At 49.6% G+C, this 137,307-nt stretch overlaps 7 protein-coding genes and 2 long non-coding RNA genes across 18 annotated transcripts; 7 read left to right on the top strand and 2 right to left on the bottom strand.

The window, feature by feature from the left end:
- Positions 1–18,831: 18,831 nt before the first annotated feature.
- On the bottom strand, positions 18,832–45,056 carry RHPN1 (rhophilin Rho GTPase binding protein 1). Of its 7 annotated transcripts, none has more exons than XR_008433718.1 (16): positions 43,933–44,807; positions 36,283–36,401; positions 32,017–32,145; positions 29,811–29,904; positions 29,458–29,535; positions 28,517–28,641; positions 27,962–28,128; positions 27,288–27,475; positions 27,014–27,170; positions 25,055–25,174; positions 23,059–23,253; positions 22,801–22,877; positions 21,925–22,071; positions 20,881–21,039; positions 20,471–20,789; positions 18,832–20,265 (listed from the first exon to the last, which is right to left on the bottom strand). XR_008433718.1 is itself a non-coding variant. In XM_053957356.1 (16 exons), exons 2-16 carry the CDS (start codon positions 44,020–44,022, stop codon positions 20,592–20,594), a joined length of 2,043 nt encoding a protein of 680 aa, XP_053813331.1. In that variant the 5' UTR covers positions 44,023–44,046; positions 44,955–45,056; the 3' UTR covers positions 20,271–20,591. The 7 variants fall into 7 exon arrangements, 5 of the variants coding, with proteins under 5 accessions (XP_053813331.1, XP_053813345.1, XP_053813355.1 ...); XR_008433717.1 differs by lacking the exon at positions 18,832–20,265 and adding an exon at positions 20,271–20,364; XM_053957356.1 differs by lacking the exon at positions 18,832–20,265 and adding an exon at positions 44,955–45,056 and having other exon boundaries at positions 20,271–20,789; positions 43,933–44,046.
- Positions 40,563–42,069, top strand: LOC128796091 (uncharacterized). Its single transcript, XR_008433724.1, has 2 exons — positions 40,563–40,841; positions 41,965–42,069. It is a non-coding gene; the product is annotated as an uncharacterized LOC128796091 (long non-coding RNA).
- A 158-nt stretch (positions 45,057–45,214) lies between the features above and the next one.
- On the top strand, positions 45,215–67,211 carry TOP1MT (DNA topoisomerase I mitochondrial). Of its 2 annotated transcripts, XM_053944980.1 has the most exons (22): positions 45,215–45,443; positions 45,765–45,853; positions 48,495–48,592; positions 48,822–48,903; positions 49,042–49,118; positions 49,582–49,675; positions 51,610–51,668; positions 53,631–53,703; positions 53,827–54,782; positions 56,702–56,817; positions 58,055–58,176; positions 58,697–58,819; positions 59,150–59,337; positions 60,105–60,249; positions 61,013–61,156; positions 61,648–61,833; positions 62,315–62,383; positions 63,510–63,624; positions 64,120–64,247; positions 64,922–65,016; positions 65,496–65,645; positions 65,844–67,209. In XM_053944980.1, exons 3-22 carry the CDS (start codon positions 48,552–48,554, stop codon positions 65,944–65,946), a joined length of 3,066 nt encoding a protein of 1,021 aa, XP_053800955.1. In that variant the 5' UTR covers positions 45,215–45,443; positions 45,765–45,853; positions 48,495–48,551; the 3' UTR covers positions 65,947–67,209. The 2 variants fall into 2 exon arrangements, with proteins under 2 accessions (XP_053800955.1, XP_053800963.1); XM_053944988.1 differs by lacking the exon at positions 61,013–61,156 and having other exon boundaries at positions 65,844–67,211.
- Positions 67,212–78,701: 11,490 nt separating this feature from the next.
- On the top strand, positions 78,702–82,186 carry LOC128789256 (lymphocyte antigen 6E-like). The gene is made up of 3 exons (XM_053944999.1): positions 78,702–78,753; positions 80,856–80,975; positions 81,892–82,186. The coding sequence occupies exons 1-3, from the start codon at positions 78,702–78,704 to the stop codon at positions 82,047–82,049; spliced, it is 330 nt and encodes a 109-aa protein (XP_053800974.1). The 3' UTR covers positions 82,050–82,186.
- A 13,007-nt stretch (positions 82,187–95,193) lies between these two features.
- LOC128798575 (uncharacterized) lies at positions 95,194–96,197 on the bottom strand. The gene is made up of 3 exons (XR_008434457.1): positions 95,928–96,197; positions 95,434–95,491; positions 95,194–95,296 (listed from the first exon to the last, which is right to left on the bottom strand). It is a non-coding gene; the product is annotated as an uncharacterized LOC128798575 (long non-coding RNA).
- A 144-nt stretch (positions 96,198–96,341) lies between these two features.
- Positions 96,342–100,935, top strand: LOC128792062 (lymphocyte antigen 6E-like). Of its 3 annotated transcripts, none has more exons than XM_053950168.1 (4): positions 96,342–96,806; positions 96,994–97,068; positions 99,577–99,696; positions 100,490–100,935. In XM_053950168.1, the coding sequence occupies exons 1-4, from the start codon at positions 96,548–96,550 to the stop codon at positions 100,696–100,698; spliced, it is 663 nt and encodes a 220-aa protein (XP_053806143.1). In that variant the 5' UTR covers positions 96,342–96,547; the 3' UTR covers positions 100,699–100,935. The 3 variants fall into 3 exon arrangements, with proteins under 3 accessions (XP_053806143.1, XP_053806134.1, XP_053806150.1); XM_053950159.1 differs by having other exon boundaries at positions 96,928–97,068; XM_053950175.1 differs by lacking the exon at positions 96,994–97,068.
- A 2,562-nt stretch (positions 100,936–103,497) lies between these two features.
- Positions 103,498–109,757, top strand: LOC128789977 (lymphocyte antigen 6E-like). The gene is made up of 4 exons (XM_053946364.1): positions 103,498–103,603; positions 104,286–104,611; positions 108,333–108,452; positions 109,142–109,757. Exons 2-4 carry the CDS (start codon positions 104,560–104,562, stop codon positions 109,348–109,350), a joined length of 381 nt encoding a protein of 126 aa, XP_053802339.1. The 5' UTR covers positions 103,498–103,603; positions 104,286–104,559; the 3' UTR covers positions 109,351–109,757.
- A 4,793-nt stretch (positions 109,758–114,550) lies between these two features.
- LOC128796168 (lymphocyte antigen 6E-like) lies at positions 114,551–120,845 on the top strand. Its single transcript, XM_053957585.1, has 3 exons — positions 114,551–114,602; positions 118,668–118,787; positions 120,237–120,845. Exons 1-3 carry the CDS (start codon positions 114,551–114,553, stop codon positions 120,446–120,448), a joined length of 384 nt encoding a protein of 127 aa, XP_053813560.1. The 3' UTR covers positions 120,449–120,845.
- A 9,281-nt stretch (positions 120,846–130,126) lies between these two features.
- Positions 130,127–136,543, top strand: LOC128796480 (lymphocyte antigen 6E). The gene is made up of 3 exons (XM_053958157.1): positions 130,127–130,258; positions 134,538–134,657; positions 135,767–136,543. The coding sequence occupies exons 1-3, from the start codon at positions 130,207–130,209 to the stop codon at positions 135,973–135,975; spliced, it is 381 nt and encodes a 126-aa protein (XP_053814132.1). The 5' UTR covers positions 130,127–130,206; the 3' UTR covers positions 135,976–136,543.
- Positions 136,544–137,307: the final 764 nt, after the last annotated feature.

The raw sequence follows: 137,307 nt of genomic DNA, 5'->3' as shown, positions 1-137,307 counted from the left end.
TGATGGGAATTTCTGGTCATTCTGTGTCACCCTCACCCAGCTGGTGTCATCACCAGGTCAGGAAGACTCAAGTGGACCTTTCTGGCCTCAAAATCTCTTCCAAATCTTTCCTCATGGGCTAAAATCAACCCCGAGCAGGTTGCCCAAACCCCGGGTCTTGCCCTTGTGTCCTGTCACTGTGCCTGGTGACAGTGACCTGAGGGGCTGGCAGGAGATTTGTCACCTGCAGGGCTACGTGCAGTGGATCTGTGGTGACGTTTTGTCCCCAAGCCGGCTGAGCTGTCCCACATTTGCAGCTCCACGTGGTGACATCACCTCTTCCACAACCCCATGTGAGCGTAAGATGCTTTCAGGGGCTTGCGGGATGATGAAAATCCCAACAGGAGACTGAGGATCAGTTTTCCCACTGGGAAAGTTTCCTCTCCCTGGGTGCAGACATTTTCCACCATTCCAAACATTTAACTTTCCCACTTCCTCAAGCCCAGGGAGATCCTGGAGAGGTACAAATGTTGCAGCCCAAACCTTGATGTGCCAATCACAAGGGTGGAACGAGAATCATGGAATGGTTTGAGTTGGAAAAAACCTTTAAGATCATGGAATTCCAACCCCCGACCATGAGCAGGGACACCTTCCACTATCCCAGGTTGCTCCAAGCCTCATCCAGCTTGTCCTGGAGCAATTCCAGGGATGGGGCAGCCACAGCTTCTCTGGGAATTCCATTCCAGGGCTTTGCCACCTTCCGAGGGAAGAATTCCTTCCTTCCCAATATCCCGTCTAATTTCACCCTGTTCCAGTTTAAAGCCATTCCCTGTGTCCTGTCCCTCCATCCTTTGTCCCAAGTCCCTCTCCAGCTCTCCTGGAGCCCCTTCAGGCACTGGAAAGGGCTCTGAGCTCTCCCTGGATCCTTCTCTTCTCCAGGCTGGACATTCCCAGCTCTCCCAGCCTGGCTCCAGAGCAGAGGGGCTCCTGCTCTTGGAGCATCTCCATGGCCTCCTCTGGACCTTTTCCAGCAGCTCCAGGTCCTTTTGACATTGGAGCTCCCAGACTTGGATGCTCCAGGTGGGATCGTCAAGTCTTCAACACCTTCAGGGCAGATCTCCAGATCTCTCTCTCCCTTTTCCCAGGATTTAATAGCTCAAACCCGCTCTTCTCCGTAGTTTAAGGTCATTTCTTTGTCTGTCATGATTGTTTTGATCCCAAGGATTCCCTGATTGCTGGGAGGGGTAACTGGGAACACTGGGAATGGCATCATGATGAGAGTGATTTTATATGTCTCTTCTGTTGTCTCAGATCACACAACAGAAAAACTCACAAAACCCAGTCCAGCTTTTTTTTATTTTAAACCAAATCTCTTTTTTATTTTAAACCAAAGACCTTGGGCTTAGCCTGAGAGCACCTCATAATTTTTCTTTAAATCCAAAAGTGGAGCAATTGATGAGACAAGAAAAAAGGGGAAAAGTCAAAAGTATCTTCCTAAGGTGTTTGGCAAGCTGAAAAGTCCCTCATTACTCAGTCGTGGTATCAAACAGCCTTTTCCCCATCCATATAAAATAATTCCCTGGATCTAATTTTAAACAATTTTAGGCCATTTTGTGGGAAATCTTAGAAAAAAAAAAAAATTAACTGGTGTCTTATGAATGTCAAATCGAGAAATTGAATCAGGTCTTTTTCTTTTTCTTTTTCTTTCTTTCTTTTTTTTTTTTTTTCTTTTTTTTTTTTTTTTTTTCGAGGAAGATTTTCCCCTTTGGATTTTATGGATCTCGGTGTTCTTCCTAAGGGAAGTGGGGAACAAAGTCCTTGTGAGCAGACAGAGCTCTTCCTTGGCTGCTTTCATACTGAGCTTAAATCTGAGGAGGAAATTCAAATAGACATAGATAAAATTTATAGATAGAGATATGGGTATATGTGCACGTATGTGAGCAAAACAGACTTAAGACAGGGCTTTGCTTCAGCTTAAAATATTAATATTTAAGCTGAGCTCCCTCTCCCATCTGCCTCATTCCCAATTTAATCCACTTTAGACACGGGGGAAACTGAGGCACGGCCATTCTGCCCGCATTCCCAGCGACCCTGATTGCTCAGCTCTTGGCTTGGCACCTCTTGGGGCCGGATCCTGGTCTCCTGGAGGGTGAGCATCCTCCAGTGACAAGGAACAAACCTCGGGAATGTCACGAGGCAGAACCGCTCGATGACGCCGAGCCCATGCTGGGAAGTCCCTGTGGCTCCTGAGGTAATTTCTAAGCAATTCCCGACCACTCAAGCATTTAAATCCTTCGCAGACTCAATTAAGAGGTTTTGAGGGAGTTGCTGGGTGTTTTGGGAGGTGTTTTTTTTCCCCCCTAAAAGCCTTTTAAACACCACTAAAAAAGTCTTTCCTCATTTCTGCTGCGGGATTGGCGGAGTGAGGACAAGGAAAGCCTGGGGTCATTCCAGGAGTCATTAATCCTGCTGGACAGGAGCTTTGTTGGCAATATTTCCCTCTCCAGCTGGGTGAGATCCCACTGTTCCCGAGAGCCTGGAGGAATCAGACCCAGCTTTGGGCCTAGGCTGGAGCAGCAAAGCTTAAAGTCATCCTAACACTGAACTGGGCTTATCTTTATCTCTTGCTGTGAGGCATGAGGGGGTAGAGACAGAAATTTCTCCTTGCTGAGGGTTTTCTCCTCTTTTCATCCATGGTTGGAGCCATCTGGGATAGTGGGAAGTGTCCCTGCCCATGGAAGGAGGTGGAATGAAATGGGCTGGAAGCTCTTTCCCAGCTGAACTATTCCATGATTCTAAGACTCTTCCCCTTGCTGGTTTAACCAGCCCCATAAAATGTGATTTTCAGCTGCTCCGGTTTTCCTTCCCAGCTGTCACATCCACATGGAACATTCCCCAAGGATGGCAGAAGGCAGGACACACATTGGGTTGCTCTCAGAACCGGCCAAACATCTCCTGGCTTGGAGAGGAAGACAAAATCTTCCCAAATCTCTGCCAATCCATCCTGGTGACCAGGCTGCTCCTTCATCCCCCTCCTGGGATCAGTCTTGGAGCACTTTCCAAGTGGTGGGAAGATGCTGTGAGTCGCCCTTTGCTTCCTCTTTCCCACCTGGCATTGTTCCTTACATTCCTGGCAGTTTTGGATCATCTTTAGGAAAAGCAAAGCTTGATCTTTCTCCTCTTTCCCCCTGTCATCCCAGTCCTGTCCAGAGCAATTCTCATCCTTGTCAATACTGCCTTGGATGGCCGGGTCAATCCGGTCAGAATCCACCCCGGAATAATTTCCAGGGGTTATTAGGGATAAAATCAATCAGTCCATGAATGACTCATTCCCAGGTGGCACAGGCCTGGCCTCCTGCATCCCACTGTGGCGTGACTTTTTGGGATAAATGAATTTTGCTTTTTCCTTGCTCCACCTCAGTTCTGCCCCCCCCCCCCCCCCCGCTTTCCCTTCAAACATTCCTGTTTCCCATCCCAAGCCCTGGAAGGTGCCTCTAAGGAGCCAGCTGGGCTCCATAAGCCCTTAAGCAGCTCGGGGCCATGCCCATGTCACCGAAGCCACGGCTGGGATGGCCGAGGTGGGGAGGACAGATTTTCGGGAGCTCATCTCCCACCGGGATGCTCCAAGGCTGGGACAGACGTTGGATTAGGGGTTATTATCCCTCCCCAGTTATAGCAACGCCTAATCCAGGGATGATGCTTTTGACAGGTGGAGATGAGGGATGGATCCATCCCTCCTGACATTAAGGCGCTTCCAGAGGCTCTGGCGCTGTCCAGACTTCCCGTTATCCACAGGGATCCCAGCTCTGCTCCAGGTGAGGTCCTTGCTGCTGCTGGATTCTTCACCTTCATCTGGGGATAAAAAAAAAAACTCCAAAGAGTTCAGAACAGAGTTCCCAGCAGGCACAAACAGGAGGGATCAAATCCAGGACTCTTTTCCTGGGAAAGGTGGCTTTAGGACACAGCAGCTCCAAGGATTTTTCCTTTAGTGCAGCACCTGACGTGGCACTTTTGCATCTGTGTCCTAACGAAGCAGTGATTAATTATCACTGGGATCCTTCTAAAGGAGCCGGCACATCCCAAACCTGGCCCTGGCTCCCCCAGAGCGGGGCTGGGCTCTCTCCTCTCCCCCTTCCTTGTTTTTCCACTCTGCCTTCCCTCTCCCACTAAATTAATCTCCATTGCTCCAAAGGTCTCTCTGGCACACGCCGCTGACCCAAGCTCAAATTGATTTTTTTCCCTCACCCCTCACCCCTCGCTGTTTTCTGCCAGCAAAGCACAGCGAGGATTTTTTTTTTTTTCCTCCACCTGGAATTATTTTGATTTTTTTTTAGTTTTGGAGGGACTAAACTTTGACCCTTTAGAAGTGAAAAGGAATTATTTCCATGCAGGGAAGTGGGGAAGGAGCCTGGAAGGTGGGGGCTCTTTTTTATGGCTGTTTAAGGGGTGAAATTATCGAGGCAGCTCCTGGGGATTCATTTTTCCTGCTTTTTCCCTGCTTGTCCTGCTCCAGCCATGGATTAAGGCAACTGATTTCTCCTGTTTCCAAACAAATCAATGGAAAACCATCCTGTCCAGTGGCTCGGAGGTGTTCTGGTGGACCTGGTTTTCCCATTTTTTGGAAAACCTTCAAATTAGGAAGAAATTCCTTACTCAGAGGATGGTGAAACACTGGACCAGGTTGCCCAGAGAAGCTGTGGCTGCCTCATCCCTGGAAGTGTTGAAGTCTAGGTTGGATGGGGCTTGGAGCAACCTGGGATAGTGGAAGTGTCCCTGCCCATAGAAAGGGGTGGAATTCCATGATCTTGAAGGTCTCTTCCACTCCAAACCATTCCCTGAGTCCATGACTTCACCATTCAAATCCTCTCGCTGACCAAAATGAAACTCCTCTGGCAAATCCCTGCCTTTGAGGAGGTTTTCCAAACCTCTGGAAAGAGCTGGAAATGTTTCCTGCATGCTTCCTTCCAAAGGTTCCCTTGTCTCTATGACAAAGGAATTTTAATTTTTCCATAAAAAAGAAATCTTCCTGCAGATGTGGAGCAGGATGGTGGGATGGGACCTGATCCTTTTCCACTTCCAATTTTTCCTCTTCAGAGAGGAAAATCCACCAGCATAGGCAGGAAATGTCTCCATGAAGGAGAAGGAAATATAATTATTATCCCTGTTCCATATATTAGGGATGAATTAAGGAAAAAGCAGGTTCATGGTGTGCCAGAGAATTCCCAGGATGTCCCTACAGCACCAGCTCCCATTGAGAGCACAGTGACTGCCAAGGGAAAAGAGGTGGACGCAGAGAGCAGGAGGAACAAGGAAAATCAAGGAATGACTCTGATCCAGTGGTCACCAACGTGGGGTTGAGAATTTTTCAGCACTTTTCCAGGGAATTTTTCTTCCTGGGAAGTTGGAGAGGGATGGAGTGATGAACCTGGGTGCTTGGTCCAGCTTTTCCTGCCTGGGATAGGCACTGGGAGAGGGAGCATGGCTGGATTCCCAGGAATTCCCCATCTCTTGTGGGGTCTCTCTTTCTCTTTCTCTTCCCGCTCAGGAGTCTGGACATGCTGCAGGAACACCTCTCACAGAGGAGCACGTGGGAGCTTTAATCCTGGATAAAACATTCCAACATCCCCCTTGGCATGGCAGGGCCTCTTCCCTCCCTGCACAGCATTCCCAGGCTGCTCCTGGATATGAGGCAGGGTGTTGGGGAATGCGTTCCATGGGATGGGAGCAGCGTTCTCAGCCCTGGCATGAAACATCTTGGCCAAAATCCAGGAAAATAGGACCCTATGGATCTTCTCATTCCAGGGCTTGGACAAGGAGCCAGGGATGCTCTTGGCAGAGGCACTGAGGGCAGTGTTAAACTGCATCAAAATCCAAGGAATTTTGTCCAGGGAAGGGTCCTCCTGCTTTTCCTAGGTCCAAGCGTGTCTGAAAAAGGAGTGGGAATGTTTAAAAGCTTGGCCTGAACCCACCACGGGATTTGGGAGCAGCATCCTGGCAGTGACAGGACATTCAGCATCATCCCAAGGGTCAGCCTGGTGTTGGATTTCAGCTCCAGGGCCCAGGTGGGGAAGCTGCTCCCAAAATTCCTCCGCGCAGCCAAGTCAGCAGCTCCGGAACTGGTTCCTCAGCAGGATCTGGGAGACGTCTCAAGGACAGCGCTCCCGCAGAGGCCACACGGGGCTGGGGACACCAGGATGTCACACACAGAGTGGTGTGACCGGGGTGGGATGGGTGGAGTGGAGGGAAGAGGGAAAGAGAGAATTGCAAGGAATTTTGGATGGACTCATCCCTGAATTTGTATAGGAGCAAATTTGGGATAGGTGGCACTGGGAGAGTGTCCCCTCTGGAAGTGTCTTGGGGATATTTGTCCATCAGGATCCTGCTGAGAAGCACCTTGGGATTGAGATGTTCAGGACACCCTTTCCTACATCCCTAAAGCAGGAATTCTGGGCACAATCCCTGATCCAAATGGTCTCCCAGATGGGAGGGAGACAGAAGGGGAACCTTGGAATCAACCATTCCCTAAATTGTGCTCCTTGCTTGGAGCTGGAAAATCCAGGTCCCTCTCCTGTGGTTCTCTACCATTGACACTTCACATTCCAGAGTCTGGTGGTTTCAGAAAAGGGTTGAAACATCCAGACAGGAAATATTTTGGGATTCATCTCCCGGTCAAAACAGATCCAGGTTTTGTGGTGTCCTCAGGAGCTGCTCAGGTTTCTTCGGCTTTGCTGTGCCAAAACCCCTGGAATGGAGGGCAGGAAAAGGGAGAAGTGGCATCTGGAGAGCAGGATTCCCAGCAGAGCTGCTGAGAAACACTGGGATGAAAATTCCTGTGTAATCCTGGCCTGCAAATGAAGGGCTGGAGCAGCTGGGAGAGAATTCAGGGAAGGATTGAGACCAGGAGCTTCCCATGGGATATGGTGGGGTTTTGTCACCATCATGTTTTTTGGGATGTGCCCATGCCACAGCTAAGGGGATCGGTGTGGGAAGTCTCCAGCTATCATGGAATGATCAAAAATAGACACAGCTCTGCTTCCAGAGCCTTTGGAAAAGCTGGGAAATGATGGAAATGCAGCGTGTCCTGCCAGGTTAGAGCCAAGCCAGGCACTTTGGAATGATGCTGCAATCCTGGAGGAAAAATCTGTGCAGGCATCCCCTCCTTGGAACAGGGTCCCCAGGGAATGGTCACAGCTCCAAGGGTTCCAGAGCTCAGGAAAAGTCTGGAAAATGTCCTCATGGTGGAATTATTGGAGCTGTCCTGTACAGGGCCAGGAGTTAGACTCGATGATCCTTATGGATCCCTTCCAAATCTGGATATTTTGACTCTTCTGAAGATCAGCAGGAATCGGGTCAGGAATTGGGGTGATGGAGAGATGGCAAATAGCAGCAATTTCTCCAAATGGAGAATCCACTGGAAACCTGGCCTTTCCATCCCAGGAGAAGATTGCCTATTGCTCCAATCCCAAGGATCCCCACCTTTCCTAAGGTTTTCCATGAACTCATGGCTTGCTTTTCCGTCACTCATGAGGATGTTCCTGGGATGGATCTCTTGCATTTTTGGGAACAAGTGGAGGCATCACCCCCTAAAGTGTCTCCAATCCCAATCCACTGCCATTGACTCCAGGGATTTTGTGTCCGTTCTGCTGAGCTGGTTGGAATTCCAGGTGTGAGTTGGCAGCAGGATCACATGAGCAGAGGGGAAAACTTTCCTCTGGACATCGCTTCCCTTGGGTTTAGGATGGAAAAACCCAGAGTGGATCCACAAAAAAAAAAATTCCTCCTGCCCTGAGGAAATGTCACTGTGGATTTTAATCCCACTAAATTCCAGGTTGGATCAGGCCAGCCTCATTTTCACTCATGAATTTGTTAAAAATCCATTAATAAGGGGACAAAAATCTGCGGATTTACCTTAGGTGGGATTATCTCTCATTCATCTTTATTTTTCCAGAAATTCTCTGTGTTTTCCATGAGAAAATGAAAAGGCCTCAATTCCCAAGTTTTTCCTAAATGAAAACACTTCCTATCAAGTCACCAAAGTAAACCAGGTGGTTTTTAACAAAGACACAGAAATAATATTATGGAATCATAATATCATTGGAATATCTGCAGAATTTGGGCTTTAAAAGTCCATGCAAACACCACTTTTTCTGGGAATTTTGTTTAAATAATAAATCGCATTCCCAACTCTTTATTATTTAAGTTCTGGAGGGTTTTCACTTTTATTTTCATTTCTTTGCCTTTTTTTCCCCATTTAAAACAAAACAAAACAAAACAACCCCTTAATATTTTCATTGGATGTTCCTGAAGGAAATCCACCATGAATCCACCCAAATTCCACAACCGAGGGTCACCAGGTGTGTGGGGACAACCCAGCAAGAATTCCGCAAGTGGATTCCCAAGGGGAGGTGAAAATCCTGATAAAATATTGGCCGTGATTCCCTTTCAGTGGAGTTGGAACGTTTAACATCCAGGAAGGATCGTGGGGAAAGAGTGGGATCATGAGCTCATTGCCACTCCATAAATACAGGACTGGGGAATGTGGATGGGACTTTTCCAGCTGTGGATTTTTGGGACTGTAGGAACAGGACCATTGGTGCTCGTATGGAGATGTTGGAGAGCATCATTCAGACTTTTCCAGGTGAAATCCATGAAAATCTGCTCAGGCCACAAAAATCCTTCCTGGTTATCACCAGTGAGACCTTCAGGGATTGGCACAAGGAAAATATTCCATGGGGAGGGGCCAGATGAGGGATGAGATGAGTGGGAATGATTTGGGAAGAGGGCAGGATTGTGGGATTCATATCCCAGACTGGAAGGAGACCTTCTCCTGCTGCTGGAGGCTATGGAAATATGGGATTCATCCCTACCTTGTGCCCGAGTTGCAGGAAGAATTTCAGACTTCTGGGATTTGCTGCAGGACACAGACCCCAACCCCCCGCCCCCCCCCCCCCCCCCCAATATCCTGGATTTTTTTCCCTCCAAAGCTGCTCCAAAAACAAAGCAGCTCCACAGGCAAACAGGGAATTTTGGGGGTGTGCAAAAGCCCAGGATTATTCCTGACCATCCCCACCTTTCTAAGCTGGACCTCACTGGTGCTGCCCCTCCTGATCTGAGTGTTGCACAGGAATTTTATATTTCCTGGATTCCGAAGGATGAGGAAAGGGTTAAGAGGACCGGGAGCTGCTCAGGGCTCCTGCTGTGGGGCTGGGAGTGGGAGTTGAGGACACTCCCGGGAATTCTGCCTCATCCACAGCCCATTTCCAGAGGCTTTTTCCAAGCTTTGTTTACCTGTTCAATATCAGGGAGCAATTCCCACTGCAGCTTAACATTCCACGCTCCAAAGTGCGAACTCCACAAAATCCCCTCTCCCTCTTAAAGGAGCACATTCCACAACCCCCTGCATCCCTCCGTGGGGCATCCATGCATCCCTAAAAACGCTCCATGAGGCACCAGCCAGCTGCAGGGACCATCTGTACACGGATTTGCATACACAGCACTTTTCCAGGGAATTCGTGTGATCGGAGTCAGATCCAGCCCCACTCCTGCAGGAAAAGCTCATCCTGTGGAAGCGAGGACTGAGCCCGCACAGGGAATTGGAGGGGTTTTCCTCAAATGCCGCCTGGGTAGGAATTCTAAAGTGCTCATTCCAAGCCCATCCAGCTCTGAATGTGTCCCTTGGTGCTTATCCAGGGAGATGTGGAAGTGGGATCCCACTGCGGTGTCAGGAAGTGAGGGAAAAGCAAATAACTACAAAGAAGGGGTGAGAAGAGGAATCCCAGAACTCTCTGGGATTCTTCAGTAGGATCTTGTGAGCTTCAGGGAAAAAAAGGGGCTGGAAAACCAGAGCCAGGATGAGGAGAGGCCCCAGGATGGAGTTTCCATGTCCCCAGCAATATGTCCATGATCCATAGGGACACACAAGGCTCAAAAGGCCTCGCTCAGCCCTGGGTGCTGCATTGGGAACACCATTCCCAAACCCTGCGGGCAATCCAGGATTCCTTGAGCCACCAGGGGATCCCAGTGTGTGACATCCCTGTCCCTCCTCATCCCTGGATTGCATCCGGGGTGAAAAATCCCATCTCGTCCCACTGTCATCCCATTTCCCATCCCGAGGTGGGATCCTTGCTCCAGCTGCAATCCTTCACTGCAGCTCCATTCCCCAAACAGGTGCTTTTTCCTGGAAATCAGGATAATGGCGGGGGTTTTCTTGGACAGGGATGCCCCCCCTGCCCCGCTGCCAGATGTGCTCCACAGCTGGTGGCTCCAGCTGCCTGTGGCTCCTCTCCTCGTGCCAGGCTGATGGATGGATTTTCCCAGCAGGAAATTGCTGGCAGCAGCTCAGATGATCCATCAGCTGCTCCTTGCTCCCCATTTTTCCCTTTCCCAGCTGAGCTTGGCATCCTTGGCCTTTCCTCAAGGCTCGGAAAGGCTTGGGAATGGGGATGGTGCAAGGAAAGGAGGAGCTGTTCCCAGGAAACTGGGACATCCTGGTGGGATTCAAGCTCCCCAGGGCTTGCCGTGGTTTCAGTGCTTCCAAACCTGCCAGGAGTCATCTTCACATCCATGTATTTATTCCCAGATTTTGGACATGAAACTCTTCAGGGCAACACTGCCATTATGGGATGGGTCTTGCTTCCTCAGAAAACCCAGATGTGAGGGGGGTTCCTGCTTTTCCCTCCATCCCTGAGGCTGGAAAAGAGGTGGTGGAGAGGGACAGAGGGGCTGGAGAAGGGATCCTCCTGGGAAGCTGCTCCTTGGCAGAGCCAGAGCCTCAGGATTAATGCTTGTCCTTGCATTTCCGATGGAATTCTGTCTGCTCCGGAGGAGCCGGCTCGCCTGGCACTTTTCCTGCTGGAGCCGGAATGCTGGGACAGGGAAAATCCTTGCAAGGTGAGGGGGAAAGTGCTGGGGCTCCAGCTTGGATTCCTCATGGCATGGAAGAGCAGCTCTGGATGCTGGTGTAATGTGGATGCTGACCTGGATTTGGAGGGGGAAAAGGGAAAATTCTTTCTTCATTACAAGGGAAAATGTGGAAAGGGCGGGATGAGGTGCTGAACAACCAGATCTAGTGGAGGTATCCCTGATTATTGCAGGGAATTGGACTGGATGTCCTTTAAAGGCCCTCCCCAAAACCATCCTGAACTCATGGAACAGGAATTGCACAAAATTCCAACCCAGATCTGACCTGTTCCCTCTGGATGAAGTTGAAGAGCCCAAGTGGTCTTGCCAGCTCCCAGAAGTATCCTGGTGCCTCAGGAAGGGTCTCCCTGGAGAGGGGACTCCCAGGATCCTGCATCCACACAGAGATCCCTCTTTTCCACCCTCTCCCAGCGTTGGGATCGATCGATACCTCCGGATCTAACGAGCCACAGGAGCAGAGTCCGTGTGGGCTTGGGCAGGGTGATGGATGGAAAAAGCCCGTTCAGCGAGAGGGAATGGGAAAAAAGGAAGGAAAAATCAATGGGAAGGACTGGGATGACATCATAGCACCATTATTATGTCATCAGCCCCACTCCAAGGATTTATTGCTCTGGGTGTGATTTTCCTTGGAGCTTTCTGCCCTTCTCATTCCAGAGCATTCCCAAAGCTGCTCTTGGCTTAAAAAAAACAGGGAACAAGGGCATTCCAGACCTTGTGACATCCCTCTGGCCCCCCCCCCCCCCTGCAGGTTTTCCCAGACGAATTTGGGAAACAATGCTGGTTCTTCCCCCTATTTTCCTCTTCACCTTTCATCCTTTGGGAATGAGCCTGGAAGCATTCCTGAGCCTGACCTCTTTTTTCCAAGCATGTTTTCATCCTTTTCCTTCCTTTCTGTGGAGAAAAACATGGAAAACAGAGCCCAAACCTCTTGGAACAGGCAGGTTCAGGGATCAAAACTCTTCTTTCCTGTTCTACCTGTCCTGATATCAGGATAGAAATCCAGTGGGATGAGTTTCCCACTTTCCCAGTTTCTTTTCCCATTCTTTTCTGCTGAGTTTTTCTGGGAAAAAAAATCAGGATGACACAACACCTGCAGCATTTCCCTGTGGATAGGGAAGTGAAAAGGCTGTTTTGGGATACCAAAACCACAGGAACATTCGTGTTTGCCTCGGCCTGATTTAAAGGAAAGATAAAAAAAAATATTAAAAAAAATCAGGATAAACTCAACACATCCTAAAATGGGTAATTAAGAAATCTAAGTCTCTGTAGGATCGTTATCCGAGCAGCATTCCATGTGGATGGCAATTTTTAATGGCTGTTCCAGCAATTTAATATCCACTTTAATATATCTGTGTTTTCCAGCACACAGAGCCAGGGTAGGGAGGCAGATTTGGGCTCAGCAAGGATTAAATGATGGGATTGTATCCCATGAAAAGCTGAGGGAACAACTCCCATCCCTCAGCCTGGTGATTAGGGAAGATAAAAGATAAGGGGCAGCAGCCGAGCTACCCCCATGTGCCTCAGTTTCCCATCCCTATGGAGCAAATCCAAGGGATTTAGGGGCTCCAAGCCAACCAGGCATGGGAAAAGTCAAATTTTCTGGCAAGGCTGACCTGAATCCAAGGGAAACCCACCCAAATCCTCACACGTCACAGAACATTCCCTGTTTTCTCCAAGCTTTGAGTCACCTCCCACACCAACCAGTTCCCACTGTGGGAAGGGGCACTGAATTCCCAACTCTCCCAGTCCCACATGCTGGTAATTTTTGAGCTTTGCCAGGTGGTGACTCCCTGGTTTTCCTCACATCCCACACTGTGGGAATAGCTCCATTCTCCCAGTTAAGCCTGGATTTGTTATTTGATCCCGAAAATTCAGCACTTCCAGGCTGTGGAGGTGTTGAGGCTGCACCTGATTTCCTGCAGGAATGGGCCGCATCCAGATGTGCTGGGCTGGATTCGGTATCCAGCTGTGGCAGGCTCTGGATTCCCATGTGGAGCTCAGCATCCAGATGTTCTGGATTCACTTTCCAGCTGTGGCAGGCTCCTCAATCCCACGCGAGACTCGGTGCCAGCCCATGCACAGTTCCGGATCAGCTCCCCCCATCATCCAGATGTGCGGAGCTCAGCATCCAGCTGTGCCAGAGCCATATCCAGCTGTGCCAGAGCCATATCCAGCTGTGCCAGGCTCCTCATCCCTGTGCAGGATCCATGCCCAGCTCAGCATCCAGCTGTGCCACATCCAGCTGCGCAGAGCATCCAGGCCCAGCAGGATTCCGCGTCCAACTGTTCAGGATTGTCCCGGGGCACTCTGGCTGTATGAGGCAACATATTTGGAATTATTTTGGATGTATGTCGGACATTCCCACAAAAAAGGTCTGGGAGAGGCAGAGACGATCCACAGCTGGTGACTGACAGGGATGCACTCCAGGGAAAGGGCAGGGAAAGTTTAGGGAGAATGGGAATGTCTCATCCCTGAGATACCATTACGCTGAGATCTTTCCTCAGGGAATTTTCTTTTAACAAAACATTTTCCAAAGAGCTTTTCCTTGTCTGGAAGAAAAGGATACCTGCGTGTTATGGGGGTTGCAGTTTGGTTTTCCTTCAGAAAGTTGGGATACTCAGCTGAGGTGGTGGCCGGAGGTGACAATGCCACCACCCTGACCTGTCTCCCGGGCTCCGGAGGTGGGAATTTCCCCAGGACTCAGCAACACAAGGTTATGGACTCCGTGATTTTTAATTAATGCCATTGACTCGGAGCGTGTTGGGAAAGGGGAGGGCCTGGAACGGGAAATTGTCCCTTGGAGGGACAAAGCCTGACAACCTTGTCATCCCCAATTAGCAGCTAATTACCTCCATGACGAACATCTTTATTAATCCAATTAATAGCGTGGGTGGCGTGACCTCGGCAGAGCTGCTGACTCAGGGTGGGGCTCGCCAGGAGCGGGATGGAGGGAGGAGGGAGTGAATTCCTCCTTTCCCAACTCCTCTTCTTCACTAATTTGTGGCTGATTCCCACTGATCTCCCAGCCTGATCCCAAATATTTCCCCTTTCATTCCTCCTGTCCATCCATCTGCTTCTTGTCTGTTTGTCCCTTTATCCATCCATCTTCCAACAGTTTTTTTGGGGGAAAAATAACCCCGTCTCTGGGTGTTAAATCATGGATCATGATGATCCAGGACACTGGGATGTCTCCCAGCTGGAATGCTGTGCTCATCCCTGGTGACCTGCAAAGGTCTCAGTGTGCAAATCTTCGCTGAGTGGGGAAAAGCTTGGGATAGATGGAGAAATGGATGGATCAGTGGAAGGATGAAGGTGGGTGGATCTATGGATGGATGGATTGATGGGAAGAGGGATGGATGGATGGATGGATGGATGGATGGATGGATGGATGATGGATGGATGGATGGATGGATGGGCAGATGAATGGATATATGGATAAATAGGAAGCTGGATTGGTGGATGGATAACTGATAAAGGTGAATTAACGGATTGATGGATTGACGGAATTGGAGCAAATGAATTGATGATGCTGATGAGGATGGGACCAGGAATCCCACGGGAAGAGCTGGACTCTGAAGGGTCACTGGAAGGCCACGTGCAGGTCGGACAGGTGGGATGACATTCCCTCATTCCTCCCGTGAGGCCAGTGCTTCCCAGTATGGATGGAGGCGTTTCCAGCACTTCCCACTGGGCTTTGTGGATCCTCATTCCCTGAAAAGGGAGCATCCAAACTGGGATGTCCCCTCTCAGGCAAAGCACAATCCCACGGAGGCACCACTAAATGTTCCCCATTCCTAGGGCCATTCCTAGGGCTGGGCTGGGAATTGCTGCAGGAGTGTTTTTTTTTTTTTTCCCCAGCTCTCTTGTGGAGCGACCTCTCCTCCGTCTTCCCCCACAGATGGAGCCTCAATTAAATTCAGGAATCCATTTTTTAATAGGACTTTCACCTCAGCTCCCTGCCGGGCCATTAAAGCCATTATGGCAGAGTTAAGTAAGGAATCCTCGGAGCCTCTGGAGCTGTCATCCCATGTTTATGGCCCAGGCAATGTTTGCTTTATTAAAGATTCAGGAGCCATTTCCGAACGCCTCCGTTCTGTCCTTCCCATTACAGGCCGGACCCTGGCGGAAGGGTGACTGCAGGGAAAAAGAGGATTGCTCCTGAGATGGGAAAAAAATAGGATGGGGTTGCTGGGAGAGTCTAAGGGAATGGCAGGAGCTGGAGAAAAAGGGAAGAGGAGAGGCAGGAATTTCACCCCAAAGTGCTGCTGGGTATTGCGATGAAGCTTTTCCCAGCAGCTGCAGGGTTTGGTTTTCCCTGGATTCCAGGAGTTGGTCAGGATCCAAAGGCAAATCCCTGCCTGGCCCAACCACACAGGTTGCCCAGAGAAACTGTGGAATCCCCATCCCTGGAAGTGTTCAAGGCTGGATTGGATGAAGCTTTGGAATAGGGCAAGGTGTCCCTATCCATGGAAGGGGTTGGAATGGGATGGATCCCAACCCAAACCATTCCATGATTCTAGGATCTGGCCATGCAGAGTGAGATGACACCTTCTGGGCTTTTTGCAAGCCATGATGGGGTCCCCACTGACTTCCAGGTCCCTAAAATTCCCTTTTTCCCACCACAATCCCCCATTTCTCCATTCCGTGACCGTCCCCCCTCCTCTTTTGGACTACAGAGCACAGACTCTTCGAAAGCACCAGCATCCTACAGAAAACAGGGATCCAAGGAGATTCCCTTCTCCATCCCTGTCTTGCTGCCAGGCCAGCTCCACCTGGGCCAGGTCTAACCTGCTTCCATATGGGGGACACTTGTTCCCATCTGTGGGAATATGATTGGGATGGGATGGGATGGGATGGGATGTTATTCCCAGGTTATCCCCAAGTTCTCGTGCATGAGAAGGTGGTCAAGCACTCCCCATGGATCACACATGGGATGGGATAAGGGGTTATCCCCATCCCAGCTTTTGTTCCCCCATAGGAAGCAGCTGAGGATGAGGAGCCTTGGGGACAGGCACATCCCTGCTGTCCCTCTCTCATCCCAGCTGGGCAATTTTTGGAGCTGAGCACCCTCAGGTGCACCTGAACTCCCACCCACGTGACACCCAAGGGTGGCCAGAGGACGTGGAGCTACACCCGTGCCCTGCATGTGACAATTTGGGACCGGGGCGGCTCAGGGTGACGAAGGGACGTGGAGAACAGGATCCAGCGTGTCCCTGCTCTGCCCTCTAGTGCAGCTCCACCAGGTGCCACCGCCACTCCTGAAGCTGCTGGTGTCACCCCTGCAGGTCCCAGTCCTCCAGCTGAAGTCCCCAGCCCTGGTGGCTCTGGTGGCTTCACACCCGCCCTGGTAAAGCCCCTCTTGGTGGCCTGATGAACTTCTCGGTGTTTGCTGCCACCTGAGGTGACACAGAAGGGATTTTGTACCTCCAAGGTGCTGGGGGGACAGGGCCAGGAGGGGACCTTGGGCCAAGAGGGGACCTCGGACCAGGAGTTGACCTTGGAAATCTGAGAGAGCACCTTGGCAAAGCTTTTAGGATCAGCCCAGGGGAGTAATTCCCTCTCTGCAGCCCCACAGCGGGACGAGGGATGGACGCTCCAGCTTTTAGGAGCAGGGTGGTGCTCCCACTGCTTCCAGGAAAATTCCAGCCCTTCACGGCATGGGGTTTGCTACGAGCTCAGGGTGTAGCTGCGCTGCAAATGTTTGGCTTCACTCCTTGCACACTTTTCCCAGCAGGATTTTTCAGGATATAGGGACTAAAACCGCTATTTATGCCTTTTTTTTTTTTTTTTTTTTTTGGGAGGCGCTGGACTCCAAAGCACCCCAGGGACACCCGTGCCCGGCCTTGGGTGCCAGCGTGGGTGGGGGGTGCCCGGCTGGGCAGATTTGGGGGGGCTGTGGGCAGTGGGTGCATTGCACAGGGTGCTGCTGCCCTCCAGTGGGCTCAGGCTGGAGAGGAGGCTGGAATTCCATCCGGATGCTCGGGAAGGCAGAGGTGGAGCTGAGGATGTCCCATCCCATGGGGTGGAGCAGGCGCCGAACAAGGGATCCCACAGAGAAATCCTGGAGCGGGAGAAATCCTGCTCTGCCCCATCCCACCGCTCCTGGACCAGGAGTGGTTGGAGGCAGTTCCAGCCTCCGATCCCACTAAAAAAACCCAAATTTATTAGATTTATTAGCAGTGAGAGCACCTGGCCCGGCTCCAGTGTCCCACCACCAATCCACATCAACCCTCTCTTGCTCTTTTTCCCTCTGTTATCCCCAGGGAAAGGCAGGAGCATGGATTTGGAGCCAGTGACAGCTCCAGAGGAGCCGCTGTGGGTCACGGTGCCAGCGGGATGTGAAGGGACAAGGACAGCACAGGGACCTTCTCCTCTTGTGTTGTGTCATTAATGAAGGAGGGGATCAAATCCCCTTCCCACCAGGCTGGAAGGGCTGGTCCATGGGCTGGAAGGTTTTTATTATGGAGGGTGAAGCTCCAAGAGGAGGAAGATCAGGAAATTCGGGTGAATCCCGACGGTTTTGCTGGGCTCTCCAAGAGGGGATTTATAGGATGGGGTTTCCGGGCTGTTTTCTGACTGAAAGGCCCTGGAAATCATCAGTGATTTAAAAAAAATCCCCAGAACCCTCTTTTCATCTCCTCTCTGGTCATAAGAACTGGTCCCAGTCCAGGATATGCAAACATTCCTTGTTTGCTGATTCCCCTGGAGCTCCCCTCTGCATGGACAGAGACACCTCAATTTCTTGGTAAATGTGAAGTTATTTTTGCCCTATTTTTTTGTGGTTTTGACCACGTTTTACCCTACAGGATCTCTCTGCTTCCTGGTCAAGCTGGAGAAGACAAGCATGGAAAGATCCAGCTCCATGGATTTCAGGAAAGAGGGAAGGAGCACCAGGCTCTTGCTGATGGAGCACAGATCCCATCTGAGCACGCGTCACCAGAGGGGGAGGCGATCCCAGCTCCGGAGTCACGAGTTTCCCACATCCACTTAACGTGGGTGGGAAAAGGATCTTCTGCAGCAGAACGACTCCACTGTGGGTGGCTTCCAAAACCTGGCAAAGGAGGGCTGATGGAAGGGGAAACGCCTTAAATTCCAAAATTATGTCCCCCCAAAAAAAGCTGGATGCTGTTTTAACCCTGGCTTGGTAGACAGGACAAAAAAAGCTCCCACCACATTTCATAAGGAAATCTGATTTTGAAAGCCTTGGCCTTGTTTTTTTCCCCATTTATGGGGGTTTAAACCCACCTTTCTCCTGTGGGATGTGTGCTCCCATAATCCAGCCCCAAATCCATGGGTTTGGTCATCCTCTCAGGATGGTGGGGAGGTGGTGTCCAGGTCCCAAGGGAAAACAGGGGTCCCATGCCAAGGATTTGCTGCTTTCCAGCCTAAATTCCAATTGATGAACTCTTCCAAAAAACAGGGATAAGAAACCCTTTATAGAAGCAAAAAATGTTAAAAAAAAAAGCAGTTTAAAACCTGCTGTATGAAGCAAAAATTACTTTCTTGACCAATTCTCTCTTTTTTTTTTTTTTTTGTAGGGAAAAAGCCCCCAAGGGGTCCAACCTGAGTCCCACCCTTCACTTCCCACATGACTTCCATGAATTCACGTGACAAAGCCATCCATCTCCCATTGCATCCCCCTGGAGATGGAGACCATGGCTCACCAAATTTAATTTGGATGCTTGGAACCTTGGTTTTCCTTGGAGCAGCCCATCCTGGATCCAAAGGATCTCTCCCAGCCTCAACAGCTCCAGTTTGGTGTAAAAATGACCCAAAAATGACTCTTTAGGAGGATCAGCCAGGGCTTGTTTCCCCGTCATGGGTGGTAATTCCCAACAAAAGTGCTACAAACTGGATTTGAATCAGTGCTTTTTAATCCATAAAAGGTGAGAATCCATGTACAAATTAAAAAAAAAAAACCCAAAAAAAAAAAACCAAACAAAAACAAACCCATAACAAGCCCGACATAAAATCCTGGAATTAGGGAAATTATCCCAATCCCACAGAACACAACCCCTTCGCCAACGCTGGGGTTGGGTGATGCGGGCGGAGCGCGACGGCTTCTCCTAAATAAATCCCTCTCCGGCACGGAGATGTCCGTGGTGGCATCCCACGTTTTTAGGATGGTGGGAAGATGCTGCCGGGATGTTTTAAGGGCAAGGTGGCCTTTTCTGTGACCCCACCCCCCTCCTTTCCTTCCCGCTCCCACGCCAAGCAGCCGGGAAGATGACGTGGGAAGCCTGGCTGCTACAGATGGCACTGGAAGGCGGATCCGGAATCCGGTGTGGTGATGCCTCTTGGCTATGGAGAGGCCTCCTGGCCAACAGCAGAGCTAAGAAGTCCTCCTTGAGCTCATAAATTCCCAGGATGGGTTGGCTTGGATGGGATCTTAAGGCCCATCCTGTTCCAGCCCCAGCCATGGGACAACTTCAACCACCCCGTCCAGCCTGGCTTTTTTTCCTGGAAGTTTTCCTTAAATAAAATCAGGGTTAAAAGCTGGGAAAATGGACAAGGAGCCACTAGAAGAAGTCGCAATCCCAGGGGACACTGTGGCCACAAGATCCCATTGCTCCTTTAAACCCTAAAAATTCCTTAGAAAGTACAAAAATACAATCCCATCTCTCCCCAGGGAATTTTCTACCTCCCAAGATCATCCAAGCACTGAAGACCAGACAGCTCCTCAGCCTTCAAAAAAAAAAAAAAAGACACACCAGGCAGAAACAGGATGGAGGAAATTTTGCCAATCTGTTTTGTGGATGCGGAGTCTCCCAGCGTTTCCAGGATAATTACCAAGATGCCTGGATCCATCAGGCCAGCCCAGGAATGCTGACAGCAGTGTTAGGGAATTAGCAACATGTGCAAGATCCAACAGTAGCACAAATTTAGGAGTTTAATAATCTGGAGGAGATATCTTCCTGGAATTTTAATCTCCTCCCAGGAAAAATAAACTCCCCCAAAAGGCTCTTATCTATTAATCTCCTCACAGAATATTTAGGGCAATCCATGTCTCCTGATTAAAAAAGCCAGACAACAACTGCACGTTAAGTCCTTCCCTTTTCTTCCAAAGAATCCGGCTGGGCAGCTGGGCTGGATTTTCTGAGCCAAGCTGGGGGTTCATTCCCCCAAAAAAACACCCCAAAAGCACTAAAAATGGTCAAACTGTCCTACTTTGTTGGGATAGCCCCACCTGGGAGATGCTGCCTGGGTTGGACCCTGTGATGGGATCACCACAAGTCATCGATGCCCGTGTTGTCCCCTCTCCCAAAAAAAGGGAGTCTGGAGGGATTCAGCTGAAGGATTCAGCTCCTCCAGCAGCTCTTGGAGAGCAGCTCCATCTTGTACCTCGCAGAGAAAGCCCAGGAGATGCTACAGAAGGTGACACTTTTGCTTTAATGGCTGGGGCTGGCTTTGGCCAAGCAGAAGACACAAACCAGGCCCTGCTTTAGCACAGTTCCCCCCGACCCCCTTGAGAGCAAAAAAAAAAAAAAAATCCCAAAATCAACAATAAACCCGGGTTCCCCCCAGACTGAGGGGGTCGTTGGACGCAGGAGCTGGGAGGTGCCTCGCTCACCTCTCGGCGCGGATCCGACCAGCGGCGCATTCCCGGGTCTGGGAGTCCTCACAGCCCAGCCAAGCTTGGGAATCTTCCCGGGCAGCCAGTCCTGGAGCTCAGGGGACACCGTGGAGCACGGTCAGTACATGGCCTCGTTGTCCCCCACGGCGGTGAAGGGGACACCGCTGTAGGTGCTCTTCTTGCTCCTCTTGCTCTTCTTGCTCCACACCAGCAGCGTGCTGGCGCTCTTGCTGTTCATCAGGCTCTTCCTGCTGTTCTCCTTGTTGCTCTTCGGCATCCCAGATCCCGAGGACGTCACTGCTGCCTTCCTGTCCACCTGGTTGGGAAAGGTGGAGAGGGGAGTGAAGCCAGGGCAGCGCCCATAGAGCTCCAAGGAATTCCGTGGTTTCCTGTGGGATGTGACTTACGGCTTTGGAACATTCTGAGCCCTGCAGGGTGATGACTCCGATGTCCACCCCCTCCTTCCCGGTGCTCTTCAGCAGCTGGACAACCTCGGCGTGCTTGGACCACTTGCAGTCCTTGCCATTCACGGAGATGATGTAGTCTCCCTCCTTCAGCCCAGCCTCCTGCAGGGAATGAGGGAAAACATGCATGGACCGTCAGAGAATCTTGGAATGGTTTGGAAGGGACCTTCAAGATCATCCAGTCCCACCAGGGACACTTCCCACTATCCCAGGTTGCTTCTTGGACACTTCCAGGGATGGGGAAGCTGCAGCTTCTCTCAGCAACCTGTGCCAGGGCCTCACCACCCTCATATCCAAGAATTTATTCCCAATACCCATCTAACCCTTCCCTCTGGCTTTGGGAAGCCATTCCCCCTCATCCTGGCACTCCATCCCTTGTCCCAAGTCCCTCTCCAGCTCTCCTGGACCCTTTTAGGCACTGGAAGGGGCTCCAAGCTCTCCCTGGAGCCTTCCCTTCTCCAGGCTGAGGAGAAGACACAATTCTGGTCCAGATATGGACCATATCCGGTCCACATCCCAATCTTTGGGGAGATTTGAGTTTTCCCAAGAGGGATGTGATCCTGCTGCTAAGGAGAGTGCTGTTCCAGAGATGCTGGGACCTGGATGGATGGGTTGGTACTGAGGGAGCAGGGAGATCCTTAGGGCATCCCACCAGGATACTCCAGCATCTTCTGATGGAAAACAAAGCTGCCCCCCCTGTTTTTTGGACATGCCGTCTTGTTCTAGCCACTATCACATCCCAACACTAAGGACAAGGGAGCTGGATGGGCTTCCAGCAGTTAAAAACTGAGCAAAATTCCATGTTTTCTCCTTAGCCGTCTCCTAAAAATTAATAATTTCACGACGCCCACCTGCAAACCCCAGCCTGAGCTCCAGCAGGGATGAGTCTTCTCCTGAACTGTTTTAAGACCTAAAAACACCTGGAATCCCTCCAGGCAGCTCCCTTCCAGCATTCCCATGGGAATAGCAAGAAATTGGGATACTCACAGCAGCACAGCCCCCCGGGATGACCCCAGCAATGAGGACGGGGGAGTCTCCTCGCAGGGTGAATCCAAAGCCATTCTCTCCTCTCATCAGGTGGACTCTCCGAGCTGGATACCATTTGTTCTTGGCTGAGAACACGGAGAGGGGGCCCTGGGATGAGGCAGAAACATGGAAAGCACCTTTTCAGCTCCCTGGAATTGTGCAGCCTTGTAAAAAACCCCATTCCAGGGATGGAGAGGGGGCAGAGGAAGAAATCCTGTCTTTTGCAGGGAAAACAGTCCCATCATCCAAGAAGAAATTATGGGGGTTGAGGATGTCTGGAACTGGGGGATGCCACCAGGGGTTGGTCCAGGAGCAGGGTGGTGGAACAGGTCACCAGTTCAGGGTCACTTTTCCCCAGTTCTTTCCCATTTCCCCCTCTTTTTGCTGCTTTTCCATTCCCACAGGAGCAGGATATTCCTGCCTGCCCTGAGGCTGAGATGCACAAGCTCTCCCTGGGGTACTCAGGAGACGACCCCACCACAAATCCCACCACTGTCCTGAATCCCAGTCCTGCTCCCCAGGACCCTAAAAACCCAAAAAGGGCGTGGATAAAGCTCCAGTGGGATTTTCCTGCCACCAAAACCCTTCTTCCCAAGGGTCTCTTGGGAAAAGCCCACCCAAAATTCCTGCTCGCCTGTCACCAGAGGAGCTTTGTGACCCATTTAGGTGTCACAGAGACAGATCCCAGCCCTTCTCCTGCTGCTCCTCCTTGCAAAACTGCCAGAGAGAGGGAGAAGAGGCTGCGGGAGGAAGGAATCCAGGCAAGCAGAGCATGCAGGGGAGGAGGAGGAGATGGCTGCTCCCTTGGGATATTCCCATTCCCGGAGCTGTACGTACCAGCCTGTGGAAGAGGTCGGTCACCTTCACCTGGGAGAAGTTGGGGGACTTGATTTCAGGTTTCTGGTGCGTTTTGGCTGATGGGAGGGAGAGAAAAGCACAGACAGGGGTGACCTCAGGCAGTTGGGGCAGCTGCTGCCATCCCAAAGAGGGACAGCGTGACCCTGTAAGAGCCAGGACCTAAAATCCTGGAATAGTTTGGATTGGAACCCAGAAATCATCCAGTCCCACCCACAATCCCCAAAAAACCCCACTCACGATGGATGTCCGGAGCCTCTCCCGTCTCGAAGAAATCCTCCTCGTGGTCGATCTCGGAATATTTGCTCAGGGAGCGTTTGTGGGCGAAGGACAGGACCTCCTGCAGGATATCCATCTTCCTTAGGATCTTGCACAATCCATGGATCCTCATGGCCTCCTCGTGCTTCATGATGGCTTTTTTGAGGTGAGCTTTGCCTGCGAGGGAGCAGAGGGAGCTGAGCCCGACGGAGCGGCAGCTCCGGCGCGCCGTTCCCGCTCGGCTGCCCACGGATTTCAGGAGCGGTGCCACCACCCCGCTGTGACTCAGGGACAGCCCAGTCACGTTCCCAGCCCTAAATGGGGTCGGTCCCAGCCGATGGAGAGCTGGGAAGGGACCTTGAAGGGTGACCTACTTCGCTCCCCTGACGCCGGAGCTGGCAGATGTTCCTGAAAAACCACCCCCGATGTCCCTCCTCACGCTTAACCTCAATCTCCTGAGCAAATTAACTTCTCTCCATCGCCTCCGATCCCTCGGGAATGGGAACGTGGAGAACAACCCAGCCCCGTCCTCCTTGGGAAGGTGCAACACGTCCCTGTTTTCTAGGCTAAGCCTTTTCCTTGTCCTGCAGGTCCTGCTCTCCATCCTCTGCTCTTTGCTCCTCTCCACTTGCCTTCAACGCGTTCCCACCCTCGGGAGATGGAAGTGGTCGGGAAAGAGGAGCTGAAATTCCAGTGACCCACAGATATCAACGCAAAGCATCTCCTCCGTGGGAAACTGCAACCAAGGCAGCCGTATCCAAGGCTAAACTCCCAGAAAAGCTCTCTCCGTGTGTCTCATGGAAACGCGCGTGCCTGTGGCATTTCACGTTCAGGACACACGGTGGCAACAGAATCCAGGGAGATGAGGTCTGCTCCAGACTCCCGGAATCCACAGCCAGAGGAACTGAACAACCCAGGGAATGTTTTGGGGTTGGATGGAAAACAGAGAGGAGACTCCTGGCACTGAGAATTTTTATCAGATCTATAAATTGTGTAATTATGGGGAATAATAATAGTAATAGAATCATGGAATGGTTTGGGTCGGAAAAGAACTTAAAGCTCATCTCATTCCAACCCCCTTCCATACAGAGGGATACCTTCCACCGTCTCAGGTTGCTCCCAGCCCTGTGTGACCTGATCTTGGACACGTCCAGGGATGGAGATCCACAACCTCTCCGCATTTTTCCCTTCTTGCAAACCAAATCCAAGCTGAGCTTGGTGTCTGCACATCTATTTTTTACCAGGAATGTTGAACAGAGCCTGCTTTCCCCAGGAAAATCAGGCAGAGCTGGAAAAGCTGATGCAAACCACATCTGAGGGTGTTGGGTGCTGTCACCATAAAAAACTCGGATTTTGGAGTTTATTTGGAGGTTTCCAGTGAAATCTGGCTGAGCATCCTGAAGGATTTTGCTGAGGCCAAACTCATTCCTGGTGGGATCTGCCTCCTTCCACACATGTGCAAGGAGGGAAAAGAGCTCCTAGGGGAGACAACACCCCAAATTCTGAGTGCTGAGTTTGCTCTTGGTGCAGCCCTGTTGAGGAGGGGCTGCCAAAACACGACTTCAGCTGAATAAGCAGCGTCTGTTCTTTCCCTGGAGCTGAAATTCCGCATGGGAAGAAGTTCTTGTCTCCCTAGAATTTGCAACAGCTGAAAAAGCCACCCCCTGAGCATCTGCTGTGTCTTGTTTTCCAGCCAAGTCAGCCCAAACCAAGGAGCTCCCAGGATCTCCGTGTCCCTGTGGATTTCTCTGTAGTGCTGGGTGATGTTACCTGGCTCGGAACACCTGGAATTTTTCCTGTCAGAGCTGGACAGGTTGGGACAAGCACCACGAGTTGGTCCTCACACCCTCAAGGGGACTGTGATGCTTTCCTGCTTCCCAGGAGAAGAAATCTCCTGAGATATTCCTCTTTGCATGGAGAGATCCCCCTAAAACCTCATTTGTGGGAATTGTGATGGGATCCAGAAATTTGTGCTCACCCAGCTTCCTCCTCTCCTCGGGATCCTGCAGCAGGACACGAAGTGACGGCCCCTCTGGCATGGTGACATGGAATTGCAGGAAAGCCTTCTCCTGCTCCAGCAGCTCGGCATCCGAGGGAGCTGTGGGGAGGAAATGGATGGGGATGGGATTAAGGAGAGGTCAGGGCCATCCAGCCCGCAGTGACAGTGGGGACAAAGAAGCCACATCCACATTCAGGTGGCCCTGGCAGCGCCTTCCTGTCATCCAACCACAGCCTGCAAGGAATCAGGGATGGGCCCAGGGATGATCCCAGTCAGGAAAGCACCAGGATCTGAAGTTAAGGGCAGGATTTGTCCTGAACACAGCTTTTTTTCCTCTTTCCTGCATTCCTTTGCTCCAGTGTGGAACCAGGGTTGGGAATTGAGAGCCCTGGGAGGTCACTGACAGGGAGACAAATGAGACAACAAAATCAGGGAATCATGGAATGGTTTGGGTTGGATGGGACCTTCAAGACTGTCCAATTCCAAGCCCTTTCCATGAGGAGGGACACTTCCACTTGGCTGCAAGCCCCATCCATCCTGGCCCAGGATAATTCCAGGCATGGGGCAAACACAGCTTCTCTGGGAATTCCAGAGCCTCACCACCTTCACAGGGAAGAATTCCTTCCCAATATCCCATCTATCCCTGCCCTCTGGCAGTGGGAAGTCATTCTCTGTGTCCTGTCCCTCCATCCCTTATCCAAAATCCCTCTCCAGCTCTCCTGGAGCTCCCTGAAGCACTGGAAGGGGCTGGGTTGGAACATTCCAACCCAGAATATTCCAAGAAGTTTTGTTGCTCCAAACAGAGGATCCCAAAGCCTGGTGGGCACAGGGATCCAGAGGGTTGGGAACTGGCAGCTCCAGGGCTGGCTCTCTCTGTGCCAGCTCCTGCCATGTCAGCATCCCTGAGGGAATAAACTGCAGCGTAAGGAATTTATTCCCAGCTGGTTATGGAAGCAAAAGATTTGTTATTTCAACAAGGGAGAGGTGGGAGCAGGAACATGAGATCCCAACAGCAGGCAAAAAAATTCCTAAATTAGGCATCTCCTGTAGATTTCTGCTTCCCACAGTGCCTAAGGACACCAGAAATTTTAGGGGGAAGGTTTGCCCTGCCCCTTGGTACCCCATGGAATCCCATCTCCATCATCATCCTCTCCTGTTTGGATCTTTAAGCCCTCCCAGCTCCACATTATCCCCCTCTCTCCCATCTCCTTGCTTAATCCAGCTTTTCTGCAACGCCCACGTGGCACAAGGAAGATTTTGGGCAGGCTCTGGAGCGGGGGAGGGTGTGAGGACAGTCTGGCAGCCACCGGTCACAGCACTGGTTTTGGCAGCCAGCCCTCAAAAAGCTCCTCAGCCACCCACCAGGTGACACCAAAGGTCTCCAGGAGCATCTGCTGCCCACCCCCGGATCCTCTGCTCCATCCCAAAATTGCTCCCAGCGTGTCGGTGGTGGCACAGATGGAGATCAAGGGTCACAACTTGAAGTCACGTGTGCCTTGCTGCCACCACCCTGAGATTCCCAGGACATCCATCCATGAGGCTGGAAGTTAAATCCAAGGTATTTTTGGACTTATTTTTGATTTTTGAAACCCTTGGCTGGCCCAACACAAGGTGACCCAAAGCAGGCAGGTGACCCTTCTTTCCCCACCCAGCCCCAAAGGGGACAGCAGGTGACATCCCTCCAGCAGCTTTATCCTCCCCTTCTTAAGATTTTTCCCTATGGAAACCAGAAATATGGGAAAATCTGCCTTGGGGACGAATTGCTGAGTCCATAAAGAAGATCCACAGCTCAGAGCATTCCAAAAACTTTGGGTGTTGTATCCATAGCCTCTTTTTTTTTTTGTTTTTTTTTTTTTTGGAATCCGTTCCCAAAACCCAGGAATAAAGTGGAATTAGTACTTGGATGAGCAGGAAGCTCCCTCCAGGCCGGACACTCACCGGGGCAGTCGCAGAGGGCGATGGCAGCGAAATAATGGGAGAGGGCTTTGAAATGCTCCGACTTGACCTGGACCATGGTGGTCCAGGAGAAGGGAACGTAATCCTTGACGTGGGGCTGGTTCATGGTCTGGTGCACCAGGGAATAAACATCTTCCACCTGGGAAGAGGGAAGGGAGAAGAGATGGGATGCAGGATGTCCCTCAGGTCGTGCTCTCCTAGAAGATTCTGCCGACCACAAAATCCCACCAAATCTTCTCCTTCCCATAATCCTCACCCTTGCTGCCTCCTGAGCCAGCTGCAGGCGGGCCAGGAAGTCGTTCTGGGCACGCAGCAAGGTCATCTTCTCAAAGACACATTCCTGGACCTGGGCCACCATCAGCCTCACCAGCATGGTCAGGGAGGCCGCGCTCATGTCCAGGCTGGGAGCGTTGGAGAAGTTTTCCTTCAAGTAGTTAAAGGCACCTGGAGGAGAGAGGAGTTCCTGGAAGTTACCAGGCTTCTGAGGAAGAGAGTCAAACTTCGGGATCAGGCAGGCTTCCCTCCAAGAACATCAAACTTCTCACCATCGGTGGCGGGTAAGAAGATCTGAGGTCCAATCCTTGCCATCTAAACCATCCTTGTGCCCAATTTCTTCTCCAAAGCCCTGGGTGATCCCAGTTCCGGGCTCTGTTTTTTCTATGGGGAGATGGATCAGCATCTCTCCTCTCCATAGCTGGGACATCCTTTTGGATGTCATCCTTTTGGGGGACATCCTTTTCGGCTGTTGGACCATCTCAACTCCTCTTCCCAACCCACACAACCAACATGGAGCCACCTCGCGCTCCATTTGTGATCCCTTGGGAACACCTCTTCCTACGACTGCTCCCACTCCTTCCCGCGCTTCTGTGGATCATTCCCACCCTTGGGAAAAGCTTCCTGGGAAGAGGAGGAAGAGGGGAAGCCACTTACCAGCTGCCTTCTGGAAGGCATCGATGGCCTGGTTGAGGCCGGGCAGGGAGGCGCGGTCCTGCCGCGCTCCGATCTGGGTGTGCAGCGCCCCGAGGTTGAAGAGGACGCTTCCCTTCTCGAAGGCCAGAGCCCTCTGGTGGGATGGGACCCCCGTCAGGGAGTCGTACCTGGAGAAGGGAAGAGCCAACAGCTGCCCATCCCCTGGTCATGGCCCCCAAAGTGCCCCTGTCATGGTCCACACAAAGTGTCCTCACTTGTGGAAAGGGGGTCGGAACTGGATGACCTTGAAGGTCCTTCCCAACTTAAACCACTCCATGATCCCCACGGATGCAGGAGGAGCCTGAAGGGTTTTCAGTGCTCAGGTGGGCTTGCAGGCATCCCCATCATGGTACATCCCATGGGACTTGTGTTCCCCTCTCCTTCCCCAAATTAACCCACCCAAGGCAACAGGAAATCCAGATCCTGGTGTCCACCAGCCCCGGCAGAGATTCCATCATGGAAATTTGGATCCTGACTGCCTCCCCACCCAGGTGGGACAGGGAAAGCTGCACCCACCAGTGGAAGAAGACGCCCAAGGTTTTGGTGGGAGGGAAGAACCGGCTGTCAAGGAAGTAGAGCTGGTTGTAATATTCCATCAGGAGCTCCAATCCGGCCTCGTTGCGGCTCGGGGTGCGCATGGCCTGCGGGAATGGGAGAGGAGACATGGATGGGAAAAGAGGGACAGAGGGACAGGACATAGGGAATGGCTTCCCACTGCCAGAAGGCAGGGATAGATGGGATGCTGGGATGGAATTCTTCCCTGTGAAGGTGGTGAGGCCTTGGAATGGAATTCCCAGAGAAGCTGTGGCTGTCCCATCCCTGGAAGCATCCTGGGCCAGGCTGGGTGGGGCTTGGAGCAGCCTGGGACAGTGGAAGATGCCCCTGCCCATGAAAGGGGATGGAATTGGATGATCTTTAAGAGCCTTTCCAACCCAAATCATTCCATGATTCTGAGGTTCATCCATGGGGATAGTCTGGGTGCTGGGACACCCAAATGTGGAAGCAGCAGCCTGGGAGTTGTGCTGGAAAAAACTCATGGAAATTCTGATTTTATAAATCCTAGGGAATAAACAGGATTTTTTCCCCTCCTTTCCCAGACTGCTTTAGTTTTCCTCTTCTCCAAGGCCTACCTGGAGAGAGAGAGAAGTTGTTCAGCCTTGCCAGGGGTGAATTAATATTCATAAATAATGGTTGTACTATAAATTTTGTTGCTGCTCATTTGTAGGTCAGCAGGGCATTGAGGACAGGAAAAAACGAACAATTCCTGAATAATCTGTGATATTTTGGAACCTATAAACCAAGTCCAAGGTGCTCCAGCATGGGCATGCTGCACCCTGAAATACAAGGAAAAATATGGAATTTGGAGAAAGGATGAGGGGACCCTCCCCAAGGGAAATGTGGCATCTCCAAGAAGTGATCCTGGACAAGCCAAACTTTGGAAGCCAAGGGACACCAACCTGTCGCAGCTCCATGAATTCCTTGATTTCCTTTTCAAACAGTACACCCTCCTCTCCATAGTGTTCACTGATGAAATCCTGGATCGGGAAACAGAAGAAAATCCTGATTTTTTTTTTTTAATTTAAAGGGAGATTTCCGGTGATTTTGCATAAGAATTTTCCACTTCTGCCCACAAGAAAACCTCCACTAAGTAATAATCTCCTCCCTTTCCTGCTCTTCAGCAACTCCAGACCCACTTTCCCATGTTTTAAGTTCAGTTCCTTTCCATGAATTGATTTTTTTGGCAGCTTTTCCAAATGGGAAAATGAATTTCAGTTGCTTCATCATCGATCAATGAAACACCAAAGCTCACCTTGAGTGGGACCAGCAAATCCAGCTCCTTGGTCTCCTTGAGTCCCAGAGGGATCATGGGAACGCTGATGGATTCACTGGGAGAAGACAAGAACCTATTTGGTGGTTGGATTAAAAATCTTGGATAGATCCTGTGGGTTGGAGATTAAAAGGAAGCAGCTCCTTGCCCTGGGCTGGTGCTGCTCCTATTGAGAGACTCCACGTGGAAAAATGCTCTTCCCAAAAAGATTTGGGAATGGCAGCATAAGAAGAGAGGTGCAAAAAACAACCCCAAATCATCTTCTTCTTCCAGCTCCTGCTTTCCAGAGAAATCCTGCATGCTGAGTGGGCAAGGCAGGATCAAGCCCTCACCACACAACAGTCCCCTCTCATTATCCCCTCAAATTGCTGGTAACTCATTAATCAGTCATTAACTGGGGAGGAAAACAGGCAAAGGAGGTTATGAAAACCAGGAGAGCAAGGCAGGGAATTTGCACCCACATTTTCCTTGGAACAAACAGCTCCAGGAGCTATAATTAGTGCAGAAAGACATCACTGCTCATTCCCTAACGAGAATTCCACTGGAATCCCACGTCTGGAATAAACAAAGGGGTTTTTGTTTGGCCTGGGCAGGGTTTGGGCTTGTAGTTGCTTCTCCTGATTTCTTTTTAAACCAGGGCAAGCAAGTGCCAAATTGGGAAAACTGAGCATCCCTGATAGGGAATGTGCCTGGAAAAGCACGTGGATGGACGGAGAAACGTGGAACTGTGGAATGGTTTGGGTTGGAAGAGGCTTTCAAGATCATCCATTCTCACCCACTGCCATGGGCAGGGACACCTTCCACAGGACCAGATTCCTCCAAACCCCATCCAACCTGGCCTTGGACACTTCCAGGGATCAGGGAGCCACAGCTTCTCTGGGAATTCCATTCCAGAGCCTCACAAGGAAGAATTCCTTCCCAATATCCCACCTATCCCTGCCCTCTGGCAGTGGGAAGCCATTCCCTGCGTCCTGTCCCTCCATCCCTTATCCAAAATCCCTCTCCAGCTCTCCTGGAGCTCCTTTAGGCACTGGAAGGGGCTCTGAGCTCTCCCTGGATCCTTCCCTTCTCCAGGCTGGACATTCCCAGCTCTCCCAGCCTGGCTCCAGAGCAGAGGGGCTCCAGCCCTTGGAGTATCTCCATGGCCTCCTCTGGATCTGTTCCAGCAGCTCCACATCCTCCTGATGTTGGATCCTAGAGCTGGATGCAGAATTCCAGGTGGGGTCTCACCTGAGCAGGGCAGAGGGGCAGAATTCCCATTTTCCTGCTGCCCACACTGTGGGATGAGCCTGGGATAGGGAGGGGTTTCTGAGATGTGAGCACACATGGATGAGGCATTTCCAGCTTTTCATCTGCCATCGCTCCCAAATCCTTCTCCTCAGGGCTGCTCTCCATCCATTCACCCCCCCAGCCTGGATTTGTGCTTGGAATTGCCCCGTCCCAGGTGCAGGATGTTGCACTTGGCTTTGTTGAACCTAATGAGGTTCATCTGGAGCTTATCCAGGTCCCTCTGGATCTCATCCCATCCCATCCACACAACACCTCATGTTGCCATCCAACACCGTCCACCTCAGGAAGGGAAAAGGAGGAAAACAATTCCAGCATCCCAGAATTATTTCAGCTGGAAAAGACCTCCAAGATCATCGAGTCCAACCTGCGACCGATCCCACCCAGCCCAGAGCACTGAGTGCCACACCCAGTCATCCCTTGGACATTTCCAGGCATGGGGATTCCCATCACCAAAATATCCTGTTGGGAAGAGCTCTGGATTGTCAGGATAAGGGGGTCACTACAGGGGAAGATGGTTCTTTCTTCCCTATTCCTCCTGCTTTGGGACATCAGTGTCCAAAGGATGTTGCATCTATCCCAAAACATCCCGTTATCCCCTAGGAAAAGCTGACTTTTCTCTCCTTGCAGCTCTAGAAGGGAACCAGTGACATTCCCAGGATGAAAATTTTCCAGGAATTCCGGCCCATGCCCAAATCCTCCCATATCCTCCAGCCATCACCTCGTTGTCCCTGACCATGGAAAGGTTTGGGTTGGAAGGGAACCTCCGAAAGTCATCCCAACCCTCAGCCGCGGGACAGAGCAGGGCGGACAAGGCGAGAGCAGCCTTGCTGCCAGAAAAATTCCATAACAGCGAGGAAAATGAAATCCCAAGGGAACAGGCTGCTCTTCCCAGACCCACCTGTCGTTCTGGTACACGTCCATGCTGCTGTTGAGCTCTTCCAGCTCTTCCTTCAGGAGCTGAAGGTTGGAGTTGACATAGCTCAGCTCCAGAGCCACCGTTTCCTTCACCTTGTGGTTGCTGGTGGCCCTGCAAGAAACCAATGGATCTAATTTCCCTCTTTTTATCCGTGGATTTATTTTATCCACCCCAGCAGTGCAATCCATGTCAAGCCCAACCTTCCCAAATGATTGTGCCTCTGGTTCTCCGGGTGATGCTGGAAAGGTTTGGATGGGACCTCTGAGGATCATCCCATTCCACCTCCTGCCATGGGACACCTTCCATGGCTGGAATCCCAGGTTGTTCCAAGCCTCATCCAACCTGGCCTTGGACACTTCCAGGGATCAGGCAGGCACAGCTTCTCTGGGAATTCCTTCCAGGGCCTCACCGCCCTCCCAGGGAAGGATTTCTTCCCAATATCCCATCTATCCCTGCCCTCTGGCAGTGGGAAGCCATTCCCTGTGTCCTGTCCCTTCATCCTTTGTCCAAAATCCCTCTCCAGCTCTCCTGGAGCTCCTTTAAGCACCGGAATGGGCTTTGAGGTATCCATGGAGTCTTCTCTTCTCCAGGCTGGACATTCCCAGCTCTCCCAGCATTTCAGAATCAGGGAAGTCCGAACATCCAGGTAGAGGCTGAGCCCAGGCAAAACTCATTGCACTGCTGCATCCAGGAATTCCTGCTCCAAAGCCACCTTCCCCTTGCCCATTCCCGCTTCAGCTCCAGCACAGCTTCAGCTTGGGCTGTGACCACTCCAGGTGCTCCCCATCCCAAATAAACGGTGGGATTTGAGGAGGAAAAACTCATTTTTGGATAGAAAGAATCCTTGTGGAAAAGAAAGGATTTGTGAGCTCCTGCCCTCCCTTCCCTGCTCCCGGCAGGAGCTGTAAACACCAGGGATTGATTCCAGCTGTTCCCAGCAGGACAAGCTCCCAGGCTGATTATTCCCTGCTTATCTCCTCCAAAGGAAAGCAGGGAGAGATAACCCAGAGCTGAAAGGGGCTCTGGCTGCTGAACCACGCTGGGATCCAGGGAAAACAACACATGGACAAGCTCTGCTCCACCAGGAAACGGCTTCCCTCCCGCTTTTCCAGAGTATTGCTTTTGACATGGATTTTGTATGGATTGAGTCCTTCTGGGTCCTGCCCTGCCCTGGTTCAGGGCAGCAGAAGGAGCTCTAGGGTCTTCCCTTGAAAATCTGGTGGTTCAGAGTCTCCTGCTGCCTCCCCTTTGTCGGGATTTTCCAATAGCAAGGAATTTTTTTGATTCCAAACAAACCAAACCAAACCACAACACATCCAAAGATCCCCATGGCTGCTTCCAATGAAGAAATCCTTCAGCATTCCTGCAATTCCCCAGGCACTGTCACCCTATGTTTCCATATAAACCAGTATTTAATCCCAATAAACCAAGACTTAATTCCTATTTATCCCTTATACATCCCAACACCTTCCAGGACACTGTCAGTCCAATTTTCATCTCATATGGATTAAGTTTTCCCTCCTTGTTTCCAGCTGCCAACAATTTCTTTGGCTCTCAGCAGACCCCTGATTATATTCCAGGTGTCTTAGCACAGTTTCCAGGAGGATCTGCTCCATGATTTTGCCAGGAATCTGTTATTAGGGAAAAGGTTTTCCTGGGGTATTTGCAAGTGCCACACATAGCAAATAATCCTGGAATGGGTTGTGTTGCAGAGGACCTTCAAAATCATGGAATTCCAACTCCCTGCCATGGGCAGGGACACCTTCCTCTACCCCAGGTTGCTCCAACCTGGCCTTGGACACTTGCAGGGATGAGGCAGCCACAGCTGCTCTGGGAATTCCATTCCAGGGCCTCACCACCCTCACAAGGAAGAATTCCTTCCCAATATCCCATCTAATCTCACCCTGTTCCAGTTTAAAGCCAGTCCCTGTATCCTGTCCCTCCATCCCTCATCCCAAATCCCTCTCCAGCTCTCCTGGAGCCCCTTCAGGCACTGGATGGGGCTCTGAGCTCTCCCTGGAGCCTTCCCTTCTCCAGGCTGGACATTCCCAGCTCTCCCAGCCTGGCTCCAGAGCAGAGGGGCTCCAGCCCTTGGAGCATCTCCGTGGCTTTGTCTGGATTTGCTCCAGCAGTTCCACATTCCTTTGCTGTTGGACCCCAGAGTTGGATGCAGAATTCCAGGTGGGGTTTCACCTGAGCAGGGCAGAGGGGCAAAATTCCCCTTTTCCTGCTGCCCACGTTGTGAGATGAGCCCAGGACGTGGGGAAATTCTGGGATTTATTTTCTGATTTGTTTTTCTTTCGTTCCCAAAACCTGGACATTTTTATCTCCCCCATTCCTCCACTCCATCCCAGTGTTTGAACAGGAAGCAAAACGTTTCCTCTGGCTCTTCCCATTTATTTACCCAGCAAACAAATCCACTGAGCAAATACCACATGGATTTTTTTTTTCCAACAACCCCTTCCTGCCAACTTTTCCAGGAAAAAACATGGAAAGGTTGAACAGGAATATTTTTACCAAGCAGTGGGCTAGTTTTTAAATTTAAAGGCAAAATTCCTGCAAATTCAGCTCCAAACTGCTCCAGGCTGGAAAATCCACAGTTTTTTCCATCAGCATCAGGCTAAAGATCCAAAGGAATTTTATCCATGCACCACAAATCTTTAATTTTGAAGCAATAACCTTTAGGCTTGCAACATAATCCCCCCCTCCTCCTCATCCTTTAATTTCAAGCTTGATCATTCCTCTTTCTCTCTCCCCCTGCTAGATTTCCGAAGTTTCATAAGCTTGGAGCACTGGAATGCCGAGAAATCAACTTTATTACTCAGCTGGATTTGTGGGAGGGAGGGAGGGAGTGAGGGAGGGAAAGTGGCTGCTCCAAAGGACACCCAGAGTGCTGAGCCAGCAAAAAAAGAGCCCCCTCAGTGCATTTCCCTGATAATTAAGATGTGTTTTGCATCCCGTTTTTCCTCACTCCCACTTCCCACAGCTCCAATTCCAACCTAAACCAGGCTGATTTCTGCTGAGCCAGCACATTTCCCTCTGTTGGTTTTTTTTTGTTTTTTTTTTTTTTTTCTTTTTTTAAAATATAACACAGGAGTGGCAGAAGTTGGGATTCTGTGGCTTTTTTTTTTCCTTAATTAAATGAGGCACAGCAGCGCGGATGGAGCAGTGGGAGCTCATCCCCCAGGAAAACAACATTTTATTTTAATGGATCAACCATTATCCCCTTCTTCCAGGTGCAACAGGAACACTCCATTGATGTTAAATCATTCCAGTTACAAAGTGGAAAGTTAATTTTATTGTATTTTATTTGGGATAAAAACAATCAACAAGTTAGTAAAATACTCCCAAAAAATTGCAATTTTAAGGCAGATTTATGGATTTTTTTATATTAACAACCTGCCCAGCCTGGAATGTGCTCCAAATATTAAGGAAAAATTAAATAAACACAAAAGATGCTAAAGAAAGTTGTCCTTGGGATAAAATCCCTGTGGATGTGGCACTTGGGGACAAGCGGTGGCCTTGGCAGTGCTGGGGGAGTGGTTGGACTCTATCCTGACAGGATTTTCTGACCTATTTATGATCCTAAAGCTGGGTTTCATGGAATGGTTTGGGGTGGATCTTCAGAAACCTCCAGTTCCACCCCTTGCCTTGGGCAGGGAATTTTTCTATCCCAGGTTGCTCCAATCCCCACCCAACCTGACCTGGACAATTCCAGGGATGGGGTAGCCACAGCTTCTCTGGGAATGCCATCTCAGCCCCTCACCACCCTCACAGCAAAGAATTCCTTCCCAATATCCCGTCTATCCCTGCCCTCTGGCAGTGGAAAGCCATTCCCTGTGTCCTGTCCCTCCATCCCTTGTCCAAATTCCCTCTCCAGCTCTCCTGGAGCCCCTTCAGGCACTGGAAGGGGCTCTGAGCTCTCCCTGGATCCTTCTCCAGGCTGAACATTCCCAGCTCCCATCCTGGCTCCAGAGCAGAGGGGCTCCAAACCTCTGTGGACATCTGGAACATCTGGACTCTCTCCAAGAGCTCCACATGCCTTGGATCCACGTGCTGGGTTTTCCAACCAGAGCTCTGCATTCCAAGCCCAACCTGAGCCACAAATTCATTCCCATTATCCCATCTGCTCCCATCCTGATTTTTATCAATCTTCCACCAGCTGAATATTGGATAGCAAGACTCTATTCCTCCATGCCTCCAACCAAATTCCAGAGCCAGGGGGATGCTCAGGGGATCAGGACTCACCGGAAGAGGTTTTCTGCTCCTGCTCTCATCCTCATTTCCTTGTTGATCTGTTGGTTGATCCGGGCCCGCCGGTGCTGGAGTTTGCTGCGCTGGGTCTGGGCAAAGGGGTCACAGCCCTGCTGAGATATAAGGGCAGGTTCTCATCCCAAATCCACATTTTGGGATTCAAAAAAATCCCATCAATTCCCTAAATTGTGCACTTTCAGAGCCCAGAGTCACGGAACAGTTTAGGTTGGAAGGGAGCTTAAAGATCATGGAATTCCACCCCTTGCCATAAGCAGGGACACCTTCCACTATCCCAGGTTGCTCCAACCTGGCCTTGGACACTTCCAGGCATGGGGCAGCCACAGCTGCTCTGGGAATTCCATTCTAGGGCCTCACCACCCTCACAAGGAAGAATTCCTTCCCAATATCCCATCTAATCTCACCCTGTTCCAGTTTAAAGCCATTCCCTGTGTCCTGTCCCTCCATCCCTTGTCCCAAGTCCATCTCCAGCTCTCCTGGAGCCCCTTCAGGCACTGGAAGGGGCTCTGAGCTCTCCCTGGAGCCTTCCCTTCTCCAGGCTGGATATTCCCAGCTCTCCCAGCCTGGCTCCAGAGCAGAGTGGTTCCAGTCCTTGGAGCATTCTCCATGGCCTCCTCTGGAACTGCTCCAGCAGCTCCAGGTCCTTCTGCAGTTGGAGCCCAGAGATGGATGCAGAATTCCTGGTGGGGTTTCACCTGAGCAGGGCAGAGGGGCAGAATTCCCCTTTTCCTACTGCCCACACTGTGGGATGAGCCCAGGACACTGGGAATTTCTGGGATGTGAGCACATGTGGCCGGGTCACATTGAGGGGAGTTTCTCACCCCCCAGACCTTCCCCTGCCCTTGGAATAACCAATTTATTCCCCAATCCCACGTGTTGCCAACAGGGATCTCTTTCCCTGAGCTCTTCCTGACAGCCCTGAACAGGAATTCCATATCCCTTTCTCAGGCTCTGGACATGAGCCAAGATCCAGGGGGTCTGGAGATGAGCTCAATACGACCCCAAAGCTCGGGAAGAAATGTGATCCCAAGGCCATCTCCGGGATGTGGAGCACAGGGAGTCAGGAGTTCACGGGGATGCAGGAATGAGGGGCGCACGGCACTAAATTGATTCCATCCTTTCCATGGCTCCGGCTCGGAATTTCTGCAGACGGGGAAAACACGCTGAATTCCCGACTTCAGGAAATAGCAGCCACCTAATTTCCCTCTGGCTCACAGGGTTATTATGGGATGCCTCGGGGAATGGGGCTGTCACGAGGCGCGTCCCCAAATCCAGGGCCATAAAAGCTCTGCCCAAGTGGGGATGATTCCCATTGAAGATTCAGAGGCGTGGACTGAGCCTCTGGAAAATCCCTGGATAAAAAAAAATCCCTGGGAAGGCACAAAGTTTAAAAGCACAGAAAGTTCTGAGACTGCAAATCATGGGAAGATCCCAAAATCATGGAATGGTTTGGGTTGGAAGAGACCTTAAGGATCATCTCATTCCAACCCCTGCCCTGGCACAGGTTTCCCAGAGAAGTTGTGGATGCCCCTAGAAACGTTCCAAGCCAGGCTGGATGGGATTTGGAGCAACCCTGGGATAGTGAGAGGTGTCCCTGCCCATGGAATGAGATGATCTTTAATGCCCCTTCCAACAAAAAACACTCCATAATTCCATGGAATGCTTGATCACCTCTGAGGTGGAACCCAGCAAGAAGGAAATGGAAAATTTTGCATTTCCATGGACTTCAGCTTCCTTAAAATTAATTCCTCATATTTGAAGTCCACCGAGTGCTGCTTCCTTTGGCAAAGGGTCTGGAATTAACAGTGGGATTTTATTTAAGGGAAAGATTGAAGCTCCTAATTGGTCCCTTGGAGCCTGAGGAATCAGTGACTCCAGCTGGTCCATAAATCTGTGGGATTAAGGCTTTACAGTGATCCATGAATTTGATGAAAGGAACAAGCTGGAAGCATAAGATCCCAATTATTCTGGAAAAGCAGTGGGATTCGAGGAAAACACCCCAATAGTTGCATAAATATTGGGTCTGAAACACTCAGGAGCAAATAGAGGTAAGTTTGATCCAGAATTGTCACTTCTGGATTTGTCCTGGGGGGAATCCACCCATCCTGTTGGCTCCCTAGGGAGAAAAAAATCTAGGAATCAGAGGAAAAAAAGGAAAGGATCAGGAAAACAAGCCAAGATGTAAAGAGAAGGTACTCATTAAAATTTCAAGGTTTAATTTCAAATTTCAAGATGAGATCTCTGAGAGCTTGACAGGTCCAAAACATACGCCATTATATCCAAATATATGCAAATGAGACAGTTCCAGGTTCCCTCTCTGTGCCTCCAGAGCCACAGAAATCGACACAAAGCTCAACAGGTGGGAAGTTTCTCTTCCCTGACTCCATCTCTTCCTGCAAATTCCAGCACCCTGGAGTCCTTTTCACCTCTGGCAAAACTTTGTTTGGAAGCAGCCAGAGGATTTTAAGGGAATTTTTCTGGGGAAAAGGATCAAAAAATCACCTGGAGATAAAGGGAAGAGGCTTGGGAAGTGCAGGTGGGATGATGGAAAAAGCACAAGTGGAAGGATTATCCAAAACCAAAATAAAGATTGTTGTCTGGAGGGAAAACACCGGTAATGAAGGAAAGAAAGGAGTAGGATGCAGAAGACACCGGGATGGCTCCACAAGATATTCCAAGAGGTTTAAAACCTCTTCCCTGCGGGAGCCATGAAAGGATTTAGCAAATTGATTTGACTTCTCCTGCTGGGAAGCACTAAAGCTGTTCGTGGAGATGAGGGTTTTTTTTTCCTGGCTTCTCCATCAGATTTAATGGGATGAGTTCCCAATCCCTATCCAGGCTCCTAAGCCAGCAGCAAAAAAGTGCTGGAAAACCAGAAGCCCCTGATATAAACCCAAAGCCTTGTGAGGTTAAGTCAGGAATTCAAGGACTTCTTGTGATCTCCACACATTTTGTTTTCCTCAATATTTATGAGGCCGGCAAAGGGCAGGAATATGAGATTGCTGCGCATCTTCCCTCAAGAGGCTCTGCCTTGATCCCAAAAAATCATCCCTGGCTTGCATTGATCAATAGAAACATCATTCCATGAGGAACAACTGAGCCCCATCTGCAGGAGCTCCTGGGGCATCACAGGAATGTTTTAATTCCACAAATCTTGGAGCAAGAAGGAAATTTGGAAAGCATAAAAGGCCATCTTTAAATCCAAATATAAATGAGCAAAATAAGGAGTCAAGGGAAGGGCATTCCACCTTCCAACAGTTTAAAGGATCCCAAAGCTTTTCCTGTCTGAGTTCCAACTGAAAACTAAAAACCACAGAATGAGTTTCCAGGGATTTAAACATGGCTTACATAAAGGGGAAAAAAAAATCCCACCAAAATCCCACTGTTGGGTTCCAAAAGGGATTTTCCTCACTAAATTCTTTGCTCAAGCTCTCGAGTTCACCCCTATAAGGTCAAAAGAAAGAGAGGCTCTTTCATCCAGGCTTTGGGGTGCACCTGGGGACATCTGGAAAAGGGAATTTGGGGGTTTAAGAAGTGGCTCTGGAGATAATCAGACTTTTCCTTCCTGGTTTAAAGGTTTTAAAGGAAGAATAAGCACAGAACTCTTCCATAAACTGCAGAGGAGCCATGGAACAGCAGCTCTTGTTTGTAGGCAGGGAATGATGGAACAGAAATCCATGAAAATGAGTGAGGTGTGGCCAGCCCTGACATTTATCACCTGTGACAAAGCAGGATTAGGGTCAGGAACTGGACTCAGTGATTCCAAGGAGTCCACTCCAGCCCAGATCTAATGATTTTGTTGGAATAAGGCTCTTTAGGCCCAGAAAAAACAGGGGAAATCCCTCTGCATTCCACCTTCACATGGTAGCGACAATGGAAACAAAAATCCTCACCCAGGCTCTCCTCGTGAGGGGAAAAAGATTCCATAAGACCCTTTCCAGAGGGAATCAAGCTCCCACTGAGGGGGCGGGGCAAGGATTCTCCAGCCTTATCTTTGCCGGGGAATGTTTGGAATGACTCAAGGGCCTTTGTCACTTCCAGCCACCTCTCCCAGTTCCAGAGGGCACATCCAGGGTGGCAATTAGGAGTCCTTAGGGAATGTTTGCTCAGGGTGGACTTTGAACTTCCCACCCCCAGGAGATGAAGCCTTGGGTGACTCCTGGGTGACAGCCACACCCTGAGAGTGATTTGTGACCTCAGGGACAAAGACAAGGCCCGCAGCCTCCCCAGTTTTCCAGCACCAGGGACAAACTGAATCACCTGGAGGAAGATGTGGAAGCCAGTAATTCCAAAGGGTAATTCCACGACAAAGGGATTGTTTCTGCTCCTTTGTAGCTGGAAGCAACAGAGGAGAAGCGAAACTGAAGGCTACTAAGTGAAATGTGGGAAGGGAAGACTGGGATCCTTGGAAGTGCTGTTAAAGTTTCAAGGAAGAGAGAAATGGAGATGCAGATCCAGCTCCTGAAGAACTGGCACAGATCAGGAAAGTGCTGGTAAAATCCAGGCACGGATCTCTCCAGAGAAACGAGGAAGAGGTTGGTAACTGGGAGCTATAGCCCAGCAAGAATTGCAGGAAAAGCTCCTGGAGATACTGGGAGAACCTGGCTGGATCCCAGAAGCTGCTCCACAGCTGCCCAAGACTGGACCAAGCAGGGCCACGGCCAAGACCGGTTTTGGCCACAAAGGAGTCACCACCAGGATTCCTCCCAATTAGGGAAGCTGGGGAATGCCCAGAGAGAAACTGAGGAAGTTTAATTTGAGTGGAGACTCGAGACATCCATAATGTGGGAAGAGGAGTCATCAGCTGGTGCTGAGCTCAGCTCCACAGCCAGCCCCACCTCCAGGGAGACACCTTCCCGTTCCCAAGGACAGGGAATGAAGGAAAGCAGGACTCCAGCCTGTCTGGATCGCTGCCGTGGGTGCGGGCAAACACACAGAGACCCTTTCGTGCCACAAAAAGGGATACTGAAGGATCATGGAATGGTTTGGGTTGGAAGAGACCTTCAAAATCATGCAATTCCACCCCCTCACATGGGCAGGGACACCTTCCACTATCCCAGGTTGCTCCAAGCCCCTTCCAACCTGGCCTTGGACACCTCCAGGCATGGGGCAGCCACAGCTGCTCTGGGAATTCCATTCCAGGGCCTCACCACCCTCACAAGGAAGAATTCCTTCCCAATATCCTGTCTAATCTCACCCTGTTCCAGTTTAAAGCCATTCCCTGTGTCCTGTCCCTCCATCCCTTGTCCCAAGTCCCTCTCCAGCTCTCCTGGAGCCCCTTCAGGCACTGGAAGGGGCTCTGAGCTCCCCCTGGAGCCTTCCCTTCTCCAGGCTGGACATTCCCAGCTCTTCCCACCTGGCTCCAGAGCAGAGGGGCTCCATCCCTTGGAGCATCTCCACGGCCTCCTCTGGAACTGCTCCAGCAGCTCCAGGTCCTTCTGCAGTTGGAGCCCAAAGCTGGACCACGATCCATGATCCCAGCCCCATCCGTTGGGCCACACACTCATGGTCTGTGGCTCCAACCTCAATCCCATAATTTTTCTCCCACTAAACACCTACATCCCACTCCAAAAAAATAAATAAATAAATCAGGGATTTATTTCCACGCCCTCTCAGCAGCACCAGCATTTCCTAACACAGAGTTTTTCCTCCAAACAGGAAGTTCCCAAGTGCACAGATGGTTCCAGGCTGGAATAGGATAACTCTGAGCACCTGTTTTAATTCCAGAACCACAGCAGTCATTAAAGCATTTTCACAGAGCCAGAGCTGTCAGCTGGAATTTTTATTCCTCTTTGGAATCCACAAGTTTTTGAGCCAGGCCAGCACAGGAGAAGTGGCCAAGTGACCCTGCTTTAGCCACATTATCCCGTGGGACAGAGAGGAAAACAAAAGCCAGGGAAGCACTCCACACACAAAAAACAGGCTTGGAAAGTCTCCTTTTTTTCCCAGGGTTATCCAGAATTTCCTTCCTTTTTTTTTTTTTTTCCCAGCCAGAAGTATTTAAGAAATTAATACGAGCTGTTATAAGACAAGCAGGAAGTGACAAGTGGGTTTTCACTCCCTGAAAACCTATTTAGATAGGAAATTCCCTGTCATGGAATTAATCTCATGGAGCACCCTGGCTCCAGGCTGGGTTTCTGTGGGAGACAGGAGCAGCTAAAACCTCTAAAACCTTTTATTGAGAATATGGTTACATCAGAGAGCCTTTGAACAAATGAGGGGAGGATTAAGGTTTTAAATTTCCCAAGTGGCCTCACTGGTGGTTCACGCAGTCAGCAAGAGGAAGGAAAAAATAAACCCAGGGTGGGAATAAAAATCTGGGGCATTGGGGGTTTTTAAACAGCACAAACTGCAGTTAAAAATTGAATTTTAGGAGGGTGAAAGTGCTCTGAGGAGCTGGGAGAGGCAAAGAGTCAGGGCAAGGTGCCAGCAGGAAACAGGTGGATTAAGTCTTCACTCCTGGGACAGAAAACTTGGCAAAAAAAAAAAAAAGAAAACTATTTTAAAAAATCACTTTTTCAGCAGCATTCAGGATCCCCTGCAAGGCAGAAAATATGGATCCACGCTCCTGATGTTGTCAGGGTGATAAAAACAGCAGGAAAAGGCTGTATTGATAATTTCTTTTAAATAACAAAAACAAAGTAATAGAGCTGATCAGGTGTTCTGCTGCTTTAATTAAAAAATAATCATATTATGACAGAGGCTGCTGATGCCCTGCCCAGTTCTCCCTCCAAAGCTTGGCAACATTTTCCATGTTTTTCTTTGTGCTCCAGACCTGAAGAGAATAAATTGGGGAAAAAGTCCCAAATCCCTCCTGTTAATCTTCCCTCACGAGCAGCACCTGCTTTTTAGGCAAGGCCTCCACTTAAACCCCGACCTGGTTTAAGGTTGCAACCTCCTGAGCTGCAGCCCAGGCTCAAGTGACTCCAGATCAGATTGATCCAAGGGAAAAAAAAAAAAAAAATCCCTTCCAGAGCTTGGCTAAGTTTGGCTTTCTTGGTTATTTGGGATTTTTTTTTTTTTTTAGGGGTGTTTTAACTTTTGGGATTTATTGCAAGAAGAGCTCAGATTATGGAGTGAACTCACTGCTGGTTTATCCTGTTGGATCTCAGGGGGCAAAACTAACTTGGGAAACACACTTAAATAGACCCAAAAATGAATGTTTTCCACGTCTTCTTGCTCCCTAAAACCTCTCTGACCCCAAGAAATCAGGGGCTGGCAGCAGCCCCACTGATTCCACCCCAAATTTTGGTAATTAAACAACGACACCAGAAGAGCAATCAGCCCCATCTCTCCCACACATCCCGACTTTCCCTGGGAGCACCGGGCTGGATCAGCTTCCCACAGGCAAAAAGGAGGAAAAAAACCCCAAAATCTCGAGGAACGAGGTGAGAAGCAGGCGCTGGGAAGCTTGGGGATGGAGCCAGCAGAAAAGATGGGATTCAGGAGCGGAGTTTTAGGGATGAGGAGCTGGGAGGGAGTCGCATAGGGCTGTTTTTGGGGGGCAGCAACAACATTTCCACCCCTAGCAGGGCTGGCTGTCCCTGTGCCCCCATCATCCATGGGGACAGCCATCCATCCCTATGGATGGGACAGGGATATGGGGCCAGCCCACGCCGTCCTCACCTTCCGTGCGCTGCCGCTCTTCGGGCCGTGCAGGAGGACAAGGCCACCGTCCCTGTCCCCATCCGGGCTCTCCTCCTCGGGGGGCATCATCTCCAGGGATGCAACATCCACAGGCTGGGAATGTAGGGGGGGAAGGGGGGGGGGGCCTGGAGCTGGGGGGCTCCTGCTTGAGCTCACAGCGGGGTTTTGGCGACCCCTCCCCTTCAGTCCCACCGGGGTCCAGATCCCAGGCCGGCCCTAAGCGAGGGCTTAAACCCCTCCTAACCCCTGCTCTGTTCTGCTGCGAAGCCCCCTGCACTCAACATCTGGCCAGATGCGAGCCCACAGCTTCCCTCCTGGCAGAAATAATTTAGGTAAACGAGGGGGACACAGACCCCCTTTTGTAAAGCTACCCCAGGCAGGGGGATGTTAAATCCCCCCAGACCCTAAATGGGGGGTGTTTAAAGCCCCCAAAACCCGCTGGGAAGAGCTGCTCTGGATAAGGGAAAAAGGGAGTTTAACCCCCCCAAACTCCCCTGGCAGAGCTGCCCTAAACGGGGGGAGGTGTTTAAACCCCTACAAACTCCCCCTTTAAGAGTTATTCCACATGGGATGGGGAGGGGTTTAAACGAAGAGACCCGGAGTGGGGAGGGAGCCAAACCCTCTGAAAACCCCTTTACAGGGCTACCCCAAATGGGGGGGAACCCCCCCCAAACTCCCCTTTAGAGCTATCCTAAATGGGGGGGGGGGGGGGGGGAAGCTTAAACCCCCCCAAAACCCCTCTTCAGAACTACCCTAAACACACCGAGCTCAAACCCACCTCGTACAGCGACCCCAGACGGGGCGAGGGGTCAAACCCCTCCCCTTCCCCTCGCAGCGTAAGCGCCCCCAAAATCCCCCTCCCAAAGATGCTCCAGCCAAGGGGACCCCCCCCCAAACCTCCTCCCAGAGCCAAACCCCGCCGAGCTACAACTCCACAGCGCTTCCCCGCCCAGACCCCACCCCGGGGTGCCCCGGGACCCTCCGGCCGTGCCCCCGCTCACCCCCGGTGCCCCCTCAGGCCCCGCCAGCCCCGCAGCGATCGCGGCGGCTCCGCCGAGCGCGGGGCATAAGCAGGGCGGAGGGGCGGGGCTTGACCGCCAAGCAACCAATGGGAGCGCGGAATAGCTTTGATGGACGGCGGTGCTGCCCAATAGAAGCGCGGGATTGGGAGAGGCGGTGGGGGGGGAGGAGCGGAGGGGCCGTCGCCCGTGGCAACGGTGGGAATTAGAACGCGGGTGACGTCACGAGGGCGTGGCTACAAGCCCCGCCCACAAGCACGGGTGGACTCGGGCCGCCCCTCCCGGCTCCACATCTGGGGGGGGGCTCCGATCCCACTCCGGGCACATCTGGATGATCCCAGCTAAAACAAGGGGCACCTTCCCCATCCCGGCCACATCTGGACGACCCCTGACAACAGCCGGGCGACCCCGCCCCCTCGTTCCAGCCACATCTGGGCCTGTCCCCACTCCCTGCCTCTCGTCTGGGTGCTTGTATGTTCCTACCCCGGCCTCACATCTGGGTGACCCCGCCTACCACAAGGAGCCCCCGCCCCCATCCCAGCTACATCTGGACTACTCAGCTTCAGTCCTCCCTCGCCCCCCTGGCCACATCTGGGCGGTCCTTCCCTCATTCCGCCCCTGCAACCCCTGCACCCTCCTCCCCCCCGCCTCCCCCCTTCCTCACCCCAACATCTGGGCTGCTGTGCCCTTGCCCTGTTGGTAGCTGGTCCTGTATAAACCATAGTTTGATACGAAATATAATGAAAAAATAATGAAGAAGTCAAATCAAACCCACCTCATTCCTTTTTGCAGGAAAAATCCTGCCCCATGTTCCTGCTCTGAACCCTTGTCACCGACCACAAGAAGGTCCCTGAGTTTTTACATGGGCCACAATGAAATTAGTGAGTGATAAATCCCATCCGTATCAGCGGGACACAGGGAATTCCTTGCGGATCCAGCTGCTTATTGGGTGGAAAATGTTAGCCCAGCATGCACTAAATATTTTATAGGGTGTGGATTTATTTTCTAACTGCTTTTATTAAGCCCATTCCACCTTTCCCAGTTATTTTTTCTCATCGGGGCTTCAAGGGCTGTGTGATCCCAGGGAAGGGCTTCTCTCCCGCCAGGATTTTCCAATCCAAAAGGAACAGCTGTAGTAGAAAAGTGGAATTACTGATTAATCTGGAATATTTCATGGATACATCCCCCAACTGCTTCTGTGGTGGCACCAAACACTGCAGGGATCCCATTCCACTCTGGTTTTCCCTAAGGATGAGCCAAACCCCCTTTGTGCTCCACTTTTCCCCAGCAGAGCTCGCTCCGGATGGAGCTCCCATTCCAATTCCCCCCATTGCAAAGAGCGTCTGCGAAGGGAAAATCCATAAAAATGCACAAAAACTCAGCTTAATTTTTAATGGATTTATCCCAGGTTGTGCTTGGGTGGGACTGAGGAGCAAACTGGAGCTGCTCCAGGCTAGGACAGGTTTTTCCCAGCTCACATCCCTGCCAAACTCATCTTTTCCCTTTGTGGACACGGAAAACTTAGGAGAAAGCCAAGTAAATCTTATGGAATCCAGGGAAAATTCAAACCCAAGCTGTCCTTGGAAGTTGGCGGACAAGGGCGAACAAGCCCCAGCTTGAAGTTGTCCTTCCCTGCTCCCTTCCCCGGGGCTGGCTCCCATCCCTGGACAACCTCTACTCATCCAGCCAGAAAGGTGGCTTGGATGTGTTTTTCCCGGGATGGCGCAACAGGGATCAAAGAGGCTTTCCCAGATCCAGCCTTTCCTCCGGGGGTTTCCGCTCCCGGCCGCGAACCGGGCGGGACCTTCCCAAGGGAATGTGGGGTCCCCGCTCCTCATCCTGGCTGGGGATTCCACGTGGAGCAGTGCCCTTTACTGACCCAAACCCCTGAGTTTTCCTGGAGTTATGGGATGGTTTGGGTTGGAATGGGCTTGAAAGGTCATCCAGTATAGAGGGCAGGGAGACTTTCCACTAGAACAGGTCGATCCAAGGCCTTGGACATTTCCAGGGATGGGGCAGCCACAGCTTCTCTGGGAATTCCATTCCAGCCCCTCACCACCCTCACAGCCAAGAATTCCTTCCCAATATCTCATCTAATCTGACCCTATTCCAGTTTAAAGCCATTCCCTGTGTCCTGGCACTCCATCCCTTAACCAAAGTCCTTCTCCAGCTCTCCTGGAGCCCCTTCAGGCACTGGAAGGGGCTCTGAGCTCTCCCAGGATCCTTCTTTTCTCCCCTAATTTGGGGAAAGCTTTTGCCCATTATCCCTATTCCCCATCCCATTCCCAGGTGTGCTGCTTTCACCTGTTTTGGGATGGATGAGGACATTGGGAGGCCCAGCTGGGATGAGGTTCTTGATGACATCAGGGGCAGGCTGGGAGCAATGGACTCATCCCATGAAAAGGGCTGGAGAGGAGTGGGATGGGTTTCAGGATGAGGGTTGGGGGCAGTAGGGCCCAGTGGGATCTGGGCTTTGTGCCCAGACCTCTCTACATCCAACCATGGAGCTCTGAAGGATGAGAGGCAGCTGGGAAAAGATGGATTTGGGGATTACATAATTAATTTAATGATGCAATTGAAGAGGAAGCATCTCTTGCCATGCAGGTTTTCCCTGATTATTTTTAAATCCATATTTTTGGCCCTGTTCTCCTCCTGAGTGGTCCAAAGTATTTCCCTGCTTCCAAAGTCTACTTGCTGAGGAGTTGCTGGTTGAGGGATATTCCCAAAATTCAGCTTTTGGGCTAAAACTTCATTTCCCAGGGTGCATCTTGGGCTGGGAGCCTCCAATCAGGCTGAGGGAGACTTTAAAGGAGTTTCCTGGGAGAGGGGGGACTTCCCTTAGGGAAGCACCTGGGTGAGGAGGGAGGTCTTCTCCAGGCTGGCTGGCATTGGGAATGTTCTCCTCTACCAACTGAGCTTCATCCCAACTGCAGCTGCAAGTGCTCTTGGCACAGCAAAGCCTGGTAAAATAGGGAGTTTTTCCAAGTGTTTTCTACTCCCAGAAAAGCTTCCAGGATGTTTCAGACTGGTTTTCACTTACCTCCTTGAGAAATCCTGTGGGTTTTTTTTTTTTTTTTTCCCTCAACATGGAGGTTTTTCATGGACAGGGACCAGGAACATGAGCTGTATTCCTTGCATCCTCTTGAGTTTCTAGGGAAAACAGGGATTTGGGAGAGTCTGGCTGCTCCATGAGAAGAGGAGAGGGGAGAGGTCCTGGTGGGGACTCAACATCTCAATTTACCTCATTTCTCTGCTGTGCTTAATTATTATTAATTGTGGTGGTGGGAGCTGTGAATTCCTGAACTGTTTTAGGGCATTTCCTCTTTTTTTCCTTTTATTGCCTTTTATTTTGCCACCTCCAACAGAAGTTCAGGGACTGAGCTTAAGTTTTTTCAGCATGGGTCCTCATTAAAGCTGAGCTTGACCCTGTGGGCTCCAAACTTTGGGACTGGGCTGCTGGGGTTTCCTTGGAGAGGAAAACTGGGATGGCACCAACCCTGTGCTGTTTCCATCTCATTCCAGTGACCGTCCTTGGATTCTCTGCCTTAGCACTCCCAGGAAATTGTGGATGACGGAGCCATGGGGGTGTCAAAAGCCAGTGAGGCGAAGAGCAGCAGCAGGTGGGTACCACGGAGCATGGCAGGGAATTCTGGGGGGCTCCAGCTTTGTTATCACACTGGTTTTTCTGGGAATTTCACACTCAAGAAGAGAAATTCCTCCAGAGTTCCTTTTGGGAAGCAATCTTTGGGTGCTGCTGGGCATAAGGATTAGGAAGTATGGCATCATGCCATGGTGTGTAGTTACCACCAAGGGGTTGGTTTCAGTAGGATCAATTCTTCCTTATCCCAGGAAGCAAAAGAATGAGTTGGAAAAGGGGCAGGACAAGCCAGAGGCGCTCCCGGTGAAGAAGGAGCTGGAATGCGCAGTGAAGGTACCGCACCCCCCTCTGTGCTTTGGGGTGACCCTTGTAATTATCCCAAAAATTCCTTGGGATTTTGGGATAATTGGGATTTTCATGCCCATGGCATGAACTTCCTTTTCCTTTATCCTGCTCTGTCCTGGTGCGAAGCCTTCCACGGTAAAAGGGAAGAAGAAGAAACCATCCAAAGTCAAGGAAAAGCCACTGCAGGAGAACGTCATCAGCAGGTCAGCCCTTGGATTGGGATGGAGATGGGATCTGCAGGGCTGGGCATTTCCATCTGGGTTGTCCCAGAGCTGTGCATGGGAATGCCACGTCCAGCTCTGCTTTCCTTGCGTTGCTTTGATTATCAAAAGGAGTTTGAGAGGGAAAATAGGGAAAAATAAAGGGCATGGAGTAATGGGAAAAGGGGAATCACCTGAAGCTAAAGGATGGAAGGTTTAGATTGGATATCGGGAAGGAATTCTTCCCTGGGAGGGTGGTGAGCCCCTGGCAGGTGTTTCCCAAAGAAGCCATGCCTGCCCCATCCCTAGAAGTGTCCGAGGCCAGGTTGGATGGAGCGTGGAAAAACCTGGAATAGCAGAAGGTGTTCCTTCCCATGGAAGCAGCTTGGAACAACACGATCCCTTCCAACTTAAACCATGATCCTAAAAATATGTGTGTCCCTTCTCTGTCCCATTTCTGGCCAAGAAGCTCCCTGAAGCAGGAGGCTGCAGATGGGAAAGGCCTTGGCTCCAGCCTCTGGAATGGGATCCAAGCCGAGGAGGGAGCTGCGCCCGGGTTGGTACGTGGTGGTCGCTGTGCTGAAGGACTGGGGAGCATTCCCGTGGCTTGTTCCCAAGGGAATCGGGAGGATTCTGGCTTGCAGTTTGGTGCAAGCCCCTGGAAGGACCTTTTGAGCATCTGGAATTAAATTAAGGAGTAAATTTCCTGGTTTTGGGGTTGAATACATCACATTTTGGTGGCACCAGTGGGGAGCACCAGGATATGGGTGACTCTCACTTCATAAGCAAGAGGTTGGGATTGGGAATCCCTTCCTCAGGAATTTGGTTTTCACTGCCTTCCTTGTTCATGCCCCCCTGGAAGTGTCCAAGGCCAGGTTGGATGGGGCTTAGAGGAATCTGGGATAGTGGAAGGTGAGGGTGAAATGAGATGATCCTTAAGATCCTTTCCAACCCAAACCATTCCATGATCCTTTCCTGGTGCTGGAGAGCGCAAATCCCAGCAAATCCCCGCTGTATTTTGCTTTTCCTGTGTTAATCTGTCCTCTTGGTGTGTAAATCCAGCAGAGATGCTTTTCCTTTCCCCCCCACCTTTGCATCCCTCTCGCAAACAGGATCCCAAATGTCCCCAAAGTCTCCTGGATGGATCAAATTCAAGGAGCAGCCTTGAAGCCCCCCAGGGGTGCCTGTGGTCCTGGCATTCCCAGTACAACCATCAGGCATTTGCAGGCAGGAATGACTTTGGAAGGTCATGGCTCTTCCTGAATTTCCCAACAGGGTTTCTGAAGGATTGTGAATCCAGGAGCAGGCGTGTTCCCAGGGAATGAAAGTTTATGTGGACGTAACCAACCTGTAATTAACTCAGGGTTTTATTTTCCCCTTAATGAGTTCACCCAGCAGCTTTCAGGAGAGATCCCTGCGTGGTTTTGGCTTCCCTTGAAAGCCTTGGGAAGGGAAACTTGGGGAAGTCGGGATTTAGAGTGAGAACCTCGGTGCTTGGCAAGCCCTGGATGAGGCTGGGATGAGTTTTGGGATGCCTTGTGCAGTCAGGAGAAGGAGAAGATGGCTTCAGCTTGGTAAACAAGTGCAAAAATAGTGGGATGGGAATTTTGGTGGCCTCCAAGGGACAGAATTTAGGGCTCTGTGTCCTCTCCAAGCTTGGTTTCTATTAGGTCCCCATTTTTCCTATATATTGATTTTTTTTTTCCATTCTCCAGGGTTTCACGTGGCCTCCATGGGTCACATTTTAAGGCTCTATGTCCCCTCAGAGCTCATTTTCTTTCAGGTCCCCATTTTCCCTATATTTTCATGTTTTTTACCTTTTTTCAGGATTTCTGGTGGCATCCACGGGTCAGATTTTAAGGATTTCTTCGTGTCTCCTCTGAGCTAATTTTCTTTTAGCTCCTATCCCCATTTTCCATATATTTTGATTTTTTTTCCCTTTCTTTAGGATTTTTAGTGGCCTCCAAGAGTCAGATTATAAGGATCTGTTTTGTGTCCCCTCTGAGCTTATTTTCTTTTAGCTCCTATCCCTGTTTTATGTATTTTTTGTTTTCTTTTTCCTTGCTTTCTGCTCATCCTTATTGTATTTCCCACCCCATGGCTTTGCTCCCCACCTCTCTTTCCCTCTTGCCATCTGCTGCAAGGGTGATTTCATCTTCCAAGCACCTGGAATTTGATCCATCTTTATTCTGGAGCCCTCCCATACCTTCTGTTCCCTGGATTCCTCTCCCAGCAGTGCTTCCAATGAGCAGGTGGTTGAGGAGGGCTGGGAGTTTTCCTGTATTTATCCATAAAAATTCCTTTATTGTGCTGTTGGAAGGAAAACAGGGATTTCCTAACCCCATAAAACCTCAAAACTTGGGAAAACCTGGTATTTTGGGTTCCTGGATTCCGGCCAAGGGAGCTGAGGGAGGGAAAAGTGCTGTTTTGGGGGTGATGCTGCTTTGGGGTACCTGTGCCAGGGAACCTTTCCCAAATCCTTGATATTTTCTAGGAGGAGACCAAAGCAACCTGCCCTCAAGGGCCAGCAGTGGGGCTGGAAGGCTCTTCCAGGTGAGTTGGGTCATTTTTTTTGATTATTTTTCTTCCAGGGAACTGGAATTTTGTCCTTTTTTTTCTCCTCCCTGTGGAGCTGCACAATCCTGGTTTTCCCTCCTGGATCGCTGGTGCCTTCCTGGAGCATCTTCTCCGCATCCTGGTGTTTCCAATGTATTTGAAGCTTTTCAAAACCAATCCCAAGTGGAATTTGAGGCTCAGTCCTGGGATTTGAGGGTGGAGAGGGAAGTTCCAGCCCCATCCTGCCCTCCCCAGTCAGCAGGGTGTGATTGCTCAGGTGCACATTCCTACATAAATTTGGGGAAGTCCTGGTGGGAACAGCCACCCTCCCAAATCCTGGGGAAAGGCTGTTCTTTCCCTCTAGATCCTGGCAGAGATAGGAAGCAGGATTCCTGAAGCTGGTTAATTCTCTCTGCCTCTTAAAAATTCCCACTCTAATAAAAGCTTTGGAGGAAGGAGCTGATCCCAAAAAGTGCTGGGATTTTGCCTTCTGGGTCATGGATCTGCTCCCTGCTGATGGGATTGGAGGGGCTGAGCGTGTTTTGCAGGATAATTTTCCCTAAGGAGTTTAGTGGGATTGTGTAACAGTGAGGAAAAAGCATCCGGCTCCTGGTTTTTTTTTTTTTTTTTTTTTTTTTTTTTTTTTGGGAACTTGTTTCCATCCCAGGCCAGCTCGAAGGTTTTCCTTGCTTTGATGTCCCACAGCCTGGTAATTAATTATCTGCCTAGATTAGTTTATGGAAAGGGGCCAAAATTCGTGCTTTCTGTTGCAGAAATTTTGCTGTATTTTGGCTAAAAGCAGGAATTTTGGCTCTTCTCTGTTTGGTAGTCCTGGAAGAGCAATCATTATCCTGCTTGGGAGGAGGAAATTGGATTTCCAACTCTTTTTTGGAAAGGATCAGGGCAGCTGGCTGTGCTTCCAAAGGGTTCCTGCTGCAGGATCCAGGAGCTGGGAAAAGCAGGGAATGGATCTGATCCGTGGCTTGAGCTTAGCTCCAGGCTTAGCTAGGATGGACCAGAGGATTTGGTTGGGATGCGACAATGACCCAGAAGGGAAAGCCCCAGGTTTTCCTGTGGGAAAGGGACACCATCACCTCGACGTTAAATTCATGGAATTCTTAGGGTTGGAAAAAATACCCAAGGTCACCAGTAAACCACGTCCCAAAGCACCCCATCCATGGGATTTTGGAACACCTCCAGGGATGGTGATCCCACCTGGACAGCCACATCCAGTGCATGACCACCCTTTCAGTTAGGATTTTTTTTCTTAATACCCCACCTAAATCCACCCTTTGGAGTTTTAGGTTCAGCCCAAAAACTTGGATTAGGCTGTGCTGCTGTTTCCTCATTCTTATTTTGCTTGATTTTTCTGGAATATGAACACCTTGAAGAACTCCCTGCCTGGCTTGAAGAAGCCTTGGGAGAAATTATAGGGGCAGGTTGGTGCTTTATAATGGTTCCAAATCCCACGGAATTCCCAAAGATTCACCTGAGCTCTCTGCTGAGGAGGGAAACACTCCTGGATTCCTCACCCATATGGATGGTGGAGATCATGGATCTGGACACTCCTTGTCCTGTTATATTGATGAGGCTCCTTCCCTGCCCATTCCCCATTGGAATCATCCTCACAGTCCCAGGAATTGTGTCCCATCTGTCTCCTTTTCCATGATTGGCCTGATCCTTTCCTTTGTGCTACTGGTGCTACCAGACCTTTTCTCCTGAGGTTTCTCTGGGAATATTTCCTTAGGACCTCCTCTGTTCTGTCTGGAGACCTTGTGGTTCTGCTCCTTTGAGCTTCCTCATCCCACAAAATCCAGCTTGGGGTCGTTCCCTGCTGCCTCAGGATATCTCCATCCGTGGTGCTGCCACGATTGGAGGGAAATGAGGGAGCAATTCCCTAATTTGGGATGGAAGAGAGGGGAATGCTGGTGTTGAGAATTGGCTGTGATGTCGTCGTAGGTCTCAGGAGAAATCCCAGAGAACAGGACCTGCAGTGGGAGAGCAGCTCTTGGAGACCCAGAATGGAATTGGGGTAGGAAAACTGGGGGAAATGTCACCCCCTGGACCTAATCCTGCATCTCCACCATTCACTTGGGATTTGGGATAACCTCTCTCCTTTCCCAACATCTCTTCCCTTTATTCCCGCTTCCCACAGGTGCCAAGTGAAGGTGTTGCTGGTGGGGTTGCATCCCCCTCTGGAGAGCCTCTGGAGAGGGATGTGGGGCTCACAGCTGTGAGGGAGAGTGAGGAGAAGGAGCTGGATCCCCCTATCCCACAGCAGGAAGAGGATTCCCAAGCCCCAAAAAGAAAAAGAGGGAAGAAACAAGAGGAAAATAAGCAGCAAAATGGGTTGAAGAGAAAAAGAGGGAAAAAACAGGAGGAAAACAAGCAGGAAAAGGGATTGAAGAGAAAGGGAGGGAAGAAACAGGATGAAAATACACAGAAGATGGGATTGAAGAGAAAAAGAGGGAGGAAGGATAAATTTGAGGATTTGATGAATGGCATTGAGGAGGAAGAGGGGGATGAAGGCAGGAATTGGGAAGGGGAACAGGGAAGAGCCAAAAGACAGAGAAGCAACAGCAGCCAGGGATGGGATGATGGGGAAAAAAAGCAGGAGAAGGGGAAAGCGAAGGACAGGATGGGGAAAGCGAAGAGGCTGGAAAAGGTGGGGAAGAGGAAAATGAAGAAGGAAAAATTGCTGGAAGAGGAGCAAGAGATGGAGAAAGACGAGGAGGGAGAGGAAAGAGTGGGAGGTGAAGAGGAGGTGGGAAAAGGAAGTGGAGATGGAAAAGGAATAAAGGAGGAAGAGGTGGTTGAGAAAGGGGAGGAAGGATTGGGAGAGACTAGGAGTGCAGGGATGGGGCAGGAGGTGAAGGTGGACAAGGATGAAGGGAAGGGAGATATTCCAGGGAAAGAGAAAAAGAGGAAAAACAAGAAGAAAAAGCCAGAGGGGGAAACAAAAGAGACAAAGAGTGAAGAGGAGGAAACCCCAGGGAAAACTGGGAAAAGGAAATCTAAGGAAGGAGTAGAAAAGAATGAGGAAGAAAAGAACAATAAAAAGACTAAAAAACAGAAGGAAGACGAAAAAGAAGCAGAAAATAAATGGAAATGGTAAATTCCAGCGTGCCTTGGGCAGGTCTAACCCTGGGACTGGGATTTTAATTTTATTTTGTGGGGCAAAACAGTGAAAATTCCTATTTTTTGGCTGTTTTCCTATATTGCCTTGAGCCTTGAACTCACCACTCTTGGAAATGGGTGAGAGATCAGGGAAGGAGAAGGAGATCCTGAATGCACAGCAGGATTTGTATCATAATTATTTTTATTTCAAAATTTATTTGTAATATTTATTTCTCCTCCAATGATTTTCCTGGTGCCTGTCCTGGGAAGGGAGAAGCTCATAATTATCGGAAGGGAATAATAATAGTAATAATAATAATAATAATAATAATAATAATAATAATAATAATAATAATAATTCCAAGACAGCAGCACCTCTATCTGGGAGCTGTAGAGGGGTTGAATTCCTTCCCTGCTTCCTTCTCCAGCAGATTTGGGATGATCCAGGCAGGTATTTTATAGGAAAGGATGTGGAATATGGCTGCTGGATGCTGGATTATCCTTTGGAAGTGCGACTTTAACCACTTGGTGTCACTCTCTCCCAGATCTCCCCAAGATCTGGGACAGAGCTGGAGGATTTTTGGGATGCTTTTTGGGAGCCTGTGGCAAACCCTGATCTGGGAGGAGCCGTTATCCCAGACAGGGATATCCATGGATACCTGGAGCTTTGAGGTGGCCCTGGAAGGATCCAGGGTGATGTGAAAAGTGGGATTTTATATATTTTTTTCCCTAATCGATGCCTTGTTTGGAGTGGCTGGATCCTGGCCGGTACGTAGGAATTCAATCCAAAAAAATTATCCACAGAATTTCCCATGAGGAAATTCCCAGGTATCACCCTCCTTGGCCTCTGGATGGGCTCGGGGGGGGCTGTGCAAGGTGAGTGTGGGCGATGCTCTGCAGGGATTTGGGATCCCAGAATTTTGGGAAGAGAGATAATCACAAAATGATCCTGATGCTGCCTTTCTCTGATACTTTCAGCCCAAATTCCTGGAGTCTTTTTTTGTTTTCCTCGACTATTTAATTTCCTCTGTTTTTTTGGCAAAATGCACCTTTGGATACCATGGATTTATTCCACTCTGCTTCCCATAGGGAGGGAAAAAAAAAATCACAAATAACTTCCTGGGAACTGCTGAGTGAGAAACAGGAGTTTTGCTTTGTCTAGAATCTTGCTGTTTTCCCAGAAATCCTTGGCTTTTCATTTCCTGGAGATGCTGGGATTAAGGGGCCAGTGCCAGCCTGGCTGTGGGGGACAGATCCCTGCCTGTCCCCTGCTGTCACCAGTGCTCTTCCTCTGACCCTAACCTGTGGTTTTATCCCTCTTTTTAGAGTCCTGCTCCTGCTTTTCCGGTTGGATTTTTTGACATTACTGTTTTTGTAATTTTTGCATTTAATTTTATTGGATTTTTTTTTTTGTTGCTGTTTTTTTAAATCCTCTCAGTTAAAACTTCTATTGGCTTTAAAATCCCATTTGCTCTGGCAGGGGGAAAGATTCCTTAAGATCTTATTTGTGGTAAAATCAAAGTTATAAATATTTATGAGGCATAGGTTTCCCAGAGAGGCCCTGGTAGCCCCATCCCTGCAAGTATTCCTTGGATTGGATGGGGTTTGGAGCAACCTGGATTAGTGGAAGGTGTCCCTACCCATGGAAAGGGGTTGGAATGACACGGCTTTTAGGATCTCTTCACTCCCCACCGAGTTCCTCCATGTCACCACACCTCAATTTCATGGATTCCATTCCAGTTTTCCTTGTTTTAAAGAACAGGGAAACCGAGGCAGCATCAGAGAAGACGGGATTTCACCTGGAGTTTGTGCCAGCTGTCACTGCTCCGAGCATTCTCCCAGCGTGACCTTGGGAGGAGGTGCCCGATGCCAGATTTGGGATATTCTCATGGACTCCTGTGTGTCTATTCCAGGTGGGAAGAGGAGAAGAAGGAAGATGGAGTCAAATGGATGCAGCTGGAGCACCGAGGGCCCTACTTTGTGCCCCCCTACGAGCCCCTGCCCGAGGATGTGCAGTTCTATTACGATGGTACGGCTGTGATGGGACCTAGGCCTTGGGGTGGTGTCCTTTCCTTAGGGAAGATGAATATCCCATTGGAAAAGCCATGGGTTCAAGCTGCAGGATCTTGCACGTGGTTGGAATCATGGGGGTTTTTGGAGAGCTGATCCTAATTGCTGTTTTTTCCTCATTAAGCTGCATTTTGGGTTTGAGCTTTTGTCAGCTCATCCGTGTTTTCCCACGAGCTGGAAAAATGGGATTTTACTGATCCATGGCCCCAGTGACTTGACACATCCAAGGACTTGGCTGGGCTGCTCCAAGCTCCTGATGTCCCCAGGGTCACCTCACACCACCTTAGAGCAACCCGGGGCGTCACTGGCAGGACAGATCCAGGCCTTTGCTGCCTCCGTGTTTTCCTGCCGTTCCCACTGGGTTTCTTGCCATTCCCTGCTCTCAGTTCATCCCTGAACTCATTTCTGCTGGACCAAAGGGAGGGGGAAATGAGGACATTGGGGGTCAGCCACGGGATGCTGGAGATGGAAAGGGATCACATTCCCTTGGTGTTCCTCACTTCCCTGGGGCTTCCCAGGGAAAAAGGCTTCCTGGCCTTTTTTTTTGCCATAGGAAAAAGGCCATTTTGGGAAAAGGAGGTGCCTGGCAGCACTCCATGGGGCTGTCAGGGGTTTTGGCTCCATGAGGAGGAGCCTTGACAGGGTTTGGACCTTCTCTGTGATCTTTGAGATGTTGTGGATCTGGGCTGGTGGCTTTGGACTTTGGGATCTTTGGTGTTGACTTTGTTTCCTAAAGAATGTCACCGTTCCTGGATGGAAAACTGTGGACAGGCAACAACCCCAAGCAGGAAGGGCCCATGGATGAAGCGATGTTCAGGGGTTGTCAAGGGGCTGCTCGAGGGCTCCATTCCCTTCAGTCCAAATGTCCCAAAAACCAGTGGTTCAAGTAGGAATCAACCATTCCCTGGACATCTCCAGAGGACTTTTTCCTAGAAAAAAAAAGTTATTTCCAAGTAATTCCTGGGATGAGCCAAGATTTTCCTTGGTTCTGTTGTATTTATCCAGCCAAAGAGCTCAGGAGGGGATGGTGGGTTTGCCTCCAAGAGATGATTCAAGATCCTTAAAAAAATCTAAGAACTTATCCAAAACTCTGCCCAAAGAAGCTGTGGCTGCCCCATCCCTGGAAGTGTTCCAGGTTGGACAGGACTTGGAGCAACCTAGTCTAGTGGGAAGTGTCCCTGCCTCTCTTTTCCCAGGAAAACCCTTGAAGCTGAGCCTGGCCACGGAGGAAATTGCCACGTTTTATGCCAAAATGTTGGATCATGAGTACACCACGAAGGAGATATTCCAGAACAACTTCTTCCATGACTGGAGGAAGGTACCTTCCCTGGGAGGGCTCCTTGATATCCATCAAACCCGTCAGCCCCTGGCTGTGGTGTGGGATGGAGGGAATGTGGGCATTTGTTCCTTATTTGTAATTTTTTATAATTATGAGGTTCTAAATCCTGATTTATTTCCATGTTTCTTTGTGGGTTTGGGCTGGGATTTGCTTTCTGTGCTCCCTCTGAGTTTTGGTGATGTGTACAGCTGGTGGATCTTGCAAACAGCTCCAAAACCAGTTTGGGACACCAAAGGAATGAGGGAATAACCTCTGATCCCAAAACAACCCAAAACTCTTTCTAGGGAATGTTTACACCTCCCAAATATATTTGGTGCTGTCCCTGCAGTTCTGTTTTGGGACTTTTTTCCATGTTAGTCTCTTCCACCCCAGAACTGGCTGTCTTTTTTTCGAAGACTGGATCTCTGTTCCCTTTTCCAAGGACAGGCACAAGCAGCAGCTCCATGTGGAATCAGTTTTTCTTCCTGGCTTTTCCCAGCCTCCCTCATCTCTTTCCCAGGAAATGACCTCAGAGGAGCAAGAGATAATCAAGGACCTGGGCAAATGTGACTTCGGGGAGATCCACAAATATTTTGTGGACAAAAATGAGGCCCGGAAAGTGCTTCCCAAGGAGGAGAAGCAGGTGAGGACTGGTTCCTATGACACGTTTTGGGAATTTTGGCTCTTTGTTGTTGTCTTTCCTGAGCTTGGACTTCTTTAATCCAGCTCTGTCTCCATGGCCATTGCCCCCCTCTTCCTGAATTTTATCAGCAGATCTGCACCTTCCATGGCTTTGCAGGGTGCCAGTCATCCTTGGATCATGTTTTGGAATTCTTTCCTGTCCGGAGGATTGTGGACTTTGCCAAGGGAATGATGGCACTTAGACTTCTTGGTTGGAATGTTAAAGATCCTTTCCAATCCAAACCATTCTGATTTTTTTTTTTTTTTTTTTTTGGTGGTGTCCTGGTTTCAGAAGCTGAAGGAGGAGGCAGATAAGATCCAGGAGGAATATGGATACTGCATCCTGGATGGGCACCGGGAGAAGATTGGCAACTTCAAAACTGAACCTCCGGGGCTCTTCCGTGGCCGTGGGGAGCACCCCAAAATGGGGATGCTGAAGAAGAGGATCATGCCAGAAGATGTCATCATCAACTGCAGCAAGTGGGTTTTCCTTGGAAGTGCTGAGCTCCTGGGGCTTCCCTTGGGACTGGGGAGAACTGGGCACTTCCTCTGCCCAGAGTTGGGGTTTTTCCCTCTTCTAAAATCCCTGTTTTCCACATCCTGAGAGTGTTTTTCCCTCTGAGTTTTGTGAGCTGGAGTGGTCTTAAGCTACCCGTTTGAAGACCTTGATTCAAAACATTCCCCACCAGTCCACCAAGTTTTTCTGTTGTGCCCAGCATCCAAATGATAAACACCGGATTGTGAGAAGGGTCTGGAGCACCAGGAGCAGCTGAGGGAGCTGGAGGGGCTCAGCCTGGAGAAAAGCAGGCTGGGAAGGACCTTCTAAAATTCCCTGACAGGAAGGTGGAGTAACATAGGGCTTGCATTAATCTCCCAGGAAAAAAAAAAAAATGATAGGAGAAGAGGAAATGTCCTCAAGTTGTGCCAGAGGAGGTTTAGGTTGGATATTAGGGAAAACATCTTCGCAGAAAGGGTTGTCAAGCACAGGAATAGGCTGCCCAGGGCAGTGGTGGAGTCACCAGCCCTGCAGGGGTGTGAAAGCTGTGTAGATGTGGCACTTGGGGACACGGTTTGGTGCCGGTTCATGGTTGGACTCGATCTTGGAGGGCTTTTCCAACTTTATTAAATTCCTTGTTGTGGAGTAATTCTAGGTGGATTCCATGTTTTCTCAATGTGGTGACCATCTTTGGCTCACTGAATATTTCATTCTTTGTGGTGCGAGGGCTCTAATCCTGCTCTTCCCACAGGGATTCCAAGATTCCCGAGCCCCCAGAAGGTCACAAGTGGAAGGAGGTGCGCTTTGACAACACGGTCACCTGGCTGGCCTCGTGGACGGAGAACATCCAGAACACCTTGAAGTACATCATGCTGAATCCCAGCTCCAAGCTGAAGGTTGGAATAATGCCCTTGGTCAGATGAAAGCAATCTGGGAAAGCCACAGTGTGGAGTATCAAAAAAAAAAAAAAAACCAAAAACAACCAAAAAACCAAAACATATATATATATAAAAGTGGATAAACAAAATGAGGGAAAGGACAGATGATTGTGAAGCATCAAACTTATTCCAAGGAATGGGTTGCTCCTGGCAGACTGATCCTGGCGCCACGTTGCTCATGTGTGTCCAGGGAAGGCTGTTGGAAGCAAGACGGGGGCTGAAAGGATCCACAGGGGCTAAGAAGATCCACAGGGACCTGAGTTATCCTGGTATAAATTAACCGGGAAGTGGAGGGTAGGAAGAGATGGGGTTCAGCTCTGTGGGAAGAGAAAGGGGATTTAAGGCTATTTCCAAGGGCTCAGGGAAAGTGGGAATGCTGCCCAGGTGGACACAACTGAGCAAGTCCTGTGTCAGTCCACATCGGTGTCTAAGGAGCCACCTTTGGCCATGGTGTGACCACTGGTCCTTGCCATGCTCTGGCTGGTGGAGAACACCCTGACTTGGCCAGGATCCAGACCCAGCATGGCCAGCAGAGGGCACAGAAATCCTGGATGAGCTGTTTCTTTTTCACTTTATTCCCTTCATGGATTTTTTTCCCAAGAAAACAGCAGGGTTTGAGCAGGATTTAGATGCTGGAGGTGTTTCTAGAGCAGGACTTGACTGGTAGGGGTGGAATAAAGATGGGGCACGGAATGGAAAACATCCTGGTTTCCCATTCCAGGGGGAGAAGGACTGGCAGAAATACGAGGTAGCTCGGCGCCTAAAGGATGTTGTCCACACAATCCGGGCTCAGTACAGGAAAGACTGGAAATCCAAGGAGATAAAGAAGCGGCAAAGAGCAGTGGCCCTCTACTTCATTGATAAGGTATCCACAGCCTCACCCCAGGTCCCCCATCCAGGTGGAAGTTGGGAATTCACTTCCCTGACCCACCCCACCGTGTAGTTTTTGGTGTTTGCTGGTTCTGCCGCCCAGGGTGGCTCCACATGAGGAATCTGGGGATGATTATGGAATCCTGGAATGGTTTGGTTGGATGGGACCTTCAAGATCATCTCATTCCAGCCCCTTGCTGTGGGCAGGAACACCTTCCACTTGACCAGGTGGCTCCAAGTCCCATCCAGCCTGGATTTGAGTATTTCCAGAGGTGTGGAAAACGAAAATTGTCCCTAGTGGAAGGTGTCCCTGCCCATGGCAAGGGGTTGGAATTTGATGATCCTGAAGGTCCCTTCCAAATCATTCTATGAATCTATAGATGGAGATGATCCGATCTCCTCTAGTCCCGATCCACTTTAACAACCTGGGAAAGGGGAATTGAGGTGGAATGGCATAGGATGGATGACTCCTTATTTTCTTTCCAGCTGGCCCTGCGAGCTGGGAATGAGAAGGAGGAAGGGGAGACTGCGGACACGGTCGGCTGCTGCTCCTTGCGCGTGGAGCACATCCAGCTGCACGCCCAGCTGGATGGGCAGGAGCACGTGGTGGAGTTCGACTTCCTCGGGAAAGACTCCATCCGTTACTACAACAAAGTGTCCGTGGAGAAGCCGGTGAGTGGGGCAGGAGTAGAGGAAGGGCTTGGTTATCCGGGTTCCCTCAATGTTTATCAGTCCCGAATTCCCATCCAAAACCTGTTACCAAGATGTGCTTTAACTCTGGAGAACGGGAGAGATTTTGGGATAGAACTTCCAAGGTTGTTCTGCTTCATGAGGGAGAAGTCCCACCCCCTGCTGGGGCACCCTCAGTTGCCTCGTGCGCGTCGGGACTTGAAATGTCTCCATTTATATTAAATAATTTTCCTTTACTCATGGGAAAGAAGATTTTAATGGTGTTTGTGGAGAAACTGGAATGTCAGAGATGGGGAAGATGGGGAGGGAACACCCAGTGGCACCGTGAAGTTGAGAAGGTTGGTGGGATGTGCCAACATGACGGTGAATCAGAGTCCATCTGGAGGAGGAAAGAGATGAGGGAGATGTCTGGGAGCAGTTCATTCCTTGGCCCTGACCAGGGCTGTCATTTCCCCCTCTTCAGGTGTTCAAGAACCTCCAGCTGTTCATGAAGAACAAGGACCCCACCGATGACCTCTTTGACCACCTCAATGTGAGTTGTCGCCTCGGGGCTTTTCAAACAGTGCTGGTGGCCCTGAAGGAGGAGAAGCCAAACCATCCCTTCGCCTTATTTTACCTCTCTGCTCTCTAGGGACACCACTGTCACTGTTTGAACACCTTGTGAGGTTTTCCAGCCTCTTTTTGCACTGGAGTATCTCCACTTCCCTGTGTCCCTGCTGAGGAGCTGGATTCCTGCTCCTTCCCTCCTCCAACTCACCAACTTGGGCTTTTTTTTTAGCCTGGGAAGGTCTGCCCACATTTTGGGGAATTACTGGAGGTACCAGAGCTCAGCTTTTTGGTGCTTTTGAGCCTCATTTGGGCTCCACAGAAGTGGGAGAGGTTGCTGGAGGGATGTGCTGCCTTCCCTCCTGGAAAAACCTCCTCCCTCGTCTTCCTCGGGATGGGATATGGGATCGATGAAGCAGCTCCATGTTCTCGGTAGAACAGGGATGTGGTATTGGATGCGAGGTCAGGAATGGTTGTTTGGAAAAGACCTCTAAGATCATCAAATCCAGGCATTAACCCAGCACTGCCAGGTCCACCACTAAACCACGTCCCCAAGTGCCAAAGTGTGTCCTCTTGGACGTAGGTGGGCAGAAATTGACGACTTCCAGAGAGATTTTTTTTTTGTGGATTTAGGTGGAATTTTAGGCCAGTTTTGGGTAGAGGATGACCTGACCCCACAAGTAGCTCTACAAGCTGCAGGATTTAATTTTTTGTTAATGCCTAATTTTGGTTGCTCTAGGCAGAAGATGGTCTAAAAAGAGATTTGTCCTGGCTTCTACTTGGCCTATTCCTTAACGGAATCATGGAATGGTTTGGGTAGGAAGGCACCGTAAAGACTGTCAAGTTCCAAATCCCTGCCATGGGCAGGGACACCTTCTACTATCCCAGATTGCTCCAAGCTCCATCCAACGTGGCCTTGAACAATTCCAGGGATGGGCCAGCCACAGCTTCTGTGGGAATTTCATTCCAGGGCCTCACCAGCCTCACAGGGAAGAATTCCTTCCCAATATCCTGTCAAACCCTTTGTCACTTTGAAGCCATTCCTCCTTATCCTACCACTAGGATTCCTAATGTGAGTTTCCCTACGCTTTTCCCTGTTTTCCCTCCTCCAGACCACCTTCCTGAACAAACACCTCCAGCACCTCATGGATGGTTTGACGGCCAAAGTCTTCAGGACCTACAACGCTTCCATCACCCTGCAGGAGCAGCTCAAGGCCCTCACCAACCGTGAGTGCCAGGGGTCGTGGTGTCACCAGAGCACGGTGGGACCCAAGGGCTCAGGAATGTCCATCCATTCCCTTGGGATCCCTAAAACTTCCCATGTCCCACTTGGGGCAGGTGATGCTCCACACAGTGGGGCGGGAGTGACACGTGGGGGTGAGCAGCAAGTCGGGGATGTTGGTAAGTGAGAAGTGGTGAACTCGGGGATACTCCGACTAACTAATGGCCAGGGTGGGAATATTTTTCCCTCTTTTCCTTGTGTTGCTGGTTGGCTGCGCTATTTCTGCCTCCTTGGGTACGTGAGGGATGAGTCACAGCACCAGACTCAATTGTGAGACATCAATTGTGATGCTCAATTGTCCTTCCCCAATTCCCACAACCATTATTGCTCTCCCTGGAGAGGGAACGTGACGCCAACTTGTTTGCCTTTCCTTCTGCTGTATTCCCTGCTTTTCCTAGCTCCTGGAATGGAGTCAGAGTGATGTTTTCATTTCTTTCCAGCTGAAGACAACGTTGCAGGAAAGCTCCTGTCCTACAACCGAGCCAACAGGGCTGTGGCCATCCTGTGCAACCATCAGAGGTCTATACCAAAAACCTTTGCCAGATCCATGCAGGTCCTCCAGGAAAAGGTGAGACAGACCTGGCGGAGAGATCCCAGACCTAATCCGACCTCTGAATTTTATTTTTGGGCTGGGCTGATGTCTGAAGGAATCACCTTGGTCAAGAACATCATGTCCTGGGAGTAGTGGATTGCAACCCAGGGGTGGAGAGGGATGTGGTGACCTCAAATGCTGGGGGAAGCAAATTGGCACAGAATTTGGGTGAGTTTTTATGGGTTTAGGGCATTTTTCATCACTCTGTCTTCAAACCAAGCTGGGGGCCTTTTGTGATGGCAGCTCTAGCCCAGTTGTATCAAGATCAGGGAAATTGGTTTTCCTGTCTTTTTGCAGGAGGAGCAGCTTGAAAATACCTTAAATTACCACTTTTAATTGTCCTCAGTTTTTGCTCACACCCCACTAAAGGGCTGGGACTTTTCTGAGCGCTCTGGTGCTGTCACAAGTCCATCAGTCTCAGGCAGGTGCAGAAGATGGACAGATTTAGGAGCTGCAAGTGTTTGTGGCATCTGGGCTGGGAGGATATTTTAGGAGATGCTAAAGAATGCTTGAGCCCAGAAAATGCTGCAGGGACAAATTGGGAAGTAGGGTTGGTAAGAAATTGAGGAATGGTGTGTGAAGGAAAAGAGGGAGGAAGCTGAAACCTTCAGGGAGGTTGGAAGTGTTGCCTGACTGTTTCACCTTCACAGATCGATGCCAAGAAGAAACAAGTGGAGGAAGCCCAGGAGGAAGTGAAAAAAGCTGAAGATGAATTTAAAGACACAAAAGATGCCAAAGCAGAACTGTGAGTGGCTTTTCCTTGGAATCCTCTCTTGCAGAGGGATCCAGAGGGCCCATGGATGGGGCTGATGTGTCCCGACACCCCATCAGAACAGAAATGCCCATGTTTGGGATTGTGTCCTTCTTGTCTCATGGAAGTTTGGAAGATGGTTAAGATCTTGTGGATGGTTCCCTTCAGGGACACCTCCCCCTCTCCCAAGTTGCTCCAAGCTCTGTCCAAGCTGGCCTTGGACACTTCCAAGGAAGGAGCAGTCCCAGCTTCTCTGGGCAGCCCACTCCATGATGCTGGATTTTGTTTGCCCACCTTTGGTGGTGGAAATTACATTTTTTTTTTTTATTGTTAATTTTTAATATTAAAAAAAGCATCTCACCAGATCCAAACCCTTGAGAAATAGGTTAGTGCTGAATGGCACCTTTGACTCTGCCATTCCAGGGAATTTCTGGGCTTCAGGACATTCTGTGTTGTTCCTTCTCTGCCCTCAGCAACGTGGAGAAGAAGAAGAAGCTGTTGAAGAGGCTGGAGGAGCAATTGGCCAAGATGAACATCCAGGCCACGGACAAGGAGGAGAACAAGCAAATAGCTCTGGGCACATCCAAGCTGAATTACCTGGATCCCAGGATTACCGTGGCTTGGTGAGTCTTGGGGTGTGAAATCATGGAATGGTTTGGGTTGGAAAGGACCTTAAAATTTGTGGTGTTCAATGGGCAGAGACACAACTGTTCCAGGTTGCTCCAAGCCCCATCCAGCCTGGCCTTGGAGACTTCCAGGGATGCAGTGGAGAGGACGCTGCTGGGTAACTGGTCCCTACTGGTGTCTTGTGGTCTGCACAGGTGCAAGAAGTTTGGGATTCCCATTGAGAGGATCTACAACAAGACCCAGAGGGAGAAGTTTGCCTGGGCCATCGACATGGCTGGCGAGGACTTCGAATTCTGAGCCGGTGCCTTCCATGTGAAATCCCAAACCCTGCTCATTTGGCGCTGTTGGGAAGCTTTTTTGTTTTTTAATTTGCTGCTGCTGGCAGCTGAGGGTTGTCTGAGTTTGGTGCCTTTTTTTTTTTTTTTTTTTTTTTTTGTATGGAAGAGCAAGCACCTGGATTTCCAGTTGAAACAGGTATTGCTGGTTGGGATTTTGGACTTTGGCAACTCTTAATTCCTCTTCAGAGTTGCCAAGTACTTGGGATTTTTTCTTTCTTCCTCTGGAGTCCTGGAAGGAGATTAAATAAGAGCCTTAATTGTGCTGATCAACAATCCAGTCCTGTCTCCTTTGTGTAGTGAAGCTGTGCTGCCCTTTCCAGACTGAGTGGGATGGATGGGGAAACATGAGGTGATGACAGCAGGAAAACAGGAACTGCAATATAAAACCCAGGATTAGGTTAGGGATGCACTGGGGGCAAAGGAAAAATCTCAAAGATTTACATTTCACAGAATTCACAGAATTTCCGGATACTTCGTGCTCTTTCACCTCCATGAGAGGAGAAAGTTGTGCAGTTGCAGGGATATTACATGGAAAAAACACGGGAGGGAATTTGTGTGATGTCAGGAGAAGGTAGAAGGGAAAACATTGGATTTAAAAGCAGTTTCACGTTGCAGGGAGTTAAAATTCACGCTGGCCATGAACAAAGTGCATTTTAAGCACCCCCATGTGGTTAAAGTTTTGTCTGGGAGAGGACATCTCACTTGAGGCCATGTTCATTTCCTTATTTCCTTCACTTGGCTCTGGCTCAGCTCCTGCATCCAGAGCAAGAACTGAACTGTCCAGACAGAGGTTTAGGAAATGGGGAATTTCCTAGGAAATAAGATAATGTTGGGCCAGGCTCTGTGGGATGTGTGGTGGGGAGTGGGACCAATATTCCTGGAGCTGCTCCTGTGTTGGGATGACACCTTTGGCATCATCCTTCCCAATCCAGCTGGGAATGGAGCAGGCAGGGATCAACAGCATAAACTGGTTGTGTTTGCTGCTTAATGGGCTGCTTTCTACATCCCCAAAAAAGGCACTATCAAGTGCATTCCTGGCAGAATTCCCACGTCCCAGTCAATCCCAGGTGTGAACAAACTGTTGCATTGGTAGCAAAACCTTCTGGCACCTCAGGGCTGATGTCCAGGGCTCTGTATTCCAAAGCAATGGAATTCCACCTCCTGGTGCTTCCCATGTGTTTATTTCCACTCATTCTTGTGTTGAAACTGTTGCTGTTTTGGTTGGAAATGGAGGTCTTGGAATGCATTTCATTAAAACCAGGAGTGATTTTTTTTCTGAGTGTGTGTGACTGGAGGCTTCTTGCAACTCATTCCATGTGTGGTTCTGGGTGCTCCATCCCTGGAAGTGTCCAAAGCCAGGTTGGATGAGGCTTGGAGCAACCTCGGATAGGTGTCCCTGCCCACGGCAGGAGCTTTAAGGTTCCTTTCAATAAAAACCATTCTGGAATTCTCTAAAATAAAGGAGTGATTCCAGAAAGGCTGAGCTGTTGCTGTCCCGAATGGTCCTATCCGTCCTCACCCTGTTTTTCCTGGAGTCCTCTAAGTGTTTCTGGCAATATTCCATAGACCTTTCCCATGGCCTAATGCCCAGGAGCTTTTCCTACTGCTCAGAACCCTGTGGAACAGGATCATGCTCCTATCCCAGAGAGGAGGATCCCTCTCCCACCCCAATAATTTGGGGTTGTTTGGTGGCTCCAAGCATCGCTGATGTGCTCAGATGACGCCTCCTCACTTTGGCCTTTCCAGGTGTGTTGTCAGCTCCGTTTTTCCAGTGTTTTTCTGAAGTCTCCATCCCTGGAAGTGCTCAAAAAGAACCCTCTGGAAATGGCACTTGAGGATATGGTTTAGTGGTGAGCATGGTGGTTGGACTTGATGATCCTAAAGGTCTTTTCCAGCTTTCTATGGAAAGATGTTGTAGGCAGAGGAAAACCTGTGTTTGGTGACCCAAGGTTGTGACAGCATTTGGTGATATTCAAAGTCAAAAGTTTAGCATTTTTCCGTTGTGATGACTTCCTCCTTTTATTTAAAAAAGGGAAGTTGTGGTTTGTGACAAAACCAGAAATGACACCTCCCTGTGTGATTTCTGGTTGCCTAATTTTGTTTTCATAAAAGCTTTTTTTTTTTTTTTTTTTTTCACTGTGGGTGGGAGGAGACCTCACACAAAATCTACCAGGGATGAAGTTGACTGCTCAGGCTGGTACTGGAGCTTAGGGCTGTTCTAGGTACATAATGGAGCTTTAATAAACAAAAAAAACCCAAAAAACAAAACAAACAAAAAAAACCCAAACAAATGAAAAAAAAAACCCCAAAAACCATGTGTGGGCTGGGAAGTTTGTACCCTTCCTGCAGCCTGGGGATGTCCTATGCTGCTGGCTCTGGGCAGTGTTGATAGAGGAGCTGTTAGAGAAGATAAATTTAGGGGTGGGAGGAGATGGTGAGAAGTTCCTCTTGTCTTGTTATGGTATCTGCTGCCCCTGCCCAGACTCTTCCCAGAAATCCAGGGCTGGGAGGATCTCTGGAGGGCTCCAGTTCACACTTCTCCTCAAAAGAGAGTCAACTCTGGCTGGGTTGTTCAGGGTTTTCTCCAAACTTAATTTCAATATTTCCGTGCAGGGAGATTCCACCACCATCTCTCAGGGTCACTGTTTTGGAAATGAAACACTGCCCTGGCAAAGCTTTTCCTTCCCTAGGTCTGGTTGGAGTTTCCCTTGATGCGCCTTGGAAGAGGCTGCTTGTCCTTTGTGCAGAGCCAGAGCCAGATTATCCTTGGAATTCAGCTCCACAGTTGTCCCCGTTATAGGCAGCAACTCCATCCCCCCCTCAGCCTGTCCTGTTCCATGGGATCACTTAGCCCCAAATTCTGGGACTTAGAACTTAAAACCAAAGAATCATGGAATGGTTTGGGTTGGAAGAGAGCTTAAAGATTGTGGAATTCAACCCCTTGCCATGGGCAGGGACTCCTTCCACTATCCCAGGTTGCTCCAAGCCCTGTCCAACCTGGCCTTGGACACTTCCAGGCATGGGGCAGCCACAACTTCTCTGGGAAACCTGTGCCAGGGCCTCACCACCCTCAGAGACAAGAATTTCTTCCTAATATCCCATCTATCCCTGCCCTCTGGCAGTGGGAAGCCATTCCCTGTGTCCTGTCCCTCCATCCCTTTTCCTCAGTCCCTCTCCAGCTCTCCTGGAGCCCCTTCAGGCATTGGAAGGGGCTCTGAGGTCTCCCAGGAGCCTTCCCTTCTCCAGGCTGGACATTCCCAGCTCTGCCAGCCTGGTTCCAAAGCAGAGGGGCTCCAGCCCTTGGAGCATCTCCGTGGCCTCCTCTGGATCTGCTCCAGCGCCTCCACATCCTTGTGCTGATGATCCCAGAGTTGGATTCAGTGCTTCAGCTCTGGCGCCACCAATCTGAGGATGGCTTTACAAGCAATTCCGCTTCCCACAGAAGCTGGTTGAGCAGCTGGAAGCTCCAGTGGGATCCATCTCTGCTCGTTGCTTCTGCATGAGCATCCTGGAGATTCGGGAACATAAATCCATTGCCCAGAGCTGTGCACATCACGAACCTTCCCACGTCTCTCTCAGAGGGATGAGTCAGAATCTTGCTCTGTGTCCAACTGATTTTTGGTCCTCATGGATGAAAAAGCCTCCTCAGCCTCCTGTTTTCCAGAGCCACATTCCATAGCCAGAGCTTCTCCCCTCCCTTGGCCCATCAGATGATATAAATCATGGAATCGTTTAGTTTGGAAAAGCCCTTTAAGTTCATCGAGTGCAGCTGTTAATTGCTGCATTCACCACAAGACAGTGTCCCCAAGAGCCGCATTTCCACGTCTTTTACATCCCTCCAGGAATGGTGACTCAGCCACTTTGGGGAAGGGAACTCATCAGCTCTGCTTGGCTGCGCTCTCATCTGCTTAATGATGAGGCCTTCAGACTTGAGGAGAGGTGGAATTTCGGCTGATTTATCTTAATTGGTGCTGAGAGGAAAAGGGGAGGTGATGGAGCAGTTGCTGCTCTGCTGCTGCTTCTCCCTTGCATCCAGTCCCTGGAGTGATGGGATGAAGGGAAAACCACCCAGCTGCAGCCTGGCAGATTCCTAAAAGGTGGGAAACCCCGGTGGGGTTTTGAGGAAGAATAAGGTGAAGGATTTCCAGAGGGGTTTTCCTCCCCGCCCTTCTCCCCGTGAGGTCTGATGTTGCAGAAATGAGGAGAAAAGAAAAGGGGAAATACAGAACAGAAGCTTTCAAAGGAATGTTTTGTCTGCTTGAGAGGAAAAGGGGAAGGACATTTGAGGCTGTGGCTGCTGTGATTCCGATGCTGTCTCCGAGCTCAGTGAGTGGACACGTTTCCTTTTCCAGCCTTTTTCAGTGGGAGACAAGAGAGCGTGGCTGCGGTTTGGCATAAATAAAACATGTGCTGAAAGAGCTCCCTGGATTTCTGTCCCTTCACACTCAGCCAGGCTCAGATGGATGGAAAATCAGTCCGAATTGCAGAGCCATTATCCCAGGCCACGTGTTTGGAAGCCCTGGTGCTAAGGAAAGTGGCTGCAAGGAAAGCAGCCTGGGAGAAATCGGATCCCTAGGATAAACGGAAGGACTGGGTAATAAAGGGCAGAGGAAAGGCTTCCAAGGAAGGATGAAACTCCAGGATCTCAGGTTTTTACCCGTTGAAAGAGCTGACACTGGCTGTGGGGTGAGGATGGCTGCACATCCTGGGTCTCCCACTAGGATTGAGTGGATAACATCCAGCCTGGCTCTTCCTATTTTTGGCCAGCGGACATCTCTGTTACTCAAAACAAAATAAAGAATCAGGAAAAGCTCAGCTGAGTTGTCCCAAGCCCTGAGACTGGCTTCTCCAGACTTTATTCCTGAGCCATTGCAGGCTGGGGCAGGAGAAATCCCAATAAATTACTTGGTTAATATTCTTAATCCAAACTGGGATTAAGCTGCAATTATGATTTGATTGGTTTGGCTCAGGAATAAGCCTTGGGACAAAGGCTCTTCCAGCTCCAGGGAGGCTCCTAAGTTCCTTCTGCTGCCGTGAGCCTGGAAGGAAGAGGGATCATGGAATCATGGATTGGTTTGTGTTGGAAAGGACCTTCAAGATCATGGAATTCCATCCCCCTGCCATGAAGGGGCTTGCTCCAAGCCCCATCCAACACTTCCAGGGATAGGGGCAGATACAGCTTCTCTGGGAATTCCATTCCAGGGCCTCACCACCTTCACAGGGAAGAATTCTTTTCCAATATCCCATCTGACCCTGCCCTTTGGGAGTGGGAAGCCATTCCCGCCGTCCTAGTGTAAAAAATGCCTCTTCCAAGTGATGCGATGTCTCTCCAGACTGCAGGAGCTTCCAGAGGTTCCCTGGGATTGCCCTGTGCTGCAGGAGGCAGACAGCTGATTAGTTCCCAAAAAATGCCGAGTTTCCAGGTGGGTGGGTGGCATCCAGGCTGCCCCTCCTCTTGGAAACAGGACATGATTTTCCTGGCAAGATGGGACAACAAGGAAGTCTCCAATCCCTTCCCAGGGACACTTGGAATTTGGTGAGCTCATTCTGTGGAATCTCTTCCATCTCTTTCTCAAGGTTTTGTTGTGATTTTCTACTTCTGAAGGCTGGATTTGCCAAAGTGGAGGAGAATGGGGTGGCAATTAATTCAACCAACTTTAACTGGGGCTTCTGTTCCGATCTGTTCCTGTTTCCAGGCAGAAACAGATCCTGACTTTCCCACAGTTCACTCCTGGTGCAGGAAGCAGCACTTCATTTGGAGGGAACACCTGGAGGGCTTAAACGTCCACCTCCACCCCTCTCCTGTGCATCCCTGGATCCAGTACTGGATTTCTGACAAAAACAGGCATGGAATGAACTCAGATGTCCACAAATTCTGCTGCTGCTGAGGCTGGGAGTTGAAGGTGGTGAGGAAAGATAAACTGGACCCAGAAGGTCTGGCTGCTCTTCCAAGCCCAGGAACTCGGCACAATCCCTGTTTTAAAAATTTGGCTTCTCTTCCTTTGCCTGTGGGACCCTGTACTGGATGGCTACAGACGTAATTTCATTCCATTTTTTCTCCAGCCACTTGGGCAGGCTTTGGAGTGCGGCCCTTTCAGCAAAAACCTGGCTGAACTGAGGCTGCATAACCTGTGACTCCCTTTTGTGATTAAAAAAAAAAAAAAAAAGCCATAGGTATTTTTTATTTATTTTACTTGTTTGATTTTCCTCTGTGTTCTCACATTTGACAGAGCTCCTCCAAGGGGCTGTGCTGGGTCATCCTCACAGGGACCTCTTGTGTGCTGGGAAAAATAAAATAACACCACAAAAATGACAAAGGCAGGAGATGAAATTCCACAAATAGAACGGAGAATTGTTTAATCCAGGTCTTCCTCTCTGAGTCCAAGACCTTTTATTTGGTACTTTCTATGGATACTCCTCTGCCCCGCTCAGGTGAGACCCACCTGGAGCACAGTGTCCAGAGCTGGGATCAGAAGGATGTGGAGCTGCTGGAGCAGGTCCAGGAGAGTCCACGGAGGTGTTCCAAAGGATGGAGCCCCTCTGCTCTGGAGCCAGGCTAGGAGAGCTGGGAATGTCCAGCCTGGAGAAGAGAAGGATCCAGGGAGAGCCTAAAGGGGAGCCAGGAGAGCTGGAGAGGGACTTGGGACAAGGGATGGAGGGACAGGACACAGGGAATGGCTTCCCACTGCCAGAGGGCAGGGATAGATGGGATATTGGGAAGGAATTCTTGTCTGTGAGGGTGGGGAAGGACTGGAATGGCATTTCCAGAGAAGCTGTGGCTGTTCCTGGATCCCTGGCAGTGTCCAAGGCCAGGTTGGATGGGGCTTGGATCAGCCTGGGACAGTGGAAGGTGTCTCTGCCCATGGAAGGGGTGAAACTGGATGATCTTTAAAACCCCTTCCAACACAACCCATTCCATGATTTTACTACTGTGCCACCAGCTTTGAGTTTATAAAATCTCTGGATTGAGGCTTCTTAGATTTGCTCAGACTGAGTTTGTCTTGACCTGCCTGTGGCTTTTTTTTTTTTTTTTTTTTTTAATCTTGGCTGAGTGGGAAGAGCAATTTTCCTAATTGACCAAGTGGTTCTGGCTAATTAGCTCTGCTTTTGTTTAGCTTTGTATGGAGCAGCTGTGGATTTGTATAAATAGCAGCACCAAGCCATAATTCAGCACAAGATGAAGGATTTGGTGCCTCTGCTTCAAGGACACAGAATAGGGAAATTCTGTCTTAGAGATCTGGAGGAGGGGAAATGTGGGATGGGAGAGAAGGGCAGGTATGGAATGGTTGGATGGGGTGAGGCCCTGGCACAAGTTGCCCAGAGAAGCTGTGCCTGCCCCATCCCTGGAAGTGTTCAAGGCCAGGCTGGATGAGGATCTGAGTAACCTGGGATAGTGGAAGGTGTCCTTGTCCATGGCAGGGGGCTGGATTGAGATGTTCATCAAAGTCCCTTCCAACATAAACCATTCCATGATTCTATGAGTTGCCTTCAAAACAGGAATTAACATTCATGGAAAAGCCTCCATCCACATTTCCCCCCATTGTTCTGCATAGGATTAGTCTTTGCTTTCCTGGAGTAGGCAGCACTTGGATGATCCTTGAGATGCATTTCCACTTTTGAATATTCTGTGGAGTCACAGGAGCGAAATCCACATGGCCACAGTGGGAACAAGCCCTTCCCAAGGCTCCGGGATTGACCCCAACTGGACAATCAAAACTGGAGTCCTGGTCCTCACAGGGTGGTTTCTCCTGGCTGGATGCAGCACCACAGAAGTCCAGGAATCCCCATGCTGGGGTATTTAGGAAGTCAATGGAGAGGGACATATTAAGAGCTGGGCTGGAGGTTGGTTTTCCTTCTCCTTCTTGCTGTCACAGCTCCCAAAAAAAAAACTGGCCTACAAACTTGAAGTGCCTTTGGAAGCTTCTTGTCCCATCCTGATTCCTCAGAATGTTGGAATGGTTTGGGTTGGAAAAGACCTTAAAGCTCATCTTGTTCCTTCCTCTGTGAGTGGGGGCACCTTCCACTATCCATAGCTGCTCCAAGCCCCATCCAACCTGGCCTTGGACACTTCCAGGGATTCCAACTTATGTGGAAAACCTGTGCCAGGGCCTCACCATCCTCACAGGGAAGAACTTTTTCCCAATATTTCATATAAACGTTCCCTCTACATTTACCATTAAAAAAAACCCCAAACATTTCCAAGATGTTTATTGTTTATTCTCTTTTAATGGAGAGCTGACTCATAGCAGGGCTGGTGGTTGGGAACAGGTTGTTCATGGAATTACACAGGGAATAAAACAAATTGGAAGTGAGTAGGAGGAAGATCCAATCCAGATCAGCACAGCCCCAGCTCTCTGCGTGTCTCAGACAGATGGAAATTTCAGAAGGTTTATGGGCAAAAAGTCTTGAAAAATAATGGATTTACAGCTCCAGTGATATCGTTCCTGTGTCCTCTCCGGAGAAGGTCTGGGATTTGGCTGGTCCTACTTGGTCAGGTGAAAGCCACGCTGAGGAACACATTAGCAATTAAAAAGTGTGGACAGCTGTTCGGCAGCCCTTGGAATTGTGCATGGATATTCCATGGTGTAGGTTCCATGACAGCTCTTCTACAGTGGTTCCAGCCCCAGGGAAGCTCGAAGGGCTGTTGGATCCCCCCAGTAATGTCCCCAGTTACAGGCGTAATCCTTTTTGTGACCTAATCCAGATCCAGCTGGGATTTGGGCAATACAGGAGCCCCAGAGACACCATAAAATCAGGTAATATCCATAACCAGGGATTTAGGATGGCCCTGGGGCACCATTTCCCTGCCCTGCTTGGAAGAGAGGAAGCCAAAGGGCAAATTCTCAGGATTTCAACACCTTGGTGTATCCCAGCCCTGGGCTACCCGTGCTTGGTTCCTGATCCTGAGTGTCTCTTCCCCATGGAAATAGACATCCGGGAATGGGGAAAGTGTGGGGGATTGGCAGGAGCAGCCACAAGGATCAAGTCCTTCCATGATTTGATGTGCAAAGGACTCAAGCCTGTGTGGGATGAACTCTGAGCTCCTCCCGGTTTCCCTGGAATCTGAGCACCTGTGAGGGTCTGAGGTGAGGCCAGGTCTGTGTCAGGGGCATGGTGGTGACAGCTCACCTTGGTGTCCTGATTTTGATGAGATCAGGCAGGATGGAAAGAATGAGCCTTGCAGGATCAGCACAGAGAAATCCCCTGTGGAGAAGGGATGGGAAAAAAAGAGGGAGGGAAAATGACTTTTCACTGTTGTTGGGTCGAGGAGGGGAAGAGCTGGAGCTCTCACTTGTCCAGGAGGTGCTCAACACACACAGTTCCTCTTCTCCCTGGGCCACGTGTCCTTCAAAGTGCTGTCATTCTTGGCAAAAAGTGGTGCCAAATTTGGCCTCTTCCTCCCTCAAAAACTCCACAAAAAAAAAAAAAAAAAAAAAAAAAAAAAAAAGGAAGGATGGGGAGAGCAAGACTCTGCAATTTCTTCAGTGGGTTTTATTTAGGGCTGGAATATCCCTGGAGCTGAGAATCAATTCCATCCTGCGACCTCTGATGTGCTAGGACTGGGTGGGGAAAGGCAAAACAGAGGGATAGATGGAATTATCTGGGAATCTCTTGAGGTGCCACCTGAGAAGGGATCAGGCAGGTGTGTCACACTCTGACCACAGGGGAGGTGAGTGGGTAAAAACTTCAGGACATATAACAGGAAAAGGTCCCATGATGTTTCTGTCTTTCCTCATGTCTGGGTTTCCTATGTGGATACTTTTCCGAGGTCATTTTTGAGAAGAACCCGGTATAAGGCTCCCAAAAAATGAGCAGATCCCTCCTCCTTGACTTCCAATCTCTGTTCTACATCCGGGAGAATTCAACAGCCAGAACATTCCAGAGGTCAGGCAAACAAAGCCACATTTCCATGGCTCCAGCACAGGCGTGTAGTGCGGTGTTCCAGAGCCAAGAGTAAAGTACAGGATCAACTTCTCATCCTGAAGGATGTGATTTAAATGCTTGCAAAGGCCTAATCTCCAAGGATGAACCCTAAGCTAGGGAAATAAACAGTTGCTAGGAACATCCCTGGTCTGGAACATCCACAACATTTAATTAATTGGTTTAATTGTTGGCACATTCCCTGGCAAGGTTCTAGGATGCATCAACCATCATTACTCTGTGGAATATCTGGAATAAAACAGAGGAGGTGGCACAAAGGAAGAATTATTCCCAAGAGACTGATATCTGCCTCTTGGCCTCTGTGCTGGAGATGGTCCTGGAAAAGCTGAATTTACTGCCACAGCTGTAGCCTGTGGATACTGGGACACTTTTTTCCAGGTCTTTGCCCTGACCCAGCCAAGCCTTCCATGCTCCAGTCATGCTGCTTCCATGTGTTGGCCATCCAGGGTGACACCACCATCCTGAGGAAATGCCAGCCACGGCAGTGCCACACCTCACACCTGCATCACACATCCCCAAGGCCGGGATGGTAACTTCCCAAAAATCTGGTTCAGTGGGCCACCGGCAACCCCCAAAATGGGGATTGACCCATCGTGCACTTTTGTCCATCATCCCACCTGTCCCTCAAGCCACTCCTGCCAGTGGAGCTGTGGTGGACCACTTCCCATGGCCTTGGAGATCCTCTCCTGGCTGTCAGTGAGGAGCAGATTTGAAAACCTGGACTTGGTGATTTCTCTCTGGATCTGTGTCAGGCAGGAGATATTTGTGTCATCGGTCCTTGGAACTGAGGGAATAAATGTTGTTAATCATGGAATGGTTTGGCTTAAAAGGGGCCTCAAAGACCTTCTTGTTTCAACCCCCTGCCATGGGCAGAGACAATTTCCCCTATCCCAGGTTGCTCCAAGCCCTGTCCAACCTGTCTTTGAACACTTCTAGGGGTGGAGACTCCACAATCCCAATCATACTGAAGAGTAACACAATTATTTACCCTTTTATTTTTCTTCAAAAAACAGTCAGACCTGGTGAAAACAAATGGACAGAGCTTTTCCAGAGTGCTCCCACTGCTGCAGGACGCTGAGCCTCGCCTTCCCAGGCTGACTTCCAGACTCCCCCAAAGAGTCACCCCTGATGCCACGATGAATCAGGCTGGCCAATCCTTATTCCCTGGAACAGGTCCTGCTCTTTGGTCACTGCCTTGTGACACCTGGCAGCACTGACACACCTCCTCCCTCCGGCATTCCTGGGGCGCGCAGTCCCCGAGCCTGGCACGGTTTCATCTCTTGGGCAAGAGACGTGGTTTATCCTCTCCACACCCAGGTGTAGATCCATGTGAGAGGAATGGCCGGTGCTCCTGGGTTTATCAGGGCTGACTTCCCCATCCTGTTGATCCAGTTTTACATCAGTAGAGTTGGTGGTGTGAGAAACCTCCAAAATATCTGTGAATTGAGCAAAAAAAAAAAAAGCTCTCTGCAAGATTTACCCCAGCTTTTTTTTTTTTTCCCTGAAAAGGAAGATGTGGTGAGTTTTGGTGTCTCTGAACTTCCTCTGGCTGTGCCATCACTGTGGTCAGTGATTGATCCCACTGGATGCTCTGAATGTCTTGGATGAGCATCTCCTCTGTTTCAGGGAATTTTGCTCATCTCTCTTGGCTCCTGCCAAGAAAATCATGTTGACCCCCAGTCATTTTGACCCTCACCTCATCCATCTTTCTTCCACATGTTTTTGGACCCTCTGCCTCTTCTGCTTTTCCATCTCCTAAATCCCAGGCTGTCTCAGTCTCTGCTCTCTTCTCCTGCAGGGTGGAGAAGGAAGGGATAAGAAGACACCTGATGGCCCAAGTGGCTTCACTCCAAGGGGCTCCTCCTGCTCCCTGGTGGCTTGGTGATTCACGGAGGTGTCTGCTGATGTCCAGCACTAGACATCCTGATAACTCTTTCCTTGGAAGCACAAGTGGGACAGGCAGTCAGATGGAAGCCCCAGAAGGGATGAAGTTATCAGCTCCAGCTCCACCCCTTCCATGCAGAGAAATTGTAGAGGCTGAGAACGTTCTTGTCTCACTGGTATTGAGCAGGACTTTGAACTGGATGCTCCGTGGAAAAAGGGACAAAGATATTTTTAACCCTTGCTGGACGTGCTTAAAGCCAGGTTGGGTGGCACCTGCAAGGTGTCCCTGTCCCCGGCAGGGGGTTGGAATGAGATGGTCTTTAAAGTCCATTCCAACCCAAACCATTTGATGATTTTATGATTTAAGACTTTGTAGGTAACCAAGTTATGCATTTCCTGTCCCCATGAATATCCAGCTTGGTTTACTCTGACTGTAGACATTGGGAGTTCTCCAGGTCTAACCCTGGAAATGGACTTGGCCTAATCCACCCAGACAATTCCATTAATTTATACCACTTGTTCCCATTTTCCTTGGAGAAAAGGAAGTAACCTGGCCACAGATGCGATGATCAGAACAAAACCCCCACCCAGACATCAACAGCACTGCTGGCTTTTACCAGAGATGAATTAAAGGATTAATTCTAATAAATGGTGTGAATTCCCAGAGTGCTTTCACTGCTCCCTGGAATCACCAGCCCAGCCTGAAGGCAATGCCGAGGTGAGAAAACAACCCACGAGCATTCCTGGCCTCTCATCTAATCCATGATCCCTGCCCACTCTTTCCAAATCGTTGGCTTCCTCATCACCCCGTCCAAAGGCAGGGAAGATTTATATCCTGTCCCCAGGTGAGGGTGTTTTTTCCTGGGCTGTGGAGACGACCGGGAGAAGATGAAGTTCTCCCTCCTTGCGGTGCTGGCTTTGGTCCTATTTGCAGCTCAAGGTGAGGTTTGCTCCTAGATAAAGTATAGCTGAGTGTTTTAAAGGTAGGGATGCCTCATATCCAGGGAGAGAAATCATGGAAGAGAGCTCCTCAGCTCTTGGAATGGTGCAGGTGAAGGATGCAGTGCTCGCTTTGGGGGTTTTTATCTAGAATCTTAGTCTGGGTGTGTAGAAAGTTTATTTTTTCACTGGAAATTTCCCTGTCCTGCTGGATTTTTATGGAAACAAGACAGAAAAAAAGCAGGCAGTTCCCACTGGTCTGCCTTTGAGAGACTTTCCAGGGCGTTTTCCTGTCGGGGTGGTGCAAGGCTGTGGTTATTCCTAAATTTTGATGAAGGCAGCACAATGCTCTGTGTTCCTCGTCCACGAGGGCCACACCTCCAACATCTGGCCCTGTGCAGCTGTTTCTACCCATCTCTGAGAGCCCACAGCTTGCTGACTTCAGAGATTTTGGTACAAAGTCAGGGAATTAGGGAGAAGTTGGGATGTGGGCTGAATGGGTTAATGGTGCTGGGTATTTGCATAATAATTGTGTTATAGATGGTGCATTTTATTTCATGGAGAGATGGTAAATTAAGTCAGAGCCTTTTTTATGGAATATGATCCTATATCCTCTGTAGAGCAGAGAGAATAAACCTTTTCCTCATTTTGGAGAGTGGGACAGGCTTTGCCAGCGCTTGGAATTGTGCCACATGTCTGGTGCAAAAAAAAGAATTCCTTGGAATAGTTATTTCTGGCTCACTGTGTCCTAGGAATACCTTTCTGCTATTTAGCTTTGTTCACTCACCAGAACAGTGATCCTGACAGATTTCCAAGTGTTAACAAGGCCTGGGAGAGAGGGAGATTGTCCTCAGTGCCAGAATGAAGCCTGGCCTAATCCACATTGGATTATCCAGGCAGTAAAAATTAAGCATTCACTGCATGTGTCTTAGGGCTGAATTCTCACAGCAAAGAGTAAAAAATCCTTCTCCTCATCTTCTTTGTCCTTTAATCCAGGTTCTGGATTTCTTTTTGGGGGCATTGATGTTCCACCCAAAGACAAAGGCGTGGGAGCCTGATTTTTCTAAGCCGTGGAGGTCCCAATTAACCCTCTTCATCTGCCAGTGCTTTCTGCCTAATTAGGCTGCAGTTTAATAGTCCCCAGCAAGTAGAAAAAGTGACCCCAGGCCTTGGGACATCTTTGGAAACTCCTCCAGGAGTCCCTGTCCTTCCCTGCTCCAAGCATCACGTCAAACTTGCTGCCCTCGGCCTATCAAATTGAAGGAGGGGAAATTTAGGTTGGATATATGGAAAAAATTCTTCCCTGTGAGGGTGGTGAGGCCCTGGCACAGGATTCCCAGAGAAGCTGTGGCTGCCCTGTCCCTGGAAGTGTCCAAGGCCAGGCTGGATGTGGCATGGGAAGAGTGGATTGGGTCTTTCAGCTCCATGGCTTTTATCAGACCTGCACCTTGTGTAATTGGGATTCCATGAAAATTAGGGGATGATTTTTGCTGCTGGCATTTCACAGAATCCCAGAATCATTTAGGTTGGAAAAGACCTCAAAGATACTCGAGTCCAACCTTTGATCTCCACCAGAGCACTGAGTGCCATGTCCAGGCATTCTTTGGACACCTCTGAGGACAGGGACTCCACCTCCCTGGTCAGCCCCTTCCAGTGCCTGACCACCCTTTCTGTGAAGAAATTCTTCCTGATGTCCAACCTGAGCTTCCCCTGGTGTAGTTTGAGGCCTTTTCCTCTTGTCCTGTCCCTTGTTCCCTGGGAGCAGAGCCTGATCCCACCTGGCTGCACCCTCCTGTCAGGGAGTTGTGCAGAGCCAGAAGATCCCACTGGAGCCTTCTTTTCCCCAGGCTGAGCCCCTTTCCCAGCTCCCTCAGCTGTTCCTGGTGCTCCAGACCCTTCCCCAGCTCTGTTCCCTTCCCTGGATACGTTCCAGCCCCTCAAAGTCTTTCTTGTCATGAGGGGACAAAACTAGACACCGGATTTGAGGCGTGGCCTCAGCAGTGCCCAGCACAGAGGGACAATCCCTGCCCTGGTCCTCCTGGCCTCATCACAAGCCGGGATGATTCCATCTCCCTCTTCCCTGCTTTGTGTCTCTTCCTGCAGCAAATGCCCTGTACTGCTACACCTGCAACTGGGAACAAAGCAACTGGAGCTGCCTGAAGGCTGAGAAGTGCTCGGACAAGGACGAGTACTGTGTCACCAACGTGGCCTCCGTAGGAATCGGTAGGTGCTGGCTCTGGATCCCCTCGTGGGCACTCAGGAATGGGATGTGAGGTCTGGGCTGGATTTGTGATGGGCTCAGGAGTGGCTGGGAAGCACAAGTTGGAGGTGGAGCCCTTCCTAACCGAGCCTGGCCGCGCTGAAGGTTTGGAATTCTCCTCTCCATCACACATGGAGATCTTCCTCTTCAGCTGTTGTTTTGTTCCTGCCTTGAAAATCAGGGGACATTGAGAGAAGAAGAAGGATCATTCAGAGGAAGAATAAATAAATCTGAACCTTGATTCCTTGTTCCCCTGAGAGCAGAGCCTGAACCCAACCTGGCTGCACCCTCAGGGAGTTGCAGAGAGTGAAAAGGTCCCCCCTGAGCCTCCTTTTCTCCAGGCTGAGCCCTCCCATCTCCCTCAGCTGCTCCTGGTGCTCCAGACCCTTCCCCAGCTCCATTCCCTTCTCTGGACATGCTCCAGCTCCTCAATTTCTTCATTGCTGTGAGGGTCCAAAAACTGATACCATGGTTTGAGGTGTGGCCTCACCAGTGATAAGAAAGGGGAAAAATCCCTTCCCTGGTCCTGCTGCCATTTCTGATCCAAGCCAGATTTAGAGGGAAACAGAATTATTTCCCTCAAGCAGAGAAGCCTGGAAATGTGATTTAAATCCAGGAATGAACATTGTCATTGTACACCTAAAAAAGTCTTAATATGAGGATCCATGCCGGGAAGTGCTGGATGCCCAGCATGGATGTGGAATTCCTTGTGTAGGAGGTCACCAACAATTCCTGGGCTGTGGTGGGACCACGATGGGTCTCATGCTGATCTCTGGGGCCAGGGGGGTACAATGGGGCTCATCAACCCAACTCCATCCTGCACAAGGATCACTCAACAAATCCCATTGCTAATCCCGCTCTCTCCCTTCTCTGGGCCAGGCTTTTTGTCCCTTTGGAAGAGGATCACCAAGAAGTGCTCCAGCACCTGCCCACACCACAACTTCCTCCTGGGCCTGGCCACCTACACCTCCTACTGCTGCCAGAGCTTCCTGTGCAACCTGAGTGCGTGCCCAGGGCCCCGGCTGGCTCGCCCATGAGGTTCCAGGGCGTCCCATTCCGTGGCCTTCTTCACCTGCCTGGCGCTGCTGGGAGAAGGTGGACCCTGAAGGACTGAAGAGCTTGGCCAGATTCCCCCAGGAGGGTGTGGACGTCAAGCATGAGGAATAGATAAAGTATTGTGGTCATTGTCTCGTCCTGTGGTGCCTCCCGACCTTCTGATTTTCTTCTCATCCCTGAGCTCTGCGGCTCCAGCATCTCCACCAGAGCTCTGAGTGCCACATCCAGGAGTTCCTTGGATGCCTCCAGGGATGGGGACTCCACCACCTCCCTGGGCAGCGCCTCCCAATGCCTGACCACCGTTTCTGTGAAAAAATTCTTCCTGATGTCCAACCTGAACCTTCCCTGGAGCAACTTGAGGCCTTTTCCTCTCATCCTGTCCCTTGTTCCCTGGGAGCAGAGCCCAAGCCACTCCTGGCTGTCCCCTCCTGTCAGGGAGTTTTGGAGAGCCAGAAGGTCCCCCCTGAGCCTCCTTTTCTCCAGGCTGAGCTCCTTTCCCAGCTCCCTCAGCCTGTCCTGGTGCTCCAGAACCTCTCCAGCTCCGTTCCCTTCTCTGGACACACTCCAGCCCCTCAATGTCTCTCTTGTCATGCTTTGTCCGGCAGCTTTGGGAAGGAGATGCTCCTTCTGCACTTCCTGCATGTCCAGAGGGGTTTCTCCTGGAATTTTATCCTATTTTGGGTGCAGTTGGAGCCACAGAGTGGAAACTTCTGGGTAAAAATAACAACCCCTCTTGTCTGCACATCTGTCCCCACCTCCACTTCCAGCATCCTTGGGAATCCCTTCCTTGCTGTTGTTGGAGCCACACGACCTCACCCAGGGCCAGCAGCTCCCTGGATTCACAATTCCTACCGCTTGGAACTGTGTCTCCCAGCAATCCATTTTTCTCACCTTTTCCTCAGACATCCTCCAAAGCAACAGCAGGGTAATCGTGGAATATCCTGAGTTGGAAGGGATCCGCAAAGATCGTCAAAGTCCAACTCCTGGTCCTGCACAGGACAAACCCAACAATCCCACCCTCTGCCTGAGAGCTTTTTCCAAGCACTTCTGGAACTCTGTCAGGCTTGGTGCTGGGACCACTTCCCTGGGGAGTTCCAGTGCTCAAAGGACCTCTGGATGAAGAACCTTTTCCTAAAATCCAGCCTAACCTTCCCTGGCACATCTCCAGTTGTTCCCTCAGGTCCCGGGCACCAGAGAGAAGAAATTGGTGCCTCTTCCTTCGCTTCCCCTCATGAAAAGCATTTGCAGCTTTTGGGTCGAGCTGCTGAGGAAGCTTGGGGAGGTTTACAGGGAAAACAGAGATTGCAGAGAGGCCAAATATTTGATAGAGAGGTTTCCAGAGGCCGCAGAGAAACGAGGGTAAAAAGAGGCTGGAAAAATAAACAATGACAAGACAACAGAGGTTTTTCATTGCCAGATGTGCTCTGAGTGCCTCTCCTTTCTCCTAAACAACACTTTCTGGAGGAATTTTGTGCTGGAAAAATCATGGGAGTGCTTTAACTCGAGTCAAAGCTCCCAAATCTGGAAAACATTCCTCAGCCAAGGGATGACACTCTGTGTTGTGCTTCCAACCCAAGCCTGGTAAACAACGGGGACAAAAGGGGCTTTGAGCTGTGCTGAGCAGGGCTGCCTCAGACTGGAGCCTGGGGCTGCTCAGGCTGGAGGATTTCTTTCCAAATCCTCCAGAACAGGGAATTCTCAGGGATGTCTCTCTCTTTTATTAATCAACTTCTGTTTTCCTTCACCCCCTTGTACCGTGTGAAGGAACCTTTTCCTCTTATTTACAGCACGATCTCTTCCCAACCCTCTTCAGGAATTTTTATTTCCCACCCTAAAGCAATTCAAACCCCCTCCCTTCCCTCAACCCAAAACTCTTAATTTACTCATCACACAATATTTCCTCATAAAAGCAAAACAAAGCAAAAAAAAAGGATTTGTGTGGTTCTTCTCCTGCGTGCCAGAATTTTTCCGATCTCTGAAAGCACTGAGGAATCCCAGTTGGACAGACTCTAATAATTAATATTTCATGGGGTTGGATTTATTCTTCCTGCAGTCGTGGAGACAGAGGCTCCCCCAGCCTGCAGGAAAACACAGTTGGGATTTTTTTTTTTTTTTTTCTGCTTTAAAGCAAAACTGGCTTTTTTTTTTTTGTTGGTTTTTTTGGGGTTTTTTTTGGGGTTTTTTTTGGTTTTTTTGCTTGATTTGCTGTGCCTTTGCTGCAGAAAAACCTCCTTGTATCCACGGATAATAGAAAGGAAAAAGAAATCATCCTTGGCATGTTGAAGAATAAAGGATTATTTTTTTACAACATTAAAGATAAAGTAAAAGAGAGGAGATTTAGATGGGATATTGGAAAGAAAATCTTTATTGGGAAGGGAGTGAGGCCCTGGAATGGAATTCCCAGGGAAACTGTGGCTGCCCCATCCCTAGAAGTGTCCAAGGCCAGGTTGGATGGGGGTTGGAGCAACCTGGGATTGTGGAAGGTGTTCCCATGGCAGGGGGTGGCACTGGATGATCTTGAAGGTCCCTTCCAACCCAAACCATTCCGTGATCCTATAATTCCCACTGCAGCTCAAGGATATGGAAATCCCTCCTCCCGTAATGCCAATCATCCCTGGCGGCAATTACTCCTCTCCAAGACATCTGAGATGCGCAGGAAGGAGAGGAGGGTGTGATTCCCAGCCACTAATTTTGGCCAGGAATTAGGGCCAGCCGGGACCACGGAGAGATGGGAGTCATTAACGCACGGATGAGGCTGCCCAGAAAATTACCCCGAGCTGCGTCGTGCAAGGCAACATCCACCCCTTGGATTGGGAAGGTGTTTGGAGGATCCTGAACAAAAAAGGGTTGTAAAAAACTTTTTATCCTTGCTCCAGACCGCCCTGAGCTTCTCTGACCCCATCCAAAGACTTGGTAAGGGGTGAAGATGCTCCAGAGGCTCATCCCAGTGTTATTGCAGGAATTTGGGGAGGGAATACCCAACCTGATACACATGGGGACAGAGGGGAGGGGGAGATATTGTCTTCCAAGGCATGGAAAAAGCTCCTTGGAGGAAGAATTCCCTGAGCATGGCACTGAAAGAGGCAGCACAGAGCAAACACAGAGCCCTTTCAGCGGCTGGAGCCGGCAGGATCACGTGGAACTGAGATGGAGCAACAATTCCAAATGGAATGATAAATGCCTGGCTGTGGATAATCATCAGTTTAAATACCTCAGGGACGTGCTGGATGGAGTTGTGACGTGGTTCCTTCGGGTCCAGCACAGCTGGCACCCTTCATCTCTGCTATCAGAGCCACCAGCGGCCAAATCCCGTGGAGAAATTGATCCCTGTGCCAATCCACGTGTGTGGCCGAGGCTGAGGAGTGCTGGGAGGGAGGGGGGGTGGAATGGGATAGAGCCATCAAACCTTTAAAAAAGAGGGAGAGGAATTCCCAAGGCAGGGATCCATGAGAGAGGGAGCATCAGATGGTGGCATGTGACCAGTGGCCACCCCACTGTCCCCCTGCCACCCCCACCATGAGATGAGTGTTGGGCCAGGCAGGAAAACCCCAAACCTGAGGCACAGCGACCCCAGAGCTGTTTCCTAACTCTTTGTAGGGTTCAGGGAAGGGGGTGAGGTCCTCGTTTGATTTTGGGATGCCAGAGTGACCGGCTGGGTCACAGAAACCAGGGAATATGGAGAGGGGAGAAGTGACCTGGCTGTCCCCAGCCAGGGGTGGACAAACACATCCCTGAGCTCATGACACTTTTCTGCTGGGATTTTGGGTGGAAAAGGTGCAGGAAATTCAGCTTTAGGGGAAACACTAGATTTTTGGGGAAACCAGGAGTTTTCCAAACCAAAGGCTGGAAGCTGAAATCTCTGGAGCTGTTTGGGTTCAAGATGGAATGAAAAAAAAAAAAAAGTGTTTTAAAAATTTTCATTCTCCTTTTATTTTTTTAAACTTTTGGAGTCATGAAACACATCATATTTCCAGCATTCCAAACTGAAATAACTTTTGGGGATTTGTGTCCTGGCCTTATCTAAATGCTGGATGCCTCAGTCTGTGTCTGCCCCACAACCTGCAGATTTTGGGATGACTCCCCCCTGCCAAGACAGCACCTGAGTGGCTCCATGGAGACCCCCAAATTTTTCCAGAGGCCCTGAGCAAGTGAACCCGAAGGATCAACCATTTCCATAATCCTTTTCCTAAATGAGTTGTTTTGAATCCCAGACTGAGTGAGGAAAATAAAACCAATTAAAAAAAAAAAAAAAAAAAGGTGGCGAAACTATAAAAAACCCACCCGCCTACGAGGTGGGATTTGATGAAAGTTGGATCTTTTCCCATAAAATTTCCATGCCTGGGGCACTAATGAATATTCTGAATTGCGGGAGGGCGGAGGGAGGGCGGAGGGGGACGACACGCAACAAAAAACCCACTTTTTTAGGAAATTCTGGCTGCTTTCCAGCACGAAGAGCCAGACAAAGCCCACGAGAGGGAGCTGCTGCCTCTGTCCACGGAATGCTCCAGCCCATGGAGAGCCGCTGATCCTGGAGCGATTTCCAGGGAAAAAAAAAAACGAGCAGCCGTGTGAGGGATGAGCCAGCTGGGCTGGAAGCAGCCCAGGGAAGGATCCGTCCAGGCTGTGGGTCCATCCTGCTGATTCCAACCGAGCAGGTCCTGGCCATTCTCCAGCGTCTGCTCTCTCCCATGCCGTCAGCAATCCGGGATGTGCCTTGCTTTGGACTCCGGGATAATTCTGGAGCACCCTGTGCTAGAACAGGGTGCTCCAGATTTCCATCCGAATCCCAAAGCCCTACAAGGTTTTAATCCAGAGCTTGGGCAGCTTGGAAGGGGGTGTGATCCTCTGTCCCGCTCTTGGGAATCCCCAAAATTGTCGGGATGGGCCTGGCAGCACGAAGGGAACTTTATTTTCTTGGCACCCATGACGTTTTGGGGAGTGAAGAGGGGATCAGATTGGACGGGGCTGTGCCTTTTTGCTCCATTCTGGGTGACTTTTCCTGATTTTCCTATCCATTCCCTCTTTGCAGTGACTCCTTGTGCTGCTTCCTGCCCCTCTAAATTCCACTGGCACCCTCCAGAAATGGTCACAGCCAAAACACGGGGCCAGCACTTGGCCTAATAATGGAAATTCCCCCTTTTCCCTCCTTTTCTCTGAGCTTTCACCCTGTATTCAACCTGATTCCTTCAGTACTTCCAGGGAAGTGGAGCAGGGAGGAAATTCTCCAAGTTTTTTTGGGAGAGGGTGGTCCAGGTGTGACTTCAAACCAAGCTTTCCCACCACTTCCCTGTGTCTGACCTCGGGAGAGTCACTTGGTGTCTGATTCATGTGATAAGAATGGAGATAACAATTCCAGGTGACCTTAGGATTCTTTGGATCTTGGCACCTTGGGAATGTTTCATCCAGGGATGACCTTAGAGCAGGATCTGGAGGGTCAGGGGTCCACCCACAGTGCCTGGGCCTCTCGCAGGCCCCTGCAGCTCCGTTCTGCTCCAACTGCGAGGAACGCTCCTCCTTCCCACAACCTGTCCTGGCAACGCTGGGGCTGCTCCCACGTCGCTCCCTCCTCCGGAAATTCTGTCCCTTGACTCACTGGAAAGCTTTTTTTGGGAGTTCTCTTAGGAGCCAGGCCTGCAGAAAGACGTCCCAGCCCTCCTCCCCGTCACAAAGGAGCTCGATGTAGACACAGAGGTGAAGATCAAAGTGTGGCCATTGCTCAGGGCCTTGGTCACTTGGCCACTGCCTGGTTTGGTGGCACCAGGGTGACAGGTCTCACATGGGTTGAGGTTGCCCAGCAGGTCTGGTGGGATCAAGGACCCCTTGTTCCACTTGGAGGGTCCTGATGGTGGAAGCAGAGGAGCTCTGAAACCAGGATTTGGTCCCTGGAATGTGTCGTGTCCTGATGGTGGAAACAGAGGAGCTCTGAGACCAGGATTTGGACCCTGGAATGTGTCATGTCCTGATGGTGGAAACAGAGGAGCTCTGAGACCAGGATTTGGTCCCTGGAGTGAGGTGGGTTCCAGGGTGGGATGCAGATCCCCTTGCCCTCAGAAAACCTTGGAAAGCTCCACTGATCTGCTTCCCCCTCCAGCAGCTGCCCGCTCCCAGCACTGTCACAGGACAGGACAGCAAGGAGGAGCTCAGGGATCAGCTCCACCATGGAAAATTGGGAAACCGGCTTGTCTGCTCCTCAGCCAGCTCCCAGCTGGATGTCAGCAGGGAGCAAGGGAGCTGGTGCTTTACCCCCTCCCCACAGCAGAAAAACTCCGGAGAATCCCAGAATGGTTTGTATTGGAAGGGACCTTAAAACTCATCCCGTTCCAACCCCCGCCATGGGCACCTCCCACTATTCCAGGCTGCTCCAGACCCCATCCAACCCGGCCTTGAACCCTTCAAGGGACGGGGAAGCCACAGCTTCTCTGGGAATTCCATCCCAGGGCCTCACCACCCTCATAGGGAGGAATTTCTTCCCCATATCTGATCTAAATCTCTCCACTTTTAATTTAAAAATGTTTCTCTTTTCCCTATGCTTAAAATTCAAAGCTTTTCCTGGACACGTGGTCCTTGCTGCAGGGTTGGATTATCTGCAGATGCTCTTCCCAAGGTTTGCTGCCTGCTCTGGGGCTGACAGGTTCAGAGGAAGCAGGGCTTGGTGGTTTTCTACATTTAACCACATTTCATTCCCCAAAATACCCCCAAGCCCCCAAGGTTTGGTGGCAGAAACACAGAGCTTCCCCCTGGATGCAGTCCTGCTTCCAAGGAAACCGGCAGGAGTGGTGCTCCACGTCTTCCCAGGCATTCCCAAAATGTTCTTTCTTCTTCTCTGCAGCAAGAGGGAGCTGGGTTGGAGGCTGTCCCATCAATGTCCCCAAAGATCGTGCCACCTCCCACCCCAAATCCTCCACCCTAAATTTGGCACTGCAGGAATGGAAAGAAGCAAACACGTGAAAGGTCCCGAGGTTAAATCCTACAGGGAGAGGCTCCATCCAGGCAGATAAACAGCACAGGGCAGGGGATGTCCCCCCTGCTGTGAGGACACGTGTCATGGCATGCTTGTGGCACCCTTTCCACCCACAAAACATCCAAATCCGTCTCCTGGGCACAGACTGGGAGGAGTTTCTTGGCACGGGAGTGTTGACGGGGGAAAAATGCCAAGTTTTTGACTGATTTAATGGTGTAGAAGCTGATTCACAGCTCTTCTTCATTATCAGAGTACTTTGTGAACCTGCCCAGGATCCCTGAGTGGCTGAGAAACCCAAAGGAAGCAATTCCTGAGGATTCCTGAGGATTGCTTGGATGGCGTGGTGCATCCTCCTCTTCTCTGGGCACGCTTCCCCAGGGGAATGAGATGGATCAGACGGGGTGGGCAGGAGCCATCCCACCATCAGGACCAGGTGGCAGTGAGGACAGAGGGGATGTCATGGCTGGATTTTGGCTGTGGAAGTGCCACCAGAGGCACTGCTCGGTGCTGTGGAGGAGAGGATATTCCCAGGATGTTGCTGTGAAAGCCATTCCCAGGGAAAAAGGGCAGGAGGCTTTTGGCCTCCAGGTGCTCAGCCAATCCCAACCCCAAATTTGTTTCTGTTGGCACTTCCTTCACCAATCTCCCTTTCAGCTTGAAGGGAAGTGGATTTTCTTCCACGTGGGGAGTCAGGGAGCAAAACATGGGCCTGATGCCAAGAAATGGCATTCCAGAATGTTGTTCCAGAAATGGAAGGATAAATTTCTGGAAATTTTCATGGATCTCTATCTCCACTGGAGATCCTCTTTCCTTCCTCTTCCCCTGCTCCTTGAGCAGTAATTGGGCTGCAAAGCAAAGCTGGAGGGAGGCTGAGGAACCACTCTCCCATGCCTGTGACTTTGGGAATGCCTCTCTTAGCTCAAGCTTGACTTTAAGGCTCGGGAGTTCTTCGCTGAAGCATTTTAAAGTCCCATTAAGACCTGGTTGCTCTTTTCCTGACAGTTTAATAATTTGGGGATGAGTCAAACCTGGGACACAATCAGCACAGGGCTGAGTTGTTCCTACTGTGCCCTTTCCTTGGCAAGCAGGTGATGCCTGCAAAGCCAGGGTGGATTTTGAACCCTTCTGTTGTTCCCTGGATCATGTGGGTGGATTTTGATTCCCATGCCCCTCCCAGGCTGCCATCCATGAGGTTTCCAAGCCCTTGTTTGTCCGCTGGGCTCGAAGGGGATCCTCTGCCAGTAGATGGATTTGATTTTGGCACTTGAGCTGCCCTCACCAAACCCCAGGGGTGGTGGGAAGAAGCCAAACCCATCTGGAATGTGCAGGGATGCACCTGAGCTGGACTAATTGCTTCCCTTCCTTCCGTCCCACCCTGACAAAACCATTCCCTGCCGTCCCAAAATAATAATCATTAAAAAAACCCAAACCTAAACAACAACACAGCCTTGAATTTTTGGCCAACCCTCCTGGGAAAATGCCCATCATCTCTTCCAGCGAAGGACATGATTGAGTTCTCAGATAGGACTGTTTGTTTCTGTGCCCTGGTGGCCACACCCGTGGAGTTGGGATGGTTCCAGCCAGGATTTTTCCTGGCTCCGGAGCTCCTCCGCCAGCGTGGGCTCTCCCTGGGGACAGCCTCACTGTCCTTGGCCGTGGCTGGGGAGGTTTCAGCAGGGCCATTACACAAGGTGTGACAAGTTTCTGGAAGTAACAAGGACCAGCCCAAGCTCTCGTTCTCACCACCCAACTGGGCTTTTGATGCTGTGGCAGTGGGAGTGGGGCAGGAGAGGAACCGGAGCGTCCGGATCTTGCCACACGTGGGCCGAGTTTTTCCACTCTTCGTTGAGTTTTTCTGCTCTCAGCTGGGATCTTCTTGTGGAAAAAAAACCCGACTCAGAGAGGTTAAAATAAATTAAGAATGGTGAGAGGGTGAGGGGGAATGGATTAAAACTGGAAAAGGGTGGATTTAGATGGGATATTGGGAAGGAATTCTTCCCTGGGAGGGTGGGGAGGCCCTGGCACGGGCTACCCAGAGCAGCTGTGGCTGCCCCATCCCTGGAAGTGTTCAAGGCCAGATTGGAGGGGGCTTGGAGCAACCTGGGATAGTGGAAGGTGTCTCTGCCCAAGGCATGGAGCTGGAATTCAATGATCTTTAAGTTCCCTTCCAATCCAAACAATTCTGTGATCCCATGAAGAGCAGACAGATTTTCTGTGGAGCTCATCCCACATTTTCCACAGATAAAAATGAAATTATTTCTCTCATTTGATTCCCAGCTCTCACACAACCTTGGAAATTCCAGCTCTTGTCTCCAGTGCAGAGGATCACTTCCACACCTGGAACAGCCATCATGGAAGACATGAGTCAAGAACCTGAAGCACATGAAAATGGGCAGACATGGAAAATGTTGGTTCTTGTGGAAGATGACCCAAAATGCAGCAGACCGAAGCTGTCTTGGAAGCCCTGCAGACACCGGGGGATGCCCTCAAAATGCCACCACAGCCGTGTCACACCAGCCCGGCAGGCTTCATTGACAGCTCCCTGAACCACCCCGGATCTTAAAGTTCAATTTAAAAACACACACAAAATAAACACAGACCCCCCCCCACAGTGCTCACAGAGGTGTTGTGAAGAAAAACACAGCAGGTGCCACCTACTTGTCTTCCTCAAACCCCGGCCAAAATATTCTGCAGCAAAGATTTTGGTCGTCTTTTTGTAAATATTTGTCCTGGCATGGCTGAGATTCCTTTCACGGGCCAAGATTTACAAAGAGGCATCAGAGCTTGTCAGGGCCTGTGGGATCACGTGGTGCTGGGGACGATCCCGTTTTAGCTCCTGCATGTTGACTCCTCGTGTTATGAAACAGGATCAGCAGGGCTGGACTTGGACAAGGGGAAATTCCCACTTTCAGTGCAGAAACAATGGCAGATGTGGGATTTGTCAGGGAGAGGGGTTATTTCTTCCCAAGTATGGTTGCAGCCAGTGGCCCCCTCCTTGAGGGGGACTGGAATTAATTGTTTTTTGGGAAATTCCAAGAGGATGCTGGATCTTTTCCCCTCTGTTTTCTTCTTTTGTTACTACTCGCCACCACCCTCCTCATTGCCCTTTTCCCCTCAGACCCCTGCAGGTCTCCAAAATTCCCATTCGGAGATGCCACTGCCGAACAACAAACCTGGCTCCAAGGAGGATGATTCACATCCATAACTCCCTTTTCCTCCACAAACTGGGTGGTTACATCCAAGTGGCTTCCAAGCAGCAGCCCCATGCCAGGGGAACTGTCGAGGTTGGGGTGTGCCCAAGCCATGTTGGTGGCCCCATGGCTTGGGTGGCGCTGGGGCCGGGCTGGTGCCCTGCTTGATGACAGAATCCGGATCTGGCCTTTCCATCAGGATTTTGCTGGGGGTGTGAATCATGGAGGTTGACTCCGAGCACGATGGTGCTGTTTGATGTCGCTCCAAGCTGATGGGGCTGAAATATCCCTGAGGATCTTGGAGGCTGAGGGAATGTGACGAAATGGCTTCGGTTCCCTGTTGGTTCCAAAGTGTTGGAACCCTGGTTCCTGCTGAGAATTTTAGATTTTCTGTGCTGACAGGCACAGAAATGGCTTCGGTTCCCTGTTGGTTCCAAAGTGTTGGAACCCTGGTTCCTGCTGAGAATTTTAGATTTTCTGTGCTGACAGGCACTGACCCCCGAGAGAATGCTGCATTTGACCTGAGGCCGTGGAGAAGGCTTCCAAAATTGAATGACAGAACTGGGATTATGGGCGTGTGGTTTGAATAGGAGTGTGTAATGTCACAGGGTGGAAAACTTAGAGTTTAAGGTTTTAGAATATAGTAATAAATATAAACAAGGTGGAAGTTTTAGGGTGGAGGCTGGTCCTTCTTTTTGCTTTATACATATTACTATATGCTTTTAAAATTTAAAATTCTCAGCAATCAGGGTTTCAACACCAAAGGACTCAAGTTCCTCAACTCTTGAGATCAACAAGGAGGCTCCTGGTGCAGATCACAGCTGCTGAGTTGGATGCCACAGAATCACGGAATGGTTTGGTTTGGAAGGGATCTTGAAAACCATCTCATTCCAACCCCAGCTGTGGGCAGGAATGTCTCCCACTACCTCATGGTGCTCCAAGCTCCCTCCAAGCTGGCCTTGAAGCCAGCCTTGATCACCTGGCATTTCATCCACACATGGTGGATTTGGGCTACTTCTGTCCATCCCAGCTGTAAGTTTGGTAGCCTCTGTCATCTGCTGTCAATCATCTAAAACTATTCCTCATACTTCTTACTTCAATACATCTTTCATAGTTCTAATTCTCTAAAATACCTAGTCTTATTTATAAAACCATCTTTTAAAACTTTCTTCTAACTCCATTTATCTCTCAACAATATCTATCGTATTCTATAACATTTCTAAATCAGCATCCTTTATTTTAAAGTTTAAGCACAAATACATACCGTATGACCCTTCTATTAAACCCTAAAAATTCTCTACAGATCTATTTCCCACAATCTGCCATGGGAATGACCTGAGGAGCTGTGTCTCCTGCTGTTTGGAGCCTGCCAGAACAGCTGTGCCAGATGTGCTTTGGGAAAGGGAGGAACAGAGCAGGCTGCCTGCAACAGGCCTGAGTGGAAAAGGCAAGATGTCACACTCGGCTTTTCCTTTTTTTTTCCGTGAGTTTCTGAACTCCCACAGCCTCCCACTTCTGCTTCTTCACCAAACCCTGTTGCCACTGCAGGTCCAGGTGAAGCAACCCAGCCTTCCCTGACCCTCCAAGGAAGGAGGAGAGGACACAACCAGACCAGCCTGGTGTTGTCTGGAGTCAGGCTGGACCTCTTGCACCATCTGCGTGACTCAGGGACACGGGGAGCACCATCCGTGTCCTCCACCCTCCCAGCTTATCCACGGCCCTCTCCTTCCCTCTTGGCTGCACTTCACAAGCCTGAGCTGAAACAGAGATTCCTCCCTGCACCACTGAGGGGGGCTGAGATTGGAGCCACCCTCCAGAGAGAAAAAAAGGGAGGAAATGTTGACATTGAAACATCCCTGGACCTGGCTCCATCCCATCCCTCCATCCCGGGTTGAAACCACACTTTGTCTGGCTCCAGTTACACAAAAAGGCCTGGCCTTGCACAAAGCATTCCCAAAGTCTGGCACAAACACCCTCTGTGGCTGCCAAGCCCCAAGTGGGTGAAGGTTTCTTTTTCCTTAAAACTTCCAGGCCCTGTTAACTGTTTAATTCCCCTTGTGACACCCACTGGGTGACACCCAGCGGGTGACACCCACCTGGCCCAGTTTCTGCTGCAAGGCTCACCCTGCTGCCCTCTCCTCACCCCGCTTTTTTCATGTCCCTGGGAAATGATTTTAACACCTCCCTGCCGTGTTCTCCTGGCACCATCTGCACTCCCACTCCCTCAGTTGTCTTTGCCCTGGATTTTCTTCCAGCTCTCTTCACCCCTTGCTTGGAAAAAAAAACCCTGGATTTTGCTTCCAAAGGCACCGTTCCCTCCAGTGTCATGGTGCTGGTTGGAGCCCAGAGCCCTTGCAGTGGCCCTGGGCGTGACTGCAATGCCAACAGGGCCCAAGAATAGCAGGGATTTGGGACCTGGCCAGAGCCTGGGATGCCTCCCAAAGCCTTGGCAGCCTCCCCCAGGGACACAGGGATAGGGGTCAGGTGATGCCCTGGATGCTTTCCCCATCCAGGTCGCACAGGAGCCCCCAGTGGTTGGTTAAACTGGGATTTGGGGAATCCTGCAGCTTCCCAGCCCCTTGCAGGGCTGTTTCTAGCACCTGAACAGGGTCTGGACATAAGAAAATGTACATTTTCCACACAGGAGGGACTTCCCTCCCATCCCATCTTATTCCTTTCCCTCACTCTGCCTGTCCTTAATTATTCCCCCCCAAGCTTTGTGTGTTTGCCTTGAATTATTTTGCTTTGCACCAATATTTCTCTGCTCCCTCCTTCTCTCTTTCCACTTCTGTCTGAAATATTAATCTTGTTTATTATTATTATTATTATTATTAACCTCTCCTCTTTCCAATCTATTTAAAAGCTTTCTCACATTCCCACTTCCCACAGCCCATTTCTCACTTGACGGTTTTTCTATTCAGCTGCACTTTGTTTTAACAGCCTCATTTATTTACTGCTCATTTATTTGTTTTAATTCCAAAGCTTTTCTTCTTTCTTGTTGTGGGCTGTGTTCAAGCCTTGTTCCCTCTTCCCGCTGAGAAGCTGCATTTTTCTGCTCGATTGGCTCCGAGATGAGCTGGATTTGGGGTGATAATTCATTTTCATTTTGGGATTTTTTGATGGGATAAAAGGGAAGGAAGCCTCATTTTCCATTTTTCCAGCTGACTGAGACAACCCTGGTGTTATACATTAAACAAACATGTGGATTAATACCTGTTTTTTTCCCTCCCTGCTCCAGCAGATCCTGTTTCCTGCCTGATGTTTTTCATGCCTGTATTTATAAAGAATCTTGCTCAGAGAGAATGTTTTTTTCTCCAGATTATTTCTGAAATATTGTTGCTGCATTATCTGTCACGTGGGCCTTTCACATCCTCGCTAAAAGATGAAATAGTTCAAGATTCCTGCTCAAGGTCAGACCAGAGAACAGAATGGAAAACTTGGAAAACTGGGGGCTCATCCCCTCCACCCTCTGGACACTGAGACAGAATCACTGAGGGTTGAAGCTGCTGCAGGAAAAAAAAAGGAGGAATTGGGCAAAGGAAAAATGATTAAAAACAAACAACTCCTAACAGGGGTTGGGAATGGGTCCAGCTTCCCAGGATTTTGCCTGAGCAGGACAGGAGTTGGCCTCACTGATCCTTTTAGGTCCCTCCCGACTCAAGGCATCCCGTGATTCTGTGATTAATTTTGGGGAAAACAAAGAGCACCTGGATGTTCTTTCTTCTGTTTCCACATCACTTGAGACCTTAAAAACCTTGACCCTGACCTCCCCCTGGTCATTTCTCTCTCCAAAGGGTCCTGCCCAAGACTTTTTGACCAGGATTTCTTTCATTTCTCAGTCATTTTCGCTCCCATTTTGTAGATTTTTAAATCCTGCAGGTGCCTCCATGCACTTTGTGCCTCTCCTGCAGCCTGAGTCATTTGGCTTTTCTGCACCCTGAGTCAAGAGGTGGTGTGGGAGCAGAAGGAGGGAGCCCAGAAAGAGTGGAAAGGTCATGGGGGACTGGAAAAACCTGACAGAATCCGGAGCTGGTCTCCAGGGAGCAACAAACATTGTCACCTAGAAACCCTGGATGGTTCTGGAGAACAGAAGAACAAAACAAAAGCATCAAACCCCCATCCCTGCCTGGACTGCTGGAGCCTCTGAGTGACATTTCCAGGCCTAAACAGTGGGATCAGGGGTGGTCCAGGCATAAATAGTGGGATAAGGGGTGGAACAAGAGGATCTTTAAGGTCCCTTTCAGCCCAAACCTTTCCATGATTCCACGATTGTAGGAATGCTGCTGCTTCCTGCTTAAAGCATTTTGTACAAGGGAGATAATTCTGAATGGCTCTGCACAATCCAAAAATCTTTCCTTGCCTCCTCTCTCACTTCCCAGAGACATTAAGCTCCCATTCCATGGCAGTGAGAAAGGATGGAGGGTGCCAGCAAGCAAGGTGTCACCCCAGCCATCCCCTGACTCACTCCAGGTTTTGTGGCTCAGCCCAAAAAGGGACTCCCGTGTTTGGATCAGCTCAATTACTCCCCAGAGCAGCAATGCAGACAGGAGCAGGCCTTGGAAAAAAAGATTTGATGAGACGGAGAGGTAAAAAAAAACCCCATCGCTATCTTCAGCCTTGTAATAGGTCCCTACGCACAAACACACCCAGCACTGATCACATCTTGGGTGCTGCCACTGCCCAAACCTCAAATTATTGCAATCAAAGGAAGCCAGGGACAAGGCAGGGCTGGTATAAAACCTCCCTGGGGTGCATCTTCCCGCACTGCTCCAGCTCCGAGGGCACGAGGACCAACCATGAAGGCTTTTCTGGTGGCCCTGCTGGCTGCAGTCCTGTGTGCCCAGCAAGGTAAGGAGGCTGGGAGAGCCAGAGGAGAGGAAAAACAAATGAGGGGCAAAAGGGTTTGGCAGCTTTTGTTGCAGCTGCTGAGGTCTTGGCGGGGTATTTTTGGTGTCAGCCACGGCGAGAAATATTTTGTGTGGTTGAGTGCTCGCTCCTGGGTGGGTTCTCTGTGACCCAGAGGAGATGAATTCTGGTTTCTCACACCCTCAGATATCCAGCTCAAACCACTCAGCAAACCATCCAGCTGAAGACACGACCTGAAAAATGCTGACAGGACTCAAGCAGGGCTCAGAGTTTTTGCCTTTGGTTTGATTTTCGTTCCTGAATGAAACTCGAGGAGCTGTTGTGGACGAAAGCGTGGCTGGTCTTGGCACCACATCTCCTGCCAGCATTTCACTTTGTTCCCCACAACTCCAATTAGGTAATGAGGCTGCTGGCAGGTATTTGAAAGCCTCAGAGCTCTTTGCTCCTAAATTGGAAGAGCTGTTAAGTGCCTGGGAGTGTGTTTGGAATAGGACGCACACAACGCTCTGCTCTTTCTTGTCCTCTTTAAAAGGAGGCACAGCCGTACCTGGATAATTGTGGGGGACTATCCAGTTGGGAAATCTTGGCTCTGGGCACGGATTTGCCAGCCCGAGGAGCACAATTTGCACCGTTAAGGTCGTTTCTGGCTGCATCTGCAAAACTCCAGCTAATGGAAGGGTGGAGGGCAGACGCAGGAAAGGCGTTAGAGCAGATCTAATGGCTCGAGCTGTTATTGTTTCCTGGCTGGAAGGGATTTTCCTTGGATCACTTAGGGAGCATCAGCGCTTTCAGCTGCTCTCAGGCACGTGCTGAGGACTCGGCTCCATCTGCGGCAGGAAATGGTTTGGGAAATTTGGCAGAAAAGCAGATCAGGGAGAGCTCCGGGGTCTGTAAATTGCAATAATCCTCGCCAGGTCTGGGTTTTGCTTTGCCCGCAGAAGGACAGGAGCCTCCAGCTCGGGCTGGGGAACCTCCAGAGGAGAGGTGGGAGGTTGAAAATTCCCAAGTGATGGAGAAATAGTGAGAGATGAAGAGGAGAGCTTAAATCCAGTTTGCAACAAGGCTGATTTTACCTCCTGCTACAGAGAGCCCCTGAGCTTCCAACACCTGGCACTGGCAAAGAGCAGAGAAATCAGCAAATGATAAAATAATTTGGATTGGAAAGGACCTTAAAGATCATCCAGTTCCACCTCCTGGAACTGGGGGTTCCACACCTTCCACTGTCCCAGGTTGTTCCAAACCCTGTCCAACTTTCCCTGAAGCATCTGGGAAGGTTTCAGAGCAAGCCAGTCCTGTGCTGAGACACCCAGAGCTCCCCAGATCACAGAGGGGAGGCCTTTTTTCCTCCTCCTTTGGGACAGTTAGAGACCAAAAGGGCTTTCACTTCTCTTTTAAATCTGCTTCTGGAATCATTTAACCAAGTGTCATGGGCAGACTCAACCTCAGATGAGAGCTTGAATCGAGAACAAACTTTGAAGGGCCACTGGGAGGGGTTTCCTTGCTAAAAACAAGTCTAAGTTTGATTGGAAGGGGTGTTCTGTGGAAAAAAAAAAAAAAATAGCCTTCCTGGGCTGAGAAAGTCAGGAAAAGCAGAACCAGGGAAATCTCAGCCTCATGGAGACCCCTCGCTGGTTTGCAATTTTTGTTCACCTTCAACCAAGAGCTCTTCACCGCTGGTGACAATGGAGCAGGATTTCCTCGGAGCAGCCCAGCTGCCTCTGTCACCCCTGCCCCAAAATGAGGAGCATTCCTTGGAATTTCGGGCAGGAGGGAAACAATTTCCACCAATTGTGAATCCACCTCTGGGGAGCGAGAAGGCACATCTGTGTTCTAGTGGCCAGCCTGGAAGTTTGACTCCATTTACTTCAGTTGTGCCCAATAATATCCCACTTTTTTTCTGGCTCTGGGATAGACCTGGCTCAGCACTGAGGAAAAAACATCATGGAGAACACCCTGTTCCAGGTGCTGATAGGAATAATCCATCCATTGTCCAGGGCAGCCTCTCCCAGGGAACTGCCTTTACTCAATTTGGCTCCCAGGGGTGTCACTAGGCATTAATTAGTTCATGTCCGGGTAGGGTTTTGCAGATGTTGGGTGAAAATATTTAAAACTGACCTCTAGAAATGGGCTGGTTCCTCGTCTCCTTGCCAGGACTTTGCTTTTGAAGGTTGGTTTTCAACAAGGCCAACGTGGATCCTGGGGAGAAAAAAAAAAAATCACCTGAAAATGCTGCTCAGGCTGAAAAATGGAAATTTAACCCCTTAAAATTTCCAGTCCAGAAAGAAAACTTGGTTTGCTTTCTACATTTGTTTTCTCAGCTCCATTAATCAACCCTAAACTTATTTCACTTGCTGGGAAAAGTTGTTCACACCAGACTTTCCCCCTTGTATTTTCCAAGGCTTTTGGCACTTTTTTTTTTCCCCAGGAGGGAATTTTCCCAGGAGGGAATTTCTGGGAATCACTAATCTGTGTTGTGGGTGTTTTTTGCAGCTTCCTCCCTATTTTGCTACGTCTGTGACAACGAACATTCCAACTGGAACTGCCTGAAAACCTACAAGTGTGAGGATCATGAGAAATACTGCACGACCACATACAGCACTGCCGGATTTGGTGAGTCCCAGAAAATGGGATTTTTTTTTTTTTTTTTTCTTCTAGAGGTGTTGGTGGGCAACTTTTTAAAAGGGAATTGATGGAAATCGGTGGTTTTGTTGGAAAGAAGTTATGATTTTGAGGTTGAAGTGTCTCAGTGTGATGAGTGCGAATACCTCAGTGGTGCTTTGAGGCAGAAGGGACCTTCAGGATCATCTTGTTCCAGGGACACCTCCCACTAGACCAGGTTGCTCCAACCTGGCCTTTGGCACTTCCAGGGATGGGCCAGCCACAGATTCTTTGGAAAACCTGTGCCAGGGCCTCACCACTGTGTGGAAGGGCTGGCTGGAACACCCAAATTTCAGGAGCAGCCTCTGTTGTTTGATCTGAGAAGTTGTGGGATGGAGAACAGAAAAGGGTTGGGTGCCAATAGCACGGTTCTTAAAAATGCATTGGAATTGGAATGCATTGAAAAAATGCATTGGGAATGCATTGGGATTGCTGTCCTACAGGAACCACTACAGGAGTCATTAAGGTTGGGGAAGACCTCTGAGGTCTCTAAGCCAACCTTTGACTGGCCACCACCTGGGCAACCAGATCAGAGATTTTGGCTGGTGTGGATTTCAATCAAGGACTTCCCAGTGTCCCACATTTGATCCAGGACTTGTGGATTCACACCCAGCCCTGTCAAACCCCGTGAGAGCTTTTATTGCGGTGTGGAAAATTAAGGAAATTGCAAATCCCTCTCCTCTGGTCAGCTCTTCCAACAGAATGCTAAATCCCAGCTCTCCTTTCTCACCCCTTCTCCACCCAGGCAAGGACATGGGACACCGCATCACCAAGAAATGCTCTGTGGACTGTCCCGAGACCAACGTGAATTTCGGGGTGGCCGCTTACTCCACCAAGTGCTGCAGCACCTCCCTGTGCAACTTCAGCGGCGCCAACAGCATCCGGATCAACTACGCCGTGGTCCTGCTGGGAATCGCGGGAAGTTTGATCTGTGTGCTCAGGGTGGGATTGTGAGCAGGGCTGGCAGAAGATTGTGACCACCCGAGAAGCCACAAGGTATTCCCCAAGTGAGAAACCTCAGCCGAGTGTTTCCAGCAGCGACCCGGCTGTATTCCAAGACATTGCTTCAGATCCCAACACGACACCTATTTCCCCCCCCATGTTGTTTTGTACTAATTTTCCCCTGGAAAAGCTCTTTTGATAGCACGCGTGTGATGGTTGTCAGACAAAATAAAGATTTGTGTTATTCTAGAGTGTGTTTGTTGTATCCGCACCAGGACCAGCCCGAGAAATCAGCTCGGCTTCACATTGAATTCCTCTTTTTAGCACTTGGGAGCCTTCTCCAGGGTGCCTTTCCTAACTTTCTTCCATCCAGCAGCTCCAGACACTCCACAGAGCCAGACGGTCTCCCAGATCCCTCTGAGATAAGGAAAGGTCAGAGATGTTTGTGTTGTTCCCATTGCAAACACCAGCGGGAATTGTCTTGTAGATGCTGAGACAGGACCAGGAATTTGGTCCTGTGGGAAGTTCTCCTGGGATGTCTGCAAGGTGGGTTGCTCCAGCTTTTAAAACAGGTAAAGGTCCCACCCCAAATGCTGGAGATGCCCAAGGTAAGGAAAACGCTGCTGGAATCTGTCCTCATGGAAAGGAGAGCCCTGTGCCAGCTGGGAGAAGCTGCTGAGTGATTGCTCCTGATTTTCCTGTGAGAAATGGGCAGGAAGAGCCTGGAAGAGGTGATGGTGTCTGAGCTGATTGGGGAGGTCTCTGCTCCATCCCTTTCCAGGGTTTCTGCTGCATTTCCAGGCTTGAGGATGGTTGGGATGGGATAGAGATCCCCTTCAGCTCTTGGAGGAGCGGAACTACAGCTAAAATAGGCAAATAAAATAATCTTGGAGCTGGAGAGTGTGGAAAAGTGCAGCACTGAATTTTGGGAGGGTCTTTATAGCAGCACATGGAAAAAAGGCCTCCAGCCCTGTTTTATTTGAGGGGAATCTGGTGCTGGATTTGAGGGGAATCTTGCTCCAGATTTGAGAGGAATCCTGCACTGGGTTTGAGGGGAATCTTGTGCTGGATTTAAGAGGAATCTTGTGCTGGATTTGAGGGGAATCTGGTGCTGTATTTGAGGGGAATCTTGTGCTGGATTTGAAGAGAATCTTGGTCCAGATTTGAGAGGAATCCTGCATTGGATTTGAGTGGAATCTTGTGCTGGATTTGAGGAGAATTTTGGTCCAGATTTGAGAGGAATCCTGCATTGGATTTGAGTGGAATCCTGCACTGGGTTTGAGGGCAATCTTGTGCTGGATTTGAGGGGAATCCTACTCCAGCAGCACTGCAAATTCCATGTGTTTCCGTGCAACGGTGAAGTGCTGGGTGAAGGTTGTAAAAATGGGATTAGGTTTAGTCATCCTATAAAGATTTAATTTCTGGTCAGGAAGGGTGTTCTGGAATTTATTTCAGTGGGATAACTGAAAGTGGAATTGTTGTAGAATTTCTGAGGGGACTATTTCCCCGGAAACTTGGGGCTTTGCATTTTTTTAAATCACTTTTCCCATTGCTTTATGTTAATCACAATCTGTGATTTCTGAGATGCTTCTCAAAGCTTTCGGCCAACTTGAAGTTCCACATTTAGTAACAACATCTGAATTTCACAGCTACTTTTGCATTTCAGCACTTGTTTGATGAAAACTGCATTCCCCCCCCCCAAAATATACAATTGTTTGCCCTTCTCATGTGATGACTTCAACCAGGTTTAGAACAAGATAAGCAAAACATTCTCCTCCTTTCCTTCTCCACTCCACTGTGCCAAGGGAAATAAATTTTTCCACCTCACCTTCCACTTTCACCTCCAGTTAAATCCCTTGTTACTCTTTACAAAACTGTCCTGAATTTCATGAATTCCAAACTCTTGTAAACTGGGCTTTTAACTTCTCCTTTGCCTCAGTTCTTCTCGTCTCCTTCCTGCCCTCATGGGCTCCTTTCATTCTGTCACCTGGCCCTGGCAGGGACAAAATATCAGAGGGCCATATGGACCAGCTGGAAGATTTCAGGAGCATCTCGAGGAAAATGTGTCAGGAATCCTGCAATAAAGCCTTGAAGAAATCCATTCTGTCCTTCTCCAAATCTCAGCAGCTTGCAGGAGACAGGAGATATTTTAGGGTTTGGCATGGATGAGATTTTGAGGGAAGGGGGAAGAAAAAAAAAGCAGTGCCTGAGCTGCTATTTCTGAACCTGTCAGGGGATGCTGCTGGAGATAAATCCCAACGTGGGCTGGCTCTGGAATGGAACAACATCTTGGGACTGGAGCCCTCCAGATAGGCCCCAATAAACACGGATTTACCACTAAAAACTCATTAAATCTATTCTGGCTTGGGGGAAATAAAATATTTTGCAATATTTTGCGCTGGCATGGAGGGAGCTTTGTTTTCCTCCTGCTGGGTGCCTTCAGGAGGCCGACGGAGCCAAACCTCACCCTTCCTCGGAGCTTTCCTGGCTAATTGCCACCTCTGCTCCAAATTAGTTCCGTGCTCTGCCTATTGGGAAAGCCAAAATTCCCTTACTCATGCAAGCTTCCAGAGGGACAATGTTTATAAGTCCAGCTTGGAGGTGCTGGAAAAACTGACATCACTTCAGGAACCCGGCGTGTTTTCCTGGTGAGAGAAGGGCTGGAGGTGGGACACGCTGGAAGCTGAAAATACTCCATGGGAGATGGGAATCTGAGCGAGTTGGAGAGAAGGAGAAAGGGGATAAAGCAGACAGAGAGCAGCAAGGGCGCTGGCAGGGGATTTGGGGCAGCTCCTGCAGCTCCGAGGGTCACGGGAGAGGATCCAGCTCGACTTTTCCTGGGATTGTGCCTCCGTTCTGCGACTCGAGGGCAGAAAGGCAACAGTGGGAGGGAAAAACAACAACAATCCCCAAGAAGGTGGGAAAGGTTCTGATTTTATTCATGGAGATTGGGTGAAACATGATTTAAAGGAAAAAAAAAAAAAAAAAAAGAGGAATAAAGAGCACAATCTGGGAATCCAGTGGAATAATCCTGTTTAGCATTCCACAAAATTTCTTTTTCTGAAGACTTAATGAGTTAAGATTATTGATCAGGCAACCCCTCCTTCTCCATGCTTTAATTGGTTCGTGTTTTTCTCCCTGACATTTTTTTTTTTAATGAATTTGTGAAAAAATTCCCAGCTTGTTCAATGCCATGGGAGTGGGTGTTATTTCTATTTTTTAAACTTAAATGGCCATTTTCCTTTGCTCTGTGGAATTTATTTTTTAATAAGATAACATTTTCTCCTCATAAAAAATATCTCAGAAATATCTCTGATTTTGAACTTAAAAAGGAGACAGAAAATGATGCCTGGTCCCCTATGAAAAACAGTGGAAGGATTCTGCTCCTCTGATCTCACTGCCTTGACAATCCTGGGAGACACTTGGGAGAAGTTTCCATCCGAAATTCAATTTTAAATTTAAACTCCCTCCATTTCCATGTGTGCAAGGACACGATCTTGGAGGATGCAGCCTGCTCTGAGACCTGGAAAAGAAAACCTTATTCTTTTGCAGGGAAAATTGCTTTGTTTTTGTGTTTTGCTTTTCCCCCACTTCTCCAGAATTAGAAACAGTTGCAGAGTTCACGTCAGCTGGAGCAGCTGCGTTGTGAAACAAGGAGGAAAAGGAGAAGTTGTGGGTAAAAACACACCCCCCCTCCTTATTTCCAAAAAAACGCCCTTCTCCATACAAGCCCGGACACGCTGCTCCCAATTATCCAGCATCTGACACAGCAGCCTCTGGTTATTATCTCCGGATCAAAGCAAGCACTGCAGAGGTATAAAACCTGCCCTGCACGAGTCCTGCTTATCTTGGAGGCTCCCAGACCTCTAAAGGATGAAGCTTTTCCTCCTGGTCGTGCTCGGCGTCGCCCTGTGCACGGAGAGTGGTGAGTCCCGAAAGGACTGGGGGACCATCCCAAAACTGGGGCATGGCTTTGGTATTCCAGGGTTTTGCAGTGTGGATGGTGAAGCTGAAGGGTCAGGAAGGAGTTATTCCAGGAGAAGGGGACAGGGGGTTTTAACCCCACCTGAAGCTGGAGGGGTGATGAGGAGTGGGGGGTGAGATTCCCACCTCAGATGATTCCCGCAGACCCAGCCCAGCCCCTGGGATGGCTCAGTGGCAGCTGAAAGCCCTTGGGGCAGCTCCATGGGAATAGGGATATCCATGAGGGATATCCAGGGCAATATGTGCAGTAAATCTCTTGATTTGACACCAAAGCCTGATTTATTTACTTATTTGTTTTTAATTGGTTGCACCTCAAACCATCATTTCCTAAATTGACAGAGGTGGTTGAGCCACAAGAAGGTGAAATTCTGGCTCCCAACTCTTCCCTGTCGCTTCCAGGTGCAACTTTGCTGATCAAAGAATCCCTGAGGTTGGAAAAGACCTCTAAGATTGTGGAATCTGATCTGTTAGGAAAAATTCCATCATGGAAAGGGTGGTCGAGCATCCAGTCTGCCCAGGGAAGAAGTGGGATCACATCCATGGGAGTGTTCAGAAAATCCGTGGATGTGGTGCTCAGAGCCAGGGTTTAGTGCTGAGCCTGGACTCAATCTTGGAGGTCTTTCCCAGCCTTAACGATTCCATGATTCCCAGCAGATCCCAGGCTTGGGATGGAGACGCAGAGTCCCATTCTCGTTCTGATAATTGTCTGGGGGATTTTTTGGGAGAGCACTGGGAAGCCGCACCTCAGTTTTCCTGGCTGGACTCTGCCAAAGACCACACCTTGTGCTCTGGGTCAGGCAGGGAACAGGAGGTGCAGCCTGGAATATCCCTCTGTTTTAGGGGAATGGTTGATTTCCTCAGCTCGGGGGGCTTTTGCCTCTTTGCAAACTGAATTTTTCCCTGCAGGATTTGACCTGTAAATTCCTGGCCATTCTGGTCCTGGATGAACAGATCTTTTTGGCTCCCACTTAATCTGAGGAGGAAAATATTCCTATTGATGGATCTCACAGGCTTGAAACTTGGAATTGTGCTCAAGCTGAGGATGTTAAGGCAAATACAAGGATCTTTTCCTGCGGCTTTATTCCCTTTTTTTTTAAATATCAAGGAATTAAGACAGCAAATTCCTTGAGGAATGTTTCTCTTCAGTTAGAGCAGAGGTCTTGGTGAGTGTGGAGACATCCAAAGGCAGCCTGGATTAAATCAAGGTTTGCATCTGGGAGAAATAAAATTCCCTTCCCCTCTCAGCCCTCGCTGCAACTGAGACCTCAAGAAATGAAATAGAATTAAAGTGTTTTTCTGTAGCTTGCCCAAAATTGTCCTCCCTGACTTCAGGGTGTGCCAGTTTAGGAGCCAATCCCGGAGTTCTGGATTAATTGGTGAGTCAGAAATCTCTGGAGCAGAGAGAGAGGTTGAAAAATGCATCCTTGGGTGGCGCTTCCCCCTTCCTCTGCCAAGGAGGCTCCCAGGGCAACCGGAGTCTGAAATTAGGAGCTTTGGGAGGTTGGGATGAAACAGGATTTGGGCATGTAATCAGCTCCACTGTTTCCTGCACTGATTCAGGAAGTTTTTCTGGGAATGGGCTTGGATTAAAGATGCTGCATTTATTAAGGATTAAAGTGAGCTCTGCGTCTGGAAAATCCAGTCTGGGGACTGAGTGCTTCTGTGAGCAAAGGGTGGTTCCCAGTGGGAACCAGTGGGGTGGAGGTGAAATATCCCATATTATGTTCCATATAATAGACTTTTGCATGAGAAAAGAGAATGAAACCAAACACTTTGGACAGGGACTATCTAAACGAGGGTCCCAGACTTGAAAAAAAAAAAAAAAAATTTGGGCCTGAAAGGTCAGGGCAATATTGAAGGCAAGAGCCAGGCAGGACAAATGGAGCTTCTGGAGATGGGAATGACCATGATAGGAAGTAAAGTGAAAAAGTCTGGATACGAAGTCAAAAGAGAGCCAAGTGCCAAGTCTGAGGTTGTTGGAATGACCATGGGAATAGTGGGAAGCGGGATCTGAGTTGTCTGGTGGCCTCAGCTCGGTGCCAGTGAGTGAGGGACAGCAGAGGAAGAGTAGGGAACGTGAGGTCTGCGGACCACAAGAGGAAAGGCCATGGAAAAGAAGGGGACGTTGGCTGGAGTGGGAGAAGAAGGCAGAATTTCCACACAGGCAGAGGAAGAATAGAGAGCTAAAAGCAAAACAGTGATCCTGCAGTCACGGACTGAGCTGGAGCCAGATCTGGGCTAGCAGGACACTCAAGGAGCCTGTTTGGGCCAGAAGGACTTGTCCAAGGTCAAACCAGGGCAGTGGCGAGGTTGGGACATCGCTGACAAAGGCACGAAGAGACCTGGGCAAGGGCGAGGAGTGAGGAAAGATGAAGAGCAAGGAAGGCAAAGCTAAAGGACAAAGCTGCTGCAAGAATTAGCTGGGCATTAACTGCCAGTAGCCAGGGATATTCCTGAAACGAGGATGAGTTTAATCCCTGGAGGGTGACATTGCAGCCAGATAAACAGATGAGCAGGAAATTCCCCTTATCATGCAAAGAATCCTTCCCCAAGGATCTCTTTGCTCTCAATGATGCTTCAGCCTCGAGTGCCAGCTGTTCTCATTCACTGATTTCAGCAAAGCACTTTGCAGATGCAGAGTGTTCCAGATGTGCACATTTTGTGGAGTGAGGAAGTTGTTTCCCATGGGTGGCTGGAAAAAGGAATCTGCTGCAGCCAAGGCAGGGATTTGCTGAGCCCGGACTTCCACAGATCCAAGATTTTCCTCCTGGCACAGGAGAGCTCTGAAAATCAACCCAAATCATAGAAAGGTTTGGGTTGGAAGGGATCTTAAAATTCATCTCGTTTTAGTGTTTGGTATTCAGAGCAAGTCCTGGACAGTTGCTGCCTTTGAATGTTTGTCTTCTTGTCTTTTTTTAAATTTTTTTTTGGGGGGGGGGGTGTTGGGTGTTTGTTTGTTTATTTGTTTGTTTGTTTTTTGCACAGCACATGTCCACACCCCATTTAAGACACAGTTTAGACAGTGACAGAAATCCTAGCTCAAATTTTTCTAGGGTTTTGCCGGATGGCCTAAGTGAAAGAACCATTCTGATGCCCGCGTAGAATAAATGATAGAATCCTGGAATGGTTTGGGTTGGAAGGAACCTCAAAGATCATCCAGTTCCACCCCCCTGCCATGGGCAGGGACACCTTCCACTATCCCAGGCTGCTCCAAGCCTCATCCAGCCTGACCTTGAACACTTCCAGGGATGGGCCAGCCACAGATTCCCTGGTCCAGTGTCTCCATACAAGAACCAGTGGCCAGAAACTGAGGCTTGGAGGGGCCAGGTTGGAAAGAAAACCCAAAAGCTTCACACTACAAGTGGTGGGAGACTGGGCTGCTCTTCCCAAAAACACAGTGGAGATGCCAGATGTTTTAATGGATCCAAGGAAGAGTCAACCAAACATCCTGAGGGTTCCTAAATGAGCAAACCACAGCTGTGGCAGCAATTTGAGCTTAGTCTGGCTCCTGGAGAGTCCTTGGGAACAAGTTTAGCCCATGCAGGAATTTTTTGCCTGTGGCCACTGGGTTTGACAGATCCTCCATCCATCCACCCCCAGTTTTGTGCTCCTAAGGATATTCCCAGAGGTGCCTGAAGGATGTTTTTGTGCTTCTTCTGCAGCTTTCTCCCTGACCTGCTTCTCGTGCAAAGATGCAACTTCCAACATCCATTGTCTCAGCACCACCAAATGCTCTGAGAACGAGAAGTATTGTCTGACAACCTACACCACCTCAGGAACCGGTGAGTGTGGAGCTTTCCCAAGGCCCTGAGGACAAGGTGGGGCTCAGGTGGGGCTGACAGGTCATCCTCCTCCCACCAGGAGGTACAGTGGAGGAATTAATGAGGATTTTAGCATGCAGAGGACAAATCCTGGGAAGGCGGGAACTTGGCCTGGGTCTGTTGCAACATATTGTAAAAATACTTCTGATTAAACTCAATTAAAATTAAATACTGCTGATTGAACACTCTCAGGACAGGGAGATGCTGGAATAAAAATATTTTTTTTTATTATCCCTGCACAAACTCCTTGTCTCAAGTTCATGCCCATGAAGTGGTGGAAATGGAAAGTGCCGGGTGCTGTGGAAGGAGCAATCCCAAGGCACGATGCCAAAGTCTTGCAATCTCACATTGTACAAATAAGTCCCAAATTCTTGCCCTCAGCTGGCCCTGAAACCAGCAAAGGACTTGTAAGGCCTGGAGAGGGTGTCCATAGGTCACACATACACAAACAATGATGGAATGTGATGAAACTCAAGGGAAAACCCAACGGCATCGAGGGCAGAATAACAAATTCCCCACGGGATTGCACAGCCAGGCTACGACTTATGACTGAAACCTAAAAAAAAAAAAAAAAAGGGAAAAAAAAAAAAAAAAGATTGAGATGGAAACCTAAACTTTTCCTGCTGTTTTTTTTCTCCCTCCCACTCCAGGCAGTGACCGGAGCCAGCGAATCACCAAGAAATGTTCTGCGTTTTGCCCAACAATTGACCTGAACATCGGCATAGCTGGAGTCGCCACCAGCTGCTGCGAGACCTCCTTGTGCAACATCAGTGGGGCCAGCAGCGTGAAAACCAGTTCCACCATCCTCACCCTGGGGGTCCTGGCCAGTCTCGCCTGCATCCTCAGGATGGGTTTTTGAGGGGTTTTGGGGGAAAATGAGCTGCTTGGCTTTGCATGGCATGGTTCGAGCTGCGGTCCATCAGGTGGGAATGCTGCCCCGTGCCTCCTGCCTGGAAGGTCACCTCCCATCAGGAGGTATTTTTTTGCTCTTTCCGCGCTCTGATGACAACACAAAGTGATGTTTTGGGAGAGAAAGGGGTAAAATGGAGCCCTGCACGTGCAGAATGGCCCCATGTGGCCACCATCTCTCCTACTCCTGGCATTTATAACTCCATGCATTTTTTGCCTTTCATTTTATCCCCGCCATTCTCTCGTGCCAATTTTTTTTTTCCCATTTCCCACCCTGTATCATTTTGCTCTGAGAAAGCCTTTAATATTCCAGTTGTTAAACAGAAACTGGGCACAATAAAGTGTTATTTTATTCAATTGTGTGGCTGTGTGGAGTGGCACACTGGGCGTAGCTGCTGGATGTATCCATGTTATGGGATAAAAGCGGAGGCGTTCGCCTGCAAGTTGAATGGGAATAATGCTGAAATATATTAAAATTACTTTGCATTCACTTCAGGAAGCCTCTCCCCAGATTTAATTTTTTTTCTGCACTGGCAGAAATGGCATTTTTGTGACTCCATTTCGGAAGAAACTGAATTCTATTTAACTTCCTTTCCATTCCTCTCCTGGGTCAGCTGCCTGGAAGGAAACGGCTCTTGAGCTCTCCAGGAAATAGAGGGGACAAGCCAGGGAAGGGATCTGGAGCATTTTCTTTAAACTGGTTTAAGATCTCCCAGTGGAAATTCCTTTAGAAGCATTAGGTTTATTTAGAACAGGGAGAAAAGTATCTTGCACCATGCTTAAAGGAAAATCGTAGGAAAAGACAAATGGTTTCTGGAAAGAAACCTGGAATTTTTCAGACTCATCTGTGAAAAAATATTAACACTGCAAATAAACCTTTTATGTTAAACTGAAGGGACTCATTACCCTGCTCTGACTTTCCTTGTGGATAATCTTCAGGAATGAGAGGTTTGCTCCCTCCGACCTTTCCAGGGAGGCTGAACTGCTTTCTCCTGGGAGGAAGGAGCCCTCCACAAGGATCAACCCAAGGAAGATCTCCCAGGGAAACCAGTTGGGTGCAGCTCACCCAGCTGGTTTTCTCTCCCTAGGCTCCTTGCACAGCTCCATTTGACAGGCATTTTCTGGGATTAGAGGAACAACAACGCTTGGGAACAGCCACATCTTTGTTCTTTACAACAGCTTTGCAGAGGAAATGTGGGCTCGTGGCTCCAGCTCATCCCAATCTGCTCTTACTCCTTCCTGTGCACCTTCCTCTCATCCACGTCCAATCCCAGCTCAGAATTCCCTGGTTGTTTTCCCTCCCAGATTTCCTCGTTGGCTTCTTCCTCCTGTCTTACTCTGGATTTTTCCATCCAAACTCTATTTCCTTGCTTCAACACGTTGTTCTCTCCTCGGTGTAAATGCAAGATTGGCCAAGGATACTTTGATTTTGGCCATGAGTCTCCCCATTTTCACCATGGATTTTATTGCCTTTCCCGTCTGATCCGGCTCCATCCATCTGCATGATTTCTTCTCCTCACCCAGTGTCCCTTCCTGCCAAATTTAGGGATATTCATGTGACACAGATCCAAAAACCCCCAAAAAAGCCAATTCTATGACCTTGGCTGGCCATATTCTGCCCCACACCCCGCTCCTAACACGGTGACAACTGAACTATTTGGAATAATCTTCATCCTGTGCCATCCGCAAGTTTAGGATTCCTTGGGAACAATGGCTGGCACGGGGAAAGGCCAAGATGGGGCTGGTACGGCCTCAGTTCTTGTTCAGCTCAGCTTGGGTGTCCAGACCTGCCCTTGGCAGCCAGGTTTAAAACTAAGGTGATGTCTTGACCTGCCTGAACTTGGCAGGTGCCTGTGTTTTGGGATGGGAAGGATCCTGGCATGGCAAAGGGGATGGAAGCATGTGGGACACCCCTGGAGGGTTTCGTGGCTGTTGCATGGAGAAGTTATAAACAGCTCTGGGAATCCAGAAGTGCCATCCCTAAGGGAGCCGCTCCATCCTGGCTGGTTCCTTCTTGCCTAATTTCCCCCTGACCCCATCAGTTTTTCCCTAGTGCCCAACACTAGGGAAATTTGGAGCATCCATTTGCTCCAAAGCTGACCCACACCCCAAAGCCCTTATCTGGAGGCGGGAGCAGCAACTTCCCTGGGGCACAGGAGGCCCTAAAAACATGAGAGCTCCCGTGGTGAACCCTCCCCTTGGAGTGTTGTGTAAGAGGAGACTCTGCCAGCCCTCCCGAGAAATCCTGATTGACGCCTCCCACGCAGGTGCTGCTCCCTAATTCCACATCCTTCCATCACCCCGGGTTTCTGGTGTCTCCCATGGCTGCACACTCCTCACATGGGAGCGCTGAGCTGCCCCACGAGCAGAGACATCTGTGATGCCTGGAGGGCTTTTGGGAAGGAGATGGGAGTCTCATTCCAGCAGCTGGGATAGATCCTGGGAGGTAACTGCCTCTCTCTCCCTGTGGATTATATAAAAGTCATTTTTCAGAGCTCTGAGTCATTGCACCAGGACCTGGATCAGCCAAGGAGGCTTTTCCCTGCCTAAACGAGGCATCTGCAGGAGGTGCTTTACCTCTCTCAGGGTTTTCCCACCATTGGTTTTGAAGGATTTGTGCTGCCTGCTGCTCTCCTTGAATAATTCCCCTGCCTTTTCCCCCACAACATGAAATTTCTCCCCCTTTTCCCTGTTTATTTGCCCAGATCCAACACAGTGCCTCGATGCCAAAGCAAGAGACAGGATGGATGCAAGAGGTCAAAGCAACACCCTCAGTGAGTCTAAAAATCTTCTGGAAGCCATGGAAAGGGACAAAAGCAACCCTTTTTCCAAAGCTGACTGCTGCTTTCTTGTCACGGAGCCAACCCATGGCTCCAATTTGAGTCCATTGCCAACTCATGACTCCAATTCGATCCACTTTAATTTTCTTGTATGGATAATGATAAGATTACTCCAGAGAGGTGACTCAGCATCTTTGGGGATTTTTTTTTCCCAGTCTTTCTCAGTCTTACTCCTCACTTGATGTCCCTGCTCCAGACCCTCCTCCAGGCTATGATCCCAGGCTGCAGGAGACACCCTCTCCATGCTGGATCCTTGAGTGATGCCTCTGAGTGCTTTTGAGTTTTGTAATCTGCCCTGCTGGGAGATAAATCTCTTTTCCATGCTCTCCATGCACCGGGAAGGGGGAATGCTCCAGCATTCCAAGGTACCTTAGAACTACAGTACTAAGGAAGACATTCACGTCCTGGAGACAGCCCCCAGAAAACTCAGAAAATCCCACTTCCCACCCAAATTTCTCTTCTTAGTACATATTTGTTGGATGTGCTGGGGATGTTTCAGCCTCAGTGCTCCTTCAAAGTCAAAGTCAAAATCAAAATCAAAATCAAAATCAAAATCAAAATCAAAATCAAAATCAAAATCAAAAAAGTCTAAGTCAAAGTCTAGGTCAAAGTCCAAGACAAAGCTGACTTGTGCTTATCCTATTCCTAGAGGATGCATGTGGAAATAAAATGGATGTTGGAAAAGTCAACAAAGCCAGGTTGGATGGGGCTTGGAGCAACCTAGGATAGTGGAAGGTGTCCCTGCCCATGGCATGAGGTGATTTTTAAGGTCCAAGGTGGTTTTTAAGGTCCCTTCCTACCAACCCAGTCTTTGATTCTATGGAAATCAACAGGAGCTGGGATATGGAAGGGGAAAGGAATAAACACAACAAGTCTGTGGGATAAATAAGGCCAAAAATAAGGGGAAAAAAATGGTTCTTTCAGCCTCACTGCAAAATGCCAGCAAGGAGCCACACCCACTAATGAGGGAGAAAAACCTGTTTATAAAACACTGGGGCAAAGGACCAAGTTGTCCTGCGTGAAGCACAAGGCTCAATTTGATCATCACCACATCCCTGCTGACCTCACCGACCTCCAAAACCCAGGCAATGTCTGTTTGGGCACAGGGCTTGAACAGCTCTGGAATTCACCACCTGATGACGTCATTCCGGGAGCAGATCAGGAGAAGCCTGAAAAAGGTGTCAGAAAATCACATGGATCGGGAAATCATCCAGTGTTGGAATGATTCATGTAAGAAACAGACAAAAATACCCTGCTGATGGCTACATGCAGGGAATTGCCAGTTAAGTTATTCCCTAATTGCCAGAAAAAAAGCGGGGTTTGACAATATTTTCTTTCTGCTGTCCAGGACTAATCTTGTTTTAGAGGAAGCTCTGCGGATGTGGCAGCTTGAGTTCTTACAAGATGCATCTTGAATGAGGGTCTCTATCCCAGACTGTCAGGAACAGATTTTAAGGAATTCAGAGGAGAGGAATAACACGGAAGAATAAAAGCAAAAGGTTTGATTTAAGGGGAGAGATTTGAGAAAATGACACTTTGAGGGATGGCTCTTTCCAGAGCAGAGCTGCAATTCCAGGGTGCCAATTTGTGGGCTTGGAAACGGAGGCCTGATTTCCAGAAACTGTTGGGCGTGGAGAAAAGCAGCTCCTCTAAAGAATCCCTGGATAGCAGCAAAACGTCATTAAGTCAAAATTGTACAAGGTATTTGAGGATTACAAGCAGGAAAAAGAGCAAGCAGAGGGATTAACCAGAGGAAAATTGATAAAGAAATGAAGACTGACATGAAAATTTGAGAAAAATCTTCTGTTTAACCAACCATTAGCTAATTTAATTTAGTGTAAAACACACTGATTTTGAGGTAAACCAGCTTAGGCCAGCTCAGAGGCTGGTGCTGTTGAATAATTAAAGCAAATGAATGGTACAAACCCTGGAACATCACGTGCTGTCTATGCAAAGGGACTAGAAAAATTCATTCCTAGGACAATTTCCCCATGCCTCCGGACTCTGCTTTCATCAGAGAGCGGCTCTGGAAGGAAGAAAAGGAAGAAATTCAGAGGAGGAGAGAGCAGATCCCGACTTCCCATCACTCACACGACCGGAAGAGCAAGAAATGTGTGGCTGAAAGGGCTTTTCCCCAAGGTGCCAGCCCGTTTCCAAGGGCTCTGGTCTGGAAAACTCCCACATGAACACTCCACACCCTCGGGTTGATTTCATGTCCACCTGGAACCTGTAAAACTGCTGCTGTTGGGCTGGGGTATAAAACCTTCCCTCCAAACAGCTTCCCAGTCCTGCTGGGAGGATCTGCTGGAGATGAGGACTCCTCTTGTCGCCTTGCTGGCTGCTGTGCTCTGTGTGGAACAAGGTGAGCCTCTCGTGCTGCTCCTACTTGAGACAAGGATTAGGGGGAAGATGGTGACAGTTTTCCACGTGGCAAAACTCCAGAGGGCTGTCACCAACTTTGCAGTGTTGTGGTGGTGTCACCAATGCCCTTTTTTGCACCTCAGTCAGTGATTTGATGCAGAAGTGAGAATCTGGTGAATTGATTCTTCTTTCCGGTGCTGGAGCTCTGGTGGTGCTGGATGCCAGGTTAAATCCACACTGTGGTCCTTGGGATCCTCCAAAAGGAGGCAAGATGACAGTGATAGAAAGCATAACAAAATGTTTCTTTTTTTCCCTTAATAATTTCAGTTTTTTTAATATTTTAGATATTTTTCTGTCCTGCTGCTTCCTCCCTTGTAGTGGTTTGCCACGTGTCTTCCTAGGAAATGCAACACCGGGAATTTTTGTAGATAGAATCAGCGGCAGAGGTGACAGAACTTTTCATGTTAAAGGCATCCCGCTCTCAAAGGGAAGGCCGAGTGTTGTCCTCCTTCTGGGAGTGAGACACACGTGTTGCTCCATCGCTCCTGGCATGTGGGAATGATGACCAGAGTGCCAAAATTTCCCCCACACCTGATGGGTTTCCCAGAAACCGTGATACGAATCTGGTTGAGAAAGAGGCATCTAATTAATCAATTATCACTGATGTATCAACCCCCTACTCCTACATCCTTTGGAATGGTTCTCCAGCGTGCCTGGAAGAGCAGGACCTTCGGCCAGTTTTGGGTGTGGGAAAAGGATTGTTCAATTATTGAAAAAAAAAAAAAAATCGATTTAGTGCCCACAATTCCTGACTGAAGCAACGAGACATGAACAGAAGAGGAGAATTTTCAACGGCACCATTCTCAGCGTGACCCAGGATGAATTGGAAAGCTCACGGAGATGCAGGATCACAGGTTCATGGTGGGATTCCTTACTGGTGACATTTGGTATCGGCAGCAGATTCCCAACGGATTTAAGGACAGGCTTTTACACAGCACCTTTCTGTGGCCCAGCCCAGATCCAGAATAAGAGATTGCAGCATTCTGGCCTAAAACTGGGACAAAGGAAAATGTGGAAACTGGCATTAGATCCTTCTCAGGTATCCTGGGTCTCATCTGAGACCCTAGTGACCAAATTTTGGTCAAAACTCTTGATCTCTCAGCCGACCAAAGAGGGTCTTTCGCCTTTTCAACCCCTAAACTCACTGTTTTATGAATTTTGAGTCCAGCAAAAATCATAAAAGGTCTTGATCCTTTTCACAGAACCACATTAAGGGTGGAAAAGACCTCTAAGATCGTCAGGTCCTTGCTGAATGTTGGACGAGACCAGGCAGATATTTGCTTAAGGTGTCCCTGAAAGTTTCCAACAAGGAAGATTCCAGAGCCTGGAATTGCTCAGAGACTTTCATCCCTTTAGGAATTTAGTTTCAATATCTCTTAGCACCTGCTTTTCTTCTGTTCTCCCATATTCCCACCACGGGACACATAAAATATTTTATTACTTTCTTCTTTGCTGCGTCTTTTTTCCTGCATGAAGAAGATTCCTGTGACTTTCCTCAGCATATTCTCATTTTCAACTAGCAAACAAAACCCTTCCAACCTTTTTGGCAAGGTCACATTTCCAAGATCTGTGACCTTCTCTCCTCCCTCTCCTCTGGTCCCTCTCCAAATGCTCTGAATTTTTGGAAGCGCTGCGGAGAGATTTGGGCACCGGGGCTGCAGCTGAGGCCTTGCCAGGGTGGAAAGGCCACTTTGTGTATCTCGCACATGACATTTCTGCCCGTGTCCCCTTGGGTGACTCCTGTTTCCATGGCTGGGATGTGACACTGTTCACTCCCGCTGTTGCCACTGTGGTTCTGAATCGTAACTGAACCAATTATTTGTCACCCTGTATTTGTCTAAGTTTTATCTTTTGTAATTTATTTCTCTTTACTTAGTTGCATCCACTCTTCTTTTTCGCTCTTTTATTGCATCCATCTGTCAAAATCACTTAAAATCACGGGATGGTTTGGGTTGAAAGGGAGCTTCAAAATCATCTCATCCCAGAGATGCCATGGGCAGGGACACCTTCCACTATCCCAGGTTGCTCCAAGCCCTGTCCAACCTGGCCTTGGACACTTCCAGGGATGGGGCAGCCACAGCTTCTCTGGGAAACCTGTGCCAGGGCCTCAGCACCCTCACAGGGAAGAATTCCTTCCATTGCTCCAGTTGGTTTGACCAATAATCCTTGGGAATTACCCTCTGAGGGTGTTTTCATACCCGGCTTTGCAACCATTCCCTGGAATTTTCAGCATCTCGTGTTTCCTGGGCTTGCTTGAGAGCAACATCATTCAAAGTTGTGCCAAAAACTCCTTGAATCTCCTCTACTCGGCACATGAAAATTCCACTCCTTGTAGAGGAGAATGATGCAAAAAAAGCTGCACAGGATCAACAGCTGGGGACTTTTTTCTTTCCTTTCTATCAGAAACTTCTCATTTCATGGTGTGACCTCTGCTGTCCTTCCACTTTCTCACTGCCAACTTCTTATCGGGCAAAAGTGTGTTCACAGGGACGTGTCCTTTAGTTGTTTTTGCCCTTTCCAAAGTGACAGACTGGCCCCAGACTTAGCAGGAACTCAGCCAGCATTTGCCTTTGTTTCCCTCAAAAAACTAGCTTTGTTTTTAAAAGACCTCAATCACAAAACCCCACACTTCGCTCTGGGTGATTTCACAAGCTCTGAACTCGACCACCACTATTAAACCTTTCTGTCTGCCCTGCTGGGGAGTGCTCTGCAAATATTTTAGGGTGTTTTATCACCCAGACTCTGTTTTTGCTCCTCATCATGATGCCTCAGGTTTTAGTTTTTATATTTTTCAGATTCTGTGCTGCTTTAGTGTGTGGGTCTGGGCTTCATATTAGGGGATGGTGAGCTCTCTTCACTGAGTAGGGGAACAAAACAATTCCTTCTTTAGCTGGGGACCAAGGACAAATGATCCAAATCTCAGGCCCAAGAGCACAAACAACGTGGGCTGGAGAGAGAAAAACAAGAAGAATGGGACTTCATAAGCTAAAGCTGTAATTGGACAATTAACTCCAATATGCAAATTAATCAGAACTTATAAAAGTGAGAGACCCCGTGACTGGTCGTGCATTTTGTGACCATTTTGGGTTCATCTTGTGTATAGCCCTGGCTGGGCTCTTGTGCTGCCCAAGGTGGATCCATTGAGGCCTTTTAATAAATCCCTACTTTATTTTTTTAACTCTGTCTAGCCTCTGTTCCAGGTCAGCCTTCACAAGGCATCACTTCCTTCTTATTTCCTACTTTCCAGAGGTCTGGCCTACCACATTCTGGTTTTGAGGGCAAGCAGAGACATTCTCAGCAGGAAACACCACTCATCGCTGCGTGGCCTTCCTGCCAATCATCTGCCACTGCTGCAGATGTAGGAATTATCTCACCAAATCTGCCTTTAGCACTTAAGCCAAGCTTCTGGTTAAGATTTTCCATCCATTCCCGATTTTTAGGCTAAAACCAGGAGTTTGACAGAGCATCTGAGGGCTCTCACCAGACCTCCTAGAACTGAGGTTAGGCCAGTTCAAGCACAAAAAAAGAGATGTGGCAGCAGACTCTGAGCCAGATGAAAAAGAAGTAGGACATGGGGCATTGTCCACCTCCTCGAAGAACTATGGGCATCTTTAAATTCTCCCTGCCAAGCCCTGCCCAGGAGAAACCCTGAGCAGTAATTGGCAATTCCCATGGCCGAGCCCTCAGGACTGAGCTGCTATGGCTCAGCAATAATCTCCTTCATAAAAGCTCCCAAATCCTTGAATTCTACTCACATCTCCTGCTCCCAGGGATTGCAAACAGATCGATAACGCTTCGCAGCCTGAGCCAGAGGAGACAGAGAGGGATTTAGCGCTGCTGCCACGGGTCAGGGGATAAAGAAAGTCGCTGGTCATTCCCACAAAAACATTCCTCAGGCTGTAACGGAGGAAATGGAGATCTCTGCGCCGGAACTTTTGTGGTTTTTAAACCTTGTAATGTGCTTTTTCCTGTTTTTTTTTTTTTTTTTTTTTTTTTTCCCACCCAGTTTATCCATTCATGTGCTACACCTGCCAAGAACAGGAGTCCAACAAGGACTGTTTGACCATTTCCATGTGTGCCAAGGAGGACAAACACTGCGTGACCGTCCGGAAGGACGTCGGGACAAGTAGGTTTGGGAACAACACCTTGTTTGTTTTGTAGGAGAGCAGTCCCAGGAATGGGATTTCATCCCAGTACGGGAACAACAGGCCTCGATGACCAACTTTTAGGAGACACTGACCTTGTGGCTGCTGCAGTGTGACACACTTGATACTCCTGCTGGAAACTGGGGAAACGATGAGGACACACAAGGCAGCACCAGGGAGTGGATTCCCACCTGGAGCTGTGCGTGTTTCACTCCCAGAACTGTTCTGGGAAATGTTTTGGCCAAACCTCACCGTGGCTGACTCCCTGTGCCAAGCATAATCCTTCAGGTCTGTCCTGGGGGCTCTGTGCCCTCAAAGACCTCCACGTGCTTTTGTCCCAAATCTCAGGTCGTGCAGAACATTCCCCCTGTGTTTATGCTGTAGGAAAAACCATCCTGGTGGGAATGACCCAGCCTGAGCATCACTCCAGGCAGCTGGAACTGAGAACCACAAGTGCTAATTCCATGCTAGGATTGACAAAACTTAAAAACATGGAGTCCTGGTTGGACTTGATGATCTTAAAGGCCTTTTCCAACCTTAACAATTCCAGGATTCTATGGCACTGTGCCTGCCCCATCCCTGGAAATGTCCAAGGCCAGGCTGAATGGGCCTCTGAGCAACCTGGTCTGGTGGGAGGTGTCCCTGCCTGTTGGATTATTCCTGGCTTTTATAGAAACAGGGCAACTGAGAGGCATTTTAAAAGATTTTATTCCATTATCAGTCTCATGGAAGGATGAGACACTAGAGATGTAAAAATTCTATCAGAAGCCAACCCACTTCCTGGTTACAATACTTTATAAATGTTTTCCAGCCTATTAGCTTTTGCCACACAGCGCTGCTATTACTTTTAACATTAATCACTTATATTTTTACCCCACGTGGTCCTGCTACAATGTATCTTTCACAGTTCTAATTCTCTAAAATACCTGGGTTTTTTTTTTTTTTTTTTACAAGGCCAGATTTTGAAACCCGTTGAAACTTGTTCCCAGCTCAATCTCTCTCTCAACAATGTCATCTCTGTCCCATGGCCTTCCTAAGTCAGTGTTTGCATACACATGTACGAGGCTGTGTGAGCTTTCAGTCGGTTTTGAGAATTCATTACAAATTCCTTTCTCACATCTCGCCCTCTTTTTTGGGTTGTAAAAACTTTTTTGATGGTCTTATTTGTCATTTGTTGTACATATTGAAGTACACAAGTATACAACTCATTACAAATCCATTTCTCACGTCTGCCCATGGATGATTTCTAAGGTCCCTTCCAAGCCAAGCCATTCCATGATTCTATGATTAATTCCATGAAATTTGCCTTGAGGATTAGTGCCTGGACTTCTTTACTCACCAAAACAGATATAGCCACAAAAATACTTAATTATTTTCCATCCCCCTTTTTCTCTTTTCTCCCCCACCTTTTTTTTTTTTTCCTGCACCAGAGCCCAACAAGCCTAAATACGTCATCTCCAAGATGTGCTCTCCAATGTGTCCAGCAACAGGTCAGCAACAAATCCAAAGCTCCCAAAATGTTTCCTGCTGTGAGAAACCCCTGTGCAACGTGAATGGGGTCAGCAGCAGGCAAAGCAGCCACGGAGTGATGTCCCTGGGTGTCCTGGCCAGCCTCACTTACATCTTTGCATACGGATTGTGATGGGTTTGGAAGAGCTCCCCGTGATGGCTGAAATAAAAGTGTTGTTCTGGGATAATTTTCCACTCTTAAAGATTAGTGTTTTGTGGTTGAGCTTCCCCCTGGGATTCTTGAGAGAGCCTGGATAAGTCAGGTGCTGAACTCCCATTGATTTCCTGAGCCTGCTTGAATCCCAAGTGTCCCCAGACATCCAACTCACCTAAGAAAACATACCGAAAATGGCCTTTTTGACATGTTCAAACTTCAAATCATTACTGCTCCGAGGAGATCCTTGAAGGCATAGTTTTGTCTCTCACTTTCAAAGCTCTGTGAGGAATAAAATCCCACCCTGCCAGAAACACAGGGAATGGCTCCACAGTTGTGTCAGTACAGGGGATGATCGGTGAATTTGTTCACAGTGAGTCTGGTTATCAAACATCTGTTTACAAACAAGCAGGTGGAAGTAAAGCTGATTTGTGGCAGTGTTGAGGACGTTTCTCCAGCCTCAGTGGGGAGCAATTTCTGTCTCCTCAGGGTCTTTCCTCCCATTCCCGTTTTGAAATGAGCTTCTCTCATCAGAGAAAAGAGGGAAAGGCAGAGAGGGAAATATGTGGCTGAGAGAGGAAAGGCAGTGGGAAGGTGGGAGGGAGAAGGGAAGGAATTGGGGGCAGCCCGCTGAGCTGGGAGTTGCTCTCACACTGCCTCCTCATGGACCTCATCCAGCTGGAAAAGACACCCCCATATCTATTGCCCTCTTTTTTTCCCAGGGCCAAAACAACCTCACACAGCTGTCACCAATCCCTGTCATTCAGAGGTTGAGAGAGGCTTTCCACAGACCCACGTTCCTGGCAGAGAAACCATCGATTGTGTTGAGCTTTGTTTGGTTTTGCCCTCCACGCTCTCTGCTCCCTCCTCTCCCCACAGGAGCTGCAGCTGAGGGGAGACAGAAAAGCTCTGTAGGAGGCCTGGGGGGTGTCACAGAGAAGAAGAAGGGCAGCCAGCCAGGGACTCACACAAACAGCTCAGAGCTTCTTGGGTCACAGCCCCAGCTGCAAGCTCCCATTCCTGGAAAACACACAGAAAAAAAAAAAAAAAAAAAAAAAAAAAAAAAAAAAAAAAGAGAGAGAGAAAAGGAAAAGCTGGCAGCATCCCTAGCTCAGCTGTGTCCTGGGAGAAACCAGAGCTGGTCCAAACAATTGAAGGGTGTCGGTTTTTTTGTTGTGTTTGATGGTTAAACAAGATCTTTGCTTTCTCTGAAGCACTCCCCTGGAACTCTGCCGGGTTTTGGTTGCACATGTGGATTTTTGAGGCATTTCACGGAGCCTGGATTTCAGAGCCACTGGTTTTCCAGGAGGATGAAAGATTCCACATGAACTTCATGTTTTGTGCTGTGAGCTCTGGATCTGGTGACCGGTTTTAAATATTTTGTTTAATGGATGGAGGGGAAATGAAGGAAATGAAGGAGGTGGTGGGCAGGGACAAGAGCACACTGAGCTGTGGCTGGAGATGACAGCTGTCAAAAGCCCAAATCAACAGCAGAACCTGCTGTTAATTTTCTCTCACCAAACACAACCTCAAAAGGGAAGGAAAAGTAGGATGGAGAAAGGGAAGAACAAAAAGAAGGAAGAGATGTCCGGCTGCTCAGGGCAGGCACTGGTAGGACTGTGGAGGTTGTGCTGCATCCCAATTCCAGGAGCAAGTCCTCCAGGAGCATGTCCTCCATACCCTGCACAGTTTTCCCCTGCAGGACCTCAGGTGCTTTCAAAAAACTCCAAGAAATTTGGGCTCCAGGCCAAAGCTGTTACTGTTTTCCCACCTGTCATATTGGCAGGAGAACGAGGAAGTAGAAGGAGCAATTTATATCTCAACCAGTTTTGCTGGACACAAGAAAGCAAAATCTTGGTGGAGAGACCATATGGAGGGGAAGGAACACGTGGAAGGTTGAGATAAGTCCAGTGAGGGTGTGGGGAACCAGGATGGACACAGTTCAGGAGGGAGAACAAACTTTATCCTGATCTTTTGCAGACCCTTACTCCCACCTTTCCCCCGCTTTTCACCACAGCAGTTTAAGTGCTGCCAGAAGGTCAAATGAGAGTGGGTTTCCTAAAACTGCCTACAAATTTAGAGGAACCCTTTCTCTTCCTGAAATTTCTGGATGCCAAAGCAGCTGAAGTAGCCAGGATTATCCTGACTGATTCTTTGGAGGTGAAGGGATTGTGTTTAACAGGATTTACTCGTTGCCTTTTCCACCCACCTAGTTCCTGGACTGAAAGCTCCTGGTTGTGGGAGCTGAAGGTCACGGAAAAGTAAATCTGGGAATTCTGGATGGACTTTGTCAGCGCTGATCCTCTGAGTGGAAAACTGCTGGAACTCTTTCAAATAAAGAAGGAAGAGGGACAATTTAAAACTCTTCTTCTTGATTGGAGGTGAGGAATGGACTGATTATGAGGTCACAGCTCTTTTTCCACACTGGTTACTCCCTTCCCTGGGCTGGAGGAAGGTGCAGGTAGAAGATCAAGGCTTCTGTGGCTCAGCTTTAGGCAAAGCCTAAATCTCCCTTTTTTCCCCATGGATTGAATCAGTCCCATTTCCCTTTTCCAGTGTGAGGTTTGGGTGCTGGTGCTCTCCAGCCTGAGCTGTCTGGGAGAAGAATCCCAGGCGATTCTTGGAGCCTCAGTGTAGGATTTGTTTTTCCAATCCCAGCTTTGAGCTGTACTTGCAGAGTCAGGAGTTGTGTTTGTGCTTCCACGTGTGGAGTAAGAGGGAAAACAGGTGTGGAGACACAACCACATCAAACACAACAGCAAGAACCACTTTGCTGTCACAGACATTAATGAGATGAACTAATTAACACATCAAAAGTGAATAAAATTAGTGTTTTCTACATAAATATGTAAATCAGTGAGGGTTGTCAGCCAAAGGGGTGTCCAGGAAAATTGGGAAAAGAAATCCATCACAGCTACCAAACCCAGCCTGTTTCTCCTGCTCCTGTTCCTTTGCAACAGGAAAATCTGGGTGTTTTGGGAGACTGGGCAACAACAAATCACAGGTTGGAAAAGACCTCCAAGATCATTGAGTCCAACCTGTGACCAATCCTGTGACCTTGTCAACCAGACCAGAGCACTGAGTGCCACATCCAAAGCCTTTCCATGAAGAAATGTGGAAATAACCCATTATTATAAAGGTCATAGGGTGGTCTCTAGGGACACAAAGAGCAGCCAACCCAGAGTGGGAAGAAAGCTCTGAAACAGATCATCAATCAGTGGTGTAGGGGCTATCAAGGAGGGAGGGATGATCAGCAAGGATTTTGTGACAGGTGGGTGATATCCCTCCCTGTGACAAGATAACAAAAATCTGTGAGGGTAAAAGTGGTACCTGTCACACAGCTCAGCCTTAATAAAGCTTTTGGCACGGCGTCACGTGATGGGCTCAGGAGCAAAACCAAGGAAACCCAGTGGGGCTGAAATCACGAGCAAATCACAGCCAACAATTTGCTGTCAGGCTGGAACGATCCATTAAAAGGCTCCTCTTGGCTCTGCGATGATGCAAAGTTTTAATTGCTGGTTTGGATGATGTATTAGACAATAAATTCACCGAGCTCACTGGTGATGAGCTGAGAGAATCTGCAAACAGGAGAATTCTGGGTGATTCCAGTAAATTTAAGTGGTAGGTTGAGAAAAGAGGGTGTAATTTAGGAAGGACAAGCACAAAAGCTCTCCAGTTAATGTGGCACAAATATGTGATGAGGGAATCTCCCTTGCAGCAATCTGGCAGGAAAAGAAGGTGTGCTGGATCACAAGTGTAACACATGTCAAACTTTGGGAAAAAATGTGAAACAAAGCCTTGCTGGAATTCTGCACTCCATGGAAAAATCTTACACATTGCACTGGGAAGTGTGAACTGGCGTGTGACGGATGAAAACCTTCCAGATCCTCCACATGGAAGGCTCCGGCTGCTTTGTTCTTCCCACTTTTTGTGTTGGGGTTGACGCAGCAGCAAAGAGGATTTTAGATAGGATCAGAAGGAATTCCTGGCATCTAAAGTAGGGTGAAGAGCTGGAAAACTGCCTCCAGAAGCAGCAGCTTTAGTACCATAATTAGGATTCATCAAAGCATGGAAAAACTTCGGTCTCAGCGTCTCCTTCGTGCCTCCACTGGGGCTGAATGAACTCATTCCTGGTCATTCCCATTCCTGCCCCTCTCTGTCACCTTTCTGTCATTCCCACGTGGAGCTCATTCCCTCCACCAGAGCAGAATTGGGGTGCTCGGGGTTGGGCTTTGCTTTGTCACAGAATGATGGAATATTTTGGGTGGGAAGGCACCTAAAAGATCTCATTCCAACCACTCTGGCCATGGGCAGGGACACCTTCCACGAGATCAGGTTGCTCCAAGACAAAGACTGAACAGCAGATGTGACCTAAAGCTCTTCCAGTGATGTGGAAAGAACTGACATGTAGGAATTTTCACTCCAAATGATGTTTGGCTCCAGGGGTCCCAGGATTTCAGTCAACATTAAAGCAGTGCTGAGGCAGAAGGTGGAGAGAGCTCTGCACAGGAACGATGGTTTTACTATTTTCCAGCTGATTCCTTATCAGGCAAGTCCTTAAATTCCACACAAAGAATTGGGGGTGCCAGAGGTACAATTTTCCTTGGTCCAGGAGAGGCAGGAGCAGGCCCTGGCTCTGTGCCCAGTGCTCACAACAGCTCACCTGGGACCTGCCTGCAGCTCCAGGATGCAGAATTAGATGTTAATCAGCAATTAGATAACGAGCAGACACGGCTCCTGGGAATGAGAAACTCCCTCCTGCAGTCACAGGAAACTGGAGGAACAAAACTCCCCACGAGATCTTCGGGGAGAAGAGAGAAGAGATTTTACACTTGATAGTATAAAAATCTTGGAGAAAGTGGATTTTGCCTTTCACACTCTTCCTTGTGGATTTCATTGGATCACAAGCACCAGTGTGGGCGTGCCCAGATCATCTGGCCCGTGTCACTTCTGTGCCACCAGCAGCCAAAAAAGATGAAAGCCCTGCAACTCCCCTCGTGCCTTTAAGGTTGAGCACAAGTTGAAGGTAAAAGGTGAAAGGCAGAGCAAAAAAAACCCCAATTTTGAACTTGTTTTTTACAGCTTTTGGCGAGAGGATGCTGCCTTTTCTCACTTTCTCTTTCGTTTTTCCTCTTTTAGATGAAATTCCTGAATATCCTGGCCCTTTTGTTTACTTTATCTGGGCGTTTTATGGCTCCCACCTTGCTCTTAGTCCTCTGGAGTTTCCTATCCAAGGTCAGCTTGTTCTTTCTGTACTTTTGAATGAACACAGGCACGGTGCTCCACAGCACTCAGCAAATGCCTTTCCTTTTACCCTTTGCTCTGCTGGTTCTTCTGGTTTTTCCACACCCGGGAATATTCCCATTCCTATTTTTTACATCAATTTTAACATTTCCACTACAAACCTCCATAAGTCTATCACCTTGCCTACAGCTTCAGCATATTTTTGTGCTGCCTGCTTGGAGCCTGGTGAATTCCTTGTCTGTAGAAAAGCGCATTTTTTGGTGAAAGGAATAAGGGAAAGGACTGAAAAGCCTCTTCCCTCCCCCCAAAAAAACCTGGAGATGAGGCTCCAGGGAGAGGAGGTGCCCAGGAAATTTTGCGGGTGGTCCAGAACCTCTGATAGCACAAAAAAAAAAAAAAAAAAAAAAAAAAAAAAAAAAAAAAAAAAAAAAAAGCCAGGATTGGCTTAAAATGAGTCCAGAGTTCTCCCAGGAGATGGAATTAGGCCTGGAGACAGGGACAGACACTATATAGTTAAGGATCAGTGTTGGAGAAGAGAATAATGAAATATCTTGAGTTGGAAGAGCAAAAGGATCAGCATTTCCAAACCTAAAAGTCACAAACTGAGGCCAGAAGCAGATGGAGAGAAACCCCAGCACACGGCCAAGGTCTTCCAGGACGTGGCCGGAGACAGGGACACTTGCAGGGCCCAAAGGGTTAGGCTTGAGTTTAACGGGGGTTCCTGGAGCCATGGGCTCAGTCTGAGGAGGGCCCTGCTGAGGCTGCTCAGGGAAATTCAAGTTTTTGCCTGAGAAACAAGCTCTTCTTTGAAGAGTCACGGTTGTTTTCCTGTCAAAAGCCTAAAACAAGCACGGCTGAGGGTGAGTCACGCAGACTTCGGAAGGAGGAAGTGTGAGAATTCCAACACCAGCTGAGCATCACCAGACAGCAATCCACTTTCACCTTAGGCTCAGGGAGAGAAGGGAAAAGGAAATGTGGATGTCAGCCAGAAGTGAAAGTTCATCAACCTGACAGCAGGTTGTGGTTGGAGGGGGCAGATGAAGGTTTTATTCCTTTATCTATAAAAAATATAATAAATGGCGTGGTCCAAAGACCTGGTTGGGCACCCTTATTTCAGGATTTTTTAGGAATCTCAGTAGCTTCCTGAGAAAAATCCCAGGTTTTTCCCCAGAGGATGCAGCAGAGGTGGTAGAGGACAGTGACCTGTTTGGCACTGTCGACAGCAAAGGATAACCTGCAGCTTGGTTTGCCCATGGGAAACCTATGTCCAGAGCACCCTTGGATGCTCCAGATACGATCCTGAGGGTGTCCTGGACAAATTTGATCCAAAGAGATCAGGAGGGATTTCAGGAGGAGGAAAACCCAGGGTGGGATGAGGAGGAAGGGCTGGGATATGGAATGGGGCCTCTCATTCAGCCCGGTGCAGCAGGGCGGTGGGAGCTGGAATTCCAGGGATGGAATTCCAGCTCCAGCATTCCATGGAGTGTCTGGGGCCGTGCCAGCACCTGAGCAAGGGTGCTGGGACCTCCATGCCCAGATTATGTTGCAGCAAAGTGCTCTGGACAAAGAGAATTCTGGGGATGAGAGGAAGCAGCAAGGATGGAGATGCTGGGTTCCCGCTCCCTCATGTCCTCCCAGTCCTCTGCCAAACTGATTCTCTGCGTTTCGGCAGGTGAGACAGGACTCTGCCACAGAGCAGTTCCAACCCTCTCTGGAAGAGCAATTCCCAGCTCCAGAGCATGATGCAATTACTGAAAATAAAAAGGGCTCTGTCCCCTTCCTGGGTCATCGGAGGAAAGCTGTTTGAGCAGTTCTGCTCCACTAACAGGGGAAACGTCTCATTTGCAAAATCCTCTGGGGTTTTGGTGCCTCACGTGCACAGCCAGGCCCAGGAAGTCTCACACAAACCCCGAAACAGAAGCGTGGTGGGGAAGGAACCTCTCCCCATCCCACCTGGCTCCACAGAAGCTGAGCAAGCTTTTACTGACCCCCAGTTACAAGCTTTAACTGGTCTAGTGCCTGTTCAACATCAAACCCTTGCTGGCCTGGTTAGTCTAGGTTTAATTTCTGCACCATCCCTGCTGCCCCAACCCATCAAGGGACCTGTCCCACTCATAATTTCCTGATTTTAACTGTACACATTCCTCCCCAGTGTGCCACAACCATGAAGTATTTACCCCAGCAACAGTTTGTCCTCTGATCCAGCCACTTCCTTATCTCCTTCACCCTCAAGTGTGTTTTTGTAGCTGTCTCCACCTTTCCCCAGCACAGGCCACATTCCTGGTGCTGGACTCTACCCCTGCTGCCTCTCTTGCTTCACCCTTCTTTTTGTGAAGAAATATTTTTTGGCCTTGCAATAACAATATTAAGCCAGTGGTTCAATAAAGTCCTCCAGTGACCTCAAAACTTGCAAGAAGAGGCTGGAGCACTCGGGGCAGTGTTTTGTGGGCTGGACTAGAACAGAAATCTCTTCCAGCAGAGTTGCTGTGCTGAGCTCTGCAGTCTGTCCCACACAACAACCTTGGGGGGGGGGGGGGAGGTGGGAGATGAGCTTAGGCCATGGGATATAAAATATCCCGAGTTGGAAGGGACCCAAAAGGATCATCGAGTTCTCAGAAGGGCTTCCTTCCTTACCTGGTGTGATTCCCAACACAGAAAACTGGTCCCTGGTGGCTCTGGTCACCTCTTCCTTTTGCAGCATCCTGTCATTACTGCTGTCCCCGCCCAGCCATTCCAGCAGTATCACGATGACTCCAGATCCCGTGCTAGGTTGTGACCTCTGTTACTCTTAGGTCCTCCCTGTTCCTTCTTATCAGCAGGCAGACCCTCTCCAGGAAAAAAAAAAAAAAAAATGTGGCTGATAATGTCAAATTTAAGTGTGGGAGAAATCCTGGAAGCTGTAGATCTTGGGGATGAGGAGAGTGTAACATAAAATCCCAAATCTGGGTTGGAAAAGATCTTAAAGATCGTCCAGTTCCAGCCTCCTGCCATGGGCAGGGACACCTTCCACTATCCCAGGGTGCTCCAAGCCCCATCCAACCTGGCCTGGAACAGTTCCAGGGATGGGGCAGCTAGAGCTTCTCTGGGCAGCCTCTGCCAGGGCCTCCCCACCCTCATAGGGAAGAATTCCTTCCCAGTATCCAACCAAAATCTACTTCCTCGGCCTGTATAAAACAGGGGTTTTGTAAATGTGTCTGAATTACATTTTCTCAAGTTACCACAAAGCTGAAACTTCCCATTTTTTTTAGTATTTGGCTTGTCCCAGCCGTCTGTTCCAGTGGAAGATACGAGACCACAGAAACTGCTCGGAAGTCAGTTCCTGCTAGAATACTTGGCAATGACAAATAAAACTGAGCCACAGGAAAGAAAAGGGAAGCAGGGGTTTGCAGGCATGTGTTTGCTTCCCAAGCAGAGTACTCTGAATGCCTCCAACAAGACAGGAGCCGGAATTTCTCCTGACAGATGCATTCGCCAAGAAATGCTGACTCTGCAGAATCAAACCCATCTGTGGCACAGAGTTTGTCAAGCCTGCTTGTTTCCTGCTGGCTCACCAGCCTTATCCTCCATTCCCAGGCTTTCTTGACAGCCAGTTTCACAGGGGCCCTCCCCCACTGCCCCTCCTGCAGCTCATTTCCTAGAGGATTTAGTTATTTCCATGGGACCTACTGAATTTGGGACACTCCAACATCAGGGGACTTACTTACAGTCTGAAGACTCACCCTGCCAAACAGCCCAGGCTGTCCCATGCCACCCCAGCTGCTGGGCTCTTCAAGCTTCCCAATCCTGTATGTCTAATCCAATTTAGGCTCTGTTCAACAGATGGGGGAATTGGTTCCTTATGTGCTTGGATCGTGAATGGGGGCTGTGCGTGCAGAGGGTTCAGACCTGAAGAGGGGGTGTTGAATGCAGGGGGAGTCTCGCCTGCAGGAGATCCATGCAGGGAGCCCTGGATACAGGGAGTACAGGGTGGTTTGGAATGTGTGGAGGACGATGTGTGTGTGCTCAGAGGATCTGCGAGAGGAGATGCACGGAGGAGGGAAGGGAGGCAGGTGCTGTGGGTAGAGGGAGTCAGAGAATCACGAAATCCCAGAATAAGCTGAGTTGGAAGGACTGGACTTGGATGAATGGGGTCCAGCATAGAGGCAGCCCCCTACAACCGTCTCCTCCTTCGCGGAAACAGAGGGGATCTGAGAGGGGGCTGGAAAAAGCCTGTTGGGGCACGGCTAGGGGAAAGCTGGCTCTGCTCCCCCTCGGCCAACCGCTGCTACACCGACACGCTCTTCCCAGCGCCCCTTTCCCGGCCCGGGTTCTCCCGAGCGGGGAAACGAAACCAGGCGTGGCCGGGGAGGCGGAGGGGGGAGGCGGCGCGGGGGCCGGGCCCGGCCCGCGGGGCGGAGCCGCCGCCCTTTCCCCACCCCCGGCGCCCGGCCCTGCCGCCAGCCCTGAGCTCCTCCAGCCGCCCTGCGCATCTCTCTGGCCATATCGTCCGCACCATGAAGGCGCTCCTGCTCGCTGTGCTGGCCGCGGTGCTGTGCGTGGAGAGAGGTGAGGGAAGGGGATGCCCCCCGCCACCATCGCCTGCCCCGCAGGTCCCCCGGTCCCTCGCCAGCCCTGCGTTAGAGAGCAAATTGGGGGTTGGGGGGGAGTGATGCGTGTGGCAGGGTAGGCTGTGGAAGTTGGAGGTTTGTAAGGGGTATAAGGGTTGAAAAGGGGTTGGGGGCACAGCGCTGAGCCGCGTTATGCTTCGGAGCGGGATGTGGGGGTGTCTTTCCAAGACGTGCCTCGCAGCAATGTCCCTCCTGAAGCAGGAACTTCAGGGCTGCCCCGCCTGTATGAATAGGTGAGCATCCCCGGCTGTGCGGGTGGATATCCTGGAGCTTTTCCCAGTTGCGGCTCGAACAAAGAGCAGGGCCGGCTCCGCTCCCCTTTTTCGGCGCAGCCAGCCGGGATAACGGCGCTGGGATGGGCTGAGATGCAGCCGAGAGGAAGGGGGGTGGAGGGGAGAGGCAGCCCAGCCCCGGCAATGGCTGATGGAGCAAAGTCAGGGCAGAGCCACTCGTGATTCAGGCTCCTGCTGCCCTCTCCGAGCATCCTTCGGGGCCGCCTGCGGAGCGCGATGACCCCTAAGGGACAATGCCCTGTGGGGCGCATCCTGGGGCTGCCGCCGAGCCTGGGGAGAACGCGGTTCCTGTTGCTGTGTGTTAAACTGCCAAGTTGCCCAAGTCGCAGGGCCTGCCATCCCCTCCTTCCCCATCGACTCCGTTCCTCACTGTCCAAACTCCTTGGGGCCGTGGAAACCACGTATTGTTCCCCTACGTCGCTGCTTGGAGAAGCCAAACAAAGAGCCAAACGGGAGAGTTCTGAGCTCTCCCAGCCCCTGCTCAGCAAACAGGGTCCCTTCTTCTTTTCTGAGGGCACCGCTGAGATGGAAACTGGCTGTTTGCTGCCCTTTCCAATTCCCCCTCCCAGTGGGATCCGGGAAGCAACTGGCGATTGAAGAAGCGTTGGGTCTCGGGCAGAGCCCAGCTGGCTTGTGCTCAGTTCCAGCGGGCAAGGCCAAAGCAATTAAGGGTTTCATCCCCCCAAAAAAAAAGCACAACCCCTTCAGCTTTAAAAGTAAGTTTTTATCCAGGCAAAAGGGTTTGCTGCAGGTGATTTCATCCCCAAACACTTCCAGCATATCCTGAGAGGGATTTCACGGAAGAGCTTTACCTCCTGCTCGGAGATCTTGCCTCTGGATCCTGATAAGGATTTTGCCTAAGAGAATGGAAAAGCAACATCGGGGCTGAATGGAAAAGCTGCCAAAGCAACAGCATTTTCCTGGTGCTAACGAACTCTAAAGTGGGCTTTTAAAGGCCTTTTTTTTTTTACCCCTGTCTTTGCAAGAATGATTCAACCCCTTATCTGCAGGAATTCCCCCAAATGCCCTGTTCTGTTTTGGGAGCTCTTTGTTCCTCCGAGAAGCCAAGCAGCAAACAAATAAACATGAATTCTTCCACTGGTGAAAACAAGGCTTCTCTTTTGCATTGTTCTGTCTTGTGATTTTTTTTCCCCCTCTTTTTTCTTTTCTTGTAACCTTGAGCTCCAACTCTTTGCTCCGTCTACAGCTGCATGAAATTAATTCTGCCACCCCTCTTGTGCCTTTTGTCTAAACCACTCAGCCTGTTTGTGCTCTCATAACTCTGCAGTGGGTGTGTTTTTTGGGGGGGCAGAAAGTGGCTGAATATTTCCTTAAACTCTCTCTCTCCTGGAAGGATTTTTTTTTTTTTTTCTGTTAAGACAAGGGGTAATGGGTAGGTGTGACAATGAAAACATGGGGACAGGTAGGAGATGCAGTGACAGGAGCAGGGATTGAGTCACGTGGCAGAGAATTTCATGCCCAACAGCACTTTTATGTCATGTCCAAAGATTTCTGGTGTGTTTGTTCCTGGAGCCTTTAATGAACAGCATTGCACCACTCATGCCTTCAGTGCAGTGAGCAGATGCATATGGGGACATCTGTCAGAGTGCCCACAGGAAGCCTGTAATCCACTTCATTCCTGATTGCTAAAGATTCCTGGGATGAGTCAATTCGCCTCCTCGGGGTGGTTGTGAGGTAAAGAGTTTGGGACAGGTCACCCGAGAACTGAACTGGGCTTCACTCCGAGGTCCCACATGGAGTTGTGGCCAGCCCAGTGACTCAGTGGCTGGTCCCATCCTCCTAAATGCAGAGATCCACTGGGGAATCTCTCCGGGAGGTTTTGACTCAGCTGCTGGCCCTTTAATCCCGGGTTGTGGTGGCTGTGTTGGTGTGCTCAGGTAACCCGGGTTTGTTGTAGGGACGGTGTCCAGAGTAAGGATCCTTGGAGGAGGCGTGAGCCAGTCCAGGAAATTCCTGCTTGGGGGGATTGTGGTCTTGGCTTCCACTCCAAAGCAGAGATTTGGCTGCTCTGCTGTGACATTCAGGATCTCCCACTAACCCACTTTAATCTGTTTCTCTGAGATTATATTTTGTTTTCTTTGCTCGGCTGTGGCTGCTCAAAAGTCATTCCTCTGAGAGCAATTGTTTTTTTTTTTCTCATTTTTTCTTGTAGAAGCCTTTTATTTTCCTGAGAGAAACTGGAATGAGGAGAACAGTCCTATGGCGGAATGGGGCAGATGCTGAGCAATATTTGTCCAAATAATAATTCTTCAAACTATCCATGTCAGTGACTGCTTTGCCTCAGAGAGCTCTCCCAGGGCTTCCCCTGCTTCACTTCCTTAGGAAAATATTCCAAGGGGGTCTACAAGAAAGCTGGAGAAGGATTTTTTTACAAGGATAGGACAAGCAGGAATGGCTTCAAGCTGAAAGAGAGTAGGTTTAGGTTGGATATTGGGAAGAAATTCTTCCCTGTGAGGGTGGGGAGGCCCTGGCGCAGGTTTCCCAGAGAAGCTGTGGCTGCCCCATCCCTGGAAGTGTCCAAAGCCAGGTTGGACAGGGCTTGGAGCAACCTGGGATAGTGGAAGTCATCTCTGTCCGTGGCTGGGGGTTGGAACTGAATGATCCTGAAGCTGCCTTCCAACCCAAACCATTCCATGATTTTTGATAATCCATTTGTGGTGGGGCTGAAGGAGGTGGGAGCAGGGGAGCAGGGACAGGGCTGCCTCACACCTCCCACCCTCAATCAGCCCCCGCTCTGTTTTGCATCCCATAAATACAGAAAGGGAAAGGTGGTGCCTTGTGGTAGGGCTGCCTGGGAGCTCCAAAATCCCGAGTCCGTGGAAGATTGGGAACAGACCTGATCTGTCAGCATATGTAGGTCAACAACTGCAGCGTGGATGTGATGCTCTTGTATGTAAAATACAGAGATCAAAGTGCCTGTGGCCTTGCTGAGTCTCTGGTCCAGGCTGCCTCCACAACCATTTCCCACCCCAAATGCTGTTTTCCAATCATTCCTCTCTGTGAGGGATGAGGGATGGGAGCCAGCTATTCCATCCTGCTGCTGTAGGATAAGCCTTAAATGGCCTCAAGTTGCTCTAGGGGAGGTTTAGTTTGGAAATGAGGAAAAATTTCTTCACTGGTCAAATTTTGAAACGGTGGCAGAATCACCGCCTCTGGAAGTGTTGAAAAAATTGTGCAGCTGTGTTGCCTAAAGACTTGGTTTAGTGGTGGAATTTGGCAGTGCTGGGTTAATGGTTGGATTCAAAGATCTTAGAGGTCTTTTCATGAAATGATTCTACATTTCTATAATTTTAGGGGACCTGCTGGTCTTGCAGGTCTTGAGCTTTCTGCAGCTGAAAAATCATTTCCACCACGTGCTCCAGCTCAAGCATGGCCCGATCTTGGTGTCCAAAGCCGGGTCATGGAAAGTTTGAACTCGTGGTCACACCTGGAGCATTTCCCATCAGTGTTACAGAATCATAAAATCAGAATGTTTTCGCTTGGAAGGGACCTAAACATCATTCAGTTCTAACCCCCCTGCCCCAGGCAGGGGGACACCATGTCTGTGGTGGCTGAGCTGAACGAGCCCAAACCTCAAAAATTCGTCTCTAGAGTTTGGTTTAGAGTTGGCAGCTGTAGCTCGGACACATTCTTGGTGCAAACAGGGCGGTAACAGAAAGTACCAGGATGTGGTTCTATCAGCTTTAGTTGATAAGAGCTTGAAATGCCTCTCTGAGGCTTAAACCCTTCGCTTAGCTGATTTTTTGGGGGGAAAAAAAAAATCCCATATTGCAGGTTGATAAAACTGAAACAGAAAGTGTCGCCGTGGGCAGATGCGAGATGTCGTGTGGGACAGAGGTGGGGACCTCCAAGTGAGGACATCTTCCCACCAGCCCCTAAATGAGGTTTGCCTTTCTCTTGCAGCCCACACGCTCGTCTGCTTTTCCTGCTCGGATGCCTCCTCCAACTGGGCCTGCCTGACGCCCGTCAAGTGTGGAGAGAATGAAAACCACTGCGTGACGACGTACGTCGGAGTGGGACTCGGTGAGTGGTGACAGCACCTCCTCCTGCCCCTCCTGGCTTCTCTCCCGGGTCACCTGCTGAGCCGCAGCGAGGCTTTGCCTTCTTCTGGAATGGGGGAGGAAAAAAAAAGGGAAAGTTCTGCTTAGCAACTGAGTGTCGGACCATCCCACGGGAATTCTGAGGAGGGACGCGCTGCCAGGAGGAGTCACGTTAAGGCCCACGTGCCTGCACCGATGCCTGCGAGTCCGGGGGGAATTTCAGGCTGGGGGCGGGGAGTTTGCTGATGAATAAGTGAAAGCTTGGAGGATGCTGCAGGCTCTCTGTGTGGGAAGCTCCAGGGTTGCCGTTCCTGCTGATTTTTTGCCTCGTGTTTGGGTTCTTCGTCCCTGAGTCCCACCTTTGCTTCGCTTTCTGTGGACGAGGCGGGAAGGGAGGGCTGCGGGTTTCCTTCCTGAGTGCCTGGAGGGATTTGGGGGGTTCTTTCCTTCCCAGCTGCTGCTCCGAGGGAGGCAGGATGCTCTGGCAGATCTCCTGGAGCCTTTGCAAGAACCAGAGCCCATTCCTGGCTCTCCCTGGCAGGAGGAGGGGGAATTTCATGCCTGAGTCTGCAGTGTGGGTGGGTCAGATGTGTACAAACAGAGACTGGGAACTTTTATAAACTTCCCTTCGTAGCCCAGTGCTAATGGTTTCCTCTTTCCTGCCTCTTAATGTGGGCTCTGCCTCTCTGGAAATGCAGACTTGGGTCCCAAGTGTCTCCCCAGTGCTCCCTGTCTCCCTTGAGGAGCCCCAGAGTGAAGCTCAAGAGGGATTTTTGGGATTCCTCACGGGAGCCGTTGCGGCTGAACACTGACCAATCCAAAGGGGTGTCCCTGGGGTGTTGTGCGGTCTCTGGGGTGTTTGTGTGACCTTATCACAAATGATCCTTCATAAGATGGGCTGGCTGACATTCCTGTCTCTGAGAACCACTTCATCCTCTCCGGAGCACTTTATCCTCCCTGTGCTGCCTGCACCACCCCGGCTCTCCCAGCGCTCTAATTCCTTTGCAGAGCAGGCGATCAGAAACCCAAAAAAAAACCCCATTCTAAACCTGCCTCCTCTTTTCCTTCCTCTCCACCCCACCCCAAATCCAGGTGGCAAATCCGGCCAGTCCATCTCAAAGGGATGCTCACCCATCTGCCCCAGCGCCGGGATCAACCTGGGAATAGCGGCCGCCTCCGTTTACTGCTGCGACTCCTTCCTCTGCAACATCAGCGGTTCCAGCAGCGTCCGAGCCAGCTACGCGATCCTGGCCTTGGGAATTCTCATCAGCTTCATCTACGTCCTCCAGGCTCGCCAGTGATGGGGCTGCCTGAGGAAGAGCCGCCTCCCACGGGTCTCGTTAGCCAATATCTTCTCTGTTGCTGTCTGCAAGGAGATCCTCTACTTCTCAGCAGGCTTCCAAGGTGATTGTTTCCCAGACTTTTTTTGCTCTTCCAAGCGTTGGAGACCTGGGCGATTTGGCCGAGCTGTTCTCCTCCTCTTCCTGTGGACGTCTCCCGCTGCACTCTCGCTCCTCCTTCGCCAAGGTGGATGATTTTGGAAGGGTTTCTGCTTTTTCTACCTATTAATAATCCCCCCCACCCCCGTAATTTCTAAGGTTGGTTAAACCAGGCTGGGACTCGCTGAGAACAGATTCACCCCAAGCACCACCAGGTCTGCTCCAGCACATGGGTGGCACAGGCAGCGGGAATGCAGGATCCAAAGGGAGACACATTCCTGGCCCCTCGCAGCTGCAGTCTCTTTTTATAAAATAGTCTCGTTTCTTCTGATCCTGGGCTGACTTTTCTGGAAAATCAATGCCGTGTACCTTGTCCTTCCAAGTTCTGTAAGTGCCAGACCTGAATAAACTTGCTCCTGTTGTTACCTGAGATGGGACGTGTGTGTGTTTCCTTGCTCCAGGGATTAGGAACTCTTTTATGGAAAATCCCAATATTGGTACCCAGCATGAGGGTCCCTCACCCTCTCGAGCAGCTTTGGGGTGCTTCATCTCCACATCCTTCCCAGTGGTGAGCAGCAAATACATCTCCTTCCTGTTGCTGTCCTTTCTGATAAAAAACTCTGGGCCAGCTTGTTCCACCTCTCTTGGGAATGACTTTTTCCAGGTGCATCTTAGTGATAAACGCCAGGTTTTGGGGTCTCAAGTCGACTCTAACGGAGCAATTACCTTGGCAGGAGGACGCTGAAGTGAAGCTGCATTTTACAAAGACTTGGTGCCTCAGTTTCCCCACTTTGGACTTGTCATGGTGACCACCACAATGGCGATACCTGAATGACCATGGGCAGCGGGTCTGAAAAATTTGGTGAAGTCAGAGGAGAAGATGTCTATACCCCAGATCTTTAGGTCCAACCTTCGATGCCTGATGGTGCCCATGGACTGCTGGAGGTGACTTCACCACCCAACCTTCCACATCTGCTGTCCCTCAGCTCCTGGGATCTTCCCAGGTGTTTTGGCAAGGTTTTTCCTAGAAGTTCTCAGCTGTCCCATGGGAGACGTGTCCTCCTGCCCTCTCTGTGTCTTCTGTCCCGCCTACTCTGCTTGCCTGTGGACCTGCTCGCCACAAACCAAGCCAAAATTCAGCCTTAAACTGCCAAATTCAAGCTTTTTGCCACTTCCACTGATCCATCAGAGGTG

This window comes from Vidua chalybeata, chromosome 1 (genome assembly GCF_026979565.1).
Source record: "Vidua chalybeata isolate OUT-0048 chromosome 1, bVidCha1 merged haplotype, whole genome shotgun sequence".
In the NCBI taxonomy this organism is placed as follows: Eukaryota; Metazoa; Chordata; class Aves; order Passeriformes; family Viduidae; genus Vidua; species Vidua chalybeata.
This window is presented reverse-complemented; position numbering and strand designations above follow the sequence as displayed.

Excerpts from the sequence above, each read along its gene's own strand:
- RHPN1 (XM_053957356.1), bottom strand. The coding sequence starts at position 44,022 with ATGATGCCCCCCGAGGAGGAGAGCCCGGATGGGGACAGGGACGGTGGC. Across the intron at positions 29,905-32,016 it reads GACGTGTACCAGAACGACAG|GTTCTTGTCTTCTCCCAGTG; the intron begins GTGGGTCTGGGA and ends ACCACCAAATAG. Across the intron at positions 25,175-27,013 it reads CGCCCTCTGCGACTGCCCCG|CTCCCTCGGATGCCGAGCTG; the intron begins GTGAGTGTCCGG and ends TCCTCCCCACAG.
- TOP1MT (XM_053944980.1), top strand. The coding sequence starts at position 48,552 with ATGGGGGTGTCAAAAGCCAGTGAGGCGAAGAGCAGCAGCAG. Across the intron at positions 61,157-61,647 it reads CCCTCTACTTCATTGATAAG|CTGGCCCTGCGAGCTGGGAA; the intron begins GTATCCACAGCC and ends TTTTCTTTCCAG. Across the intron at positions 65,017-65,495 it reads AAAGATGCCAAAGCAGAACT|CAACGTGGAGAAGAAGAAGA; the intron begins GTGAGTGGCTTT and ends CTCTGCCCTCAG.
- LOC128789256 (XM_053944999.1), top strand. The coding sequence starts at position 78,702 with ATGAAGTTCTCCCTCCTTGCGGTGCTGGCTTTGGTCCTATTTGCAGCT. Across the intron at positions 78,754-80,855 it reads GGTCCTATTTGCAGCTCAAG|CAAATGCCCTGTACTGCTAC; the intron begins GTGAGGTTTGCT and ends CTCTTCCTGCAG. Across the intron at positions 80,976-81,891 it reads CGTGGCCTCCGTAGGAATCG|GCTTTTTGTCCCTTTGGAAG; the intron begins GTAGGTGCTGGC and ends TCTCTGGGCCAG.
- LOC128792062 (XM_053950159.1), top strand. The coding sequence starts at position 96,548 with ATGGCTCTGCACAATCCAAAAATCTTTCCTTGCCTCCTCTCTCACTTC. Across the intron at positions 97,069-99,576 it reads AGTCCTGTGTGCCCAGCAAG|CTTCCTCCCTATTTTGCTAC; the intron begins GTAAGGAGGCTG and ends TGTTTTTTGCAG. Across the intron at positions 99,697-100,489 it reads ATACAGCACTGCCGGATTTG|GCAAGGACATGGGACACCGC; the intron begins GTGAGTCCCAGA and ends TTCTCCACCCAG.
- LOC128789977 (XM_053946364.1), top strand. The coding sequence starts at position 104,560 with ATGAAGCTTTTCCTCCTGGTCGTGCTCGGCGTCGCCCTGTGCACGGAG. Across the intron at positions 104,612-108,332 it reads CGCCCTGTGCACGGAGAGTG|CTTTCTCCCTGACCTGCTTC; the intron begins GTGAGTCCCGAA and ends CTTCTTCTGCAG. Across the intron at positions 108,453-109,141 it reads CTACACCACCTCAGGAACCG|GCAGTGACCGGAGCCAGCGA; the intron begins GTGAGTGTGGAG and ends CTCCCACTCCAG.
- LOC128796168 (XM_053957585.1), top strand. The coding sequence starts at position 114,551 with ATGAGGACTCCTCTTGTCGCCTTGCTGGCTGCTGTGCTCTGTGTGGAA. Across the intron at positions 114,603-118,667 it reads TGTGCTCTGTGTGGAACAAG|TTTATCCATTCATGTGCTAC; the intron begins GTGAGCCTCTCG and ends TTTCCCACCCAG. Across the intron at positions 118,788-120,236 it reads CCGGAAGGACGTCGGGACAA|AGCCCAACAAGCCTAAATAC; the intron begins GTAGGTTTGGGA and ends TTCCTGCACCAG.
- LOC128796480 (XM_053958157.1), top strand. The coding sequence starts at position 130,207 with ATGAAGGCGCTCCTGCTCGCTGTGCTGGCCGCGGTGCTGTGCGTGGAG. Across the intron at positions 130,259-134,537 it reads GGTGCTGTGCGTGGAGAGAG|CCCACACGCTCGTCTGCTTT; the intron begins GTGAGGGAAGGG and ends TTTCTCTTGCAG. Across the intron at positions 134,658-135,766 it reads GTACGTCGGAGTGGGACTCG|GTGGCAAATCCGGCCAGTCC; the intron begins GTGAGTGGTGAC and ends CCCCAAATCCAG.